At 35.9% G+C, this 144,179-nt stretch overlaps 7 protein-coding genes and 5 non-coding genes across 14 annotated transcripts; 4 read left to right on the forward strand and 8 right to left on the reverse strand.

The window, feature by feature from the left end:
- Positions 1-10,638: 10,638 nt before the first annotated feature.
- On the reverse strand, positions 10,639-12,804 carry LOC149947081 (glycolipid beta-1,4-mannosyltransferase egh-like). Its single transcript, XM_090170838.1, has 2 exons — positions 12,173-12,804; positions 10,639-10,759 (listed from the first exon to the last, which is right to left on the reverse strand). The coding sequence occupies exons 1-2, from the start codon at positions 12,802-12,804 to the stop codon at positions 10,639-10,641; spliced, it is 753 nt and encodes a 250-aa protein (XP_090026964.1).
- Positions 12,805-39,939: 27,135 nt separating this feature from the next.
- Positions 39,940-44,163, reverse strand: LOC149947082 (uncharacterized). 2 transcript variants are annotated; one of them, XM_090171893.1, is made up of 4 exons: positions 44,074-44,163; positions 42,529-42,636; positions 41,851-42,462; positions 39,940-40,181 (listed from the first exon to the last, which is right to left on the reverse strand). In XM_090171893.1, exons 1-4 carry the CDS (start codon positions 44,123-44,125, stop codon positions 40,021-40,023), a joined length of 933 nt encoding a protein of 310 aa, XP_090028019.1. In that variant the 5' UTR covers positions 44,126-44,163; the 3' UTR covers positions 39,940-40,020. The 2 variants fall into 2 exon arrangements, with proteins under 2 accessions (XP_090028019.1, XP_090028018.1); XM_090171892.1 differs by having other exon boundaries at positions 41,851-42,636.
- An 857-nt stretch (positions 44,164-45,020) lies between these two features.
- On the reverse strand, positions 45,021-47,290 carry LOC149947083 (uncharacterized). The gene is made up of 4 exons (XM_090171894.1): positions 47,153-47,290; positions 46,480-46,716; positions 45,416-45,568; positions 45,021-45,266 (listed from the first exon to the last, which is right to left on the reverse strand). Exons 1-4 carry the CDS (start codon positions 47,205-47,207, stop codon positions 45,100-45,102), a joined length of 612 nt encoding a protein of 203 aa, XP_090028020.1. The 5' UTR covers positions 47,208-47,290; the 3' UTR covers positions 45,021-45,099.
- Positions 47,291-49,487: 2,197 nt separating this feature from the next.
- LOC149947084 (nose resistant to fluoxetine protein 6-like) lies at positions 49,488-63,144 on the forward strand. Its single transcript, XM_090171444.1, has 17 exons — positions 49,488-49,653; positions 50,191-50,341; positions 51,002-51,285; positions 53,907-54,151; positions 55,038-55,152; positions 57,493-57,580; positions 58,540-58,643; positions 58,717-58,887; positions 59,591-59,684; positions 59,757-59,846; positions 59,912-60,077; positions 60,217-60,296; positions 60,387-60,509; positions 60,568-60,688; positions 61,971-62,157; positions 62,221-62,363; positions 62,673-63,144. The coding sequence occupies exons 1-17, from the start codon at positions 49,602-49,604 to the stop codon at positions 63,018-63,020; spliced, it is 2,562 nt and encodes an 853-aa protein (XP_090027570.1). The 5' UTR covers positions 49,488-49,601; the 3' UTR covers positions 63,021-63,144.
- A 693-nt stretch (positions 63,145-63,837) lies between these two features.
- On the reverse strand, positions 63,838-63,919 carry TRNAS-GCU (transfer RNA serine (anticodon GCU)). Its single transcript has one exon. It is a non-coding gene; the product is annotated as a tRNA-Ser (tRNA).
- Positions 63,920-63,986: 67 nt separating this feature from the next.
- Positions 63,987-64,068, reverse strand: TRNAS-GCU (transfer RNA serine (anticodon GCU)). Its single transcript has one exon. It is a non-coding gene; the product is annotated as a tRNA-Ser (tRNA).
- A 65-nt stretch (positions 64,069-64,133) lies between these two features.
- Positions 64,134-64,215, reverse strand: TRNAS-GCU (transfer RNA serine (anticodon GCU)). The gene has a single exon. It is a non-coding gene; the product is annotated as a tRNA-Ser (tRNA).
- Positions 64,216-64,428: 213 nt separating this feature from the next.
- Positions 64,429-64,510, reverse strand: TRNAS-GCU (transfer RNA serine (anticodon GCU)). The gene has a single exon. It is a non-coding gene; the product is annotated as a tRNA-Ser (tRNA).
- Positions 64,511-64,872: 362 nt separating this feature from the next.
- Positions 64,873-64,954, reverse strand: TRNAS-GCU (transfer RNA serine (anticodon GCU)). Its single transcript has one exon. It is a non-coding gene; the product is annotated as a tRNA-Ser (tRNA).
- A 2,448-nt stretch (positions 64,955-67,402) lies between these two features.
- LOC149947090 (acetylcholinesterase-like) lies at positions 67,403-70,284 on the forward strand. The gene is made up of 2 exons (XM_090170839.1): positions 67,403-68,892; positions 70,044-70,284. Exons 1-2 carry the CDS (start codon positions 67,403-67,405, stop codon positions 70,282-70,284), a joined length of 1,731 nt encoding a protein of 576 aa, XP_090026965.1.
- Positions 70,285-74,475: 4,191 nt separating this feature from the next.
- LOC149947091 (glucose-6-phosphatase 3-like) lies at positions 74,476-87,336 on the forward strand. Its single transcript, XM_090171664.1, has 6 exons — positions 74,476-74,789; positions 83,057-83,221; positions 83,289-83,392; positions 84,268-84,343; positions 85,873-85,991; positions 86,445-87,336. Exons 1-6 carry the CDS (start codon positions 74,737-74,739, stop codon positions 86,945-86,947), a joined length of 1,020 nt encoding a protein of 339 aa, XP_090027790.1. The 5' UTR covers positions 74,476-74,736; the 3' UTR covers positions 86,948-87,336.
- Positions 87,337-99,849: 12,513 nt separating this feature from the next.
- On the forward strand, positions 99,850-103,136 carry LOC149947092 (monocarboxylate transporter 9-like). Of its 2 annotated transcripts, XM_090171911.1 has the most exons (5): positions 99,850-100,200; positions 100,256-100,399; positions 101,211-102,014; positions 102,109-102,218; positions 102,932-103,054. In XM_090171911.1, the coding sequence occupies exons 1-4, from the start codon at positions 100,008-100,010 to the stop codon at positions 102,192-102,194; spliced, it is 1,227 nt and encodes a 408-aa protein (XP_090028037.1). In that variant the 5' UTR covers positions 99,850-100,007; the 3' UTR covers positions 102,195-102,218; positions 102,932-103,054. The 2 variants fall into 2 exon arrangements, with proteins under 2 accessions (XP_090028037.1, XP_090028038.1); XM_090171912.1 differs by having other exon boundaries at positions 99,883-100,200; positions 101,211-102,218; positions 102,932-103,136.
- The last annotated feature ends 41,043 nt before the right edge of the window (positions 103,137-144,179 follow it).

The raw sequence follows: 144,179 nt of genomic DNA on the forward strand, positions 1-144,179 counted from the left end.
TTGTAAAACTATCGTTTCCACTTATGATTTATTATTCCCCAAATCTTTCTGTCAAAATACTTTAGCTAAAAGTGTATGATTAATCTTAATAATAAATGAACTGTTACTTCCGTTTTAGTTTCAGTCTGATGCGACTCCATTTTCTTTTAATTAGGTTCACCTAAACTCCTCTTACCCAAAGAGCTAGAGGTAGGAATTCGCATACCAAAAACGTACTTTTACCCACCCACAATTTTAAAACCTGTAAAAAATGCCCACCCGCCCCGGTAATAACAAGTTGGCAAGCCAAAATATACCTCTCCTCGGAAGAATGGTCCCTAGTGGTATTAATTTCTCGACACGACCCCCAAAGATATCTCCGCAATTCAGAGTTATTTACGAAAAACGTATTCTCGGTTCAAACCCTGCCCGGTATAAAATTTTAATTATAATTTAAATAATTGAGACGAAACAATCGAGTTTAATTTATTCAGAATATTATAAATTAAGTAGTTACAACAGCGAGTTAGACTTACTAAAACAATGCACAATTGAATTTAACCCTTTTTACAGTACATGTTTATCAGTTGAATATAATACTAAGCAAATTTTAATGAAAGAAATATCTACAGATGGTATTTGTATTTTTCTCGCTTACGAAATACTTGCCGCATCTTTAACGCTCATTTTATTTCAACGCTCGTAGACTTCCAGTTGACGTTGTGACACATACCGCATGAAAAAGACCAATGCCGTCCAATTTCCAATATCATATAATGACTCACACACCCAGGAAATCATTGACTGCGTTAGAAATCGTAGATATCCAAATATCCACACCAAATATATTTACAAGAAGCAAAAACCTTACCATCAACAAAGCACAGAGAGCCACTTGACTAACCGCCAGCTCTTAAAGCAATTAACGTTAAATTATCTCCTTTGAATTAACACAACTATATATAGGTCGTTAAAAATACCCGTAAATAAATAACAAAAAAACTAACAAAGTGGACCACCCACAGGGTCTACCCTTTAACCCTCTTATCTCGGCTGACTGCGCTAAAACAAGATTTAACCTTTAAAAAAACCAGATTAGGCCTTCATAAATTCATTAATAAAAAAAGACTTTATTACCTATTATGCTTACGATGCGTGTCTTAATTTCAGTGAACCTAAGGAGCTATCGTTGGTTCTGTGGTAGAGCGCTCGACTGCCAAGCCGAATGGCTTCAAAAGTCGCTTGATGACTTAGGCCTAAGGTGGTGCCTTGGGTATTAGCCTAGCTGATTATTATTATTATTATTATTATGGTCTGGGTTCGAAACCTGGGTGGCGCATTTGTTTTTAATCAATAGAGAAACGCTAAATTAGACTTTCTTCGATGCAATAATTTCAATTTCAATTCTATTTCAATTAAACCAAAATTTCGTACTCTATTAAATACGCTTCCGATAAAGCTGAAGGTCTAATTTTCAATAAGGCGTAACAAGTGTCGGTGGTTCTGTATGTTCTAATACAGAACCACCGACACTTGTTACGCCTGTCAATCAGGAGGTCTCGGGTTCAAATCCCGCCCGCAAATTGATACTAAGACGAATACCGTGTACAACTGGTGGAAACCCTGCCATTGGACGTTGAGAGGTAGCATTACACTCAGCACTCGGTCCGTCCCAAAGTCATTAAGAAGAAGTTGGAGAGAAAACGCCCATATAAACACAACAGACTCAACATGCACAACCATCAGAACACAAACACAACAAATTCAACACTCACAACCTACCTATAAACATTACAAAAACGTAATACACCAAACCGTCACGACGGTGAGCGAAAAAACACCATCCAAACCAAACCGCGCTTGCATCCGTTAACGCTCACCGTCACACGGAGGTTTTGCCAACCCTTTGAGAAACTGCGTACGCAGTGGTTACACTTTTCACCGAAAATGCGAACGCGTTCGCAGGCCTGACAGACCCACAGACCCACAGACCCACAGACAGACACGGTGGTTGTATAACCCCTCCTAGGGGACTTTGTCCCCTCGGAGAGGTAATAATTTAGTAGTACCAGAAAGAATTTTGTGGAAAGTGAAATTTAGTTTAAAGTTAATTTTGTTTTATCTCTTCCATAAGTTTTTTTAACAAGCTGATTAAAAAAAATGAATCATTAAATTTTAATTTAGGTGTATCCATCTAGCATTGTGTAAATAATTTTGGGAATTTTAATTACAGTAATGAAGTATGGTAAATATTTGAATAATTTTTCATAACAATAAACATTCTGGGCACTTAATCCTCTATGTAAAGGCGTCTTAATTATTCAAAAGCTTAACGAGTGAGTAGACTGAAATTATTGTTATTTGAGGATCAGTTATCATCAGTAGTGTACGAGCCGTACCGTTGTAAAACTTGTAAGGTAGTACAGCCTGAACACGGCTGGAGACCCACCATTCAAGTACTGTTGATAAATGTTTGCCTTTGTGGCTATAAATTACACGTTTGCGTTAGCAGCGTTAGTGAATATAAATTACACTTTGGCTCGGTGAATATAAATTACACATGGTTGGTTTTTAATTTGAAAGCTCGGCAGAGTTGGAAGCTCTTGATACATGATTGAGATAAAAGTAAACGATTAAAAGCGCTTCACAAATCATGCTATGCTACCCATAAACACTATCTCATCAAAGGTCTTTTTTAATGAAAGTTTTACCAAAATTAGCATATTTGACTTGCTTACGTACATCTTGTTATCTAAGTCTTAATGGGAAATTAAAACTCAATTTGACATAACCAATTATCATCATTATTTCCCAATGTTAAGTAAAATATTTAAAATAATATTCAATATATTAAATTACATTCAATAATATTAAAATTTGTGTTCAAAATATATTTAAAATTAAACCTATTTATTTTCTAACTTATGGCTTTTATTTTAAATTATTAATTTTAGGAATAATATGCCCTGTCAGGCAGAGCAAAGGGACAGCTATTAAATAAAAAATGCTTTAATCAAAGCAGTTGGAAGGTTGGTTTAAGGGGTAGTTGAGATCTATGAAGGCACAGATATTGGAAATGTTTTAGAATTAAAGAGTTATTTTTTGGAATTATTTTAAAAAGCAAAATATATTTCTAAAATAATTTCCATCGATTTTCCTCACCTTTTATAGATTTTAAAACCCTTTCCTTAAATTTGAGCCTTGAAACTGTAACAGTAAACTGAGAAAATTTTAAATTGTAAAGGATTACGTGTAAAATTACACCATTTAAATTGCTGAAACTCATTATAGAAACTAAACTAGTAAAAAAGTCATCAATAAAAGAGATTTGCAATAAATTTAATCAAGACTGTTCAAGTTAACAGAGGAAATTTGGATGTAATTATAGCTTCTATTTTCACGAACAACAGATGATATTCTCTTCCTATAGAGAGAGCCAGAAAGTGCAAGGAGAGCCATGTGTCTTGTCCTTTAGCTTAGAAAAGAGAAGTCATGAATTTTCTTTTATTAAAAAGACTTCCAAGAGACCCTCTAGTCAATTTAAAATACGTAATTCAGTTTCCGTACATTGTGAACCCAAAGTTACGACTGAATGACTTATTTCAATTCGACTAAGTCTTTCTTGAAAGTCCCTTTAACAATTCAAACAGGGTACTGCAGTGTAACTGCACACATTTCATCAGGCCTTTCTAGAAAGAAATGTGCTCATTTTAATGTAACTCTAAATGTTACTCTTTTTTACTACCAGCGGTTACTTGAATTGTGAGGATCATTATGCATGTTAAATCTTCGCTAAGATTGCGTAATTTTTGTATTTAGTTTGTTTATTTCATTGTGAATTCATTTTTAAGTTTATAAGGTATTTCTATTTTTTCTAAGTGTATTTTCCCACAATTTTGTTAACGACCCCTTTTTTATTCTTCGCTTCTCGAAGAATAGTTGAAAAGCCCCAATATTGTCCCCAGTTTCTTTCCGTGGTGAAATCGTGGAAAGTTTTTCTCCGTGCGTCAGCGGACCAACATTTTCCACTCCCAGGGTACAAAACCCGAGGACCGCTCCGAAGCTGGGGTCAGTCGTCACCTTTGTTCATTCGGAGAGAAACCCTTTTCGAGACCTTCCGCGATTTTTAAACCAAGTTTTAACTAATCGTAGATGTTTAATTTGGCCATGGTTACTTCATGGCGTGTTTAAAATAAATTAAGAATAATTATAAATATAAATATGTTTTTATAAAACAATTATTCTTAATTTATTTTAAACACGCCATGAAGTATCCGTCGTCGTATATACTTTTCCAATTAACAAGTTTTAACTAATTCTATTTTTGTAAACCCCTCTTTATATTTTCAATTAAATTCAGTTTATTTTCAATTCTTAATAAGTCGTTATTATTTAATGTCGATTAAGTTATTCGCGTTACGCGGTAAGTTTTCATTCAGTGATTCCGTGATTCCGCGAACACCGGGCTTATTTTTCAGTCGGTAGGCCCACCTTCCGTGACCCCCAAACGCTCTCCCAAGCTATTCGTGCACAATGCATGCCAAATTTAAATACTGATGTATAATTCTACTTTAAACCAGAAGTTTAAAATAATAAGTGCAGACTTGGATAGATAGAATTTAGTACATGTCGGTTTTATAAATTCATTAAGAGAATTAGCTTACATAGAAAGTTGCAAACTCCTTTAACCGTTTAATTTCTTATGTATTTATACAAAATTTTAATTTAACATATAAAACAGCATGTTAATTAAGGTTATAATATTTTCTGAGTAGTAGTTTGAAAGTTGAAACACAAAACTGTAGAATCCAGTTACGACAGCATAACAGACGTCTGTACAGGCCTTTTTTTTGTTTGAGACATCGGTGTCGACCCTAGGCCTTAGACACCAGCACACACACAATAACTGATTAATCAGGGTGAGATATGTGTAACGGCCACGCCAACGGCGGGATACGTGGGGATAGGGGTGGGGACACCCATGGCGGAAGTATCCCGACCACTTATATACTTAATTCTAAACTAAACACGCGTACTCCTTTACAATCTAAAATTTTCTCAGTTTACTGTTACAGTTTCAAGGCTCAAATTTAAGGAAAGGGTTTTAAAATCTATAAAAGGTGAGGAAAATCGATGGAAATTATTTTAGAAATATATTTTGTTTTTTAAAATAATTCCAAAAAATAACTCTTTAATTCTAAAACATTTCCAATATCTGTGCCTTCATAGATCTCAACTACCCCTTAAATCAACCTTCCAACTGCTTTGATTAAAGCATTTTTTATTTAATAATGAAATATATGCACAATTAAAATTATCTTACGATATGACAATGACATAGGTCGTCTCGTTTTCGTCCCGCCTCTTCGTTCTAACCCTAAATGCGGGAATTACCTAGTTCAAAAATCTGTTGACGTAAAAAACGTTAACACGCTTCACAGAAGAGCGCCTCTTGCGGAAATAGCAGGCAAAGTAAAAAGACCGCGTAAAAATTCCAAAAAAATAAAGCGCACAGGCCTTCTAAAAATAACGTAGGCACCGACCAAGGCTTAGCAGTAACCGCGGAGCTAGAAAGAAAAACGACCTCTCTCCACGAAAACCAAACCCCCCCCCCCCTTTTACACTAAATCCCTTTGGAATTTGTGAGTTTTAGTTTCACGTAGTGTGTCCACCGCTTGCGCCGGTGATCGCACGATTTATCGCGGTACGTTAGGGGTCAATCGATTGAAAATATCTTGCCCTCGCCGGCATTGTTAATTTCGCTATTTTAATGATTTTTGGCGATTTTTTACATTAAGACCGACATGGTTGAAAATTATATTTTTAGTTGGTGCTGATCATTTCTGAATTGATTTCCAGTTGCATTAAGAAATTTTAATTTTAAGTTATTTTTCTGGCCATTTCGCCGGACCCCACAGCACTATTGCCATATTGGAATTTCGTGCCAGTTGATACAGGCGCCATCTAGCTCGTACCTGTTTCGCTACCCGATTTCTAAAACCTGGTAACTCCAACAATTCGGTTTGCCTAATAATTAATTTAAATTAAAGTGTTCGCATTTCGCTACCTTATTTCCAAAACCTGTTAACATGAAAAATTGGTTTGTTACGAGTTAAATAGCACTTTTAAAAGTTTTTAAACGCCCTTTTGTTAGAGTTAAATATCACCTTAAAAGATGTTAATACACCCTTTTTAAGAGTCTAATAGCAGCTTCAATGGTTTTAATACACCCTTTTCAAGAAGTAAATAACACATTTAATAATTCATGTTTAAGCACACTGTTAACTGACTTTAAGGGGTGTTTCACATAGGACCAACAGACACAAGGAGAGCGCAGCTAACCTTTAAATACGCTAACGCGGGGTTGTGTACAAATTTCATTGGACGAGCCTTTACCCTGAATGTTTTACGGAAAGGGGGAAGACAATTTCCTAATTTTCGCCTTCCGACGGCAGCAGACACTGAAGCGTCTAACCAATGAAATCTGTACACAAGAAAATATTTGACTTTTTACGGGTTGCGTTCTCCTTGTGTTGGGTGCTGTGTTTGTTGCTCCTAGGTTTCATAACTATTTATTAGTTGAAAATAAAATAAAAATATCATGTTTTCTCAGTGTGGCAATAACATAATTATAGGTTGGTCTTCATATTTATAAATTTTCAAACAAAATTATCTGTAATTTTTTATTTTAATCCCAAGAAGGGTTTATCTAGAAAGATAACGCTTTTGTTAAAGATGGATTATACGAAAATTAAAAATTGAATAACTTCAGCTTTTATAGTGGGCTTTTATTCATTAACACATACCGTGTCAAAATGTTCATTTGAGTTTTTAAAATATTTTTATTTGAATTAACTATTTGTGCATATTTCTATTTGTAAATTTTATAGGAATATCAATTTAATTTATTATTTAACTTGCTTTTTAACAATTAAAGAAGAAATAATAACTCGGGTAGTTTTTAGGTCTTACGAGCTTGGTTCTTGGTATTAAACGTCCTGGCATTATTATTTTTTGTCGCAGTTAATTTACCCCTAAGTTGTAGCAGGTTCGTTGTTGTGTTTGTTTTAATTATGCTTAAATTAAGCTAAACTTGTTAATTGGTCTCGATCATTTTACGTTTGCGCCATGCTTCAACCATGGACAGTAAATTAAGAGGACAGGTTTTCGATACCCTTCCACAGTGCATTTAATTTATCCCCGCGTATCAATCAGCTCGAGAGACTCCAAGGGAGTCTTGCAAGGTCATTTATTCCATGTGATCTTAAAATTTCAAAATGGCAATCTAACGCGGTTGATATTGTTACGTAATTTTTGGCGCTTTATATTTTAGTAATTTTTAATTTTGGTTTTTTAATTCAATAAAAACTATCAACTGATATTTAGAATATCATATTTAATCTATAAAAACGTGAAAAAATACCTTTTGGCGTAAAAATGTACTTCGCGTTTATCTTTTTTCTTTTTTCGAACAGTATCGTCGACTCTTAGCGATACTGGTTTTTTTTTTACAAATAACCTTGGCCGACTCCCTTAGTGTGATTGGTTTACGGGGGCTAAAAACCAGGCTTTTTACCGATCCTCTAAAATCTACTACAACACTTTCTTTATTGAAAACCATGTAAATGAAAGAATATATGATTTTAAAAATAAATCTAAATTTTTTAATTGTTGCTCTATAAAAACTAAAATAATTTATTTTCAACTAAACTAGTTTCTGTATTTTAATGTTCCTTTTGTTATGAAAACAGTTATTAGTAACCCAATTATTTTAACTTAAGGAGCGCTGTAACTCTTCCAAGGTGTTATTTAACACTTTAAAATGCCATAGCACCACCATTTAAATATTGAGCTTTTATAAATGCAATGTACCTTTCAAAGGGGCGTTTTAACAATTTTGCATGTGTAATTTACATATTTAATTGTTAATTAGTTTTAACAGGTGTGATTTTACTCTTTAAAAAGGCATATTTACACCTTTAGAAGTGTAATTTTACTATTTAAAAGAGTTTGAACTCCTTCACCGGTGTGATTTTACTCTTTAAATGTGCGTATTAACACCTCTTAAGGTGTGATAAAACGGCTAAAAGGTGCAAAATTACTCGTTAAAAGTGTGTTATTACACGGTTATCGGAAATATTTTATGTCACAAACTGGGAAGAATGTTAAAAATGTGTTTGAAAACCTCTTTTTTTACACCGCATTTTTAAGGTCGTAATTCGGTGTTTGATAGCACTGAAAATTGAGTAAAAAAACACTCCGAACAGTGTCAAATTTCGACTCAACAAAAAGTGTACAAACCGGTTTGAAACAACACCACAATTTCTTAGAGTGCCAGTTGCTCAGGCAGATAAATTAATCCGGAGTACAATAATTTATTATAGAAACTGGCCATAAAAATAGTTTTCAAGCGATTACTTTATACTTTATCATTTGATAGTTTATTGCTATGCTTTTAGCTACGTTGGAAATGATTGGCCGAAAAAAGTTTAAATTTTGGTTTTCTAAGACCTCACTACTTTAATTTAAATAAATTCAGAAGGCGTGGCCTTCTTGTTTACTATATGTTTCCCCACTTCTAGAATGCTCCCCAGCTCTCCCACTAAAGAGAACGAATGAATTCGTCCATAGGCTTGACTACACTGTCTGGCCCTCAAGGGGTCGGAGTGTGCAATAACTGGTGGCTTTACCGGGGAGTCGGGGTCCGGCTCTTGTAACCCGTAAGGGCGGTGGCGCGCTGGGAGATGTTAGCTCCGTCCAAAGGGTCCTATCTCCGACCTCCGACTTCGGTCAGGTGTGGGCTGGATACTGGGCTTCGGCCCAGGCTAATGGAGAGGGGCCGGGCAAACTGGCCGCCTCGGCGGATTGAGTAGCCTGCTGTGGGGCTGCGGGCCTCCGTATGAGGGCACGGCGGACCCATCTCCCGGCCTTTTGGGCTCCCACCGGGATCTCCGGTGCCAGCTGTGCCGGGTTCTGCGGGCTGCTGTGTGCCCGCCGTTCCCCTTTAGGAGCTCTCTCCAAAGGGCTTGGCTCCCTGCCTTTGTAGGTGGGGTGTCGGCCGGAGTTGCTAGAGCATCCGTTCTCTATCCCACTGCTGTGTGCGAAGTGGCGGGCTGGTCGTCCCATTGTTGCACCTTCTGCTGGGTTGAGCGGCTTGCGTCGAGGGTGCGACCATCAGTAGTGGGGTTCTGCTACCCATGCTGGTTTTGTCACCTGTCCGGGCTTGTGGACGCTGGCGTAGGGCATTCTGATGATAGGCCTCCGGTGGTGTGGTTCTTTTCTTACCGGTACACCGGGCTATAAATTCTGACAACATGACTACACTGTCTCAAGGCAAAGCTAGGCAGTCGTAGCGAATTCATGGAAAGGCCTATTCGAAGCCAGATGAAAACAATCAGCTGAAAATTTTGTAGTAGATACATGGTTTCCATTCCCAAATGAAAACCAAAAATAGTGATTCCTATAAAATTAGTTTCCCGCTAAAAACTGGTTGCTACCTTCATATGTTGACGTTAGTAAACTTGGTACATTCATCCGCTTGAGACTTCTACCACATCTAGGTCTTCATTTTTATGGGTTTTAAACTCTGTACCCTATTCATCCCCAAACCCCCCTTAAGTGGGCCTATGTCTACAACGAAAGATTAGAACTAAAACTATTTAATTTCATTTTATTAGAAATCATAAAGTATCTTTTGAATGGTCGCATAAAGTGGATCGAAACTCGGATGGCTTATGACTACGAACGATAGTTGGGGTGGCGGAGTGGTTAGCACTTTCACCTCGCAGCAAGAGGAACCGGGTTCGATCCCAACTTGTAGCCTTGGGGGGAAACTCGGAAAAACTCCTTCTGCGTTGAGTTTGCAAGCTCTCTCCCCACTGGTTTAAGGGGTTTTCCCCGAGATCTTCGGTTTCCCCTTCCATAAAAACTTGTTGAGGATAACGGTAATAGTTATTGCAGGGAGCTATTGGCTCACGTGGAATGAAGAGCTTGCCACCACCCTCCTACGCATTGTAACCCGGCCACCCGAATTAATGGCTTCAAAAGTCGCTTGATGACTTGGGCCTATAGTAAAGGTGGTGCCTTCGGTATTAGCCTAGCTGATTATTATTAAGTTATATATATTAAGTTATAAAGCCTTTGACAAACCAAGTTCATCTTTCGTAGTACTAACGATTATTCGGGATTAAACAGTAAACTATTTAAAAAACACTAAACTGTTAAAACTTTTTCAAAAAACATGTGATAAACGTGGCATCCAATCTAACCGCCATGCGATTTATCAGGGGTGAGACATGTGTAAAGGCCACGCCAACGGGGGATACTTGGGGACAGGGGTGCGACACCCGTGGTGGAAGTATTCCGATCACCCGTTGGGGGATCGGTGGTCGTCCTCAAACGGTCATCCACAAACTCTGCCTCCCAGACGCTTGGTAGTACAGGAATACGCCACTACTACCGGCTTTCGTAGCTACGTTTAGTCACTTCTTCTAAAACAAGTTTTATAAATGAGTTTGAATCATCTTAGGTATTTTACAACGGAAAATATTTTGTCAACTATTACTGCGTCATGATTCGTAACATCTTTGACCCTTTGAATTCCGATGGTGAGGACTCTTTAGACATAGGCCATTAACCACCTATGTCGTCGCTCGCGGTTTACCCCTGATCGAAGGTACCCAACAAAGAACATGTAGGTGAGGACAGTGTCTTCGACGTCCATGTTATGACGTTCTCTTCCTTGTGGATCCACATTTCCGGTAATGTTAAATTCTCGAACCTGATTAATTCGAGTACATACGCTGAAAATACTAAATCTAAACTTAGGTTCTTTATTTTTCTCTGCTTTTAGTGACAGGTAACATTCATTTTTATAGATTATTAGGCAAAACCTTTTATTTCAAATACATAAATGATCAACTTTTTAAATTCCGCATTAGTCATTTCATTGGATAATTTTTTTTAAATTATACAAAAATTGTTGAAGGTGAAATCCTGTGAATGTTAAGTAGTGACGTCTGACACTAAATATTGTAAGAACTCCGTTTTATGCTCTATTTCCGTATTAGGATTTATTCTGTTCGATTATTTATAGTTCTAAAATCTCTACTTTTAAATTATTCACATCTACATCGTAAAGCCAGTGAATAAAAAAAAATGAAAGTGTCGCGGTGAATAAACAAACATATTTTTCAGTCGTACGCTTCGAAAAAGATGACTTTCTAAAATATTTATTAAAAACATATTAAGAACCTAAAAATAAAATTAAGACCCTCTTGATCCTAGTCTAATATCTATATAACAAAAAAATAAACCAGACCCTTTTCTCACGTATTTGTCCCCAAAACAATATTGTCTTTTTGAGTATTTCGTCCATGTTTGAGATTTTTAAACGAAATAAAGAGTTTCTAAAAATTTGCGAAATTGCAGCCCCCATTTCAAACAAAAAATGTATAGTCATTCAGATGCCTACAAATGGATTACAAATTATCTGAAAATGACATTTTCACAGTGTTTAACTTAATGTTGTTATTTACTATATCTAGGAAGATAAAGAACACTTTCCAATTATAAGTCAGGGATAATATTTTATTTGAATATCAATAACGTATAAATATGATTTTGATTTGTAAACGAGATTTAAGTTAATTAATTATAGATTATTATGATTAGTAAATATATTTAAATAATTAATTCAATTAATTAAAGCTATAAAAAAGTTATTTTGTTTGTTTGGATTAAATGACACATTAGCGTTTAAATAATTGACTATTTTTGCCTGCCAAATTCGATTGTCTGGATCTTCCTACCACAAGGAGAAGCCACTTGAATTTCCAGTAGAATGTTATTTTAATTATTATCGTAAATTTATTTTTCGGTTAGTAACATATTTTTCCGAACCAAGCGTTATTCATATTTAGTGGAAACATAAAATGAATTACTGTTTTTATATCCAAGTCCTTTAAGGACAGCAATTGAAAATATTATCATTACTAAAGGGAAACCAAATAATGCTGATAAAAAACCGGTAAAAATTAACTCTTTCTTGCTACGATGCTTGTTTTTAAGAACAATAAAGATCTGTAAGTAAAATGAAATTGCCAAAAGTATACTACTTAATATTCGGAAGGGCAGATATACGGGAATTGGGAAAAATACCTCACAAATTAAACAGGGAATTGAAAAGGCAAACCCCAAAAGCCAACCAGACAAAACAGTGAAGATAATGCATTTTCTCAATGAATAGTAACTACTTGAAAAAACTGCTATAATACCAGACATAAACCTAATTGTTCGACGAAGATTAACCCAAAATGAACAACAACCTTGTTCAAAAACTACGCCTTCAACTGAACCAGCTGAATATCCTTTCAAGTACAAATTTAATCCGAAAGCAACGTCTTCGCAGAGAGAGGGGCCCGTTTCGACGTCGAATGAAACGTCTCTTTCGGCACTAACCTTCGCGACTAAAAATGTGTTTCTTATAAGGAAGAAAATGCGATTGAACGCGCTTTGCTGAAACCTAATGAGTCCATAGTCGAAAGCTGGAGTTAAGTCTGAAATTCTACTAAAGATGCTGTTCGAAAGGTCGACGTTGAGATGAATCACTCCGTTACCAAAGCAGTGTTTGTCCTCCGCGATGAAGTTGGCAATCCCTCTGACGGCACCCTCAGATAAGACGGCGTCTTCGTCCAGATGAACGATCCAATCATCGTCTTCGAGAATATTTACTTCATCTTCGAGACAATACTGTAGATTTCGAGCTTTGAATAGCGTCTTCTTTTTGGTTTCGTAGTCCTTTGGAACGACCAATTGGCGAACCATTTTGCCTTCAGATAGATCCGGGATGTTATTTTCAGTAACAACTTCGACGTAGTAATTGCTGAGCCCGACAACGGAACAAGTCTTGAGATTTCGAATTAAATTTTTCCGTATCAGTTTCGGAAATGTTCCTTTCGTGACTACCCTGAAACATATTTTCGGTAGTTTCTCGAGCGACGCTGTCAGTTTCACGTCTGCCGGAAAGCAGTTTAGGAAGATCAAACCAAATGCCATAAACGAAAGGTGAGGAAGCATCGTAAACCTAATTGAGTATACTAAGTACAAGAGCACTCTGGTAATCGTATTATATTTTTCTGAGGAGTGAGTTGGGACGTCGGGTATTCCTAAATAAATTACGCTTAAAGTGATGACACTTCCAAGTGCGATACAATGCAAGATGTGCAAAACAGGAATGCAATTCTGCAAAAAAATACGTGTTTTGTTAATGCTCTGAAGTAATTTTACGGAAAAAACTAGTTTTTGACTTATCCCTGTCGGTTTAAAGAGTAACTATAAGAAAGACCACACCTCCTAAATAACGTGACCAATATTTTGACCTCTCTCATTATAGTAGCAGCTTAAACTTTAAAATTATGAAATTATAAATTGCCAGTGTAACTCAAAATGTTTCATTATTTAGGGTTCAACTTCCGGTTTAATCGATTACGTAATTAGTGAATGGCCTTCAAGGAAAAGACAAAACCCAAAGAACTCGACAAAAACATTACTAATAACCGTAACGAAACTAAAGCAAAATATATAAAATTTGTAGGCATAGAATATTGTACACTCTAAGAAATTACCGTAACTGAACAGTAATATCACTGTAAAATTTACAGTTGGATGAACGTTTCAAATATCGCCGTAAAATCAACGGTCAAAATATAGGTTTTTACCTCTCCGAGGGGACAAAGTCCCCTAGGAGGGGTTATACAACGACCGTGTCTGTCTGTGGGTCTGTGGGTGGGTCTGTGGGTGGGTCTGTGGGTGGGTCTGTGGGTGTGTCTGTCTGTCAGGACTGCGAACGCGTTCGCATTTTCGGTGCAAAGTGTAATCACTGCGTACGCAGTTTCTCAAAGGGTTGGCAAAACCACCGTGTGACGGTGAGCGTTAACGGATGCATTTGCGGTTTGGTTTGGATGGTGTTTTTTCGCTCACCGTCGTGACGGTTTGGTGTATTACGTTTTTGTAATGTTTATGCGTAGGTTGTGAGTGTTGAATTTGTTGTGTTTGTGTTCTGATGGATGTGCATGTTGAGTCTGTTGTGTTTATATGGGCGTTTTCTCTCCAACTTCTTCTTAATGACTTTGGGACGGACCGAGTGCTGAGTGTAATGCTACCTCTCAACGTTCAATGGCAGGGTTTCCACCAGTTGTACACGGTATTCGTCTTAGTATCAATTTGCGATCGCATCGGGCGGGATTTGAACCCGAGACCTCCTGATTGACAGGCGGACGTTCTACCACGGAACCACCGACACTTGTTACGCCTTATTGAAAATTAGACCTTCAGCTTTATCGGAAGCGTATTTAATAGAGTACGAAATTTTGGTTTAATTGAAATAGAATTGAAATTGAAATTATTGCATCGAAGAAATTCTAATTTAGCGTTTCTCTATTGATTAAAAACAAATGCGCCACCCAGGTTTCGAACCCAGACCATTCAGCTTGGCAGTCGAGCGCTCTACCACAGAACCACCGATAGCTGCTTAGATTCACTGAAATTAAGACAGGCATCGTAAGCATAATAGGTAATAAAGTCTTTTTTTATTAATGAATTTATGAAGGCCTAATCTGGTATTTTTTAAAGGTTAAATCTTGTTTTAGCGCAGTCAGCCGAGATTAGAGGGTTAAAGGGTAGACCCTGTGGGTAGTCCACTTTCTTAACGACCTATATATAGTTCTGTTAATTCAAAGGAGATAATTTAACGTTAATTGCTTTAAAAGCTGGCGGTTAGTCAAGTGGCTCTCTGTGCTTTGTTGATGGTAAGGTTTTTGCTTCTTGTAAATACATTTGGTGTGGATATTTGGATATCTACGATTTCTTGGGTGTGCGAGTCATTATATGATATTGGAAATTGGACGGCATTGGTCTTTTTCATGTGGTATGCGTCACAACGTCAACAGGAAGTGAACGAGTCGTCCACTACCAGATATCTACGGTATCTTCATCAAGGGCGAGTGTTGAAATAAAATGAGCGTTAAAGATGCGGCAAGTATTTCGTAAGCGAGTAATTCCAAAAAGCCTCTGTAGATATTTCTTTCATTAAAATTTGCGTCGTATTATATTTAACTGATAAACTTGTTCTGTAAAAGGGTTTAATTCAATTGTGCATTGTTATAGTACGTCTAACGTACTGTTGTAACTACTTAACTTATGATATTCTGAATAAATTAAAATTGGTCGTTTCGTCTCAATTATTTTAATTATAATTAAAATTTTATACCGGGCGGGATAGAAATGGGTTAATATTTTTAACAAATAACTCTAAATTGCGGAGATATATCTTTAAGGGTTATCTCGAGAAATTAATACCACTAGGGACAATTCTACCGAGGAGAGGTATATTTTGGCTTGCCAACTTGTTATTTAACGAAAAGTTGATAAGTTAACTAACGGTTTAACCACATTTTGTATTTTTTCCCGTTAAATTATCGGTGAAAATACAACATGTTTTCTACGGTAATGCAACACTAAATAAAAAAGTAAAACGTAAAATAGATTAATTTAAAATTTTCCATTACTGTCGAATAGCTACATGTAGTTTCTATTTTTGATTATTTTTTAATACCTGCAGTGGCGGATTAAACAATAGGCTGAGTTGGTTTAAGCCTAGGGCCCGGAACTGGTGAAAAGGTATGGGGGCCCGATACCAAGCTAAAGTGAGGTCAGAGCGGCCTCTTATAATATTTGAATCTAGGGACACGGGTTGTAGTTAAGCTGCTACTAAATTATTCATGTCGACATAAATATCCATCAAAAATTTCACCAATGCTCTACATATCACAATTTCTAATTCGCGAGTTCAACAGGATATGTTATAAAATTATTCACGGCTTAAAAGCTATAAATTCAACGGCGAGGTCACGGTTTTAAAAACATTATTTGGTTTACCATCATTGTTAACCGAATATTTATACAAGGTGTTAGGCTTAAGTAGGTCATTAATTTTAGTGCGTGTTCTTTGGATCCCAACGAGTCAAAAATGACCTATGAACAAGGTCCTAAAAATGCTTCGTTTCATAGTTTTGGGCCCATGCCTTGGGCCAAATTGTTCTAATTTATTATTCATTTGTTTTTTAACGGTGAAGCGATAAACACAATAGCGAATTCCAATTATCAAGCAAGGAGAACAGGTACGAGCTTGTCATACAAACAATTCTCGAACTCTTTCAAAGATTCCAACTGTGTTTGCGGATAGTTTAATAGCCATCAATTATGCGTTGTTGCCGGTCATCAACGTTCCGAACTTCAGTAGTGTAAACTAAGTCTTTAAGATATCACCAGAGGAAAAAGTCGGATGGGTGTGAATCGGGAGATCGTCTGGCCCACAACTGGTTCACCACGACATTTCCACCTTAAAGGAAAAGTGGCGCCAAGATGAGCTCTTTCGTCGCGGCTAAAACGGGCTGGAGCTCCATCATGCAGAAACCACATGCGTCTTCTCGTGTCTAATGGCACGTCTTCGAGTAGATTAATTTAATTAACTAAAATGTAAGACGAATCATATCGAATAACATGTTTTAATCAAAAACTAGATGAATCAAGGTCTACTGGTACGTTTTGGACTCCCTCAAGACTTTGTAAGTTAACAACGTCAAATGTGCGTCGTTAATGGTCTTTGATGGAACTGTTCTTGGTACAATCTTTGTGCTTCTTCACTATTTCCCTGAGCCCGCTCGTACATTAGCCTATCCTATCTTAAATTTCGATTCAAAATAAAGAATTGTCGATACAGCACTTTATTTGTTTCTTTAAAAAGCACCGTGCCTTTAATAGTAAAGAACAAAGTCTAAAGGGCCTCGCTGACTTTCAAAAAAGTCAAATAACGAAATTGAAACTTATCCCACTGACCGAATGCGTTCAGAGGTGATAAAGTTAGATAACGCCTACACAACTAATGTTAGGTCTCATTAAGTACAGCTTAGGCAAAAACTTTCGTAGTGGTATTGTTAGTGTAATTTATTTCCTCTGCCTAGGCTAAATGGTCAGGCTTTACGCAAATAAAATTGTACCGGTACGCATTCCGTGTCTTCAACAGTTTCCTTAACACTCGTATTTCGCGCTTGTGCACTTTCCAAAAATAAGACGCACTATCCCAGAAATCTTGACAGTGTCGATTGAACTCTTTTCTTTGAAATAATGGAACTTGGCATTTATAAAATCATTGTAGGATTAAGCACACTTCTGCTAGTTCAATAATGAACTTTTGGCATTTTCTATCTATTGTGTTTATCGCTTCACCGTTATATTAGAAAGGGCTATCCTTATGGCTACTATGTTACGTATGATCATATTTATTTAATTTAGTATCTATATTAAATAATACGTATAATTACAAAAATCCATACGCAAGCTAACCACTTAAACCAATTTCTATATTATATTTAATTTAAAAGTGTCGCAGATAACTTACAGTTGTCATTCTGCTTTCGATTCTTCTACTGTACCTAATGTACGATTTATGACTGGTTTATCCGATACTGGAAATAGTTTGGTCGTTATTGTTTTATACAACTTCACTATTAAATTGGGGTTATTACAAACATAAATTTTAACAATAACTTCACGATTATTTTTATCTTAAAATTATACATTGAACGAAATGCGGAATATTAATATGTAAAAGATAAAACGACCTATGCGATGCTGTAGGAAACAGAACAGAGCAAAGCTGTTTCTATTGAAACACATGTATTATAGATAATGCTAACCATTATTAAATGTTTTACTTGTACTTCATAAAATAAGACTGGAGTTCACAAAAAGGTTTTGTGCATATTCATTAGTTTAAATTTAATTATCTAGAAAGTTTAGATATGGTTGTTAATTGATAAGAGCCGTAAGGAAATGTAGGGGTTTTTCTCCTCTACACTGGTTTTGCTCGGCTTCGTACATGACTGGATACTGTTTGTAATTAACGTGTGGTGCTTCCTTGCTAACTATGGGACTTTATAAAATGAAATCGCATTTTATTCCACGAATCAGGCGAGTTTCCGGTAATCTCCTGGTAGAAAAATCATAGATTATGACCCTTGTATAAGATTAACAGTACTTTTACGAGTTACAGAGGTCAAAAGGTCCAATTTGTTAAATGTGTTTCCCCTACAGCTCTTTTGGGAAATGTAAGATTTAAAACGAATAGTATCGTTGTTTTCAGCGTTCGAACGCAAACCATATTGTTGGTCTTACATGTACATACGATGATTGCACGATGGAGCTATTGAACTACTGTTGCCAAAAATCTGATCTCATGGACACAACGTACAGTTTCCTTGGCTGCGGTAACTCGTCTACATGGGTTCGCGTGTTAAAGATGCAGTCTATTTTTCGTCAAGTATAAAAATGATGTGTATTAAGGACTATTTTATAGAACGTTAATTTGAATATAAATCTTTTAGGAATAACGGTTTGTTTCATTTCGATAGTTTGAATTTGGCACCGCATAACCAATAATCATATAACGCCAGGTTTGAAAGAAATGGTCTAAAAATTAATAAATCAAAAACTGAGTGTATCATTTTTTCGAATATCGGAAAGAACAAAGATACATCATACAACACTACGTAAAATAAAAATATACGGAGTAGAAATAAGTAGGGTACTAAAATTCAAATATCTCGAAATCGTGTTCGACCTGAATTTGACATGGAACGAACATGTTAATTACATCTGTAAAAAACTAGCTTATTCTTGTTAACCTATAGCTATTATGTTTGAGCTTTACTATAGGTTTTATTGACTCGCATGTAACCTACGGTATGACTTCGTGGTGAAATAACTGGAATAACAATTTAAAAAGAATTTTAGTGTTACAAAAAAGGTTACTAAGAAGTATCTATGATTTGAATTGGCCTGCTCCAACCCAACCTGTATACCTAAAAAGTAAACTTCTAAATATATCACAGATATTCAAATATTTATGTGTTAACTTTATTTTTAAAATTTAAAATCAAATACCGAGGCATTGTTATAATTATACAATAAAGACTGTAACAAGATCGAACTCTTATAAAAAAAAACTCCCTATATGTCGCACGACAAAAAATCTAACCCCGTTATTTTATGAAGGGGTTATAATTTATAACGAAATAGCTTAATCAATTTAAATATTTACCACACTATAAAAAGGGTTCTGAAAAATAAAATTCGGGAATATTAAGTTATTAAAATAAAAAACCCATGATGTTATATAACTAAACCTCCCCTGCCTTAAGCCTTCAGCTTGGTTTTTTTTAATATTTTATTATTTTTTCATATTTTTATAACTAATTGTTTTACTTAACTAGCTGTTACTATTCTAAATTACGTTGCACATCCCTTTAAAATGATACTACCTAAAATAAAACGTGGGGTCAAACATACGCGCCCCCCACCATCCTCACCGATCAATTAATTGATATAAAATGTTCAATGATTTATGATTTAAAAAAATTAATCGAGAGTAATAAGTACGATGTGCGAAATAATGAAAATGGGGAATATATTTTAAGGCCTAATGGGAAAAATGGTTACTACCTCCAAGTTCAAATCCACTGTACCCTAAGAGGTACGTGCCATTTCTTTGTTTTTACTATGTTGGAAAACGTAAGAGTAATAGTCGAGTATAATGAAGTATTTATGATGGAACAGTTAAAAAATGCGAGCTCTTTATGTAAACCATATTTTGTCATATTTAGTGGATTCATTTGCCAAAGGCAAATTACTTTTGCACTGTTTAAAAAAGTTCCTAAATAAATCTTAATTTTGTTATTAAGAAAATACTACTAACGAATTAAAGTACAAATTTAAGCATTAACAAATATTTTAATTTATTGTTAAACAATACGAGTAATAAAGGGATTTTTAAGTAAAAATTTCAGTTCTAGATTTCTTGTCTTTTACTACAAGTTACATAATGCCGCACAAACTGTAAAATTTTAATCCACTTTTTGTAGAATTACAATGGTGAAACTCCTCTCAATATATTGAAGGATTTAAGTAAGTTGGCCAATAACTCTTTCTACTTCAATTCTGACCGTAGCAATTCTTCTGGTTCTAGTAACCTCCCCTTCTTCCAACTGTTGTTTTAATTTGTAAAGGTCAGAATGTTTAGCTTGACTTTTATAAAATTCAAGTCATCGGATATCGTGAAACCGCGATCTGCCATCACCTATTTTATAATTACGGCTTAGTGTAATTAGTTAAAGTTACTAATGACTTAATTTTAATACTAAAATTACCTCATCACCAGCTAGAGCGAAGTAAACTAAAGAGACCAGACTCTCTTGTAATATAATTATCGCTTGTACGACCTCCATAGCACCGAGATACTTGCATTATGTAGCCTGAAGGAGCGATGAAAGTATTGAATTTTAATGAATTATGGCTTTTGTAATTACTGTATGTCAAAGTTTGAGCTCTGAGTTTTCTTGGCCGCTGAACACAAGCTTCTGAACAGTATTATGCACATAGTTCTGGGATAATAAGTTTTAAAGGTACTGTAACGTTAAAAACATTAGGTCGTAGTTAATTACCGCTACAATTAAATTAATTCGCCCGGGTACTCGCGTAACTTCTATGATGGGGTTAGCGAGGGTCCTGAAAATATTAAGGTGTCTAGGAGTTTGTTTAGAATTAAATTAACATTATTATTTAAAATGGTGTATAGGGGTTTGTTTAGAATTAAATTATCATTAAGTTGTCTAGGGGTTTTAATCAATGGGTGTAAGAAATAACCAAACGGATTAGAGAGTACTAAAGACACTAAATTATTTATTAATATGAATTAAACAAATGAATCCTAACCAACACATAGTTAAGCTAACTTAAATTAATCCTGACCAAAACAGAGAAGCTATCTTAAAACTAATACAATACAATCTTGCATTCTGTCCAGTGCCTTCTAAAACTATTGCGCAATATAGAAATTAATTAGCCTGAAGGGCCGACACGAAGTTAAGCACCACAAGGTGCGTTTAGGGCACATTTACGGTTGCCGTATTTCATCCATAGGTCCATCTGATCTCGGCGTTCGTCCATACGTGGCTGCGTCCAATGCCCAGGCACGTAAGGTGAATAGCGGCTGCGTAACACTCGCTGTTGAACATACACTCGTTGATACGGAGACCGTGGTGCGTGGAAAGCTAATTCACTGCGACATTATAACTTCGTTACTTTTACCGCGTTAACCTTTTTGGGTGCCGAAACTAACGTGTAGAAATAAAACTTTTCTCGTTCACTTGGAGACGGGTGGTCACGAACTATCCAATATCTCGCTATATCGATCTCTCTCTGAGTCTGTCCTTTTTGTCGGGAACCAGGCCTTTTTATCACCTTCCCTCGGACCTCGTGACGTCCTTCGCGCACAAAACGTTTCAAAAACTTTCCAAGTATCTACGACACTCGCGCCGGTGTTTCTCGAGTAGGGGAAAACCCCGGGCCACAAACATTTCCACATTTACAATTACAAAAGGGAACATGATTACCAAGAAGGAAAAGTTACACTTTTTCAAGTCCTATACACTATGCCTATCAACCTCTCATCCGCTTGGACACTTCGGAGTTAAGGGTAAAAAGGGGGGTGGGAGGTAATTGAAAGCGACTGGACTACTGGCTAAACCCATCGCGAGAAACGAGAAAAAACGGAAACTATAGAAAACCCGCGATGAAGGGACGGGCCCTTCCCCTCATCGGGAAATTCCTGGAAACCAACTAACAATACTGTAGGCCCAATATTCGTCCAGCGAATATTTCCAAAGAAAAGGCTTTAATTTGGTTTAAGTTTAATTGGGTGTTTTGTCTAAGTTGAATTAAGTTTATTTTGTCTGAATTTGAATTAAGTTAAATTACCTGCTATTGAATTATTTTAATGTTCAGCTAAATTCAAATAACTAATATATTTCGCATTACAGTACTAGGAAGAGTACTACGAATAGTTTCCCTGGGTAACCAACATGCCACAGGGTGTTTTTGTTCTCTAAAATGTTGAAAATTTTAGTGTACTTCCTCACTTGGACACCGACAGAGAAATTTCATCGAAATCCTAAAACGTTTTCACGTTTTTTGAAAAATTAAATTTTCACCGCTAGGTGTTACATGAAAATTGTAAATTAGAAACTTGTAGAGCGTCATCGAAAACTCAGAAATATCAAAGGCGCTAAAACAAAAATGGAATTTTTAACCGAAAAAACATGACTTGAAGAAGTGACAAGTTAAGCAAGCTAAAAAAGGTTTATCAATTTCCAATATTTCTGTTTTAAATAGCTTAATTTTTTTAAGTTATTTTTTTCATTTCCTAAACGTTTATCCAAATTTGCAACACTGTCTCAATTGTCCGAACATCTGTTACTAAACAAATTCGTGAAATTAACGTTATCTGAGTCAACGTGTTCAAATCTTAGTTAGGGATATTTAACGGCTTACGATTTTAATATTCAGACTTCACAGCGGACCGAATAATAGACCAATTATTAAGCTCTGGTTTAACGAGAAAGGTCGATAGTAAACTCGAGTAACAATTTCCTCCGCCAAATGTATCGATAACGTGTTCGCTAATTTTCATATAGATGTTTAAGTTCTGACAATTACCCACTTGTTAATTAATTTCGAATCCCCACCCATAAATGGTATAATGTTTGAAATACGATACTTCAATATTCAAAAATTAGACTTCTTTAAAAAGGATGTCTCTAAAATTAATTGGAGTCATCTATATAATATAGAAAATGTAAATCTAGCTTACGAATATTTTGCGAATAATATAGAAAAAATATATAATAAACCTTTTGGATATAAATGTATAAAAAAGAAAGCTGACTCCTGGATAAACAATGATATAAAAATATCATAAAAATGGAACACCGATTACATAAAATCTATAAAACCAGCCTTCCCCGCATATTATTGCCACTTATCACTCTTATCGTATCTACTGCCATCTAGGAGCAACAAACACAAGGAGAACGCAGCTAGCCTTAATTAAACACGCTAACGAAGGGTTGTGTACGAATTTCATTGGATGAGCGTCACGAGCCTTTACGTTGAACGTTTTACGGGCGGGGCGGGGGGGGGGGGAAGACTATTTCCGAATTGTCCCCTTCCGACGGCAGCAGCGTTCTCCTTGTGTGGGGTGTTGTGTTTGTTGCTCCTAGCTGCCATTATCAAGCTAAAAAACAACGAAAAATGGAAAGTTATTAACCAGCCTACAGATATTAAAGAAAACTCTAATATAAAAATTACTATTTTGCCAGATAAATTCCATAAACGTTTTACAAACCATTATACCTCAACCCAAAAATTTTGAAGAAATGGCTCAACATTTGCTCTTTATGATGTAACCACTTCTGGAATTGCCGTATCTATAAAATTTCTTTCCCTTAACTTGGGTGGGATGGTATTCACCCTAAACCAATAAAATATATCGCTGAGATAAATTTATTGCCATTAGTTTTCCTTATAAATCTTTCCTTCTCAAGTGGTACTTACCCTGATAATCTATTAAAAGCTTGTTTTACGCCCATCTATAAAATAAGCGATCGCAATTACCCTATAAATTATAGGCCCATATCAGTTCTATCAATAATAGCCAAAATTTTCGATAAGTGGTTTTAGGGGTCCATATTATCTCCCATATTATGCAATCTTTATATAAACGATCTTACCTGTAAAATAATAAAAGGTATCTACTTATATGCAGATTACATATACTGTATATGTGTGTTTTCTGCATAGAAGTAGAGACCTTTTATTATTTTTAATATATATATTTATATGTAAGATCGTTTATATAAAATATATATATATATATGAATATATATTTGATATTATTTTTAAGAGGTTTATTCACCTGTCTAAGAATTTATCCAACTGGGACAATTTATTTTCTTTGCGTTTGGATAAATATCATACCATAAGTGTATAATGTAATAATAATAATAATATTCAGCTAGGCTAATCACCCAAGGCCCTAAGTCATCAAGCGACTTAACATTAACTCAGGTGGCCGGATTAACATAAGTGTGAAACTTCAGATTCTTCACATAAATACATTTTAATGGTATAGATTGGATACAAATATATAATCTCTAAGAGTATATACATCAATTACCTAAAGCGACTAAAATTAAAATTCCTTTAAAATATTACAATCTAAATGAGTTCTCTACAGGGTGTTATAATTTGACCGCCCCAGAAATTTTTCTCAAAACCCATATTACCTAGAAATGTGAAATGTGAAATTTTCAGGATGTACACTATCGGGAAAGGTCGTTCTTATTTGTAAATTTGCTTTCATTTTCCACTTTGCTTATAAATATCATCGATTATTGATTTTGTGAATTTAATTGTTTGCGAATGATATCTAAATGACCAGAGCACTGTCTATTAGCTTACAATATTATTTGACCTATGATTTAGAAATTTTAACAACACCAATATGTGTTCCGTTGTTGATTGCTGGACTTCCATTCGTAGTTCAGGCTTATATTTTTTCTTCACAAAAGTGGTTCATTTTTGATCGTTTAAAATTCTTAGATACTATAAATAACCTGGCTTGGGGCCTCGCATTGTTACAGAATTTTTTATACGGTGCACCTCGGATATCCATCATTCTATATCACCGGTAGTCTCATCATAATGCCCTGCGCTAGTGTTCTAAGTCTGGACGGGTGACTAACACCCATAGGCAGCAAGATAATCCTACTACTGACGACCACTTCCACTTTGCGCTTGGGGTCCCACAAATTATCTTGAGGGGGCTGTTACGGGGGCCCCAAATAAAATACATAACATTTCAGGAAAGTTCGTATCCTTATACGCACGAAATTTCTATATCGATTTTATTAAAACGTACCAACATCGTATCTTAGGGCTAGCGTACGCGCTTCTGAAGTGCCGTGCACATACAAAAATGAACCTAAGCAACTGGGATTCAGATTATCACAATTATCATTTGTCAAATTGCACTATCCTCACAGAAACATTCAAATAAACTATTCGGTAACACGTTCCTGCGTAATTTTCAGATATTACTAACACATACTATGTTTTTCAATTCATTATACTAAATTAATATAGTGGCTTGAGTAATTTGATTACCGAATCAGGTAAACCGATTTATATACATTTAACTATACAGAGAACTTAGTTTTAATTCTGGTTTCGGTTACTTCGATGCAGTCCGTTTTTCTTAGTTAATAAACGTCTACTGGATACTGTTTTATACGATTTCACTATTAAATTATTGTACTCGTGGACATGGATAAACAATTTTTACCTGAGTTTTTATCTTAAAATTAAACATTCAATGAAAAGCGGAAAATATTTAAAAAGATAAACGATCGATTTAAATGCTTTAATATTTTGTTTATAGAAAAACATAATACATATTCTATAAATTAATGGCGCTTTAGTCTGTGACTGCTTTTGGGCGGCTTCTAAATTTTCACTGCTGGGATTTCCGTAAACGACTAAGAACGCCACGACCAACGTAAGCTGTCTACCAGGTGTACTAGCTCACGACATATGTGAAGTGGACTGGTAAACATGGATTCGGCTAGACATGGAAGAGATATAATATGGAGATGAATTTAATGGGAAAAACAAGGAAGGGGATTCGTGTGGAACTGGAATATTGTGGGGAGGAAAATGGAAAAAGATGAATTAACGTCGCAACGAATCTAGGAATAGCGTTTAATTAGAAGAACGTGGCATGGACCTTAGTGTTAGAAGAATATCGTGGAATGAATATACAATAACCTGTCGTGGGTGTGGGAATAAAGTGGAAATAGATTAGCGTGGAATGGACCCCATCGTTAGGGAATAGCGTGGAAAAGATCAACGGGGCAAGTGTCTTGGAATAATGTCCCATGATAACAAAAGGGAATGGGCCTTGTATATTACACACAAAATCATTAAATTTAAAACGTATATTGCCAGATGGTTATTGATGTGTAAAGGATGTTTTTTGGTCGAAAAGTTTTTTTTTTCAAATCGCTAGAAAATTGAATACGGTCCGTTATTCATGCTGGGTGACAATGAAAACTTCACCACTAAGTGCTAGATCAAATTTGCCAATGATAAAGTAATAACGTTAAACGTACGAATATCGTTAGTTCGATGAAAAAAGACTAATGTTTCACAGAAAAACATGACTTGAAAAAATGATATTTAAACAATGGGGTCATTACATGAGTAATCGACCAGTGATGCCACCATGGTTTAACCGATTTTGACGTAACTTACCACACCTTTGAGGGGTCCAAAATAATAACCTTTGTAAAATATGAGTGATATTTATTTATTCGTTTTTGATTTATAGCACTTTGAAAAAAAGCCTGAATTTTGAATTTCGACAAAGTGTTTTTTGATAGCTTTTAGAACTACTTTTATATGTTAAAGGGATAATGAAATCCCTATTAAACCTATATTTATTCTTTTTCTAATTCTAAAATAAGTACGAAAATGGTACTTACAAAATTTTATTGATTAAATTCAGTTTTTAATTAAATAAAAACTTCAGTGAAAACTGGCTGTAGCAGACGTCGGCCGATTTCCACTGTATTTTGCCGCCGTCAAGATTCATATAGGGTAACCAATCGCCGCTCTTTTCGCCCCTCGAGCCTAGCCGCCAATAAGAGATCTCAATTCCCAAAACCGGAATTTTGGCATTCTTCACTCGCTTATTTTGTTTGACGATTTAACAGTATGTTCCAATCACTTCCCTGATCACTGTTATAACTTCAATGCTGGTGTTGAAAAACAACGTCTTAAACGTGGATCAGAACCACATGTAAATAATGATCTAAATAACCAGTCTAAAAGATTGAGACTTAGTGACCCTGATGCTGGACCAAGCTTTGTAGAGGCTCCAATCCCCGAACCAATGGAAAATGTAGAAGAAAGTATAGAGAATGTTCCACTGCCTTTGCTTTCATACGGATTGGACTTGAGTTTTCACGATGCTGAAAGTTCAGTGCAGGCTTTAGAGTTTCATTCCTATGCCTCAAGGGTAAGAATTTTTTTCTTATCTATTGTAAAATTTATTTAAGATATAAATGGAATTTATTTTAGAAAACTAATAAATCGATGGCTGTTCTAACCTCAGAACCAAAGAGAAGAACCATGGTCCTTCCAATTGGTAAAAATAAAGTTAATTTGGAATGTACAATTCATAACAACTTAGTTTGTTTAGATTTAGGTTTCACAGAACCATTTCCCTCCCCTATATGTTTTTCTACTCCAACTGTGGATCAACCTGATACCTACGAGTCCGAACCAGAAGAAGATTTTCCTGAAGAACCTTTCCCAGAGCCTATTACTTTTTCCCAAGGAACTCTATCAACTAAAAGTGACCCGCACCTTACTGATCCTACTTACGAAGCGAACAGTGAGACTTTAACTGGTAGTCAGAGACTGATGAGGACTTTGAATCTTCAAAGTAATTTATTTGAAATGATATTAAATTTGAATAAATGTTTTAAGGTATTATATTTATTTTTATATATAGAGAGACCTTTCCATGTGAACTTGATCCTCATCTTGAGGATAAGTTTATTGTCTTTTCATCATGTCTCTTTGCACTTTTCAAATTTTGCCATGTATGCCATAAAAGTCCAGTATCAAATTTTAAACGAAGAATTTCTGGTTCTTTTCTGAGCATTGAGACACAATGCTTGGATGGCCACATTTTTAAATGGTCAAGCCAGCCAAAATTTGGTGAAACAGCTTGGGGAAATTATTTACTCGCTGCATGCATATTCTTTTCTGGAGCTTTGCCCACTAAATTTTTTATGGTTTAGAAACAATTTAAACTCCAGTGCTTCAGTTTGAGAATGTATTTCTATTACCAAAGAATGTTTCATCCAATAATAGAAAAAGTATAAGCTATACATTCTTTTTAATTTGTTATTGTATATGAATTTTGTTTTTTAAATTTCATACATGTAGCTATGGCATAGTGAACAGGAGAAACTGTTAGAAAAAGTGAAAGAAACACCTCTAAATGTCTGCGCAGATGGAAGGGCAGATTCGCCAGGTAGTTAATTATTAATTAATTTAATTCTTTGATAAAATGAACCTTGAAATATAAATGTTTAAATTGAACATTTAGGTTTCTCTGCTAAATACGAGTTGTACAACTTTATGATTGGAGAAACTAGAAAAATAATTCATATTGAGCTTGTACAATCAACTGAAGTCAAGAGCTCTAACGCTATGGAAATTGAAGGCCTAAGTAGAGGCTTAAAATTTTTCAGTGACAAAGGTGTAAAAATCGGAAAATTAGTAACAGATCGACACATTGCAATTACAGCATATATAAGGAAAAAACACCCAGAAATTACCCATGAATTTGACAACTGGCATGTGGCTAAAAGTAGATATTTTTCAATGGTTTCAAGTTTTCAACCATTATTAAGTGATTTAAAAAAAATACTATTCTTAGACTTAAAGAAGAAACTAAGGGCAGTATTGAAAATAAAGGGTTGTGAAGACCTTGAGTTTTGAATACAGTCGATTATCAATCACGTGTATTGGGTAGCTCGCTCGTCAGAAACCAAGGATGAACGCATTGTTAAATGGAATTCCCTACTTAACCATATCTGCGACATACATAGGGGTCACACCAAAGAATTTCCAAATTGTCTGCATGATGAGATATCCACTGAGGATAAAAAATATTGGATAAGCAGAGGTAAGAAATATATGTTATACCAAAAGTAGCATAATTACCAAAGTGTGACATTGGAACCAGTGTCGTAGCTAGGGGAGGGCACAGGTGGGGGGGGGTACAATTTTTTTACTTTTTTATTTATTTTCATTGTGTGCCCCTCCTGAAGCGAAATCCTGGCTACTCAACTGATTCGAACCTTTTTCATAATGAATGCTACAAGCGAAATACAAGTTGGGAGGGGATAATGGAGGTTATGCCTTGGGGAGGGAAAGACAAAACGTCACCGCGTTTGATGTAAATTTTACGGAGCAAATGAACTAACGGGACGATTGGGTTTATCTTAAGGGGGGGGGGGGCGCAACGGTTGCAAGGCCGTCTTTAGCTTTCAGGTGCCCCTGGGCTAATTATATTAGGCGCCCTTGTATATATTTTTTTAGTATGTGTTTAACAGTGTTTTTAAGAAGAATGTACTGTTTTAATTTTTTACAACGACTTTAATTAATTTGAATACGTTTTATACTTAAAAAATTAAATTAAGTGCCAGACGGCGCCCCTCCGGAGTGACGCCCTAGGGCTTAGCCCTACCTAGCCCAATTTTAGAGAGGGGCCTGAACGGTTGAGAGAAACGCTAAAAAACGGCTCTACATAGATATTCTCCCTAGGTACTAATAAATACATTCTTGTTACTCCTTATGTCCCATGAAACACCTTGTTTATAATTTAATCCAATTAATTATTATTTCATATGCAGAATCCATCACATATCAAAAAATATTGCCTATTATCACTGCTCCTAATACTCTAGCCGCAGTTGCTCAGTTATCACAGAAATTTCAAACTTATTCATTGGAGGTTTTTCATTCGGTGCTGAATTCATTTACACCAAAAAGAATTCATTTTCATAAAGATTCGATGCTATAGGTAGTTAACTCAAACTTTGATTTTATTTCATAATAATTTCACATTTATTTCCTTCCAAGAACATATCTAGCAGCCCTTCATTTTAATGAAAATGGACAGAAAGCGAAACGACTTAACCAGCAAGGTGAAGAAGAGTATTATGTGGCCTACCCAAAAGCAAAGGCTGGAGAACCAACTGCTAAGGTTATTTTGGAAAAAACACATATGGTATTTTTAAACTTTTTCAGTGATGCAATAAATGCTAAATATGATACTTAGCCCATTCACAATAATTTTTTTCCAGAATATGTTGATAATCTTTTACAAATGGCATATGAAAATGCTTTGAAAACATCTAAAGGCAGTACCCTAATGGCACCGGCGTGTAAAGCAGAAACTCTTGCTGCTAAATATTCAAAAGGAGTTGATACGGACAAAATTGTAGCAAGAAAACGCAGTAGATTTCAATGAAATTTCAGACTTGCAAATATAACAATTTAATAAAGTATTATTTTCAAGTAAAAAATGACAATATTTACAACAAACAGTTATGTTAATATAACAGGAGAAATTACAAATTAACATTATGAACCATGTACCCAAAATCAGTGCTAAGAATTTTTATTTACCCTCTCTATAATCAGTAATATAACAGCGGGGGGCCAACTTATGGCCAAGTTTATTTTATTGAAAATGAGGCCTAGATAGGGCCCCCACAATGCACAGGCACAAGCCTTCAGAGTGCTCCCAAATCCTCAGATTTGGAATTTTCGGTTTACTCTGTCTTGAACTGGAAGTAGGTTGGTTGTAAGTCACATATGCTATATATGCAGTCAGCCTACTTCCAATTGAAGAGAGTACATCTAAAAATCATGTAGTCGGCCTTTAAGGATAATAAGAGGTTTAAGAATATTAATAATATATTTTAGCCCACTTATTTGGCCTACCTTTCTAAACAATAACTACTGATCACGGTGGCAAAATATTTTGTAATTATATGAAAATGGGACATTAACAAAAAATTAATAATGCAACTAACTAATACTATGAATTATTTAAGAAATACTGAAAATATAATGGAATTATTTAAGGATAATGAAGGGGTTATAACAAAAATACTATGAATGGCATAATATGATAATACCATCGGACTGACTTATAATACAAAGGAATTATTTACAAAAATTACGGAAATTATGAAAAAATTAGGTATTATAAACACTATGAAAACTCAGAAACCTTGGTATCGGGGATACCTAAATCTGGATCTTTACAACTGCGCAGCTGGGAATTGGTGTCCTCCTACGTAAACCCATTTAGCCATGAACTACATATATATAGTTTCTGTAGGCTATATACCTATATTTCCTATAAGAATCCTCTAAACATTTAATTTTGTGGGGAAAAGATATGGTTTTACCATAAGTTTACGAGGAATTCATACCTCGAACTTGGAATGGTTATCCGGCCGTATTCCCTATGGTAAGATCTCGGGGACCGTTTTCGGTGACGTGCGTGAGAAAAAAATCGCCCCCTCGCCCGCGTCTTCCCTCTTTAGAAGTTTTTACCCAGCGCAACTTCCCTTCTTCACAACTGTAGTTTTTTGTTGTTCGACTCTCCGTCCATTTCTAAATTTAGGGTTAGGTTTGTCCAGATTATCTACCAGACGACTATACTAGGTAACGGGTCCAGAATATTTTTGGTAGGAGATTTTTAAGCCAATGAAAATCGTAAGAGAAAACACGTATGCTCTGACGTCAAAATTATGGAAAAAAACGGTCCCCTAGATAGAGACGGAAATCGGCCGAGATAACCATTCCAAGTTCGAGGTATGAATTCCTGGTTTACAATATTGTTTGTCTGTCACTTCTTTTTTTTTGTATTCCAAACAATGGGATTTCTGCTTTGTTTTGCATCCCCTTGTTATAGTACATCTTATAGCCTTTAACAGCGCTTCATTAGGGGCGATTTTCTTACCACTATGGCGTCACTATGAATATCTCTCAGTAAAATATTTCTACAATAACACACTTATTGAAAAATATTATAGACTTATAGTTTTACTGATAAACTTACTCATGAATGTTCAAATCATTTCTATCGTTCATTTGCTGAACATGATTAAGGTAATTGTTTTCTATAACATCCATGTCAGTACAATTAACCACAAATTTACGAATGGTCTGTATACATGCATGACCAACAGCCTTTTCTCGGATTTGCCTGACCTCCTGGAAGCAAAAACTTTCTGTCACAGTTGGCATTATAACACATATGTTACATCTGCACTTACTTTTTTTGTTAATTCCTGGTATCAAAGAACTATAAAGGTTTAAGGCATAACAATAGATTAGACTACTAACCAGTTAGTATTCCCAATTCGTTCGTTATTTGGGTTCACACCAACTTCATTCTCAACCTCAGACTCTTAATCAGAGTCAACACCTCTACCTCTATTTCTATGTTCGGCTGCTCTAGGCTCAAACATATATGGCTGCGAACCTAAATTTTCCTCTTCCATCTTCAGCTTTGCCTCCAATTACTATTTAATAACCTTTTTAAAACACTTATTATGTTTATAAGCGAAAATTCTGAAGTTGCTTGAAGTAGGCTTAGCAAAATAAGCGAGTGAAGAATGCCAAAATTCCGGTTTTGGGAATTGAGATCTCTTATTGGCGGCTAGGCTCGAGGGGCGAAAAGAGCGGCGATTGGTAACCCTATATGAATCTTGACAGCGGCAAAATTCAGTGGAAATCGGCCGACGTCTCCTACAGCCAGTTTTCACTGAAGTTTTTATTTAATTAAAAATTGAATTTAATCAATAAAATTTTGTAAGTACCATTTTCGTACTTATTTTAGAATTAGAAAAAGAATAAATATAGGTTTAATAGGGATTTCATTATCCCTTTAACTATGCTTAGAGCTACAATCGTGAAATTTTACAGTGTCATACAAAAATGTCAGCCGACCATGATGGCGTTGAGAAAGAAAGGCTTTGATAAGTAGTTTGGCCGCACATAACCCCAATACACATTATTTTTTAAGGGGGGGGGTCCTTCGATCACCCATAGATAAAAAGGTGGAACCTAACATTTTTTAATTATGACATTTTAAGATAGCTTATGCCTAGGGCTTTCGGAACATTAACAGTATTTGTGGTTATATTTAGTACCTAAGGCGAAATTTTGAAAAATAACAATTGTTTTGATTTTTGAATTTTAAATTTAATAAGGTACTACACTGAGAGAAAAAAAACCTGTTCAAATTACATTAAAGTGTTGGAAGCAGGGGATGCCAAGACGTTTCTGTAAATATAACAGCTTATTCCGTATTATAATATTAAAAAATTATGTTAATTTAACATGATGAAATAGCTGTAAATAACACAGTAATAAAGTCTGTCAAATCAACATGAATAACAGTCTGGAGTACGTGAACCTTATACGTAATTTTAATGGCATATTAAAGTTGGTTTTACACATCCGTCCGTAGAAAATACTTGTTACATCTCAGTAAATTCGATAAGTAGCAAATAATTAATTCAACAAATAATATTGTAGAAAATACACTAACACGTTTAGTCAAATTTACGAATATGAAACTGAATTTTTGACGTGGTAGCTAAGAAAAACACAGCTAATATGCTGGGCCGATCTCACATTTTTCAATAAAATATAATTAAAAGGTTATCCGAACAGACAATTCGTTAAAATCCGGAACAGGTCAAATCCCTCAGAGAGAACCAATAATGTACAACTTGTTCTTTGGTTTTTAAAAATTAGGCTTATGTTCAATCCTTGTTGGTTAGTATTTTCTAAAGTTTCACGTTTAAGGTTGATTTCTAGTATATAGCTAAGGACGCCTACTTAAAGAGACTATATTCCAAAATATAGCACGATTATAATTGACATATTTACGTAATCACTGATACACAGCTATTTCACTAGTAAAAATGATTTTGTTTAAAAAATAACAATAAAATCAGAAGCCTTTTGAACAAAGATTTACATGTTTTACGAGGCAACTGGGTTTTCAGGTTTGTCAGATAGATACTAATCTAATTGTGAGCCTCATTAGTTCAAGAGAAATCGGGCCAAGCCTTTTGCCTCTCTATAAACCAAAGTAAATAATCCCGTAAGTAGTATTTTACCGAATTGTTATTGCTGTAAATCAATTCGACAAACGACTAAATATTAAAACGGTCGCTCTTTTCCGAAAGAAACACTCGCTAAGGTTGTAAAAAATATCTCACGGTTTTTATATTTATTCATTTTTCTTATTAATTTCGTACAATTTGTTTAACGTTTTCATTAAAATTTAATTAAAATCATTTGAGGCCGATAATGGATGGCTATAACCATCACAAAACCCTATCATTAATAGATTTCAAAATAGAGCTATTGAAAGTCAAAGTTTAGCCAATCCCTGCCTTGGGCGGTGCACCCAAAAATATAATTTTGGGCAAAGTCGGAATCGAAGACATTTCCATATCACTTCTTAGTCTGCAGGGTGAAGGATTATCAAAGAAATTACCATGCATTATGCATAATTAAATTTACGGGGTTCAGATGCTATTAACTAACAAGGAGAGTAGCCGAGGTGTTTATTGCCGATTTGGTTCAAAGTCGGGTGTAGTCTAGACCAGCGGTTCCCAATTTTATTTTGCTATGGAACCCTAAATTATCCACCTAATTCTGGCGGAACCCCAACTCATTTTTTTTACTCATCTTAAACTCTTGACACAAACAAAGATGGCCACGCTGCGAATTCTCGGAACCCCTGTGACCCTTTTACCGAAGCTCAGGGTTCCGCGGAACACCTTTTGGGAACCGCTGGTCTAGACCTATAGGAGATATGAAATTTCCCAAAAGGAGACGTTGCACTACCCTTTCAATTTGCCATGGCAACCTAAAATGTTTTTGACCACTTAAAACAAATATCATATCTCATATAGGTCTACATTATGCCCGACTTTGAACAAAATCGGCAATAAACACCTCGGGTACTCTCCTTGTAAGTAGATGAAGGGTGGTCGTACAGGGCGCGCCCCCACTGCAATGAACAAATAAATAAAATTGTTTCAAACATTTGTGTGCTGAAATAACCAGTTTTTTAAAAATACTGGTTCTCCGATGAATTATACGTTTGATGATTGTAAATTGAAATTAATGGATTCCAGTATATCTACAGTGTCAGATTTGCTAAATGTTTTTAAAGAACTTCAACGTGAATCTTACTGAAGCTAGCCGTTTAAGTACATATCTGTTATTCGAGTAAATTTTACACAATGAAATGTTAATTTTACACTCTCGATGTGTGTAATAAATACAGCTGCAAATATTCCTGAACATTTTTACAATGTCCTTCTGTACATTTTACAAGACCAACCCATTTTTATAGAATACAGGCCATTTATGTATAAAATAAAGGATACGTGTAATTTGTACAGGAATATTCTGTACAAGTTGTACACAGACGTTTTATGTAAATATCCTCTGTTAAATTAAAGGATTTCCGTAATTATCTCAGGATTATTCTATGCAAGTGATCTACAGATGGTTCATGTAAAATTATCCTGTTAAAATTAGGGTTTTTTCTCTCAGTGTATGAAATACAAAACAACTATAACTTTTCGAAAAGGTGTTTGATGTTTTTCATTTCTTGCGATGAAATTTTGACATATTTAATAGACTTTTTGTCAATTAATTGCTGTTGAGCTACTTTGCACAAAATACAGCTTAATGGTACATAGCATTATTTTATCAGTCTTCTTGGACTAGGTCAACTGATTTTGGCGGTCTTTTTTAATAAATTTAATTTGGCAGTCCATTTCTTCTGGACATTTTTCTACCATGAATCCGATGAACCAATTTTGTTCATAAACTGCAACAACATAATGCCCAACCTCAAGGTCTTCGAGTGTTATGGTCTCTTCGGCGAACTTTGTTACGTTCACTGTGGTATAGTAGGTATCAGCAGAAATGTGATACATTTTGATTTGGTTTTTGGAAATTGGAACAAATCGGTGATGACTACGTGTGCCGACAATCGTGGTAGCATTAAACAACGAGTTGAAGAATACACTTACCGCGGCAGTAGAAATGTCACTCCCCATCATTTCATCGCTAAGTCGCAATCTACCTACTTAAAAGATTTGAAAGTTAACCTTAAAGACGATCACGCCATCACACTATTGGATTTCGCTGAGAGTTTTTCTTTCCTAGCTCAAGATTCCGTTCAAGGTTTCCACTGGGAAACAACCCAAGCTACTCTACACCCTTTTGTTACTTACTTTAAGTGAAATGGACAGCTTGGAAGTTTGAGTAGTTGTGTTGTAAGTGATGGCATGGAACACAGCGCGACAACGGTTCATGTTTTTATTGGAAGACTCATTGGACATGTTAAAAGTTTAGTTCCCCACGTAAAACATGCATTATTTAAGTGACGGAGCCACTTCGCAGTACAAAAACTGCAAGAATCTGTTGAACTTATGCAACCATGAAGCGGATTTTGGCCTATCAGCTGAGTGGAATAACTTTGCGACTAGTTATGGAAAATGTCCATGTGAAGGAATTGGTGGGACTGCAAATCGACTTGTGACCAGAGAGTCCCTTCAACGTACTGAAAGTAATCAAATAATGATGCCACTTCAGTCAAGATATAAGACTAGCTAATGCTAACACGATTGTAGGCACACGTAGTCATCACCTATTTAAAAAACCAATCAAAATGTATCGCATTTCTGCTGATACCTACTATACCACAGTGAACGTAACAATTAGGTTCGCCGAAGAGACAATAACACTCGAAGACCTTGAGATTGTTCATTATGTTGCTGCAGTTTATGACCAAAATTGGTTCATCGGAGTCATTGTAGAAAAATGTCCAGAAGAAATGGACTGTCAAATTAAATTTATGAAAAAAGACCGCCAAAATCGGTTGACGTGGCCCAAGAAGACTGATAAAATAATGCTATGTATTTTGTGCAAAGTAGCTCAACCACTATTAATTGACAAAAAGTCTATTAAATATATCTAAATTTCATCACAAGAAATGGAAAAGATCAAATACTTTTCGAAAAGTTATAGTTGTTTGGTATTTCGTAGTACCTTATTAAATTTAAAATTCAAAAATCAAAACAAATGTTATTTTTCAAAACTTTGCCTTAGGTTCTAAATATAATCACAAAAACTGCATATTTTTCGAAAGCCCTAGGCATAAGCTGTCTTAAAATATCATAATTAGAAAATATTTGGTTCCACCTTTTTATACATGGGCGATTGAAGGAACCCCCCCAAAAACAATAAATTTCGCCTTTTGCGGTTATGTGCGGCCAAACTACTTATCAAAGCCTTTCTGTCTCAACGCCATCATGTTCGGCTGAAATTTTTGTATGTCACTGTAAAATTTCACGATTGTAGCTCTAAGCGTAGTTAACATATAAAAATAGTTCTAAAAGCTATCAAAAAACAATTTGTCGAAATTCAAAATTCAGCGTTGTTTTCAAAGTGCTATAAATCAAAAACGAGTAAATAAAAATCGCTCATATTTTACAAAGGTTATTATTTTGAACCCCTCAAAAGGTGTGGTAAGTTTCGTCAAAATCGGTTGACCCATGGTGGCATCACTGCCACTGGTCGAATACACATGGAATGATTTGATATTTAACATGATCGTATATTAGATTTTCGTTTATTAACAATATTTACAGCATGTTAAAACAATGGTTCAATTATACCGCCATCGGCTGCCACAGGCTTGAGATCGATCGATAATGTTATCAAACGCACGTTCGATCAATTCTGAGGTTACTTCACGGCAAGCATTTATAATTCGTTGAAGAAGTTCCTCTGGACTTCGAACCGGAGTTGGGTATACTCTTTGTTTGATAAATCCCCTAACGGAAAAAATCGAACGACTGTAAGCACTGTTTTTGCTAATCTAACGTTGAGGAAATTCGTGGCTTAAGAAGTTAGTGATGTCTCGGTGATGATGAGGTGTGGCGCCATCTTGTTGAAACCCAAGTCTTCGCTGTTGAGCTAATGGAACGTCGTCGATTTCTTCTGCATTTTGTTCTGTAAAGCCAGGTTCACACTTACCCCTAAAATCGCTTCATATTACATAACTAGTTTTTAAAACCAACGTGAGAAATCGCTTCGTGTTAGTCCAAGTCGGCTCGCTTAGAATCGCTTTCAAATCGACAAGGCGCGGAAGTTAAATTGCTCTCTTTTTTTTAAAAATAATCGGAATAAAATTATAAATAATGTCAATTAATATTATAGTAAACGTACTTAACTAATTGTTTTGGGATATGCTTTAGTATTTTCAAAATTTTGGTCATAATTTGAAATGGCGTTAAGCCGGGCTATAAGCGAACCGGTGTGAAACGATTTCGCACGTGTGAACCAAGAATTATAGTCGGTGGTCAAAACTGGCATTCAAACCAACATAAACTCGGTTTTACGCTCTATTGTGACCGTGGCTTAAGAAAGCAAGTAGCTCTGACTGTTGAGCTTTGGACGGCGGGCCTCCGTATGAGGGCACGGCGAGCTGTGCCGGGTTACTTGGACTGCTGTGTGCCCGTCGTTCCCCTTTACGAGCGCTCTCCAAAGGGCTTGGCTCTCTACCTCCGTAGGTGGGGTACCGGCTGGAGTTGCTATCCGCTCTCTATCCCACAGCTGTGCGCGAAGTGGGGGCTGGTCGTCCCAGTGCTGCGCCTTTTGTCGGGATGAGTGGCTTGCGTCGAGAGTGCGACCATCAGTAGTGGGGTTCTACTACCCATGCTGGCTTTGTCACCTGTCCGGGCTTGTGGACGCTGGCGTTGGGCATTCTGTTAAGACCACCGGTGTAGTAGGCTTTTTGATTCGCTTGGAGCACCGGTATATAAATTTCTGACCACATGTTGAGGTTTAGAGCTAAAAGCACTGTACCAATGAGGATATTTCCCATCCCAAACATTTCAGCATTCAAACTGCCCTTGGTGATGGTGTGAAAATCCGTAGTGAGGGTTTTAGACCTGCCATAGGTGATAATTGTTATGACTGAAAGGTCCATCTCTTGAAAATGAATATTTATCGATGAACACAACGTTGCGGATAATTTAGGGAACGATGTCAACATTGAGTAACGGTCAGTAACCAGTTGCAGAAGTCTAATTTTCTTTCGATATCTCAATCTCCTAAGCCTTGGTGCAGCGTAGTTCTATAGGTGTCGTACTGATTTTTGCGTAATATTTTCTCAATATGAGATTTGCTACAACCCAAATCATCACTTTCAGCGGAACAGCTACGGTGGAGGTATAAAAAAAATGCAAGTACAGTGTTCTCAAAGTCAAAATAACGTTGACCCAAACCATGAAACCTAGGTTGTACATTACCATAACGCTCAAAATCATTGACCGCTCGCCTTACTGCGCTTACCAATGGTCTCCTATTTGGATGCCGTTCTGAAAAAATCTCGCACACATTGGTTAGACTTCTTTACCCTATCCATAATTGTCTAAACTATGGGTTGAGCCACCCTACCCTGTTATATTCTTAGTAAAAGAATGCAAGCCCATACAGTATAATTAAATGTGTATTTTGGCTTGTCCAACTTGTCAATTTTTCAAGTCATGCTTTTCAGTGAACGATTGTACTTTTTTCATTGAACTAATAACGATATTAGTACTTTTTTCCGCTCTACAACTTTCTCTTTGCCAAATTTGATCTAGCGATTATAGTTTTTTTTTAAATTCACTTCCCGAACATGACAATAATCAAATAGATTAGTAAATTCTAACAATTCCTTATTTGAAATTTTTATAGTTCAACAAAATATATAAAATCTTTTGCTTATCTCCAATACATTCCACTAAATAATGAAATATATTCACCTAAGGGTCTGCATAATTTTTAATATTATAATTTCACGTTATTCGAAGACGATTACCACGGTATTCTTAAAAATTATAATTAGCTAGGCTGATACCAAATTCACCACCTTAGGCCCAAGTAATTGAGCGACGTTTAATGCCACCTTTCTACCTTTTTCCATTTCCCTCCAAACGAAAATCCTTTTCCACCCCAATACCCCTCTACGTATTTCTGGTTTCTTTTATTTCCTACCCTACTCGTCACTACGTTTTAGTGCTAAGTGGGGAACAAACACCCTGGACGAAGGCTAATGACCACTAGACCGAGCATTGTAATCCCTTATGGTGACCAGCTCTTTTTTATTTTTTTAACCTATTATATTTAGGTTATGGACCAGCGGACCTAAAAAAATGCGGGCGAATTGCTTTTTTTTTCACGAGGCGTCAGGTCATATATAACGCGATTCGTTAGCATTTGAAAATGTATTAACATAAAAAAAAATAATCTCAGGTGTTTGATTTATCAAACAATAGTTTAATTCCTATAAATATTAAAAAAATATGTACATAAAATTTGTTATTGTATAAAACAATCTCATTGTTTGTAATTGCAAACTCTAAGCTCTGGATCGAAAACCAGGTTATGAGGGCAATCCTTGATGTAAGGGTAACCGACCTGACAGTACAGGTATTTGTGTTCGTCCGTTGGATGAGGGAATAGACCTTCGGGCTCTGGACATTCGATTTCATCCGGTTCTGAAATGTAAAGAATCGGTCTCGATAAAAAACACCTCTTACTGTATTGCACCATACCAACGATTTGCACTAATTCAGATGAACAAAAATATACTTCTAGACTAACTTACCCGCGAGGAATTCTTTAAAAAATTCGATTGCCATATTTATGATTTGAGCCTTAATCTAACCTAACGAGGTTTAATTTACTGGACTGATAAAGATATCTCTTACAAATGTTTTTTATCATATTATGAAATCCGTGTTTATCCGTGATCATAAACTCTCTGGTTATCATTGCGTTAACAGCTTGCATCCTGTTATTAAAGATTGCGCGATTATTGACAGACAATAGTACTGTGGCTATTTCGAAATAAATTTTTTCGGGTACTAGTTTAGAATTTCGTTGTTTTAAATAGATACCAATCTTAATTTAAGAGTTTCCAACTGAAGAGGTTATGCAAGTCATAATTTTCAGATATCTGAAGGAATTCAGATTAGTCTGATACATTATCTCAAGTAACCGATCTGAACTGATCTGCTATAATAGATATCATCAGATTCAGTTAGCTGAAGAGTTATCTGACGTATACTTGTAATGCATATATATTATTTTGGAAATATGTCGGCTTACGATGCGTTCAGATTAGTTTCGAGTTTAAACGATTTGGTTGGCATTTGAACCCATATCAACTGATCTGGTAAAATCTGAGCTTAAATACAGTTAAGCCGATACGTGATCTACCGTAACTGTTATCTGAGAATCGGCTGGAAGCACTTTTTCATTTAATGTGTAATATTTTACTAATAAGCCGTTCTTAAGCATGTTAAGTTATAATATTAGCACGCGTTTTCCAAGAGGTTTTTAATCCTGTCATAGATGGGAAAACAACTATAAGCAAACTGAAATGGTAAATTTTTAAATAATTTTGTAGAAAAATACCAATTTACCCACGCTACTATGAAATCACTATGATTTCACGGTGATCATTTTATAAAACGAAATCAGAAAACTAAAAGAAAAATCCCTATTGGCCCCCCAATTGCGTGTCTTTATTTAGTGGTGCCTGTCGGATACAAACTCTTCGCATTTGCAAGAATGGGAGGTCTAGCCTTTTGAAGGGAAAGCGCCACTATTTTCGAAAAAAAAATCGTTTTAAAATTTAATCAACAATGTACCCTCCTCAAAAGCTAACACATGTTACAATTTTACGTTTTATTCCCGCTTGAGTGGGAAAAATGGGGCCCCTAGAAATCGGTGTCGTAGGCGTAAAATCTCACCCGCTTACTCCTAAGACAGAAGCCACTAGATAATCAGCGATTCAAAATGTTCAATTCTAATTTGTTAACATGTATTTATTTATTCAATACGTAGAGGGCCTCAAACCAATTGGTAATCTTGTTTCTCAAAAGTTAAAATTTTAGCCAGAGATTCCAACAGTAGACTGGTTTCGCCCTTTTGGGGCTCATCAGTACTGTGTAGGAACTCTGGCTTTACTCGGAAATCTGCCGGGAAAAAAATTTGACTTTTGATATAATTATCTTAACGTTGGAATTCAACGTAAGCCCGAGCGTAAAAGATGTCTGCTGAATAGCGACCGCCATGCAATAATTGGTGAAGAATTTCACTATAAATTGCAATGGACAGCTCATATATAGGGCACTCTGAATGTATAATCGTGTTTCTCACCTGGTGTTGGCTTCGAACTCGGTTTTGAAGAGCTGCTTGAAGGACCTGGTGTCGGCTTTGAACTCGGTTTGGAAGAGCTGCTTGAAGGACCTGGTGTCGGCTTCGAACTCGGTTTGGAAGAGCTGCTTGAAGGACCTGGTGTCGGCTTCGAACTCGGATTCGAAGAGCTGCTTGAAGGACCTGGTGTCGGCTTCGAACTCGGTTTGGAAGAGCTGCTTGAAGGACCTGGTGTCGGCTTCGAACTCGGATTCGAAGAGCTGCTTGAAGGACCTGGTGTCGGCTTCGAACTCGGATTCGAAGAGCTGCTTGAAGGACCTGGTGTCGGCTTCGAACTCGGATTCGAAGAGCTGCTTGAAGGACCTGGTGTCGGCTTCGAACTCGGTTTTGAAGAGCTGCTTGAAGGACCTGATGTCGGCTTCGAACTCGGTTTCGAAGAGCTGCTTGAAGGACCTGGTGTCGGCTTCGAACTCGGATTCGAAGAGCTGCTTGAAGGACCTGCTGTGGGTTTATCTGTCTTGGTTACGTGATCGAGAGTCGTGTTAGTATCTGTGGGATCAAGAGAAGTGGCAAGCTCTGGAGACGTCGCATTTTCTGGATTTAAAGTCTCCGCGTCTGAAACCGATGAAGTACGATCGTCTTGGGTCATAGGCAAATTGGTTGATGTAGAAACAATATTACCACCAGTTGATTGAGTAATCAATGTGCTGAGAGGTTTATTGGAATTTGTTTCCAACGTTGAAAGATATTCCGAATCAGTCGCTGTTGCTGGTGCGGCTCTTAGCTCACCTAAAAGTTCAAATTTAATTATTAGCGAATAAGTAGAAAAGTCCATTATGAAAAGGTATAATAAAGCTAAACCCTACAAATTTGAAGAAATTTAAAAACTTACTAATAGCTCGTACCGATAGGTCTTCGAGCGAACAAAAAGACGCGAAACTCGGACCAAATAGATCTTCGAGTGAAAAACTAAATTAAATTAAATTAAATAGCCAGAAATTCCAACGGGAGACCGGTTTCGTCCTATTTGGGACTCGTCAGTACCGTGCGGGAAATCTGGCTTGCGACTTTAACACCGAATAGAGAAACTAAGCCTAAATATTAAAAATTTCAAAACGAGTTGCGTAGCAACGGAAAGCCGAATAGGGGGAGAGTCGTGGAGATTAGTATATACGCAATTTCTTCAAATTTGTAGGGTTTAGCTTTATTATACCTTTTCATAATGGACTTATAATTATATAATCCTTTACAATGCAGTCCATAGGTGGCTCCTTTTAACCCAAATTTAATTAGGTTTGTTAAGGTTAAAATGTATTTGAATTTTTACTGTGATCTATTTGAATCTACTGCACATGACCACTCTCATACCAAGAATAACATATATTTCGTGAACAAAAACCCATTCGATATTAACATTATAATTTTTGAGGACGTAAGAACATTGTTGGGCATAATTACGGAAATAAAATTGATCTTCTATCCTTATGAATTTATAAATTTCAATAATAAAATGTTTCTATATTTGTTAAAGTTTTTTCGTTATTTGGGGTTGAGGATTTCCCTAACTCGATTGGAACTTGATAAAATTTTCGTGTGCTGCCTAACTTTCGTGATTTCAGACCATTGAAAATGCCGAGAAGCAGGTCAGTATTATTAAACCGTGTTATTTAATTAAAAAACCTTCTTTTAAGTCAAGGCAATTATGTACAAACTATTAATTTATAAGCGCTAATAAGTTCCCATGGTATAAATATTTATTTCGATGAGACATTTCACGTTACTGTGCTTCGGAAACCATAAATCTAAATCTGTTAGAGTTACTAAAAGCAAAAATGACCTAGTGACCAAAAGTATGCCAGTTCCTCAACTTCCCAATGCTAAAAATTTACTGAATGCTGCTACCGAGATAGACCACATAGAAGGCTAGGCTAGGATGGACGATGCACCCTTTTTCTGGTTTGTTCTTTCGTATTTGGAATTAAAACGTAGATAGATGTCGGTATCGTTACCGTAGCCTTCTCCACTGCTTCTTTAGATCTCGAAGCTCTCACCAGGCGTCCCTGTTCCGGCTTTTGAACTCATTCCCTCCCCAATGAATACCCTCTCTCCTCCCATCGCAACTTTTATTTCGCGTGTAACATTCATTTCAAAAACGATTACATTGACACACTTTTGGGAATTATGACACTTTTGCTAAAAGTTATGAATAATTAGAAAAAGTCTTACTTGTTAGTGCTGTTAACACAAAAGCCCATATAACTGCGTTAGAATTTGCCATTTTGGATCGGTCAATGAACAATAGTTTCTTGAAATATCCTGCGAATGAACGAGATAATGGTTTAATTTACGTATATATAGACCCTATATCTTTCCGATAAGAGTACCGACAAGTATTATTGCAGCTTATGAAATAAATTTATTTTTATATGACTTCTTTCGACATTTCTTTTCAAAGCATTGCGCTTAGTATGTCATAGTGCCAAAAATATGTCATTGTTGTCACATGATCTTTATTTACGCCAAATTTCTTTCGTTCTCATAGTAATTTTTTTTTCTTGAACCTTAATTGACGTAAGCCAGAAAAAGATACGAGCCACTAAGAAGCGAAGTCCATAAAAAGATATTCGTCACTGTTGGTTCCACTGTTGTTGTCGGCACTAAATCGTTGACTTCAGCAAGATCATTTTTTGAACTTAGAACTACTAAGACATTTTGAAACTAAAAGTGTATCAATAGTTAAAAATTAGGTTTTGGTACCGATTTTGTATATTCGCCATTAGTACTCCCATTTGTAGAATCGCGGCCTAAAATCCACGACTCTATACACTCTTTTTCGCTGTCTTTTCGACCCCTCTTTTTGGCCGCCCGCTAGTCGGCCATTACCTGGAAATATATTGAATTAGGTATAAATAAAAAGTAAGATTATTTGAGCAATTTGCTTCCTGGCTTCTGGGTTAACTTAAGATGTCCTTCAGCATTTTTTGTATCCTTGTGTTTGTTGAATTACTTAATTTTCACGTATTCTCTTGAACTTGAAATATTGTCTATAATTTATTTCTTATCAATATAAAACTATATGTATTTTATTATGTGTGCTTTTAACTATAATGCAATTTGAAGCGTATATTTTATTTTATATGAAGTGGCTTGTAAATATTAAATAAATTCAGAAATAAGAAATCTTACACGTTTTATTTCCCACCGACAAAGTAATTTATAATATTATAATTGTTTGCAGTAGAGGTCGATAATTTACCAATCGCAAACACGCAGTTCTCTATCGAATTTCAAATTGTGAGGACACTTCATCTCGTGAGGATATCCTCCTTGGCAGTGAATGTACTTGTGGATGTTGGTTGGATGAGGAAAAAGACCATCCGGTTCCGGACATTCTAATTCTTCAGGTTCCCATGGATCAGCTATTAAATATAAATTTTATCAACACAACTAATTTTGTGGAAATTCATCACAGTAATCTCTAGGGGTACAGACTTGCGCACACTAATTTTCTACTACCTATTTCAAATAGCTATCCATTTACTTTACGATGGAAATTTAGATTATTTACCTGTTGTGGTTCTAGGTGGCTCGGAAGTCTTTGTTGGTGGTGGCCTAGTGTTTGGTTTCTCAGTAGTTATCCATTGGATAGTGGTGATAATATTTTCCTTTTCAGTGGTTTTAGTTGCGTTTTGAACAGGTTTAAGCGTAGTTGTAACTTCGCCTAGGGAAAAATACCGCCAGCTTTAGTAAAAAGTGACAGACTCAAAAGATTTTTCTAGTTCACTGAAGTTATAAAATATTCGTAACTGTGAGTTCTTGACTAACGCAACCTGCTTGAAATATATTAACAATGATGCGTTTTGTTAGAGACCACGTCTAGGGATTATACAGGGTGTTCGCTAAATGGTGGTAGGATCGAGAGTCTACGGGTTCTACTGATTATTTTAAGACGAACATGTTCTATGGCATTTTTTCGATTTAGGCCACCATTTCGAAGTTACGAAACAATTGATGTATGGACGACCCCTTAATTTAACATTACATTTTAATGAAACAGCTAATTTACGTTAAGGTATTAAATTGTAATGTCAAATTAAGGTGTCATCCAAACTTCAATCGTTTCGTAACTTCAAAATGGTGGCCTGAATCGGGAAAATGCCATAGAACATGTTCGTCTTAAAATAATCTGTAGAATCCGTAGACGCTCGGTCCTACCACAATTTAGGGAACACCCTGTATGCAAAGCGTACGAAGTATTTAACGATATCAGTTTTAGAAAAAAGAAATGCTTTCAAATCTTGTACCGAGATAATTTTGATTGAGCAGACAGCTTTCACTCATTCAATATTATTAAACTCAATCGGTAGTCGGCGTTACTTCAGACCAAAGTTTAGAGTAATACCCAAAAGTATTAAAATTAGCCCAAAATTATAACCAACCCGATTTTCATTGTTAATGCGAAATAGACAAAAGGCGAAATATACTACTACCAAGCAGGATAATATATTCACCCGTTTGGTTAAAGTTGATAAAAAAAGGTTCGGTGATAATCTTAGCATGAACATGTAGTACCTTAATTATGTTACTTATGGTATACCGATACTGTATATAAGAAATAACTAGACTTTTTACTTGGAGGTCGCATTCGAGTTCCACAATCGACGACACTTTCCTCGACGCATTTTAGAATTTCGTCATCAAACAGTTCGTTTGGCGGACAAAGATTGAGGTTGGCTAATTGCTGGTAGCAAATGTAATAAGCGTGGCACAGTTTGTCGTGTGGAAAATATCCCATCACCGTTGGACATTTGAAATCCAAATCTCTGTCACCCCCCACAGAGCTGTATTGACCAATATTTAGCGATTCCCCTGGAATATTGAAAGTAAGTAATCAGTTAGGCTAATAATCAGCTGAGCTTATACCCAGCTAGCATATGGGATTATTATTCCATGGATATAAAGCTAGGTTTCCGAAAATCACTTGAGCTATGAAAACCGCGAGCTCTGTCGCTGTGTCGATAGATTTTTTTCTGTGGAGGCATAAAAAGGAATTTAATTAAATATATAAACATGGTAATTTTTCAGTGATTCATTTTCATGATCATGTCCGGATCCTCCTGAACACAAACAAATTTGGTACGGGGGCATATGGCCTTATATAATCGTTACCTTCACGGTTTAACTCAAACGAAAAAGATATTTGGTGAGCATTATATTTCATTTTATTGCAACAATTACAAAAAATTTCGCGTTTTTGAGAAAAAAACTTATTTTACTTATTTCTCAAGTTAGATACGTTTCTTACCTAGAGACATATCCAGGAGTATCAAACCAATTACGCAGATTATTTTGATAAACATAATTCTTATTTGAACTGAATATTTTCCACGGAAGTTGAGAAATGCAACCAAAGAAGAAAATGCTGTTTGTAATTGAAATTACACTTGAAATTTCGTCAAAAGCTTCAATATCCGTTATTTTTTTCCTCCAGAGATAAGATACTCGAACGAGGATTAGCAGTGTGTAATAAACAGCGATTGCAACTTAACCCAATCAATCATTGTAATTGTTTCGTACATGTATTAAGAAGAACTGGGTAAATATGTTGACATGAGCGCTCTTATCGTACGACAGATTTCTTATTTCCCACTGGAATCAAGCCAGGCAATAAAGGGTCCCAGAATGTAAGAGCCTTGAGCGAGCTGTTATTTAGATGTAGGAGCAACAATTCGTAGAACAATATTTTAAAGAACCTCTAAAGAATCTTGTTTATGGCCTTCTACCACTTTACAGGGTTCGAAAACATTTCGCTTTTTGTAAAAGGTCTGGAGTAGACAGCTTGGAATTCAATTTCTTAACATTGGTTTAAATCAGAGTAAGAGAAAGCGCCAGTACGTGTATTAAAACAATGTAAAAAGAGTTTTCTATTAAAATATAGTACCCAACGGACACGTGGACGTTTTTATTCGCGTAGCAAAGAGTGTTTTATTGGAGGGCATAAAATTAAATTCCGATTAAGTTCGAATTTGGATTATTAACAAACTGCACGCTGAGTTGTCTCTAACTCAACAGAAATTTTCCATTTGCGCTGCATGGAAACTTTCAAGAGTTCGATACCATTTCCAGCTTTTGATATACCGTATCGTTGAATTACTACGGCGCAAATTTTTAAAGTTTTCCAATTACTTACCAACCCCTTTCTATATATTAAGTAAGTATTAGCTAGAGTTGAATGAGTCAGTGTTTCTAACTGCGGCATGTTACAATACTGGTCAAAAATATCATTTTATTAATAGTTATGATTTCTATTTAAATAAATACCCTGGCAGCCATTTATCCAGTCCACATGATTAGAGAAAGTGTTATGAAAGCACGTCAGACTTCTTATCAGGATTCTCTCCAATTCAGCAAATTTTTTGTTTCGAACTCCTCACGGGATATTTTTAAAAGCTTATCTTTGTCATTTCTTCACTTTATTTTTCCTTTTTTTTGTGAATATTGAATTTTATAATGAGATTGGCGGATCAATGAAAGATTTTTGGCTGTGGAAAAGAAAAGTATTTGGTAATACGAAGGGATTTTGGATAAAAGTAGGAAATACTGTAAGTATCGAAAATTAAATATACGGTAATAAAATAAAGAAAAAAATGCCGTTGTCACATTTATTTATTAATCCTCTTAAAAGACTTTACCCAAATTTTATATTTTCTAAGACCCCTTTTTCATTTTTATTAACCCCTAAAATAAACGTGAAATATGTAGTTCAACGCATATTTATCAGGTCACATTTCGACTACAAGCGCGCATATTTAAAAGACCCTGTTACACAAGCTGTAAATAGATTTTGTTACGCAAATGTCTTAAACTAAATCCACCCTCGCTTTTTATTTGAAAAGGCCTATTCTACGCCTTCTATACATCATAATAAGCGAGCTTTAACGCTCGTTAGTTCCCAGTAACAACCTTATTCATATTCTCTAACGAAATGGAACGAACGCCAAGAAGGGGAATTTTTCCGATGTGTTACGGTTTCGGAGCGCGGGAAATATTTACCTTCTTTATCAAACGACACGAAAAATAAAACGCTTAGCGGGGGATCCCTGTTTATCGAAGACATTTGAAGGAAGATCGCCCAAAGTATACCACTAAAATGTTAATGCTAGCGAAGGAAAGTTAACAGAGTTCATCTCCCAGTGAGATATATGTCGGCCATTTTCGTTTCCCTGTTAATAAAATATACGCCTCGCGAACAAGGAAGAATTACCTCGAACTAGTTTATTTTCTAAATTCGAGAAGAGAGGGAATAATTAATTGGAGGGTACATCCTAATTTAGATTTTCCGCGGGTTTTCGACTACTTCATGAAATCATCGTTATCCGCAAATCATCGAAAGCCCTCGAAGAGCGCGGTATTTTTATTATGTGTTTAGTGTAACGTCGTGGAAGAAATTCGGTGTTTTCTTATGAAGTGCGCTTTGAAACATTGAAAGATTGGTCGTTTAGATACAAAGAAATGTTTGGCTACCGGATGGTTTTATAGTTAGTTTTTATTAAGCGTAGTGACTTGCGTGTGTAGGATCTACTTCCAACGAAGAAATTAAATATCAACAAATAATGGAATTTCCTACCTGCCGCTTATTGTTATTTTGTTTGGTAATTTACGAGTTCTGTTCGTCAGCTCTGTCGTTTGACCAAGGTGGTCTAGATTCCAGTGAAGTTCCCACACGACTTGTACAAGATGGTTCTTCTAAAGACATGACAAGCGCCTTGCCGCCTGATTTTCTCGCTAGCGATAGCGCGTATACTGGTAAATTTCAACTTTTCCAAATATTACCATTGTTCTAAAATGAGTTTACAACTAAAGTTTATTTCTGTAAAATTAATTAGTATACATAAGAACTTGGTAAGAAAATAATCCACTTTTTTGTATAATAATTTTTTTTATTTGATTAAAGACTACTAGTTTTGCAACCCGTTCGGGAGCGAAACTAGTAGTCTTTAATCACATAAAATATTTTAGTTTACTAAACAGTGGATTATCTTCTTACTTAGTTCAGTAAAATTAATAAAATTCTGAAAGGTGGCCTTCAATTCGGCGTTTACGAAAATGTTAAGTTTGAAAATTTTCTAAGTTTCCCCAAAACGTAAGGCACAGTTTTGAGTAAAAGAAAAAGATAATTCACAAAATATTTGAGAGATTTTCGATTTGTTTTGTTTGTTATGTTCAGACTTTCAATCAAAGTTATTGATAATTAATTTGGTTTCAAGATGGTCGTATTTTAATAATCTGTCCATATGATAACTGTAAAATTAAATTATGTTTTTCTTATAAATTTAATCATAGGCGAAGAACCATTAACCACTATGGCGACAGACACTACGAGGCCATCAATACTGGAGGAAAAATTTACAAAAACCGTTTCTTCTGCCACCTCGAAAAAATCTGACATTCTTCAAAAAACGACTAAAAAGCCAATCATTACAACACCATCTTGGTAATTTATTTTATTCCACGATGTCAGTCAAGTCTTAGAAACAATGTATTTAGGAATAATGACTATGTTGAGACGGTTCTTAGAGTTTTAATTAATCCAGGGTCTACAAGAATTCCTCTCTCCTTAAATGTAAATTACATTATGTTATTGGTTCTCTTCAAATTTACTAAAACATACGCGGGTGACGTTTTATTGCCCTTTACATGCTTTGACAAACTTGGTCACAATGGTCTAGCGTAAGAAACGTATATAGTATAAATTCTTAATTAGAACCCAAAAATTAATTCTTATATTCTTTTGGGGCATTATAACGTGGTGCTTTCGTTCCGGAAGCAAAGAGTGCGGGGCGAAAGCTGTCTTAAGAAAGATATTCTGGAAAACGTCTTGTCTAAATAAACGTACAATGTAGTTCAGTACGTTTGGGAAGAGCCCCAGGTTCCTGGCAGTGCTTTTGCTCGGCGGTTTAGACGTAGAATATTGATTAGTTATATTTAAATTGTCTTTAGAGTTCGTGTGGCTCTGGATTGTTATCAGAGTATTTCAATAGGCGATATAATGTAACCACTTTTTTGTATAATGACCAGACCTTCACTGGGTTAATTTAAATAAAGTTAAGGTTTTATTTGGTAAGCAGTTAATTACCCAGCCAACCATTTATAGGATGATATCAAAAATGGCAACGAAAAAGACTCTTTTCTTGGAGAGAATGACGCCGTCCTCAACACCCGCCGCAGACGACAATGACGAAGACACGTTAAGTCCAGAGGCCAAATGGAAGAAGTTCGAGCACAGCACGAGGAATCTCATCGATAATGTCCTAAAACAGTCGATGCCTCAATTGATGAAGATGAGTTCTTCTCGAGCCAATTTCACTGCTCAGTGCGCTGCTGATTTTATCAAAGTCATATTTGGACTCCGACAGCTTAAAGGGTGGGCATTAAAATGTAAGTCATCAAATAGCGTAAGCAAAATATCTACGATAATTGTCACGCCTATAATTTAGACTATATTTAGGTGGTATAATAATTTCAAATGAATTTTCGTTAGCTCAGCTGGAACCATGCCCCGAACGTACGATTGTGTACGATTTTTTCGATATTAGCCGAAAATCGTGAAAAACCGTACTTTATAGACTCTTAAACGCGCCTCCCCAATCGACCGCCATTACGTCCTTACAGTCTACGGGGAGGGTGATGAAAAAACCGGTTTTGGGGGATGAAATTTCTGCGGTAGAGCGCTTGCTCGTCGGTTGCCTGTACGATAATAGCAGCGCCCAGTAAACGTTTCTATAAAGAGTGTATATGATATGGTTTTTATAAAGGCGACATTTTCTTTTCCTTAGGAGGGACTAACAGTATTATTATACTACGATTGAAGTATGAGCTTCAGTGTTGAAGTCGATTCTGCCACTTAGTTTTAACCAACAATACTTGAATGGTTTTTAAGAACATCGTGTTAGCCCCCAAAACCGAAATCTTAAAAATTATAAGGGGAGAATGGAACTTCTCCCGGTAAAAATTAGGTAAAATATAACATATGGTTTCAAAATGTGAACCAATTGGGTTTACCAATGTAATACAAAAAGAGAATTAGGCATAAACTATACAAAACGCCGGCTTAATATTAACTTGACCATTTTAAAGGGTTATGAACTTAGATATTTATAGTGGATTCACATTTCCGCCACCAGGTTTAACAAAAGCTGAGGTTAATTGGCACTAGTTACGTTAAAAACAAGTTGTAACGCGTGTTAGCAGGCGATTTTTAGATTTAATTTTTATTCCTTTTAAAAAGAATTATAAAATATTTTAAGTTTTCCCAGAACTTATTAAAAATAAGCACGTGATGTTTTCGGGGGCGGTTCGGGTCCTCTGAAGAAACAGGGTTATTTTAAGGACCAGGTAAGAGCCCTAGCGAACTTACAATACGCAATAGTCAGTACCTTCCTGCCGATTTAAATTTTTTGGAAATGTAAAAAGAAAGGACATCACACTTCTTCTATGGGATTTGGCTTTCGACCGATTTTTTTCAAATAGAACCATGTTGTTAAGCTTGATCAAAGGAGGGAAATTGTCCATTGCCATTTTTCGCTAGCTCCTGTAGTTTGTCCAGTATCAACGGTCAGAAGTGGACGAAACTTAGTGTAGTCTATTTGTTAAAAGAAGTCACGGCCCATCAGTTAGCGTTCTACGTTCGCACGTCGCTAGTCCGGGCTCACTATCAATAAAGATTTCTTGTCAAGATTGGGGGTTATTAAACGTGGGCAACGGTATGATGAACGAACTCAGTAAATAAATAATTAAATATTGAGTTTTAACTGTCGTGTGACCGTGACTTTAACCGACTGTGTGACTGTTTCTTTCGTATGGTATTAGATAGTGTTGAATGTGGGACTCAACGAAACCGTTAATCATTTATATTTTCTGATTTCTTATATGTTATGTTATGTTTTATATTATTATATGCTCATAAAATATTGAATAATAAATAGTTCGACCTACGAAATTTCATCGAATGAAAATTTTCGAGAAAAGAAATAATAAATATTGAAGTAGAGTGAGCCCGGACTAGCGACGCGCGAGCGTAAGGGCGCTAACCGATGGGCCGTGACTTCTTTTAACAAATACTTTACTAACAAGTTTCATCCACTTTTGACCGCTGATACTGGACAAACTACAGGAGCTAGGGGAAAATGGCCACGAACAATTTTGCTCCTTTGATCAAGCTTAACAACATGTTTCAATTTGAAAAAAAATCTGTCGAAAGCCAAATCCCATAAAAGAAGTGCGATGTCCTTTCCTCACAAAAACCCCAAAGAAATATCAAATCCTTTTGTAGTTCTTTTTGTTTGGAGATTTTAGGGTTCAAATAGCAAACATATTTTATTCTTAACCCAGTTAATATCGCGGTATATAAAGCTCAGTCTTCTGTAACTAAACACGTTAGTTAAAATATTTCTCGTGGAAAGAGAAAGTGTTTCAGTTTAGCCTATTATGTTTCCCTCGCCTTTGTTTGAATTTTTTCCGTGGTTTGTGGTTTCAAGATATCGTTACGCGCTCCGCTGAATCGAGTTAATCTTCTTAACTCTCGATACTTTTTCTCCCCATTTTAACATAAAGGCTGTTTAATTTAGTAAAATCATAAGTAGCATAATAGATATAAGTATGACACTTATACTCATACATAGTGTTAGTATGTTATTATTTGAGGGGATGGGTGGTTGGGTCGGCCCCAACCTAGCACTCTGACTACAGCTACTATGTTACTTATGGAAAAATGAAACACGGTTTCAATGTCTGCCGTAGCCGAAAGAAGCAATTTATCCTTACGATATCGTTAAATTCACTTCACCTATACTTTACCTATAAAACATTTGTTTCCTTATTATTGGTCACCATAAGAGAGTCAGTTTGAATATAATCCCAGAAGGTAGGACGGAATAGTTATTTCATATTAAAATGGCCATGAATAAATATACCCATCGATATTTCACGGAAATTAGGCTTCCTGGAAACTAAAGGTTTCATCAAATCGCGGTGATATAACGGATAGTGTATGTTTTCAGTGTTAGATGCATCTGGAAGGCCACAAGCCGGAATCTTCGACGGCGCGATCACGGACTTCGGTGATTACGACGAGTGTTTGAGCGTCGTGGCCACCGAGAAATCGACGTGGGGCGCGTTGGCTGGAGAGACCAAGGAACTGTTTCACGGAAAGTACTGCACTCTCCTAATGCAACCTGGACTCCCTCCGCAGCCTAAATCGTTGCAGAAAGGAACGTCTGTCGTCCAACTAGGCGACGAAGATACGGTAAGCTTTTTTGACGAAAATGTTAAAGGCCTAAGAATCGTTATAATTTTAATATTTACCCGCGCTAGTCTCCAGAAATAGAGTGATAAATATGACAAATTGTGATTGGTCGGATCTTTTATCACGGAGTACGGAAGGGGAGAAGCTAGGTAAAATTCGTGATCAATCAATCAAGTGATTCTAAGTACCTGACCTACGGTTTGGGTTTATTTTAACATTTCCAATATTTCATTCCCCTAGCTCCTGTAAGATTTTATTTATAAAATGTAGAGCTGTGTGAGTAGTAGTTTTAGGCGATCGAGTCGGGTATCGAGTATAATTTTTTTTAATAGAGTATTCGAGTAGAGTAATATTGAAGTCGAGTCGAGTAATGGAGAACTTGATTAAGGGGAAACTTTCTCTTATTCGAGTAGAGTAACTAAAAAAAACCTCGAGTAGTATTTTTAACGAGTCGGGTACTTGATTAGGAGCTGGTTTTATTCAATTAATTATGAAATTAAATAAAGTAACTTTCAATTCTGAAAAAATATCCCTTTAATTAAAATGAGCCACAGTTTCCACAACTTTGTAGGTACCGTTTATTGCCTCCCAAAAAACCCCTCTTTGAACTTTGAAGCAACGAGGATAGAAAAACAAATACTCGACGAGTTTAGAGATCAGCTTATTCGAGTAATCGAGTACTCGAATATGCAATTTTTTGGTATTCGGTAATCGACGAGTATTCTAAAATTACTTGTCCGAGGTCCAGTTCGAGTACTCAACCTCAAAAAAGACCGAGTACTCGATGACGTTCGAGTACTCGCACAGCCCTAATTAAATGTAAAATCAAATTATGTTGTACATTGAAAATATTCCGCAATTTGGACTTAACTTTCTTTGTTTATAGCTACTCGGAATATTAACGGAGAGTGCCCATTTTTTCTACCACTTGAGGCTTCGCTTGGGCGTTTGTGTACCTGACTCCTGTTTTCCATCGGACGCTCAAATTTTCATGAAAGAAGGTAAATACTAGGATTTAGTTGGGCCGAGCGAGTATGTTTAGCATAGATCGATTCAATTTTAACGGTGGAAGCAGAAATATAAAAGGGGCCGAGACAATATGAAAGGTAACCAAAAAAAACATTTTGCTAAAACTTCTCTTAGGTAACATTGAAATTCTTTAAGATACCACTGAAATTTATTAGAAGGAGCGTAGAAATTGAAAATTTTAGAATGAAACACTATATCTTGTTAGTGAACTTCGCAATCCCAGGCGAACAAATTGGTCTGGTTATAGGGAATATTTAAATCTCCACCTGAAGGATGATAAGCCTAGGCTGTCATCGGTGCTGGATTCGGCTATTGACCAACCAGCCAAGGTTAGTTCCTTGCTGGAATCATGAAATTGGTAGACTTCGCAAAGAAACTAAAAGGATTTTTTACAAAGCTAAGACGTCGGGTGACTGGGTTGCTTACAAGCATACCCTCACTGCCTACCACAAGGCCATCCGCGAGGCAAAGAGGCACTCGTAGAGGAATTTCTGTGAGAATATCTCTGATATTCCCAGCACAGTCAAGTTAATGAAAATGTTTGCTCATAATAAGATGGTTCTTGTTCCTTTTACTCGTAAAAGGATACTAATTTCTTTTAATGATATCTCCTTATTTGGGTTTTTCTTGAGCAAAAGCACTGAGGTGAAGTAGTTAGCTGTCTAGAATAACACCAAGGTAACGTGGAAGCCTCATCTTGACTTTGTAATTAAGAAGGCTAAGATGTCACTATGGAGAGCCAGAAGTGCAGTAAGCAGGTCATGGGGACTTAACCCTAAAGTTACTAACTTTCTGTACACCATGATCATCAGACCATTGCTGTCTTACGTTGCTTTAGTTTGGTGTCCTAGAGTCCGTATTAAGACCGTTCAGAGGGATCTGCGCACCCTACAAAGGCTGGCTTGTGGAGGGCTAATATTTGGAATAATAGCCACACCAAGATTAACCGTGTTATCTCCAGTCACTTGCCGGTCATCTTAATGGGTTTTTTTATTATGGCTACTAAATTACATTTTAGTAAACCTTTCAATACTTATTTCCCAAGCCACACGGAGTGGTCTAATCACAAACCCTTGGAGCCAGAGGAGAAATCATCTGGTTTACTGATGGGTCTAAGACTCACTCGGGCTCAGGTTCCGGAATGTATTGTCTTACTAGCAATCTGGCTTCTATGAAAGCCTTGGTGTTTATGCTTGCGTTTTTCCGGCGGAAATTTCCGCTATTTGTTTCTGTGTTGACTTTGTCTATAAAAAAACTTCGTCTCGTGTACTTTATAGGTGCGATAATTTCGCGGCCCGGATATTGAACTTTTGAAGTCTTAAGGTCTGGGGTTGCACAATGGACCACTGTTCGAAGTGCACGAATGGGCATATCTCTCACCCTTCTCCCCACTTATCAATAATAATAATCATAATAGCTTTAGGAAATAAAAAAGGAACCCAAAAATCCTTCTAACGTGCCCCCAAAAAATAATAATTGGGGCCTACCGTACCAAAAATAGTCTCAGCGCTGCCACTGGGTGGACGTGACCAGATAAGTTTAAGAAATAATACCAAATGATATTACACATTTGTGATGAAGTTTTCTCTAAAATTTAAAAAAATGTTTTATACGAGCATGAATTTATTTATTTCGGGAGAATGAAAATGTTGGGACGATATCTAGCGTCGCTCCCTGTCTCCTTCCCCCACCCCCAAAATAAATCAGCCCAGTATCTCATTGGTTCCCTAAAACGTACTTCTTTCGACGTAATTGAAGCACAAGCCGGTTAATACATACGAAGTTAATTCAAGTTTTTCAAAAAGTATGTTATAGAATGACACTAATTCGTGGGGTGGCGAAGTGTTAGCACTTTCGCTCTGCAGCAAGAGGAGCTGAGTTCGATCCAAGCTTGAAAACTCGGAAAAAGTATTTCTGCGTTGATCCGGCAAGTAAAAGGGCTTTTATCCTAGTTCTTCGGTTTCCCTTCTATAAAAACTGGTGGAGGTTAACGGTAATGGAAATGTAGGTAGCTGTAAATGTTGGCTCGTGAGGTATGAAGGGTTGCCATCCCCTTCTACGCATTGTAACCAGACTAGCTGAATTAATGGCATTCGAAGTCACTAGATGACTTGGGCCTAAGGTGATTATTATTCGTTTATTACTAAAATTTAAACGTTAAAGAAAAAATCTAGCATCATAAAAATACCCAAAAGATTTCAAGTTTAGAGTAGTACTCGCTCCTTGGTCAATAAATAAAATTTCGAACTTTTAAAAGGAGAACTACCGCGGTTAGTACAACGATCTTAAACGTAAATATAAAATGATTTCAGTATGGAAACACCTCGGAATGAAGGTTTCGGTGGAGCACTGCGAAACGAAGCGAGCTTACACATTGGAAACGCACCAAATCGCGTGCTTGTAAGTATAGTCCGATAGATCTCTTAAAATGTGTCAAATATTTTATTCTAAATTGAAACTAGGTTTACCTTATTATATATTCCACCCGAAGACAATGAACGTACGGGTTTCACAACAAAAAATCAATTTTATTTTATTAAGGTCGTTCTATAATGCTGAAAAGGTAGCATGGGGATAATTAATTTATATTTAAAATTTAATTAACTTTAGTTTCCCCAAGAGTTATGAATAGTGGCTATAAATCGTACTGAAGAAGTAGACAATCAGGAAGAGAAAGCGATACAATATGTCTATTTTATACCTAATTTATCTTCACGTGGTTCGTTGTATTTTGAAATGAATACACTACAGTTGGCTAGCATAATGCTAGCACGCCCGGGAAACTCGCTTTGGGCGCCTGTAAAAAAATGTTACGCGAACTGGCGACTGACCAACTTGTTTTCTCCATTTTTTGTAGTTCATTTTGTAGACCTAACGTTAAACTCCATATTGAATATAAAAATTGGACCTCTCTGTTTTTGGTATGTAATTCCGATAATCAATTTTAAATCAGATTTTAGATGGCACGGATCACCGAACTAATTGATAATGTATTTTTAATTTAATGTTATTAAATTGTTGGTGTCTAAGGCTCTAGCCGACACTATATCGTGTGACTCAAAAACAAAAACAAAATGTTATTAAATTGTGCAACTATTTAATCCAAATTAGTCTGGTCAATCTACCAGTTGTACAATTATCTTAGCTAGTTTTTCAGTCGGTGGCCTAGAACTTTAGCTCTCCCCACGAGCATTCACAGCTCACAGAAATAATAACGACAGCACCTTCTATTCGTAAGCCTAATTTTCTTACTGGTATCTATTGGGGCCACACATTGTTCAGTGGCAGATCGTGGTGCAGGGCCAGCGGCGCCGTTATTTACCCCACTGTAAATATCATATTGTTTATTTTAAATTCAGAGCGCTTCTTGGAGTCGTAATTTTGGCAGTAATTATCGGAACGACCACTGACGTCATAAAAGCGTTCTACCTCACGAATCCGGATGGAACGCCGTCAGCTAATGGTACTTACATAGTACAAATATAGCATTTTTGCCCTTCGAATCTTTCATGTATTTTACTTTTATGAATGAAAAGGGAAAGCAATGCAAATGGCGATAGCGTTTTCACTCTACAGTAATGGTAAGAAGCTCCTGAACACCAGCGGCGGAGACAAAAACATGGGAGCGTTACATGGGATGAGATTCATAAGCATGACCTGGGTTCTTCTGGGTCACACTTATAGTTATTTCCACTTGTCAGGTTTCCGTAAGTGTTATAAATATTCTTTTTATTTCGGATTAGAGCACATATTAAAGATATTGAAATTTGAGTTTAAATTTGTACAAAACTGCAAAGAGCCACTTAAGGCTGCACATGTGCAGGGTATGAAAACAAAAAACCCAGTGGGTTTTTTATGACCAACCCACCTCGAAAAACCCTCTTTCAAACCCACCTCAGAAAAAAAAACAACTTTTAAATGAAAAACTAAATTGTTCAATGTGCAATGATCACTTTAGACTGAATTGTAATGTGAATGTGATAAAAACTTCACAAAGTTAATTCGCTTGTAAACTTGAAACTTATAACTTGGTACTTCTACCCGTCATTTGGTTCAGCTTTGCAGTATACTACTTTAACATACCGTCTAATACAAATATGGAAATAATGTACTAAAATAAAAACTCCATCAAAATGAAAAAACCCATTTAAAACCCACTATAGTGTTGGGCTTTTTGAAAAAAAAAACGTTTTTTTTTCCTTCGAATTCGGCACATGTGATTGTAAGCACCAATAAAAGTATAAATAAAAAATGCCTTTCGCAATTGGCCTAATATTTGTGCATATACTTAAAAGTCACGTTTTTGACCTTGAAATTATGATTTCAACCTTGAAAATGATGATGAACCTCTGCCTTAAACTTCTATTCTTGCTAGTGAAACAAACATAACTTATTTTGCATATCACTCAGGTGGGATTAAAAATCTTAGAGACGCACCAGAAGAAATTTCATTCATGGCGGTGTTAAATGGTTGGGTAGACGTGGACACTTTCTTTCTGTTGGGGTAAGCTGTAGTTCATTAGTTCATATATTTTCGGTTTCATTTAGTAGTTAATATTTTGTACTTACTTTAAAGTGGCATGGCTTTGAGCTATTCAATACTTAAAAAAGCCAACGGAAAGAAGAGTTTCAGTGTTGGAATCTATCTATTCCATCGATATTGGAGGTATTTTTTTTGATTTGTGAAATTTTAATAAGATATTGATTTCAGTTTTATTATTCTTTTGATAGGCTAGCTCCAACCTTTGGTCTGGTGATTGCTTTTGCTTTCCTGATGCCCTTAATGAGCTCTGGTCCCTTGTGGCACGATGTCGTGGAAGTGGAGCTGAAAAAATGTGAGCTTAGTTGGTGGCGTTCACTATTCTTCATAAGCAATTGGTTCAACCTCAATGAAATTGTAAGAATGCACTATTGTTTTGGCTTTAAGCAACCCGAATAAGTAAATTAAAATAAATGAGAGATAAAACAGAAATTTAATTATTAAATTGTAAACTATTATTTTAATATACTTCTTAATGATACGCATTTTTCATTAGTGCCTTCAGCCGTCTTGGTACCTGAGCTGCGACTTTCAATTATATGTCATAGCTATTGTGATTCTTATTCCACTGCTAAGGTAGTTTCATGTTCATTTTAATATAAATCGGTATTAATTTTAAATAATACCAATAAAAGTTTCATTTCCTATTTTGTTGCTAAATCGAAGGTGGCCTACTGTGGGAATGTTCATGAACATTTTCTTAATGATATCTTCCGGCGTGGTAATAGCGATTATAACCATCTATAAAGGATACCCGCCTTCCATGACACACGTTGGACCAGACGCAAAGTATTTATCTTGAAAATTAATAATTATTTAAAAAATTTCAATGGACTCTTATCTTTAGATTTATTGAACAAATGGGTTTCGATATTCATTGGAAGCCATACACTCATTTAGGACCGTACTGCGTAGGCATTGCCCTTGGATATTTAGTTTACAAGCAAAAGAAACTGCGACTTAGACCGGTGAGTTTTGCATATATATCTTACGGTTTGACTCACTCAATTGGGACACAAGCCATGTATTTGTTCCCACCCGAAAACAAATTCACATCAGCAAAGAAACCACTAATGACAGTTTCGTAATAAGGCAACATCAACCATGTTCCTTTTAAAAGAGCATTAAGAGTCAGTCTTCAGCTGGGTTATACTTTTGTAGTTTTAAGTTCGTCGGTAGAGACTATGATCGATTATTTTTTTATCATACCCTGTCAGTGGTGGCAGTATATAAAAGGGGATCTGCTAAAACTGCCAGTTTATGATAAAGCTTTCAATGGAAAGTATTTAACACGATCGTTAAAAAAACAAACAGTATTCTTCTACTGAATGTTTCACTAAAACGGGGTACACTACAACAATAGTGCCATAGGATTTTTAACTTTATCTATCAAGATTCTTCTCGCTTCTATTTTGTTTTAATTCCCAATCTGATAGAGATCATAGGAGTTGATTTGTTGAAGTTTTTCTGTTCCACGTAAATTTACATCGAGTCCGTTACTTTGAAAGATTCTGAATACGCTCTAAACGAGTCAACATTTGCTCTTACAAAATGTTCATTGCCTTTACTTAGTTTGTACTTTGGGCTTTGGCGAACCTTTGGTATCGTGTAGTTAATAGTTATTTCGGTCCCTTCGGACTGGTATCTCCAAGTAGCACAATATACGCCATTATTTTAAAAGAATAAAAATTAAAAATAATAAAAATCACCACCCTCCTACGCATTGTAACCCGGCCACCTGAATTAATGGCTTTAAAAGTCGCTTGATGACTTAGGCCTATGGTGGTGCCTTGGGTATTAGCCTAGCTGATTATTATTTCTATTATTTTAAAAGAAAATTACCAATGGTCAAGTTATCCTGTTTCTCCGGCTGGCGACTTCAAACAAAGTTCGCCGTGTGTATGTACCCCCCTCCCACCAATAATTGGGTTCCCCCTCCCCTCGTAACTCTCATGTTATCATAAATACTCATCATTACAAAGAAAATGAATGGATGGAGGAATTCCAATGGCGAAATACCTTCTAAAGGTAAAGAAAATCGCTAAATGGTGGTGGCAAATGGGCAGGGATATGGTTTAGACTAACAGGATATTTTAAATACAAATATCCGCAGACTGGAGCCTGCCGTTTTATAATAGTTGAAGGTTTCTTGTTATATCCAGCTTTACGAGACCTTGATAATTATCAACCTAATAATTATGTTACTGAATTATGATAAAGTTATTTTCATTTTGTGATGCTTCGTGATAGGTGATCATTGCATTGGGATGGCTGTCAGCTACCACCTGCAGTTTAGCAGTACTGTACGGCGCTTATGACTGGAACAACGGACACATACCAAATGAAATAGTTACCGCGCTGTACGCATCGTGCCATAGAACTGCTTGGGCATTAAGCGTAGCCTGGGTTATTTTCGCATGCATAAATGGAGCTGGAGGTTTGCAGTGATTCAAATATTCCTCCACTTACCGGAGTACTTATACAATCCTTTCAATTGTAGGTGTTGTGAACAGTTTTCTCTCCTGGAAGTTCTTCGTTCCGCTCAGTAGATTAACGTTTCTAATGTACCTCACGCATCCTCTCGTAATGATGATCAGAATTGGATCTCTTCGAGAAACTCACTATTTTGGACATTATTTTATTGTAAGTGTACCTATATTTGACGTTTTTCTCCAAAACGCAATTTCAATTATACAAATACAACTAATTAATTGCTTAAAAATTAAACATCGTATTAGCCGAAATTTACCACCCTGAAGTCAATTTTACTCTATGGAAAAATTGGCAGTGGTCTAGCTGTTAAAGGGATTCCACCTTTTTCTCAAACTAAATATCGTACCACATTAATTCTTCATACCGATTGTCATTTATTAGATAAGAAACCGTTTTACGAACAAATCCTGACTCGCATGATAAAGCTTCAATTATAATACAATCCTTTTTTTTCTCCAGTCGTATTTCTTCGTATCACATACAGTGTTCACGATAGGCGCGTCTTTTATTGGATCGCTTTTCTTTGAGTGGCCTTTCGCCGGCATCGAGAACGTCTTCCTGGGAAGAGGAGCGAAAGTAACAGCGAGAAGAGTGACCAAGAAAACAGCTGCAGTTCACGAGTGTAAAGACGACCCTGAGAAACAAAAGGTTGCCCCTTTAATATTGAAGTATTCGAGAAACGGAATATTCTCGAAACATTTCACTGTCCCCGATCCCTCAACAATAGCTAACCCGGGGGTCGTTGGAATTAATATTATATCTGCTACGCCAAACGCTCTGGCTGAATCGACCACCTCGCAACTATAAAATGAGTGCCAGGCGGAATCGAAAATATTATCTGTCGGCTCTGAAATGGTTGTTAATAATTCACGTTGTAGATACAGCATAGTCATATGTTTTATTTGGGAAAATAAATTTTAAAAGACTTGTATTATTGACTTGTATCTGTGTCTTTGGTGAGTCAACGTGGTTTATGGGAAGCAGCTGAAACGGAACATTTTAGACGTCTGTTCAATAAATCTCCAAGTAATTTTCCAGCACTTTCATTGCTTCCATTCTCGTCTCATTTCCTATACAATATTAATATTTGTAGAAACGCTCTGCATTATCGGGGGAATGGCACAAGTGATATTTGACGTCTTTTAGTTTTTCCCAAATGAAATCGAAAATTGCAACCGTTGGTGGTAGAGCAATGACAGTAACACTTTCTAAATATGAATCGACCACCCTAAATCCGAAAATGCCGGTATCAGGGACGTAACTCCATTATTTGAAAAGTTGTCAAAAACGACATCTGGCGTTTCCGTCGTAACTATTATCGCTTTGCGAAATACGACAACTCCACGTGAAAGGAAATAAAAAAGTATTAAAAATTGCTTCGGGTTTCATTTTTCTATCTTTAACCCGTTTCGAGAAAATTTAAGATACATGCAAAAACTCCTTTGTCGAAGACTTTTGTAACAGACTGTACAGAACATTTCATTTTACGGAACAACTTGAAAAAAAAAACAAAAAAACCTTGTTATCATGAGATAAGCATTATACGAAAAAATAAACATAGTACAAAATCGTAAGACATTTAAGCGACATTGAATAAGAAAAAAAAATTATAAACGAAAATGAACGACGGAGATGGGATTCGAACCCACGCGGGCAATGCCCAATGGATTAGCAGTCCATCGCCTTAACCACTCGGCCACCCCGTCCCCTGTTGACACTCTATTATCGCTTAACCGACATTGAATAAGTTAAAAAATGATAAACGAGAATGAACGACGGGGATGGGATTCGAACCCACGCGGACATTGCCCAATGGAATAGCAGTCCATCGCCTTAACCAGTCGGCCACCCCGTCCCCGGCGACGCTCAATTTTCGCTTAGGCGACATTGAATACGATAAAAATGATCAACGAGACAGAACGACGGGGATGGGATTCGAACCCACGCGGGCAGTGCCCAATGGATTAGCAGTCCATCGCCTTAACCACTTGGCCACCCCGTCCCCATCGACCTTCAATTATCGCTTAAGCGACATTGAATAAGATAAAAAATGATAAACTAGAATGAACGACAGGGATGGGATTCGCACCAACGCGGGCAATGCCCAAAGGATTAGCAGTCCATCGCCTTAACCAGTCGGCCACCCCGTCCCCGGCGACGCTCAATTTTCGCTTAGGCGACATTGAATACGATAAAAATGATCAACGAGACAGAACGACGGGGATGGGATTCGAACCCACGCGGGCAGTGCCCAATGGATTAGCAGTCCATCGCCTTAACCACTCGGCCACCCCGTTACCGTCCGTATTCAATTATCGCTTAAGCGACATTGAATACGATTAAAAATGATAAACGAGAATGAACGACGGGGATGGGATTAAAACCCACACGGGCAATGCCCAATGGTTTAGCAGTCCATCGCCTTCACCACTTGGCCACCCCGTCCCCATCGACCTTCAATTATCGCTTAAGCGACATTGAATAAGATAAAAAATGATAAACTAGAATGAACGACAGGGATGGGATTCGCACCAACGCGGGCAATGCCCAAAGGATTAGCAGTCCATCGCCTTAACCACTCGACCACCCCGTCCCCGTCCGCATTCAATTATCGCTTAAGTGACATTGAATACGATAAAAAATGATAAACGAGAATGAACGACAGGGATGGGATTCGAACCAACGCGGGCAATGCCCAAAGGATTAGCAGTCCATCGCCTTAACCACTCGGCCACCCCGTTACCGTCCGCATTCAATTATCGCTTAAGCGACATTGAATACGATTAAAAATGATAAACGAGAATGAACGACGGGGATGGGATTAAAACCCACACGGGCAATGCCCAATGGATTAGCAGTCCATCGCCTTAACCACCCCATCCCCGTCGACACTCAATTATCGCTTAAGCGACATTGAATAAGATAAAAAATGATAAACGAGAATAAACGACGGGGATGGGATTCGAACCCACGCGGGCAATGCCCAATAGATTAACAGTCATCCTTTACTTTATATCGTGCTGTACTGTTGCCAATGTACAGCGACATATGTTTGATATATAATTGCAGATCACCTACGATGTAGTTGTTTTTTATAGCGTACTGTTCATATTTGACAAACACGTTAACTGTCGGTGTCTTCAAAAAAGGTAGCGTCAATTTTAATTTTTACATAAATAAATAAATAGGGTTTCCAAACTTTAGAGTTGCTATTCAAATCAATTGTTTATTACAGCAAAAATTATTATTAACAAAAATGAAAGGTTTTGAAAATATATTTTTTGTTAGTTAGGTTGTTGAGAAAGTTCTATAATATACTCTTGCAAATTTACTGTTATGTTCCAGAAATCAAAAGGACTACTGTTACGAAATTTTCGTAAATACAATGAGTGTATTGAAGTAGTGGATCGAGTTTTTTGACAATCTTTTATATCGAGCGAGCATATTTGGTACGTTTCCATGTATGCTCTACAATTTTTAATTGGTAACCTTTTCAACCACTTACTGCCGTTCCGGCCAAGACTTTAGTTTACCGTGAAAATTATTTTAGATATCTCTGATATAAAATTTCGCAATTCTACATTTTTTAAAAAGTATGCAGCCTTTTCTAATCGTTTACGTTAGGATTAAGTAGCCAAATTAGGGAAGAACTGCACTGAAGAAATAAATTGCCCAGGAGATAGCTCAACTTCCACTATTGAGGTGGGCGACTTTACGTAAGGAGATTACAATTAAATATGACCAGGTTAAAGTCTACGGGATTTTTTTTCATTTAAATTAGCTTAAGAAATAATAATAATTTAACTTCAAAGCGCTTACAAGAGAAGATTCTAATTGAGGTTTGTCATGGCTATAGTTAATAATTTATAAATTTAAATTAAAGTTTATATTCGGAACGTTAAACGTGTAAACCATATTACGTCAGTCCTGGTGGCGCTGATCATGATGGCGTTGTGTTGCTACGAAGAACGGTGGATTTCGGAAATTGTTTTCACGTTTCTTGAAATCATAGATTTCCACCGCTAGGTGTTGGAATAATTTTGTCAATGATAAACTTGTAGAGCGTCATCGAAAACGTAAGTATGTCGTTGGTTCTAAAATAATTTAGGAATTTTTCACATACAACACTCGACTTGGAAATGTGAAAAAATGGGCAAGCTAAAGTACTTCGTCCTATAATTTCCACAATTTAAATTTTCATTTGTTGCCAAAAGTAGGATCCTTTTTAAAGGGTATTTTGATTTGAAGTACGTATGTTGGAAAATAATTAAAATTTTCAAAAATAAACCTTAAATTTAACAAAATACGAACAAAACTTTAGCTAAATACAAAACCAAATTTAAAGTACTTAAAATAATGGGTGATATTTAGGTTTCTTCTTTTTGGGGTTCTTAAAGGCCTAGGTTTTCTTCTGCCTGTTTTCCTTTAAGTTCACTTCCAGCCGCGCAAATATCCTGGTGGTAGGCCAACGTGTTGTGCGGTTGACCTACCACCAGGATAATTGCGAGGCGGGAAGTAAACTTAAAGGAAAACACGCAGAAGAAAACCTAGGCCTTTAACGTTAGAACGACATTTATACAATCAAGAAGTGGAAATTCTTTTAACAATGTCACTAGGGCCCAGGGGAGAGACTCAATATGTATTTGATTTATTTTGCTTCGGCTAATTTTTTTCCAATTGAGGGAAGGTTTAGGAAAGATTTCTACGTTACGGTTTGATTTTGGTTTTTCTTTGGCGTTATTTAGATTCTTGGACGACTGTGTATCCGCCAACAAGGGATGAAAGTTCTTCATAACACAGACACGATCTTTATTTGAATATTTTGGGGGTCACAAAGTGTCACGATGTCCAAAATGCATCTTGAAGGCTATTATTGGTGACCTTTCCGGAACCACTCTTTGAGTCCGTATTGATTGAAACTTGTCGAACGTCAGTTATGCGTGATCATACTACGTTATGAAATTTCTATGCTACGAAACAGAATTTATTCCTAAGAATATATTGATATGTTACATTTTTATTGCAGCATCCAAGAGTCCAAAGGAGTAAGCTAAAATACCGAGAGATGTGGTAAAGCAGTTAAGGAGGAGAGAGTCAATAGTAATAGTTACCAAGAAAACCATCTTAAAAAAATCAATTTGAGCTGTTTCTACTTTGCTCGTATCCGTTCCGAAGTGACAACATTCGCAATGAGGCTATTTATGATATATCTTATTATTTCATTACCAATAACCTTTTTTGTAATCATCGTCTTATGGGCTGCTATAAATATATGCAATAAGAGTGAAAATAGTTCAAATGAAAGCGATACATTGACGATAAGAACGACTGCTGGCGAAATTGAAGGAAAGATTTGCAATATATCGATTGAAACAGCCGATGGTATTAAAAGTAGCATCATCAATGCTTTCTACGGTATCCCCTACGCTCGGCCTCCGATTGGCGAATTGCGCTTCAAAAAGCCGGTTGAAACGAAGCCATGGCTTGGTGTAAGAAAAACTTTGGAACAGCCGAAAACGTGTTTTCAATTTATAAATCATCAAGCTAGTTACTTATCAAGTTCGGAACTGTCGGAAGATTGTTTATACTTAAACATTTGGGTGCCAAGTCATATTCGCAAAAATGCGACTGTTATGGTCTATATCTACGGTGGTTCGTTTGCCGAGGGTTCTGTTAAAACGTTTCCGTACGCGAGGTTTTCAGCCACTGCGGAAGTCATCGTTGTGGCCATGAACTACAGACTAAGTTCACTGGGTTTCCTTTACTTCGGCTGTGACGAATGTCCCGGAAACGTGGGTTTGTGGGATCAGCAATTGGCGTTGAAATGGGTTCGCGAAAACATTGCTAGCTTTGGTGGCGACCCGAATCGAGTGACGCTTTTCGGACAGAGCGCCGGCGCGGCATCCGTCGGACACCATTTATTAAATCCCAGAAATCAAAATTTATTTCAACGCGCTATTCTTGAGAGTGGTAGCCCTTTCGGTCTTTGGGCGGCCGAAAACAAAACTACGGCTATGATGAAGTCTTACGACGTTGCGAAAAGCGTTGGCTGTTACCAATTGAAAGTCAACTCTCTAATAAAATGCTTACGAAACATTGATCCGGCTAAATTGGTTGAGACTTCGGCAAGCTTAGGTAACGTTTTGGCGTTGTATCACGTACCTGTCTTCGATAATAAAATTGTGTTCGATGACAGACGACAAATTTTAAGGAATCTGACCCGGAAGGAAGTGATGATGGGCACAAATTCGGACGATGGAGCTATTATGGTCTACTTTTTAATGCTCACGAACCAGGTGGAGCCGGATGAAGTATTTCGAGAAACCATAAAGCAATACCTGGGAGTTACGAACGAGCGATTGTTGAATTACTCTAACTACCTCTATAGAGACCACTCGGACGATAAGAAGGAATTTGCCGAAGAAATTGCTTCCACTAACCTTGGAACGGACGTATACTTTACTTGCAGTATAAATGAGCTCGCCAATGATTTAGCGGAAGCTGGCTTTCCGACATTTATGTACCGGTTCGAACACAGACCTATCTACGAAGATCGTCCGAAATGGGTGAAGGCTGACCACGGCTCGGTAGTGCCCTTCATATTGGGGCTGGTGGCCGCAACCGAAATGCAGCTATCCACAAGAATGATGAACTACTGGGGAAGTTTTGCAAAACACGGGTAGGTACAGTTATTCCACTAGGTAATTTATTTGAAAACATTTTACGTGAGTTAACAATTGTTATAATATATGCGTCCAAAATAATAAGGACGATTGACTTGAGATATTCACTCTTCAAAAAATCTTTCACTCTGCTTACCATTTTTGCTCACCCAAGCACTGCTTCCAAATGTGTATAAGGCATTTTGCAGTGTTTGAGAGCATTACTGTATGTTTTGGTTTTCTAGCAACGTCAATAGACTATATTTCACAAGATATTACACGCTAAGGCTGGTAAAATAAAAATAAGTGAAAAGGTAGAAAAGTCCACAATGAAAAGGATTAAAACCACTTAACTCAAAACTGACTTAACGAAATTAAAAAACTTACGAGTTAGTCATACCAATAGGTTTTCGGGTATTTTACCGTTCTTTGCATTGCAGTTCAAAGGTGTTTCTTATGAATTTCACTTAATATATGGCTAGCCGATATTATGACTCAGCGATTTCACCTTAAATAATACACGACCTTCAATAGGTTAGTAAAAGAAATACACGGAACAATAATTAAGTCATATTTAATCGTAAATAATTAATTAATCGAAATTTCCATTGGGTAAATTGTAAGTTGCAAATTCCCTGGGCCTTACTCGGTTAACCGTTCCACACAAAACGTTTTTATATGTACGATAGGAAGAGTGTGGAAAGACAAAGGCTGGCGCAAGAACTGCTAGTTCACGTAGAAAGTGTTATATTTATTATTTATACCCAAAACATTTATTACTATATTTCTTTAGTGTTTACCATAAATTAAGTAAATAATAATTGATTAGTTAATGAGATGTAAAGTCATAGCTCAAGGCTAGTTTTGCACTAATCCACCTTTATCTGCGCTTAAAGATAACGAAGACCTCCGTGTAGAAAACTCGATTATGACATTTCTACACCACAAATAAGTAGTTAATATTTTAAAATTCATGTTTATTTTACCAAGATTCAAAAAAGATTCAATAATTATGAACAAGAACTAATGGCGCCAAGAAGAACAGTAATCTCTCCCATTAACTCAAACTTTAACTGTATTTTATAACAATTAATCAGTTTAATAGTGTAATAAGGGTTCAAGCCTTGTATAAAATCACTTTCACGGTGTTAACTTTTTCCGTTGACAGGGATCCTAACTACGAATGTTTCTGTAAACACGGACAAGCCCTCAATCACAAAGGCCAAGATCAGAATATGACTGCGACACCGTCCGCTACTGCGATGCGGTTAGAATCCTGGCCACGATACACGAAAGAAGCGAAAGGGAGATTAGAAATTGACATTAACACTTCTCTGAAAGCATTTGGAGGGATTAACGAAGAAAAATGTAGATTCTGGAAAACCAACTTACCAATTTTCGGTCATTAAAATATGATATAAACAGACATAATTTAAATCATTGATGGGCCAACCCAAATTAGTAAATGAATTAATTCAAATTAGAAAATGCATCAATCCAAATTAGAAAATGCATCAATCCAAATTATAAAATGGATCAACCGAAATTATAAAATAGATCAACCCAAATTAGAAAATGGATCAACCCAAATTAGAAAATGGATCAACCCAAATTAGAAAATGGATCAACCCGAATTAGTAAGTGGATCAGGCAAACCCATACATCTATGCGGCCGGCGGAGTGCTTGGCTAGGGCAGAGGTTTATATACGTCTCGCAATACGGCACATTAAAAACACAAAATTATTTTAAGAATCAAACTGCTATAGCTAGTTTGGACCGATTTTCATCCCAACGTTGTTTTTTTTCTACGTACAAACCGATCCTAGTCTTAATCTAAGACCATTTACACCTGGACTGGAGTCAAGATAGGCATTTCCGTCAGGGCCGTGCTTAGGGGGTGGCGAGCCGGGCGGTCGCCCAGGGCCGCTAAATTTTTACCATAGGGATGTATATACCGGAGGGCCGCTAAACTCACAATTGTCAGTTTCGCCCATGCATTTCGCCCGGGGCCGCGAGACCTCTAAGCACGGCCCTGATTTCCGTTTTTCTAGAGTCCCCGCTACCGAAGCGCCGCCACTGGCCATCATATGAGGCTACGAGCAGTAGCGGCCCGAGCAAGTTTTTCTGGTGGTGCTAGATCTCATTGCGAGGTCAGGCGTTTCGGTCTTGCGGTCAAAAATTATTGGTCCGGTCATGCCGATCCGGTTTCGGCGCCCCCACCTAGGGCCGGCGCTGCTACGAGGTGAAAGTGATATCCACTCCGCTTAAAATATCGGCGTCATTGGGCTCAACAGTACAGTTGTTATAAGCCACACTGCCTAAACACCGTAGCAATTCTCAAATAACTTTACGCAATTTTGGTTCTTCGTAGGCAAGTGTTTTCGAAAACCATCGCCTCACAGCTATTCTGACAAACAGTTGTTAAGGAACACTGATAAGTCTTTTTGATAAAATTATGAAATAGTTTTTACTGCCTTACTGGACAAAATCATTATCAAATTGCGGTGTATATTCCGCTAAAGGGTCATTCCACGACAGAGTGACCCACCTTGTCCACCCTACTTTCTCCAATTATTGTGAAAATTTGTATATGGTTATTTTGAGATACGTCATAGGGGCATTTCGCGAAAGTGACCTTGACCACTAAAACAACTCTTGGTTTTCTCAGCTTCTGGTTGATGTAAATAGGCATACAAGGTATCATTTTAAAGGTAACGGGCAGCCGAATACGAAAGAATACTCGGTTTGACACCTTAAGTATTTTAATCTACAACAAAACAGGGTTTCAATGATTGAACCTTGACCCTGAAAATAGCTATTTTTTATTTTATTTATAATTTTTTTTTCGGAATTCTCCACACACAATACAGTTAAAATCAAAAATATTGAGGGTAATTTTTTTGTTTTTGAGATTAAAAAATGTTTATCTAACCCCTCCCGTGTTAAAACGATTAGATTCTTAACCATAAAAATCATATTGGTCGTATTTATTTAAATTTAACTATATTATTTATTTACTAGACAAATACACTAAATAGCATTTTTCTATTTGTAATTTATCTTCATCTTTTATGATATATTTATTTCTGCATTGATTAATTTGTGTAGGGCATTGCAATTTGCATAATACATTTTCGGTGGGGACCCAGCAAATCAATTGAAATAATGACAGTTCCCAAAATTTAAGCCCTCTAGCTGTAAATTTGGGCGTCTTATGATTTATTGAAATTTACACACAACGAAGGATTTGCGGCCCCAAAAATTCAAATATTTGATCATAACTCGCAGTGAAATTACCCAATACTAATACAAATGAGTCACTTTATCATAAATGTTATAAGAAATCCGAATCTGGCAATGAAATTTAAATCGGACTATTATTGTTGAAGATATTAAGGTATTAGGGTGGCTCATTTGACCCCAAAAATCGAAAATGACGTCACCTTCTATTTTATTAATTTTTTTATATGATAGTTCTCCTGACTTAAGTAACTTATAATTCAAATATCAACAATGATAAACTTTTATTTTAAGTATAACACTTAGTTCATTTTATTTTGCGAAAATATTTTAATTTGTAATGTTGAATATAGAGGTCGCTTTTTCAATACAGTGCAATTTAAATGTCTTGTATTTATCATGAATGAATTTATATATGTATCTTTTATTAATTTCAATTATAATTGAACATTAAAAACCATTCAGTGTATCTTAATTTGGCTCTGAAATTTGTTTTGAATCATTATTGTAGAAGACATTTGGGGGTCCTCTAGAACCCGCAAAAACGGGGATGACGTCACCTTCGATTATTTCGATTTTTTAATATGTTAGTTATTTTGTCCAAAGTAGCTTATATTTAAAATATCAACAATGAGAAACGATTTATACTATGAAACATTTTGATTTTTGATTATGGTTTTTGGATTTAATTTTTTTATTTATATTGCAATTTCATCATTAAAACTCCATTGAGCATAATTCAAGAGTATGATTAGTTCATTTGTTTTAACTAGATATAGTTAAGATAAATTTCGACTATCCTCAAATTCTCGAAGAACGGTTGAAAGAAGCTAGAACAATCCACTTTGTACCAACGGATTTAAATCATACGTCGATTTCTAGACTTTCCGGAGATGACGATTATTCTACGGTTTCGGTTTGGTAACGGAGAAACTTCACTTTTAAAGTCTCAAACCTGGAAATACGCTGCTTGCGTATATGGGGCAAAATTATACTTTGGCGTTCTTCTTGATCTTAGAGAAGAACAGGACTAAGCTCGCATTAAGGTTCTGCACCGTCACTGATTTGTGCATTCACACAAATCGCCAAGGAGAGACGATCTGTGCTGATCCCATTGTTGATATTTTATATAATCTACTTGGGCCAAGATAACTAACATATTAAAAAATCGAAATAATCGAAGGTGACGTTATTCCCGTTTTTGGGGGTCTAGAGAACCCCCTAATGTCTTCTACAGTAATGATCTAAAACAAATTTCGGGGCCAAATTAAGATACACTGAATGGTTTTAATGGTACAATTATAATTGAAATATACAAGTGATTGATATTCAAAATAAGTTCTGATAAATAAAAAGCATTTAAATTGCACTTTATTGAAAAAGCGACCTTTATATGCAACATTACAAATTAAAAATATATTTTTTTCAAAATAAAATAAACTAAGTGTTTTACTTAAATTAAAAGTTTCTCATTGTTGATATTTTAAATCTAAGTTACTTGGGTCAGGAGAAATAACATATTCAAAAATTGAAAAAATCGAAGGTGACGTCATTTTCGATTTTTGGGGGTCAAATGAACAAAAAAAAATAATAATCAGCTAGGCTAATACCCAAGGCACCACCTTAGGCCTAAGTCATCATGCGACTTTTGAAGCCATTAATTCAGGTGGCCGGGTTACAATGCGTAGGAGGAACCCCACTAATACCTTAATATCTGCTACAATAATAGTCCGATTTACATTTCATTGCCAGATTCGGATTTCCTGTTGAATGTGTGATAAAGTCAGCACCGTAACCAGGATTTGATTTCAGGGTGGGCACGCAATGGAAACAAATAATAAAAAAAAATGTACATACAACCATACGGTCCAGGGTGGGCACGGCCCAACCGCCCCCCCCCCCTGGTTACGGCCCTGGATAAAGTGACTCATTCTTATTAGTATTGGGTAATTTCACTGCGAGTTTTGGTCAAATATTTGAATTTTCGTTGTGTGTAAATTTCAATAAATCATAAAATGCCCAATTTTACTGCTAGAGGACTTAAATTTTGCGAATTGTCATTATTTCAAGCCTACATTAACATAAAAAATGCATGTAAAAATCGGTGAGGTAGTGGCTCCCAACCTCTCGATTTCCCATGGAATGACCCAGGCCTCATTAGCAATAGCGTGGTAAATTTAATCTCTACAGATTTAATTTCATTGAAAAAATTCGCTTAGATCTATAAACAATTGTCTAAGTTTTTGGCGTTGTTGATTAATACAAATAACTAAAAACGTTATTTTGCTATTATAGTGTACAGGAAATATTTAGTTTTGTTCAAACGTTTCTTTATATTTCTTCCTGTGTTCAATTGTACCACATTTGTAAACATTTTGAATTATCGGAGATATCATTCTGCTGGTATGGTTTTGCTCTCTTTACAGTCGTATAATAATCGTATGAAGTTACCATTAATGTGTTTCGAAATCATTTAAAATGTATATTTAATTTATGAAAATTTAAGTACTCTACTAGCTAGACTGTCGGTTTGCCTTTCGTAACCTACGTGGCAGAGATAGTCGTCTCGTTTAAAAGCAGCCAAACCAAAGGCCAAACGCAACCGAACTGACGCCGAACTATGGAAACATTTTTCAGAGGCGGTATTTTCTTCATAGAGCTACTTCAAAACAGGTATAAGCGAGGGTTTTAGTACTACTATTGTTATTCTTTTATCTTAATTGATGTTGAGGCCTAAAACTAAAAATTTCACCGATTGTTCATGGGGTGGGACAACTGCGACTAAATTTCCGAGAGTCCCTACGTACAAAATGTTATTTCGCACGATGCTCGTCCGTTAGTTTTATTATTGTTCGTGTGAAAGAACTAATTTGATTATCAGTAAGAATTGGACCTTATATTTTTTCTAAATTTTAATATTTTTTTCAATACTGTGAGGTTCACTGGACAGTTAGGCCACGTATTGGCATGCGCTCAATTGTTGCTAGAGTTAGCGCGTTCGTGGGCCTAAGGGCGGCTCGGACTGTCGTAAAATTATCCAGTCGCTATCGCCTTTCGTAATCTAGTATCTACTACACTGAAAACCAAAACTCGTAGTGCAGTAGATAGTATAAGTAAACATCCGTCAGACGAAACTAATTTAGGTTCGTACGATACAACTATGTTTCTTTATTCCAGTTTAATTTTTAATGAACAATAAGCGATAAAATATTTATTCGCTCTCTAGATGAACAATTTTAACGGGACTTAGACCAATTACGTAACATAAAATCATTAAATTTTCTCCTTCTTTCTAAGGAAGAGATACAATAGGCCCTTCAATAATACATCTTAAAGGAAATCGCCAAGAAGTAATATATCCGAGAGCCAGTTACTGTATATTTGGTGCTTGTTGAAATAATGGAAACGTTTCACCTGTACGGTATGCAACAAGTGTTTATTTTTAACCAGGTAGTTTTTTTTTGACATATTAAGGCTTAGCAAAAATACGACTTTCTGTTTACAGGTGAAACGTTAGGGGGGCTTTCTGGCTTCTATTTAATAACGACGCGCGACGCACGCTCGGTGCTACGTGGTAATTCGAGTAGCGGGTCCAAAGAGTATGGAGGAAATAGAGATAAAACAACCGGGAGAGGTCCGCAACGAAACGTTCACCACCGAGGGGGTTGACAATGGGGAAAAACATCTGTAAACCGAGCTTCAAGATAGCTACCGCAGCGCCATTTCGGGAAGAAACGAAATTCTTCTAAAAGAATTATTACATTTTCTGAACCGCGCCTGTGCTTGGCATTTGGAAATCGGTTGATTATAATTGTTTAAACTATTATCAAATAGTATGTAATACGCTGACTTTAGTGCCTAATTTATCATAATAATTTTTTATTATCATTTTCGTTTGGTTAACTTCGAAGCTCTTTGTCAAAGTTGTAAAAAGTATTCAGGGTTCGTACATGACCTGGAAAACCTGGAAAAGTCAGGGAATTTGAAAATGTTTCCTAAAGGTCAGGGAATTTGAAAATGATTCCCAATGTTCAGGGAATTTTAAAATGGTCCAAAATAGTAAGGGAAATTTTAAAATTGTCCAAAAAAATCCGGCAAATAAATTTTTAAATTATGTATGAAAAATACATAATTAACATTTTTCAAGATTTTACGGCAAAACATAAATTTAATCTACAAAAATGGACAGGGAAATTTGGCAATTTCGTCAGGGAAAACCTGGAAATGTCAGGGTACTTAATTCCGGAAATTTTTTACGAACCCTGTTAAATTGTATTTATAATTTAAACCGCGCATTCGATAAGTCGACAAATTGAGCGATTTTATAGTTCTGTTTATTCTCGTTTGCACGTTGTATCACGAATCAAATTGCACCTCCATAACGTTCGTACTGCGTTACATCACGAAACATTCATCCTACAAAATTTGCATATTTTAAACGTTAATTTATCGAATCTGGGATGAGTTGGTTGACACCTAAGCCTCCGCTAGGACTACTTAGTTTGTACTTACTCCTTCGCCTTTGCTAGAACTGTCACGCCAGGCTTGAGGCTGTTGCCGGGAGGCTTGCCATTGTAACCGTAAGCAAACGCCGCGTTCTCTGACCTAATGTTAGGCGTTTGTTCAACCGGAAACGCGGGCAAAAAGCACTTCCGGGCTTGAAGGCGAAGTCGATTTTCTAGGACGGATATCGAAGCCTAGGACAAGCAGGGTGGTGCAGGACATAGTTCCGCCATTAGCGGTTACCCTCCCCCCCTTTAATGCGTAGGGGGGGGGCAAATTGATGTTATAATTCAATTAAACGCCTAATATATTCTGCAGGCTTCGATTTAGAATCTGTTCTCGTCATCGGTGTTTAGGTTAAGCGAAGCCTAATTACGGCACTATTGTTAATAGGATATTATTACTAATGTTATGTCTCATTTGGTTTCGGAGACTCTCGCACTTACAGGGTTCAATTCGCCCCGACCTTCGAGATAAGTACTTAAATTTCCTTTTTAAAATTAATAGATACTTGAGGGAATATCGGGTATATAGGACTATGAACTGCTTTTAAGCTTCTCGCTAAACCAAAACTATTTTAATCTTTCTAATTCTTCCCATCGAAATATGGTATGTTCGCGTTAGTTATAGGCTTCGTTAATAGCTTCACAGGCATCTTGAATTTTGCGTAAATACCAATGCTTGTATAACTATCGTAATTTGAGTCGTGTTTTAAAGTTAACCAAACTTATTATTGTGTTATTGTAAAAATATCTTCGTCGAGGACAAATTGTAACCTTACCCTCTAAGAGTTTATACCACGATATTTGGTTGATGCCATAGTTTTTATTGCCATAGCAATTTTATTGTAAGCCACAAAAACGTAAAACCCACATGCGCTTAAAAATAAAATAAAATTCGAAAATTTATTTGAAAATATTCTATTGACAGGGTCCCCAGAGGTCGTATAAATTCCTATAAAATCCTACATTTTCAAAAATGTCCTATGGCATCCTATATTTTCAGCAAAATTCCTTAAAAGTCCTGTAAAATCCTATAATTTTAATATTTTGCCCCTTTCAAATCCCGCCATTCGGTTAAATTGCTAGATTTAGCTATAGGATAAATTCATATACCAAGTCATTCTAGTCTATACTTTTGTTATTGTTAACATGGTTAGCTACTAGTATATTTTTGCGATAAAATTGTTAAATAGTTTCTATTTTTTATATAGATTTGTTTTTAAATGCATAAAGCAAGTAAATGAAATAACACACATTATCACATAGTCCTATAAAATCCTATATTTTTAGAAATATCTTGTTTTTCCTAAAACAAATAATATTTGAGGGGGGCTGTATAGAATATTAAAATGAACGAAAAATCCACAAATCTTAGAAAAAAATAAATGCTCCAAATCTGTTTTTGTTATAAATACTAATGGAATTTAATAACGAAAAATGCAGTATATCCAGAAAAAAATCAAAAGTCAGGAAAATGGGCCTAAAAAGTCAAGGAATTCAGTTTAATCTTGACACGTTTTTAAGGTAATTTTACTCTAGATCTATGGCAAATTCTGTTATTATTATTTAGATCCTTGAAAGGTTTCTTAACGTTGAAGTAACTTTTGTACTGAAATAAAAGTTGATTAAATTTATTAATTCTAATAAATGTAAAAGTTAAAACTGTTTAATTTTGGCATTAAAAAGTCAGGGAAAATAATTTAAAATGGTCAGGGAATTTGAATTTGGGAATATTGTAGCAACTGTTAGAGGTCGGGGATGATGAACTTTTATTCAATAGATAAAGCTCTCAAAATTATTCGTAAAACGTTTTGATCAAGTAATTTATATTTCTGTATTATCACTTTTTGATAAATTTGTAAAATTAATCAGAAAAACGACGTTTTTTTCGATAAAAAGCTCTAATTTTACGAATAATACATGTTTTTTAATAATTTTCCGAAATATTAACCGGTAAATTTCTTGTTTTACATTCTTTTCCCGAACAAAATCAATTTAAACATGGATAATGATTAACCATCCCCGACTTCTAGCAACTCTGAAATAGAGGTGAGTCCGGCGTAGTTTTTTTAAAACCCACCCGACCCAAGCCCAAAACCGAAATTTATTTCAAAAACCCGCCCACTTCCGGCCCGAAATTTTCAAAGCCCACCCGAGCCAGGGCCCGCCCGAAATCTACTTTTAAAACCCGCCCGGTTAACCGGGTACCCGGTTCCGGCCCGAAAAAACCCGGTTCGGATTTTTCATATTGTAATGGTATATGTTAATCAGCGCTTAGCTGTGTATTACAAAGTAACGAAGAAATAGCATCACACAATTTTAATTTTAATGATTAGTAATTGTCACGAATAAATGTCAAGTCTGACAGGGTTGATCCCTTTAATTCCGTGCGACGTACAGTAAGTGTAAGGCCAGTGCTGGAAAAAACTCTTTCGTCACTTGCTTGCGACGCGGGTACTGGCAGAATTCTCCTAGCAATTTTTTGTAACATTTTGAATTCGGTAGCATCCCGCCAAAATTTTATAATATCTAAGTTTGCATCTATTTCGTCATCTAAATCTAATATAGACGTTGAAAGAAAGAAATGAATTGCGTTAAAAGTTGCTACACTTTCGAAAAACACATTTCTTAATGCGCAGCTTAAGGTTCTGGTCCAATTCGTAGTCCCCATTTTCCTCAACGTCCGAGTCTTCGAACTCTTCAAATCGAGAAAGATTTGCTTTTTCTTTAGAGCGGCTTGTAGACATTATAGATATTTGCGTATCTGAGTGATCTTTAGTTTCTTCCTCAAGTTCCTTTAATAATGATCTAAGTAACGTTCACGCTCTCTCTCTCTCTCGCGTGTTGATCTGCCAACTTTAGCTGCCGATACCTAAAAGTATAATACCATTATACCAAGAATTTATTTATTTATTTATATTTAGAAAGAATGGTTATGTAGCGACAAAAGACGGGCACCTTGAACGCCTTACCCCACTTGCGTTCAGGGGGCGCAGCGATAGTCACCGGCGTTTGATTCCATCGCGTTGAGTGACGTAAATATTACCGAGTCATTGAAATACCAGGACTTTTTGATTTATTTTAAGCGACGGGGCGTACTGGGTGAGTGGAGGGAGCGAGACTGAGAATCTGGACTCCTTTAATTCTATTTTCCTTTACGATAAACGTATACTAGGATTGAATTGTTTTCCCACGGTCAAAGTTCCAAATATATTAATTGTATACACCTATATTTAGACTTTTTACCATGGGAAACTGGGTAGCTTATAAGCCGACCTTGGAGACTGGAGTGACTCACGCTTCCCGTCGTTTCGCACTTCGCACTTTGCAGTGAAATACGAAAACAAACTTCTAAATCCAGAATTGCGAAACCGCAACGGACTTTAAAAATATACCGGGCAAATTCAGGCTAAAGCCAAGTGAAAATCAGCCTTAACAGATCACACTTTCAAATTCAAACTTAATTAGCAAATATTCAAAGAAAAAGCTTTATGAATGAGTCGGGTCTGGGCTTTTACAAAGAAAAACCTGAGCCCGACATAGTTGATACCCGCCCACACCCGAGCCCGCCCGATAAGCAACTTCAAAAACCCGCCCATTTCCGGCCCGACAGAATTTTTACCCACCCAGCCCAAGCCCGGCTTGAACCGGGCGGGCTTGGACGGGACCCGGTTTAACCGGGCACTCGACTCACCTCTACTCTGAAATACTAGAATTTAATAACGAAAAATGCAGTAAATACAGTAAAAATATTTGTATATCCGACCCTCTGGTCCAAAATCACTTTATATAGATATAGTTGCATACATGTTTTATCGTCATAATATTGTATATACCTTATGGCGAGCGAGACTTGATTTTTGAAATACCCCGAAGGGCCTCGTGTTGAGTTTCGTGTTGTTTACATTGGGATTTCCTAGTTATGGCTGCCATATTCAACAACCCCCGGACGAGGCTGTCCTCCTCTCCTCAAACCGCCGAATTCTGCGCCTATCTCAGCGCCCCTATCTTCTTTGCTGGTTGTTAGCGCCGAAGACATAGGATAGGTGTGGCGTCCATTCCTTCGCCTGCCCCCAGCTCAAATTTCCCAACTATCTATCCACGCTTTTGTGTTTGCTGCGCTGGGAAAAAAAAAACGTCGAAAACTCGAGCACCCACGCGACTTCAGCGAGTCACAATTTCCTTGTACTCGTTCGAAATTTAATATTTAGTAGTTTTAAATTTTTACTTTGGAATTAAGAGATAAAAGCTTAAGTCCTAATAATTAATTTCAAATTTCTTCAATAGCACTAATATTTATTTTCAAATTTACGCAATATTACTACATATTTAAAACATGGTCTTTAAATTAAAATTTACAGTTTTTTCCTACGAGATAATGGCTTTAAATGAATAATATTTTATTTCAGCTTTCTACGATAGAACTAAGATATAATGTCTATGAAAGCCTAATATTTAATTTAAATTTTCTACTAGATAACTAAGATAGGTATATGCCTAATATTCAATTTCAGCTTTCTACAATAGAACTAAGATATAATGTCTATGAAAGCCTAATATTTAATTTCAATTTTCTACTAGAGAATTAAGATATATGCCTAATATTTAATTTAAAATTTCTGCAATAGAACTAAGAGATAATGTCTTTAAAAGCCTAATATTTAACAGGGTTCGTACAGAACCTGGATATCCTGGAAAACCTGGGTAAGCCAGGGATCTGTAAAATGGAGGGAAAATGTCAGGGATAAGTCGGGGATTTAAATAATTTCGTAGAAAGTCAGGGATTTTAGTTAGTCATCCAAACCTCAAATTAACAATGAATTTTTGACGTAAAATAATAAAAAATGTCCTAAAATATAACCAAAAAGGTCAGGGATATTGGCAAAAATTGGTCAGGGATAACCTGAAAAAGTCAGGGATTTTAGATCAGACATTTTCGTACGAACCCTGGTATTATCAATTACTATGAAGAGATTTTAGGTCTATGGTATATTGTCTATATAAATCGTGCAAGAACCAAAGAGAAATGGAGGCGTTAAATAATTAATTTTCTTAAAACGAATTTCTTCGAAACAATCATTCACATGTACTGATTTTTCCTCTGGAAAAACCTTTTATAACTTTGATGCTTTGCCCAAAAAGTTTGCATTTAATCTCAAATATTTCTTTGTTAAAAACACCAGGAAGCAATCTTAAAAAAACAAAATGGGTTGAAATTACAATTTTCATTAATTATTTACAAATATTTATTACTTACTTTTACTTTTCCTGCTTTTCGTTTTGAAACTTTTGGTAGATTTCTTATCTAAACTCATTTTCAAATTAAAAGGGTACTCCAAGAAAAGACCACAAACAATTATCTTTGGCGCTATTGTTGCAATTAAATTTGTGCCTTTTGGATTAAGAAGAATCCCGAAAAGGCGCTGCGGTAGCTATTTTGAAGCTCGGTTTACAGATGTTTTTCCCCATTGTCAACCCCCTCGGTGGTGAACGTTTCGTTGCGGACCTCTCCCGGTTGTTTTATCGCTATTTCCTCCATACTCTTTGGCGCGTCCATACTAACTGGAAAGCCCTCTAGTGTTGTATAGCGCCCAGGGGCGTAGGAACCGGGAGGGGCAGGGGGGGCAATGCCCCTCCCTGGAATTTTGCTGGGAGGGGCAACTAATGTTATTGCCCCCTCCAACCTTTGGTCAGTTGAAATCTTCAAAAGACTCAAATTATCATTTTAAAAGCATATACCGTTTATAGAACCTCAACTGTGTTTAAATTTCAGTCTTTTCCCGCCAATTTACATAGTAGTAAGTAGTACGCGTTCATTCGGAGAAGCTACACTCCATTAAAAATTAAAAACCATTCTCCAGACCCCTTTTCGTTTATCTTTGCCCCCTCCAATTTCTAGAACGTTCCTACGCCCCTGATAGCGCCATCTACAGCATACTCGGACTATAAATCTAGCTCATTTAAAGTAACCGCCGCCGCAAAGCATCGCCATCTGTGATTGCGATCTCAAACTGTTAGAACTACGCCGTTAGAAAAACACGGAAATGTGCGTGACTTGCAGTTGTTGTTTTACATATTAATATTAAATAGTCTTTCTTTAAACTACAAAGAAATGGTATTATCTTCCCAACAATATCTATAATGATTTGACAATGTTGAGGCGATTGTCAGTGTTTCTCCAAATCCACCTACTATGCACTTCCCCTTAAATGTAAATCAAATCGAACCATTCACCCTTTGGTTCCCTAATCTCACGTCTTTCGACGCGGTTGAAACCCAGGTGCACGGTGGTGCCGTTCCGCCTTCACCCTCTCGTGACAAGGAGGAAAAATAGACCATTATGCCAGTGAATCGTCTCAACATAATCATTATCCCTAAGTATAAATAAATACTTTCTTGGTATTATCGTAAATATTGCGTATTATTTTTAAACAGGCTAGGGAATTACGATGTTCTGATTCCTCTGGTGTCACGCATCTTCGATCCAAAATACGCGTACAGTATTTACTTCCCGGTTGTGTTTGCATTTAGCCGACTGTGTGGACTCAAGCTGCTTTACGCCACTGTCATTTCCGAGTACTTGAACATGATGCTCAAATGGTATTATCTTTTAATTTGATATTTTGTTTATAAAATCATATCGATATATTCTTGTGGCAATTTTCAGGATTATCCAAGAAGACAGGCCCTATTGGTGGGTCAAGGAAAATGCTGAAAAGGTCTTCAATGCATCCATCACGCAGTTTTCTATCACTTGCGAAACTGGACCAGGTGATACCATTGTTTTGGGGAGGGGGAGACAAGTATTTAGTAAAACTATAAGTAAAGTTTCTAACTTATACCAGGAATTCGGCAAGATAGGAGTATTCACCTGCCATTTCGCTTTACAATAGACCTTGCAGACACGCTAAGTCATATAAATTCCAGAATTCGAAACGCCAACTGTTAAAATTCTTGTTAACATTCCTGTTAACCTAAAATTTAATTAAAAATTCATCCTATCGTGCAAGGGCGATAGTTAACTAGCGCAGGAAAACGAATGGCAGCCAAAGAAAATTAAGTTAAATTGAAATATATAAACCAGTCAGAGTGAAAATCATACTCTAAACTCTGAACAGAAATAAAATTATTAGATATCAACCGCAAATTTGAACCCCATTTTGATTCGACTGCCCTATATTTACTTATTTTAACCATGATTTTGTTCAAAGTGTGAATTCAACTAGCTTGAGGAACTCATAGTAAAACTAATTTATCATGAGCTGAGACAGTGTGGGTAGTTGAGGAAAGTTTCGCTTAACCGTTTATAAATTTTATTATCGACTATTTAAGAGCGTCTTAGTGTCAATTTAAAATGCTATAGCGATTGTTCAAGGTTGGTAAGCACTGAATATATAGTCTTATTCACAATAGCCAACTTTTTTAAATCATTGTTGGCCAACATAGGCACCATCCTCCTATAGTTATTGGACCTACCTTTGTATGGGCTTATGGTGTTCCATCGGGTATTAGAATATCTAATCATCTAATCATCGTCAAATCATCCTCACAATTTTTTTAAATGTTTTCTCTTGTTTTTTCTTAAGAAACTTCCTAGTGAAAGACTATTTTTATTTTAATTATTACAAAATATATCTAAATCTTAGGTAGTCCTTCTGGTCATGTGATGATATCAACAACCGCGTGGTATATTGTGGTAGCAACTCTAAGTGACAATCTGTCGTAAGTTCAGTTTGAATTAATCAGCTATTTTAATTACTTTCGGCATTTCGGCTTCACACCATGTGTTCTAACACAACGCGAAAGATCGATTAGTGCAGTAATTCTTTGCGAATTTAAAAAAAAGGAAACAAAGCTACAGTCAAAAAATAGTTCAGTTTAAAATGTTTTTCTCACAATTAATAAAAAACTTGCCAACTTCTAACGCCTGAGTAATATCATCGTTCTCCGTAGTAATTTTTAAATAATTGTTGTCATTAATTTTCATGTGAAACCGGCATTTTCAAAATATTTCATTTGAATTAAAAAATACATTATTTTACGCAATATTTGAAACCCATAGATTTAGTTCCTTGAGTGTTTGTAAGTAAATTTCACTACTCTTTGTTCCAGCTTTATTTGAATAAATCTCAAATCCAGCATTACATATAATTTGGTTGTAGAATTAGAATTTATCCGGATCGCAAATTTGTACTTGCTTATCGACTTTGCTACACAACATTAGGAGGCTTTTTCCATTGCGTTGGAAATATAGTACTTCTAGAGCCAAAATTGGTATTTGATAGCTGGGGGCACTTTCTGGAAATTACGTGCGAAGATAAACAGTTATCATTAGTCGGTGGCGTCATCTACCGCAAATTAGCGGTGATTATAATTTAAGCCATGTTATCAGATTTATAGCCTGGTGCACCGGTAAATTAGATCACCGGAGGTCGTGATCTTTATGCTCTACGCCATAGTACACAGCCTTGATAGGTGACAAAACAGCCAAGGCCGCAAGAAACCCTACTACTGACGGTCGCAAAAGGAGCCGCAATGGGGCGGCCACTTCGCGCACAGCTGGGGGAATAAGAGCGGATGTTCTAGCATCTCCAGACGACACCCTACCTACATAGATAGAGTGCACAATTGGAACTGGATATCATATGTGCTTCATAGGGTCGGGAAACAGGGCCACAGCGCCTCATACGGAGACTCGCTTCCCCACAGCAGGCCACCAATTTCGCCGAGGATGCCTGGACCCGTTAGCCTGATCCGAAGCCCAGTTTCCAGTCCCTACCTGACCGCAGTCGGAGGTGGAGATAGGACCATTTGATCACAGTTAACATCTCCCAGTGCGCCACCGCCCTTATGAATTACAAGACCCGGACCCCGACTCCTCGGTTATTGCACACTGCGACTCATTAAGGGCCAGGGAATAATTTAAACCAGTGGTGGTATCTACCACTAGCGTGAAACGAGTGTAAGCCGATAGGTGACGCCACCGACTAATGACAACTGTTTCGGTTCGTACCTGATTTAGCAGAAATAAATTGTGACTCTAGAACTACTACTACTACTCAATGGTTTTCTAGCTTCTATTTAATAACGGCGCGTGACCCACGCTCGGTGTCACTTGTTAATTGGAACGTGATACCGAGCATGGGTCGCGAGCAGTTATTAAACAGAAGCCTCCTAATGTTATGTAGCGCCATCTTTAGCATAGTCAGAGTAAAAAGCTTCCTGCGAACTCAGTGTGGTTTTACTTTTAGTAATGTTCTACAATTCCTTCTCTGGATCTCCTACTACGGAGTTATCACCATGATTGCTGTTTCAAGAATGTTCGTGGCAGCTCATTTTCCTCATCAATGCATTCTTGGCTTCATTATTGGTGAGAAGTCGTTATATGTTAATATTGTTCGACTAAGATACATTAGAAGTAAATAACTATTTGGTTAAATATATGGGTTTATTGCTTAAAGGGAGTATTAACGTTTTACCACCAGGTTTAACAGAAGCTTAGGGTAACTGCCGTAAGTTACGCTAAAATCAACGCTGTACCGCTTTTTGATTTAGTTTCTACTCCCTTTACGTCTTTAAAGATAATATAATATTCCACATTTCTTTAATGAAAAACCGTTCCTCATTGCTGCATTAATATTTTAATTTCTAAACCAGAACACCATTTTGTTTTTAAATAATATTAAATAATAAATATGTGGGTAGTAAATTAAATACGGTTGCATGTCTGAACAAATTCATTAGCATTTGTGTCAGTCGCGTGACATATCAACCAGTGTTGAATAACGTTACTTGCCATTTCAAATGATCTTTTTTCACATAGGCATCGCACTTGGCAGATCATGTATGAAAATGCGGGAAAATAAATTCAAGACTACGAAACTTTTGCTGATGTCCGCTGTCCTCATGTCGACAACATTGTCTCTTTACAACGCGCTAAATTATTGCGGTCTAGATCCAAATCGATCGATAGAGTTGGCAATCAAATGGTGCGAGAACCAGAAGAACATCCACTTGGACACAACGCCTTTATTTTGCGCCACGCGTTACACCGGTGCTCTGGCTGGACTAGCCGTTGCGAATTTTGAAGCAAATTGGCACGAAAAGCTGAAGTCAAGGTCGATTTTGCTGGCCCTTTCTGGACTTGTCATATCATTCATTTTCTCTCTGATTCCCTATCCTACTGAGAAAATGCCATTCTACTACGGCAGTTTATTGTTGCATTTTGCGATGCAACTTTTTATTGCCAGAGTAGGTCCAGAGGTTATTGCCAGAATCGCCCCCGACACTGAAATAGTAGCTACAGCGAATAAGAAGCGCAAATAACATTGTACTTTTCTAGGCTACAAGCTCGCTTTCGCTTTTTGCTAATATATTGTATAGAAAACAATTTAACTATTAGTTTCATTTAAAAGGTTACACTATTATTGAGGCATCGTAAATTTCGAGATACTAATAAGGTTAATAGTTAAATGCGACATCTCGAATCACAATATCTCTTTATTCTGTAAGTACTGTACTACTAGTCAATTGGCACTACCATTGTTGATGTTCAAATTTTATTTGTAAGAGCTATGCTTCTCCGTTGATGCATAATAACAAATGTTTTCTTAATGTTCTTATGAAGCGTCACAATGTGCGATATTTAATTTTTCGTTATACTGTACATAAAGCTTTAGGTAGGCCCAATGCAACTTGTTAAATTATTTTTGAAATAATAAAATAATAAAGGACTGTTATCACATCAACCGATGATTTATAAATAATTTATTATTCATTTGGGGTAGGATTTCAACTATTATCCTCATAGACAATAAATTAATCTCCTCATAGAAAATAAAGTAATCTCCTCATCATATTATTTAAAGGTTAGCGATTGACTTGCGCAAAATCGTTTATTCCCATTCGACCGAAATCCCATTCGACCGAATCCCATTCGACCGAAAGAATTTAAAAATGTAGCCCAATTGGCGGGGTGATTTGGTATTTTATTTATAAGGTATGTATTTTATTTATAAGGTATGTACTATCGAAGATCCATGTTAAGGTTAGGTTAGGTTAGAGTTGGTTAAGTTTACTATTTCAGTTTTGGTTCAGTTACTTTTCTTAACTAGGTAAAGATAAAAATATAATTCATGCTCATTCCATTTTATTTTCAAATAAATGCATAGTACAAAGATATTAAAATGGCATAGCTAAATAAATACCCTCCTTTATTAGCTATCCGCTCCATTGCAAACGACTTCAGTAACTAAATTGAAAACATAGCAAAAGCCAATTTAAATAGCAGCGTTCGGTCTAATGGGACACATAAAAGCGTTCGGTCACCTTCATGGTGCCATTTTCAAAAGTGAACCCGATTCACATTACACTATGACTTCTATACAGATAAATATTAAAAAAACAAGATTGATTTAAACAATGAGTTAAAAAAATTGAAGACTAGAAACAAACACCGGTAAAATACCAATAGGAAGGCGTTAATTTAAGGACAATTGTTTTTCCAATTATTCAGATATTCAATTCCGGGTCCAAGATCTCTATTTAAAGATGTTTTTTTTAAATTATTATTTTTGATCAAATACGATTCCCCAATATTTAATTCTAATAGGCTATCCGATGGGATAACATTACCCTTAAAAAGGAATGTAAAAACCTATTAGAATTAAATATTAGGGAATCATGTTTGATCAAAAATAATAATTAAAAAAAAACATCTTTAAATAGAGATCTTGGACCCGGAGTTGATAATCTCAATAATTGGGGGGGGGGGGAATTGTTCTTAAATTAACGCCTTCCTATTGGTATTTTACCGGTGTTTGTTTCTAGTCTTTAATTTTTTTTAACTCATCGCTTGAATAAATCTTGGTTTTTAATTATTCTCTGAATAGAAGTCATATTGTAATGTGAATCGGGTTCACTCTTGAAAATGGCAACATGAAGGTGGCCGAAACCGCGGTCGGGTTTTAAAATAAACTTTGTACGTTTGTGCACGAGAAAAATTCGTTGTCAATTTAATTTTTAAATAGATATATAATCTCCTCATAGAAAATAAATTAATATCCTCATAGAAAATAAATTAATATCCTCATAGAAAATAAATTAATATCCTCGTAGAAAATAAATTAATATCCTCTTAGAAAATAAATTAATCTCCTCGTAGAAAATAAATTAATCTCCTCGTAGAAAATAAATTTAATATCCTCTTAGAAAATAAATTAATCTTCTCATAGAAAATAAATTAATCTCCTCATAGAAAACAAATTAATATCATCATAGAAAATAAATTAATATCCCCATAGAAAATGAAGTTATTATCCTCAGACAAAATAGTTATTATCCTCAGACAAAATAGTTATTATCCTCAGACAAAATAGATATTATCCTCGGACAAAATAAAACTTACATTTATCAGATAAAATAATCTTAGGGGAAATAACCAATTTTCTCAAAATAAACTTTTCGCGTGGGAAACCCGTGCACCGCCTAAACATTAAAGGGGTTTACAACGAAATTACACGTTCCAGTTCGTTGATCGATTCATTATCCAGATTTTGGGACAATAACGAGCATGGTGTTCTGAGTCTGCTTCCAGAATGCCGCATATGCATTTGGGCGATGCTATTTGTACAGATAAAGTGGAAATTTACAGTGTCCACGTAGTAATTCGTATTGGAACTTGTTTTAACTCTAGGAAAGTACTTCCTAGTAACCTTACCTTTCTCACTTACTACCCACGACTCCTACCAACTTTGAGTCGTCACCTCGTTTAACCACCAACTTGGCTGGTTTCCACTCCTTCTCTGGGAGATTGGTTAACGTGACCTGCGTCACGATCCGTTTCATCACCTTACGGATCTTATGGCATAAGCCATGATTGTTTTTATATTTGCTTATAGCGTTTATAGCAAAAAGACAATCAGTAAATACTAAATACTTTTGCACCATCACGTGAACGTTGGCCCTCCGTCCTCAACCAGCAAATACTTTCATATATTGCTAAGAGCTCCAGAGACAACGCATCCACCTTTTCATTAATGCGACTGGCCTGGTTATAAACTTCACACCTTTTCTTTTCGCAACGAATACCACTCCGCCACCCCCACTGGACAACGAGTCGTCAGTTAACACCTCTACCCCATTTCTATTGGGTAGTTGCACATCGATGTTTATATTACCCCTGACCGCCGGGGGTCCTCCCATGGGTCGCCTGGGTAGAGGTAATTACCACCTTGTAACTTCACCTCACAGTGCTTGCTGTCTTCTTTGAAACAAAAGGATCTGAAGACAGCAGCTTCCTGGCTCACCATCAGGTCCAAACGTTGTATACCAGTAAGGACCTTTAATGCATCGCTCGAGATAGTCCGGTAAGCACAAGTTATACGCAGTGCAGGAATTCTCTGTATCGAGCTCAACTTCCTCACACTTTCACGGTTTTGCGTGCCCTTCCACCATGTTCAACGTGACCATACGTCCCGTTTTGAACGGAACTTTCCCCCTTTTCGGTACTCCGTCCCGGTGTCCCGCAGAAATGTCCCGTTTTCAGTTAAGAGTCTATAAAAGCATCGAACTATCACTCGTTTAAGTGAAGTAATGAGTGGCGCTTGCTTGACGAAGCGCGTGGGCGGTGATGCGATTGTTTTTGTGGTCTGTTTATGTTAGGAAGTGGTAACCTGAAGTGTTTTGAGTAGTGTTTTAACAATGTTCCGTTTTGAGGGAAAATAAAAATGGTTTCGTTAACCATACTGCGCAAGCGTGGCCTACCATTCTTACAATGCACCCATTGTAGATATACCTCAACGCTTTATGGTCAAGGCCCCACTAAACCTTTGCAAAACCAGCAATGTTTTGCACAATCTTTGTCACCCGGACACTAATTTCCTCGAGATGAGGAAGAAAGGTAAGCTCATTGTCGATAGTAGCACCAACCACCTTCGACTTGTCAACGTTTGCAATGCCGACCCCTCCCATATTATAGATTGGGAGTCTTTTCATCACACACGTCTTAATTGAAAATCTCAGCTTATAAACTTATCCACGATCACCTTACCGGTTTTTTCGAGAGAATGCCTGGACGTGCCAGAGAAAAGTGATGGCAAGTCATCCGTAAAAGCCTGGATTTGAGAATCCCCTGGATACTCAATCCTCATTGAACAGCAGAGGTCAACTGCACGAACCCTGAGGGCAGCCACGGGTCAGTACTCTCCGTATAAAGGTACTGCCTGCCCTCACCACTGCCTCCCTATCCTTCAGATAGTTAAAATAAATCTCATATATGTTTTTGGACACTTAAAGTTCCTTAAACCGTAAAAGATTCCCAGAATCCACACATTTTCAAAAGCACCCTCCATATCTAAAGTTATAAGACTGGCGTGACAATTTTTTGCAGTGTAAGAAGTAGAACAGCCTTCTTGACATCAGCTTAACCAGCACTTTGCCCTTCTTAAAAGAGTTGATGGTCTACAATATCTCATAACTTTCATCATTCAGACTCACGAAGTCCTCGTGCAATGAGTCCCTTATAGTGATGTGACCATCATCATCCGTGGAGTCCTCTTTAAAGAGAGACTCCAACAGAGTAGACCACGTATCCTTAAGACCTGTGGTTAAAGAACCATCACTTCACCTTTTTAGTGGCCAGTTTGTAAGGTAGGGAATAAGGATACTTAGAGGACAGAGAACTGAACTTTGAAGGTATATCGATACTTAGAGGACATAAAACTGAAGGTATATAAGATTTAGTTATATTATGCTATTACATAATGAAGTGCGTTCGATTATCTGAGGTTACTGTACACATTATACCACGTGAAGATAGGGTTAATCATGTTATTAGAAATAAACAACATTTCAGAATGCTTATTAAATTGAAATTTGAACCATTTTTATCTCCAGTATTTCTTCAAATGGATGCAAAAGACGTACAACACAACAACACAGAGTTCCAAGTTATTAATGGTGCAAAGGGGCTTTTAAATTTTCCATATGAGGAAAATAAATTAGGAAATAAAGTAAATACATCCTGGGAAATCCAATGACGTTTGTATGTGATTTCCACATCGACCTTTATACTCTTATTTGAGTATAAAAGACGAGCGTGAGACCAATAAAATCATTCTCTCCATCGACATCCATAACGAAGAAGACGAAACAACAGACTCTGAAATGTACGTATAATTTATTTTCATTAACTTAGAACTTCCACGTTCGAAAACGAGCCATAATATTTTTTTTGATATTTGTAGGTCTGGAACAAACGTTTTCCAAACTTAGACGAAGAAAGCAGTATCAATCACCGCGGAGGGCAAAATTAAGCTGGGACTTACGGACGGCTCATCGGGAATCATTTTGATTGAGGCAGAATTCAAAGAGTAATGGAACAGATCGTTCTTCGAAGGCTCGATAACGAGGGGTAAGATGTTCTCATATAACCTAGCTGTACACCGAATTCGTGCATTTAGCACTGTTAAAGGTACATATTTTCAAGAGTTCGCGAGTTCCATTTAAAACTGTCAAAGGTACGGCAGTGTACACCGAGTTCGCAGAGTGTCTTACCCCTCGCTCGATAACCAAACGTATCGAGATGTTTACTTATCAAGACCGGCATGTGTTGGACATTCGAGAGATGGTCCCTGGAACTGGTGAGAACTACGTAATGCCCTTCCCATCGAAAAAAGGGCTTAACGTTAGGCTTGAGCTGTGGACGACCATAATTGAGAAATATGAAAATGTAATGACTATCTTAGGGGAGACTATACGGGTTCGAGATCTGATCGCGGATAACGTAGTGTCCCAGATACGCGAATCAATTCTATTAAATTGTAACGGGTGTATGTATTCTCTCCCATCACAATTAGAACATGAATGTTTAGTTTAAGATTGGTCCGAAAGAGTTAAGACCGCCTACCAGACTGTTGTAAAGTTTCTCGATATTAATGCTACCCATCATGTATTTCTTAACAAAACCTTTCTGAGTCACGAATTTTGTAAAGAAATTTTAACCATTATTTTTTGTACTTCGAAAAAAATGCTTTTATAAATAAAATTACTTTGTTAATAAATTATCATTCGTTCTTTGTTTCTCGTCAATGTTAGTCATGGAAATAGACCTAAGCCTAAAGCACCCTTTTAACGGAATAATAAGTGGCGCTACCCAATCGGGAAAGTCCGTATTTGTAACAAAACTAATTTACCCAGTTCCCGAGAGAGTAATATGGTGTTACACCGATTATCAATCTACTTTGTTTAATTCCGTACTGAATTACTCACCAGCGATGGAATTTCTTGAAGGACTTTTAGACGTAAATATTCTTGATCCGAGTATAAAAATTTTCGTAATACTTGAAGATTTGCTATGCGAGATTGCCAATAACAAGGATGCAAGAAATATCTTCGTTAGAGTCAGCCATCACCGCAATACCTCAATCCTGATTCTAATGCAAAACTTATACTACCCCGGCAAGGAGATTCGAACTTTGAACCTGAATGCGCACTATTTAGCTATTTTTAAATCAGCACGTGACCAGTCAGCCACATACCATCTTGTAAAACAAATAACACCCGGAAATAGCAAGTTCGTCATAGACGCATTCAAACAAGCAGTAGCTGAACCGTTCGGATACTTGTTAGTTGATCTGAAACCGAATACGTGTGAGAAACATAGACTTTGGACTGGAATTATACCAGGAGAGCCAGCAGCAATCTATGTACCCAAATAATCAATCGGGAAAAAATTTTACTACATCGTGGAAAATTCCCTTTCGAATTCTACCGGATTAGATTAATGGGGGGAAATTTATTGAGATATATCAGTCGATATTGTACTTGACTTATCATTATTTACACGAACTTCAACCCACGTGAGATTCCTTTAAAAGGGACGGAGATTTTTGAGGATAATCATTCTGATCCGGAAAGCTGTCAATAAGAAAAATCTCTAAAGAGCTGAAGTGAATCTCTCCTTAGAGACGTTGTAATGTGACTCGGACTGTTTAAAACGACGAACCTTCTCTTAACAAAACTTTATTGATGACAGATTAAACGGTAGGGAAATGACTTGTTTTATCGAGGCTAACTTCTATAGATCGAAAGGTGGCCCTTTACGAAGACGAAACGGGAGACTATCAAGCGTGGACATTCAGACCACCATTCCCATTTTCAATTCTTTCACAGGAGGATAAAAGACAGTGCATATGGCTAACGTGGAACATTTGCGACTTACGTTGAAAAGAGGGACCACACGATAATAGCAGTCTAGAAACCGTCACCAAACGTATCCTTGAAAAGGCGACTAAATTCTTTTGCAAAGGAGAAAAAAAAGCTGTGGTTCTCTCAAACGTTTTGTCGGTTGACTTGAGTTGCCCCCGTCTTTCGACCATATACTGTTTTAATCCACCGGAACATTGTAAGTTCCATCGAGATCCCAATCGATGTGCTATCGTTAAAGCATGGACACTGTATCTCTAACCGTACGGGAAAAGCAGCCTAAAAGAGGTACCCCCTCACTGTCCGTTTGCGTCCTACTTCGTATTAGCTGAAATAGTTGGCCGTACTCGATTCGCAGGGCCGTCAAGGTCATTCGAAAGAATGTAAACCCCCATTTCAAACAGCATGTTTTGTCGACCACGTGACGAATTATATGGCCTTGACAGCCCGAAACTTTCAAAATTCTTGAACCTGCCCCCCCCCCCGCCCCCCTCCTTTTACAGAGAGACGGTGGCGGCGGCAGGTGATTTTGTAGAGATACAGTGTCCATGGTTAAAGCGCTTAAAATCGCGACATGGTTCCGAAGAATAGGGTGCAAGAAAATATAAACTTTTTGAAATATTTATCATCCGGCAAAGCGCGTCAGAGAAAAGCCGCAATTAAAAACGCCAGTAATGAAGAGTTAAAAACTTTAGCCGAATGCTGTATAAAAGTTTTGCGCGATTCGGTTAAAATTTCAGACGACCACAAGAAGCGGTTGAAGAAACATCCTAGTGTCCTTCGTAAATTCAATCTAAAGTTATCCCAGTCAAAGGGAAGAAGGATCTTTAATAAAACAGGTGGATTTTTACCTATTTTATTGGTCCTTATTCTCTAAATTCTCAGCTCCGTGGCAGGCGCTGCTATTAACAAGGTAATCAAGTGATAGACCGGAAAACGATGATAGTTTCGGAAGAAGTTTTTAGAAGACTTCAAAGTTCCGAAGTGAGGAAAAGCAGCGAACCAATACCGAAAGTGGACAGTCTCTTTGAACTTCATACTAATCCTAATAGCGCTATGGAACATAAAAAAAAATATTTTTAATCACAAATTACAGCAACGTCTCAACAAGGTAGTGAAAGAAAGTAAAAACACTTTGATCAAGAACTTTAATACGCATATCACCTCTGTTATTCCAGGCTATTGTATTTACCAGTGTTTGGCGTAATACAAATGGATAGAGACATCAACAAATGTTAAATTTAACGACAATGGTGAATTAATATATCGTGGCGATGAAATTTCCGGTTCTCATATCGTCGCCGTTAAAACAAAACCCCGTAACTTGAGATACGTGGTTTTGTAAAAATTGACATATTGAGATTCTACACCCCAATTTACATATATAACATTAAAAACATTAATAGGTTGCAATTTAATTTCTTTTTTTAAATCGAGAAAACATTTAAACGTATCTTTGATATTCACAACGCATTTCGCGCAAAAGCACGTATCTTGCTTATTGTCAGCTCCTATCTCACTCAAGACCACGTATTTCTAAAAATTCCCCTTTAGCGAAATATTTTTAAATTCAAATCCTCATAAATTCAATATTGAAACGAAATTATTTAACTGTAAAATTAACTCACGTCTAAAAACCTAACACGCGATTTCACAAGTCCCTGCAAAATTAAAAATCTATTTTTCTCAAAAAGGCCACCGAAAAGATGCGTGGTTTTGTTTTAACGGCGACGATGTTATAGATCTTTTGGCGTATTGGGTAGCTAATTCTAAAAAAATTAAAATCGTTCCCGGAGTTGACGAGTTTTACGATTGTCTAGTAAAGGGAAATGTACCCAAATCCTTATTTAGGTAAATAATAGTTGGTAAATAATAGTTGGTAAATAATAGTTGGTAAAAATAAAAACAAACGTAAAATGGAAGATGCTGTGGATTTTAAATCTGACAATAATGATGGTAAAATGATTGGCAACGGGTTCCAAAATTGGAATGCCTTGTAACGTTTTGAATAAAATTTGATTAAATATGAAGAACAATTATACTTACTATTGATTTGAAACCTATTCACCATAATGGATGGTAGTGCTGCTGTTGTACCCGGTCTTACTCATTCGTTTTTAAAATATCCGAAAGTACTGACCGCGATCTTAATCTTAACCGTAATTATTATTTTCGAAGTATCCGAGTTGGCGTTTCATTACTATAGTAGCGTGAACTGCACGAGCAATGGATAGACTAGAGGATATATACTCAAGTGGCAAAATCGAAAGGTGTAAAGTAACGTTTAAGGAAGTTAAAGATTTCCTTAAACATCAAGATACAGACACGCTGGACAAACCTGATAGGCGTGTATTTCAAAGGAATCGAACTATCGTGTACGGTATAGACGATCAATGGCAAGTTGATTTGGCCGATTTACAAAGTTTATCCCGTGTGAATAAGAGGTTTAGGTATTTGCTTTGCTGTATCGATGTCTTCAGCAAGCTCGCAATTGTAGTAGCGGTAAAAAATAAGAAAGCACAGACAATGGTAGAGGCTTTTAAAGATATTTTAACGTCGGGGCGTCAGCCTATAAGAGTCCAGAGCGATCACGTTAGTGAGTTTGTGTGTTCCGCCGTTCAAAAACATTTCAATCAAAGCGGAATTCAATTTTTCGCAACGCACTCGGAAGTCAAGGCGTCAGTGGTCGAACGTTTCAATAGGACTTTGAAAGAACGATTGTATCGTTACTTTACTAAAAATAATAAACATACATATATCGATGTTTTGAAAGAACTTGTCGGATCATAAAACAACATTATGTTTTCCCCGAAAATTCGAACCAAGTGTTGGAAAATGTTATATCGGAGGATTAATTTTTCACCACCAATTTCGTTTCCTTTTGATATAGGAGATATTGTTAGAATGAGTAAAAATAAGAAAACATTTGAAAAGGGGTATTTGTCAAATGGGACGGAAGAATTATTCCGTGAAGTGGAAAGAATTCCAAAACATCCGCCGGTATATAGGCTGAGTGATCTCAATTCCGAGCTCATTTCGGGCATTTTCAACTAGGATGAAATACAGAGAGTGGGTAAAGATCTGGAAAATTGTCCATTTATAATTCAGAAGGTTTTGAGAAGCAGACGGAATCCTAACGGTCAAGTTGAGAAATGAGTGCGCTGGAAAGGATAACCACCCTCATTCGACAGTTGGGTCAAAGAAATTATAGTAGTATGAGTTTCTACATTAGGTAACCATCGGATTCTTCTACGAAGTTCTCCAAGGGTAATACCATGAGCAAGTTCCATACGTATCTCCCGGAATGTGTACAACGTGACGGTTCTTACGAGGTTGGTTTGGCCGAGATTAGTTTTCCGAGATAATTGTATCGTAATTCTTTCGAAGAATAATGAACGTGAGTTTCCGACCCACATCGACGTGCCTAAAGGCTATTACGGATCTTCTAGATCTATGGCAATTTGAGTTTGATAATAAACACTCTACTGTTATAAGCGCCACATCATAACGTGTGTTACCAGTCTCGTTTAAATACGTAAAACACTTGTGAAAGGTTCACGTCAAATTGGAAAATAAGGTATATTTGAAAATGTCAGGGATCCTAGCGACAATTCTTGGATTTACAAGACATACCGTGGAGGATTTCACTATTGACAAAAAGGAGGAAACGCTATCGAAATATACCGTCGATATGGATGTGGGCCTTCATTCCTTGTTCGTATATTCCGACATAGTATAAAATCGTGCTGTAGGCGACTGTAACGCCTCGCTTTTAAGAATTGTGAGCATTCAGGGTAAAGATGGTGACACCGTAGATAGAGATTTTATCAAACTGCATTACATCCCATTGGTATTAATTTCTCGAGACGACCCTTAAAGGTATATCTCCGCAATTCAGAGTTATTTACTAAAAACGTAATCCAGGTTCAATCCCGCCCGGTATAAAATTTTAATTATAATTAAAATAATTGAGACGAAACAACCGAGTTTAATTTATTCAGAATATTATAAATTAAGTAGTTACAACAGTGAGTTAGACGTACTAAAACAATGCACAATTGACTTTAACCCTATTTACTGTACAGGTTTATCAGTTAAATATAATACGAATCAATTTTTAATGGAAGAAATATCTACAGAGGGTATTTTATTTCAACACTCGCCCTTGATGAAGATACCATAGAATATCTATATTCGAAATCTGGTAGTCGACGACTCGTAGACTTCCTGTTGACGTTGTGACACATACCGCATAAAAAGGACAATGTCGTCCAATTTCCAATATCATATAATGACTCGCACACCCAGGAAATCAATGACTGCATTAGGAATCGAAGATATCCAAATATCCACACCAAATGTATTGACAAGAAGCAAAAACCTTACAATTAACGAAGCACAGAAAGCCACTTTACAAAACGCCAGCTCGTATATCAATAAACGTTAAGTCGATAAGAAAACCCGTAAATAAATTACAATTTCATACGTAAACAATGAAGATTTTAAAAACTATTAATATACTCTTCCGCTAAGCTGAGTTGATAATTTTCAATGAAGCGTAACATTTATCGGTGGTTCTGTGGTAGAACCCTCGCCTGTCATGCAGGAGGGCTCGGGTTCAACACTAACGCTGAAAACAATAAGACGTATACCGTAAACATTTGGTGGAAACCCTGCCACTTACGTTTAACCCTCAGCACTCGGTCCGTCCCAAAAGTCAAAAACCAGTAGAAGTTGGAGAGTAGCTACCCAGTACACAACACGATGATACATGTACAAACGACACAATACACACGAATGGATATCGTACGCAATGAAAAAAGCACTTCAATATTTCCAAAACAACATAACCGTATAACTATGTACGTAAACCGCAAAAAAAGAGATACGTGGTTTTGGAAATAAAGTCGTTTTAGAAAATGTTTTACCTAATTCCCAAAAACTGCAAACGTGGTGATTGCACATTGCCCCGAAACTGCGAACGCGTTTGCAGCGCTGAGAGACAGACAGACAGACACGGTTATTTTAATACCCCTCCGAGGTTATAGTCCCCTAGGAGATGTAAAAACCTAGATTAAAATCAAATATTACAAAAAATAATATTACGTGTAATATATAACGTTCCCTACCTTGATCAAACCAAAAACCTTTTCTTAAATAGTAATATTCTGACTGTAAAATAGTAATTTGATTATTCGAGCCTAATTCTATAATATAACGATATTAAAAATGGTTTTAAAATTGACCAAACCTAATTTTTCTAATGTAAATAAGCATTTTTATTTTATATTTGTGATTAACTATTTGTTTATAAATGTTTAGAGTGCATATTTCTTTCTTGTTTATATCTGTAAATTTTATTTAATTTAATTTATTAAAAAGATAGCTTAGCTTACAAGTTGCCAAATGACTTAGCCCTCTAACACCATTGTAAATTTTATTCTTAAACAAATAAAATTTTATTGGATATGCAATTCGCAAATGGGTTGATGTTGAAGCTATACCACCTTATACTTGAAATACTATTTAAAATAGTTGTAAATTACCCCATGTATAAAAATATTTTAAAACATAATATGTAGTTGTTTTTCCTTGAACTAAAAACCACATATATTTTTAAATATTTTGGAATAAAAATATATAAATTCTTTATCACTTAAATTTTATTTTTTACATACAGAATCTTTACCCCTTGTAGTTTACTAACAACAAAAAGCTCTACCTACTTTGAAATTTATCATTCCTATCGCTGAGCTTGTTTCTTAATTCTTATACTATTAAAATTTTATAATAATTCAATACCAATAACATTGCCATTCGAAAAATGGTACTGCTGTAGATTTTTACCGCTAACTCGATTGGCAAAATAAAGTAAATAAAACTAAGGTTATATTTCCGTTTTCGTAAATTACCATTCCAAACTAAACGTAGAAATAGTTGACCCCAGTAAAACGCGTCGCGCCTGATTAGAAATCGCTGAGTATGGAAAAACGATAATAATATTTTTTTCTAATTTGCCCTAAATGTAAAGAGAAAAGACGTGGTTATTTTCGAGCCGATAAATAACGATTTGCTTTTTTTTCTTTGTGTGATATATCTCTATCAGCGCGGTTGTAACCAGACGAGTCCTTACTTGAGTTCAAAATCAGCTCTTAAGTTTGTTGTTTCCATTCGGCAAAAAATGGCAATGAATGTTCAAGACTCGACGTATTCCTGGTTCGTGTTGTTAGTGTCGGCTCTCTGCAACGGCGTGTACGCCGGTGTTTTGAAATGCCAAGGCGCGATCTTTCTGGGCATCGTGTACACGTACGGCGTGTCCAGGGAGCGGGCTTCAAGGCCTCTCAGTCTTCTGCTGTCTTTTAGATACTTATCAGGTACTGTTGAGCAAAGTTTGTGATTGCTATAGTGCATCTTAAATCGTTTCTTTAGGATTAGTGGTTGGTCCGATGAATCATTATTTTAGTTACCGGACAGTCATTTCTATCGCTGTCCTCATTTCCGTTTCCTCGTTGGTTTTCGCGTCGATCTGCCCAAGTGATTTATTTTGGCTTGAAATCTGTATGAGTGCACTTGGTAAGTTTTACTTTAATTTTTACATTATTCGTTTTTCAAAGGAGTTCGGTGTAACGCAAAAAGAGTTATGATATATTTCAAGATGACGTCAGAGTGTAACCTAAATGCTCTTACGAATAATTCATAAAACTGTTATTTTGTGGCATTAGCCAATACAATTGGTTGAATTTATACAGCAGACTCCAATTCATATCCCCTTAGTAGTAATATTTTTTACCGGTCGAAATTCCTACGGACCAAATATTATCTGTCAAATGTATTCGAAGGTTATTAGGCAATACGAACGAAAGGAAGGGTTTTATTTACATTTTGGAATAGATTACGCTGCCTGTAACACTTTAAATTTTTCATAATTTAATTAAAATAAATTCCGGTATTAAAATTTTCTTAACAGTGGCGTCGCTCGAGCCACGTAAAATATTTTTGAAGCCCTCCTAAAATTTTCGAAAAGCCCCTCTCGTATTCTCAACAGAAAATCGTTAATTCCCAAAATCCTGTAAGTGAGGATATAAATTTTTTTATAATTTTATAAATACTAAGGTTTGTGGTACTTTAAGGATATCCAAGCTCGCATACTATAAAAAAGTTGAATATGTTTTTAACTATTAAATTATGTTTAGTTACATGATTTTAATTTTCATCTTCTTATAAATTATCCTTCCAATAAGCACCCTTTTTGGATATTTGGAAGTGTCTTAGTGAAACGCCTTATGGCTAAGCACCCCCAAACGTGAAACCCTGGCCACGCCACTGGTCAAAAAATAAATCAAATATGACGAATTTTAATATTATCATTATTATGTATCGGCAGGTATTGGACTGGGACTGGTCGTGCCGAGTGGCGTTATATTGCTCAGTACTTACTTCAGGAGAAACAGAGGAAAGGCACTGGTGCTATACTCAGCCGGATATCCCGTCGCTGGATTCATCTACCCAGTGTTTGCCGACATATGGGTCGAAAGGTTTAGTCTTCGGGCGATATGGTTGATAATAGCGGCAATCTTTGTCCAAATGATGGTGTTCATCGTGACTGTCAGACCATTGAATCGGACGCCATCTAATGAAATTTTACAAAACGGAAAAGAATGTTCGGTCATTGACGAATTTAGCTTGAAGAACAAAAATGTAAAACTTGACCCTGATCAAATGGAACCGAGTGCGGTTGTGGTTTCATTATGCACGAAGCCTCGGGGACTTTTTCTCGAAGAAAGCGTGGTAAATAAAATAAGCGTTGAAGTTAATGAACAACGAATAAACAGGAGTGTCTGTAATACGGAGACAAGTTCTTACAAGTCCATCGTTGCGAGCAAAGAAACGCTCGTGGCAAATATTGTCCAACCTAAATCTTACCTAAAGCTCTTTGTCGAGTTATTTAAAACGTACAAATTTTACACTCTGTTGTGCGTAGTGGTAATTGAAGGAATAAGTTCCATGACTTTCACGATAACGATTTTAGACCACGGAATGGGAGCCGGTTTGGAGCGGAGCACGGCGACCCACTTCTTGTTGCTCGAATCTCTCGGTGATTTGTGTGGCCGGCTGCTACTTACTTCTATCATCGACAAGAAACTGACCAGCAATGAGATCATCGTCGCCATCAGTTTCGCTTTGAGCGGTACGTTTTACTTCATCGTTGCTTTCGCCTCTACTTACTGGTTGCTGGCCAGTATGGCTTACATGATCGGGTTTTGCTACGGCTTTGGCACTAGTGCTCGATATCCGATGTATCCGGCGCTGGGTGTCGACAAATCGACCGCGGCGTTTGGAATCGGAGAATTTCTCTGCGGATTCGTGATGCCGGTAATTCCGTCTTTGATAGGTAAGCAAATGATTGAAAAACTTTTTAGCGTCCATTTTAAATTGCATTACCATGAAGGTAATAGAAATAAAGATAGAAAAGTGAGAAGCATTACTATGAAGTTAATAGAAATAAAGATAGAAACGTGATAAGCATTATTCTGAAGTTAATAGAAATTAAGATAGCTAAATGCCTCAAAGAAGTTGAAACCCAATTACTCCTAGCTGTAAATGAGTAGTTAAACCCAACACAAGTAGGTGAAGATGTTTGAGACAAATAATTTAAAGGCGACATTTTCATTTTAAGTGTCTGAACACTAAGCTTTAAGCCATGGAGGACATAAATGTAATTTTGGTTTTGCTGTATACGTGGTTAATTAAAGATGCGTTCACAATAGAACTTGAAAGCCAGTTTAAGTGATAATAATCAGCTAGGCTAATACCCAAGACACCACCTTATGCCCAAGTCATCGATCGACTTTTAGAGCCTTTAAACAGGTATCCGGGTTGCAATGCGTAGTCGGTTTCAATGTCAGTGAACGTGGCTTTAGCTTCATAGAAAACTTAGAAATTTTATTTCAAAGGTAATCGTCGTCAATTTTATTCAATAACCATATTTCCGGGTTAAAAATCAAAAATGGTTAGATTCGTGAAATATAGACGTAAAAAAAATTATAATCAATCGTGGCTTATAAATGTTCCTTGTGCATGAAATTAACTTATTCTTTATTTTAGGAATATTTCGAGATGGCTTTGGCACATACTTCAACCTTTACATAATTTTCAGCGGATTCAGATTTTTCGTTATCATTATTCTGCTGACTGACGAATTCTACACGAGATACCGAGTTAGAAATACAAATAATATAAACTGACTCGTATAATCGTTAAATATTTTAACTGTAGCTTATATTGAATTGACGTACAGAAGTGTAAAAGTATTTTTTTTATAAATTAGCAATAAATTTTTAAATGAAATACGACTGTAGAATTTGATTTATCCTGTTACTTAACCTTTTCAGTCACATCAGCTAGGCTAATACCCAAGGAACCAAATAGGCCCAAGTCATCTAGCGACTTATATTAACGTCTGTTTTTGCGGTAGATACTGCGCAATAATTAAGACGGTCTTTATTGTCACTATAAAGGTTAATACTTAAAATGGTCACAAAAATCGTCATTTAGAAAATTAGGAGTGTCAAAAATCGTTTCGATATAAATCCATTTATTTTACTTTAACGTAAAGTAAAATTCATTAATACTTATTTACCACGTAAAGCACGGGCCTTTTATTTTAATGATTAAATTTAGTTCTAACTTTTTTTCGTTCAATTGAGGATTGTCTAGTTCTTTTTATGATAAGAAGAAACTTCCGTTTTGAAAGTGAAGTACCGGGAAGTTTCTAGTTTCCCAACACATCCCCGGAAATGCAGTGGCGTTATATCTTTCGGAAAAAATAGTATAAACGCACAATCTAAAAGAAATTTCAGTTAACTAAGCGTCTTTTATTAAAATATTTTAGGAAAGAAACAGCAAAGTACCTTCAAAATGAAATACTTCGTGTTCCTAATTTTTCTGGGCCTTATTTGCAGTGCGCTCGCTTACAATGGTAAGTATTTTAGAATGATTTTGACGTATTAATTTTGCTTGTCATTTGAACGTTTTTTAAAGGTATTAGGGATATTCGATATAATTTATACTTTACTATCTCTAACTATCCTATAGCAAAAGCCTATTAGTAACTAACTGCGGGATTTTCTTTTAAAATCAAATTAATGAGCTTTAACATGCGGACGTGCCCATTCGAATTTGGATTGAGAAAGTAGTTCGTCCATCAATGCGCGTGTCCATTTTTTCCCGCGCCGGTGCCAAAAATATGAGAAATCATATGATATTTATAGTGTGGGCAAATAGAATCTCGTCTGCTGGTTCATAGCCTCCCTGGTTTAATTTTCATACTTTTTGGAAATGAAGTTTTAGATTTTAAAATAAACATATTTATTGGACAGAAGGCTGGTTTTCACTAAAGCAAAAACACGACAACGGTGTGGGTCGACGCAAAAATATTGCATTAGACCGAACGGGAATTTTTCGCGTCGACGTTCACCATCGTGGCGTTTTTGCCTTAATGAAAACAAGTCTTCGTTATATTATTACAGCGTTTCATCCTAATTGTGTATAAGAAAGAATTTCTGGTGGAGGACCTCGGAAACAAAGCCAAAGATTGATGTTCTGAAATTTAAAACCCGAATTTAAAGGAAAGATAGCTGATGAATTTTTTTTTAAAATATCGTTCTTTTTTGTTAGTGAATACGCTGGGTAGAATATTCCAAATTTAGTAGAAAATCTAGGAAAATAATTTATAGATTTCTTCAACACAACTCGAAACACTAACTTTGAGAGTAGAAAACCAAGAAAGAAACTCAAAACAAATATAGAAAAATGCACTGTTTTGTTACTAAAATGGAACGTTATGGTGGCGAACAATTGTGAAAATCTACAACTTTTCTTCAGCGAAGTAGACATGATAGGGGTACCAATGTATCGGATAATAGAAAATTTCAGTTACTTCACATATACGCATTTGAAGTTTTTTATGTTTTTAAAAAATAAGTTATCCCTTTTTTCTGTTGGTGGAGGCTGCATTGCAGAAATTTGGAAGATAGCAAAGAAAAAATAATTTTCAGGAACTGACTTAATATTTCAAAAAACAAGTGAAGAAATTCAAGCTGCTGTACTTCTATTGCATGAAGCTTAGGATGAAAATTGAAGAAAAATACAAGCTTAAGATTACTGGAGGATTTTTCATTCCAAAAACCAAAATTTTAATAGAAGAATTAGAGAAGTTTTAAATGAATAATCCGTGAAGATCTATAAAGAAAATTAATTTATAAGGTTATTCATGATCATGTTATGGAAGACGGTGATTTACTGCAACTTTTTTATCAAGCTTGCGATGAAATTTTTACTAGTGAAAGACTCAACAGTAAAAAAGAAGTATTTTTTAACGAAAAACAACGGAAGATGACTCATGTCCTAATAAATGAGCGAAGGATGTAACGTTGTCAGAAAATAAAAAGATACCAACAAAGGGTAGCAGCTCACTTAGATACAAGCTATTTGTGCATGCTTCCGCTATAGTTGAAATAGCAGAGATAAATAGAAAATCAAAGAACCTGAAATCTCAAAGAGAGGAACAAAAAAAAACCAAAACAAGAAAAGCCGATCCAAACATAGAAATACGAATAAACAAGCAGCGGAAAGGAAAGACTTAAAAAACTGCGAAACTGAAGAAACGGATAATGTTAATGTACTTACCGCTGCCTCTTCACAAGGCCAGAAGAGAAAAAGGTTAATGCCAAAGAATAGATGTGACTTTTTCGTGTGATACTTTTAATAAGAAAAACCGTATCAATTATAAATTAGATTTTAATTATTTATATTTAATTATTTGGTAGTTAACAATTATTAATCAGCTAGGCTAATACCCCTAGGCTAATACCCAAGGCACCACCTAAGTCCACAAGCGACTTTTTAAAGTCATTAATTTAGGTAGTCGGGTTACAATGGGTAGGAGGATGGTGGCAAACACTTTATGCCACACGAGCCAACAGCGCCCTACACTTACTATTACCGTTAACCTTAACAGGTTTTTATTCATTTATATAACTTGACCGGCCAAAAAACGTGCTCATTTGACGGAAGTGGTTAAACGCATATAGATTTCAAGCCCCCTTTTATCACCTCTGTAGCATCAGGCCACGCGGCGTTTTTCCAATTTACATAACTTACACCACACTTCTACCAGCCAAGTTGCATTGCCTTTTCACTTAGGTCCTAGGGGGTCAACAGCCTAATTCGTTTTGAGGCCCTTTCTGACCATCGGGACGGTTATTTTCGGAATATTTAGGAGCCCCGCAATTATCAGGTGCACGTTATTAACGCCAATGTCAATAACGAATTTACCAGGCTAATACCCAAAGCACCACCTTAGGCCTAAGTCATCAAGCGACTTTTTAAAGCCATTAATTTAGGTGGTCGCGAGGGGCAGATCACTCCGCGTAATCGGTGTACAGAGCCGTACCTTTGACTGTACTAATGGGATTACGCGTAATCTTTGAAGTCCCTGCCTTTGGCAGTGCTAATCTAAGCGTAATCCGGTGTACAGATTTTCGAAGAGTGGTTAGCCCCTCGGGTGGTCGGGTTACAATGGGTAGGAGGATGGTGGCAAGCCCTTCATGCCACGCGAGCCAACAGCGCCCTACACTAACTATTACCGCTAACCTCAACAAGTTTTTATTCTTTTATATAACTTGCCCCAGAATAGTGCTGCCCTTGAACCTCTCTCTTAGCTAGTAGAGATTTTCGTGAAAATGTAAAATTTACACTTGTCAACTTCCCATTTGCAATAAATTTATATTTAAAAAAAAGACTTTCAATTGCACTTCCATTCATTCGGATAGGCATTAAATAATATTTTTGTAGAAAAGAAGTAACGAGACCTTAATTCCGTGCCATATACCATTATTCACAATTTAACAATAAAATCTACGTAACATAAAATTATTTAACTAATTTATTACCTGTCACGAAAAAAAATTGTTACCTGGGTACATGCTATTGAACCTGGGAATATTTTATGAAAATGAAGACGAAAATAAGAAACAAAATATGGTGTAAATACTAGGTTTACCCTTACTACAAAAGTCTAGTAACCAGTTCTTAAAGAAGTCTAGCCCCTCCTGCATTTTGAAGTGGAATTGCATTTGAATCGTCCATTTTTTTTGGAAAGCATACCCAGTTCAAACCAAAAGTAAATAGGGGGAGAAAGTCGTTCCACCATGCTTGACACCCTTTTTAAAGAGCTAGTGATCACGTGATATTTCCAACCAATTAAGATAGCAAATTACGCGAAAAGTAGTGCATTTGTGGTATTCCGGTCGCCGATCAAGATGAAAAATTTGAATTTTATTCCCTGGCAACCATGTCACCGCCTCGCGATTTCAAATAGTCTATCTGTCAAATGCTGACCATTATTTCCTTCGATAACGGTTGATTTTAATTAATAATTACTATATCAATTGTAAAATAAACAAAAAACCCGTAGCTATAGCTATTATTTCAGTTAAACTTGCAAATTGTTAGGCCTTAACATCGTAGATATACCAATTAGTCCCGATCTCTGCTCTTAGATGGCGCCACGCTCTCCACGATTTAAGTGAGCGTTATCCAAGTTACGGTTTATTTCTTTTCAAAAGTCGTGTTATTATTTCTAAAATGTCGCATTTTAGTTTCTATCATATATCTACTTTATTTAGGAATTAAATTAACCAAATTATCGAAAGCAAAAGTTTAATATTCGAGTATTTTATGGAGAACTATTTTTCATCGTGGCGGAGTACAACCGATACCTTTGTGTCCCTGTAAAGAGGCGAGGGGGAAGTCATTTCCGAAGCCCAAAAATTTTACCCCTCAAATAAGACGTCGTGGGGTTGGACCCAAGTGCCAGACTTTCTCCCCCTATTTACTTTTGGTTCAAACCGTAGATTTAATGCCTTTAAATATCTTTAAGTGGCCATTGTTTCTTTATGATCACCAGGTTGAACTCCCGAGGGTGGATTTGCTATAAAAATTAAAATTTTTTATAAATATAAAGACCAGATTATTCAACTGTAAGGTCAACCGCTTTTATCGTTCTTGATCGCGAACGCCATCTAGGCCATTCAAATTAATAGATATTTAAATTATTTACATTAAATAAATATTTATATAGAATATTTCTTGTGTCCTAAAAGTAAATTAATTTCATAATAATAATAAATACCACCATATAGACTCTTAAACGCGTCTTCCCAATCGACCGCCATTACCTTAGTAATTTCTGCGGTAGAGGGCTGGCTCGTTGGTTGTCAGTACGATAATGGCGGCGCCCAGTAAACGTTTCTAAAAAGAGTGTATAAGCTCATCTTTATCCTATCTCAGATAACTCTATGTGGGTTTCTACATAACTGTCAACTGACACACCCTTCCGTATTCCCAATTGAAAATGGGCTCGTCCTCCAAATGTTTGCTTTCAAAACTGGCATCATCCGGAAATCCGCGATAGTTTTAGGTTTATTTTCTTCAGTCGAAAAACTCGACACAATTTCACAAAAGTAGCAAAGGCCACAATATCTACTGCTACTAGTGTGCCTTCCGAGCAATAATTTAGTGGGGCAATGGGCAAGCATAATTGTTGATCCCCTTCGCAACCGACTTAGAGGAGAAACAGCAGAAAAGCCAGTGGCGAAAATAAAGCCCCGGAAGACTCCGCAATGCGGGGGGGGGGCTTCCATCGAGGGGCCCCCAAATTGCCCATAGGACTGTGTACAGTCCAACCGCGCGAGGCCTCGTCTAGTTTTTCTCTTGTCAGCTCAAGTTAATGTTTTACTTGCTTGAAATATTTATTTATGTTTCAACAGGCGCGCCCCAAACTTTATAAATAGACCACAATAACCGTCGCATAAATATCCAAACAACGTACATAATGAAAGTAACATACTGAAGTTTGAAAAGTATCGAGACACGTGTTTTATAGCAGATCGTTAAACCTTGTAAATTAATAACTATGTTGTGTTTCTGCATTTAAAGTTTTTAAGGTTAGGCTAATTCGTTTGCATAATATAATCGCTGGCCTGGGTAGTTTTTGTCTAGAAAATCTAAAATTTCAACTTATGCATTTGCTTACATTTCACAAATGACAATGCTTATTGAACGAAATAATATGGACTCCATTTAGAACGATATACTCAACTGAAATCAAAACGAGTCATAGAAATCCCGTCTTTATATTTTTCAACTTTTTGGTCAGTTGAAATCTTCAAGAGGTCAAATTCTCAATTTAAAAGCATATAAAGCTTATAGAAGCTCAACTGTGTCTTTTCCCGCCAATTTAAATATAGTAGTCAAACGGTAACACATACATTCGGTGAAGCTACACTCCTTTAAAAATTCAAATACATTCTTATTTTATTATTGTGGATTTGTGTATCTTAAATTCATAAACGATTCTAAAGACCAAAATACACTTCGTATGATAACTGTTGTTACTGTTAATGCCTTAATGACATTCGCGACCGATTACTCACTCTACACTGGGAGCTAAGCTCCTAGACCCCCGTTTCGTTTCTCTTTGCCCCCTCCAACCTCTAAAACGTTCCTAAATGAGAAGCGGAAGGGAAGGCAATGTCTCCCCAAAACTTGAAAGTACATCATTTCCCCCCCCCCTCCATCTTGAAACGATGAAACCGTGGGAATTTTCAAACAGAAGATTTCATTTTTACCCAACTTTATTGAATAAACAAATAACGCGCTAACATGAGTTCCCTACGAGAGAATAGTAGCAATAATTTTTTTTAATTATTTTACATTAAGTCATCTAGATCGTGATTCTGGTCGGACTTGGGAGTCTGAACTCCAGACTTCCAAGTTCTACCAGAACCTTTGTTTTTAATGATCCAGACGCTAATTGTAGAAGGCGATACATGTTAGCCCTAACTCTAGAAGGCGATAATCGCGACTCGGCCTTAATGATTATAAGGGACCCCAAAAACCGTTTCGCGGGAGGACCCGAACCCATAGCTACGTCACTGAGAAAGCTTCTATTTTTAAAATATAATTGATCCAAAACAAATTTTATATTCTAAATAAATAAATGTAGTGGATTTTATTGATCTTTAACTTCATTTGAATTGCTTGTGTATTTAACTTTAATTATTACTAAACACACTGGAACCGTATAGGAACCGTTTAAGAACCGGAACCGATCGGTTCTAAATTTTGAGAACCGGAACCGAAACCGGAACCATTAAATTAAAATTTTAAGAACCGGAACCGGAACCGGAACCGATAAAGCAACAATTTAGGAACCGGAACCGGATCCGGAACCGAGATAGTCCAAAAAAGTGGAACCGTTGCATCCCTAGTCTTTAGCACATATATTTTTATATTATTTTAGGGATTTAATTCCATAGTATTAATGGCAACAGTTGATTCTAAGTATATATTTATTGTTGTGTACGTTGGGGGCTACGGTTCTCATTCCGATGGCGGGATATTTAAGTGCTCGTCATTTGGTTAAGCAATTCAAAATGGCACAGTTGATTTTACGCAACCATCATATTTACCCAAAACTACGACTAATTTGACCTATGTACTACTTGGTGATGAGGCCATCCAACTGCTACCTAATTTCATGAGACCTTACCGAGGGGTAAGACACTCTACGAACTCGGTGTACACTGCCGTGCCTTTGACAGTGCTAAATAGAAATCGCGAACTCTTGAAAATATGTATCTTTAACAGTGCTAAATGCACGAACTCGGTGTACAGATTATCTGAGACTGTCTTGTCCCTGAGACCTTACCCTGGTTCTCAGCTTCACTCGGAAAGAAGAGTTTTTAATTACTGATTAAGTCGCGGAAAGTAAGTTAAAGGCAGTTGTAAGGTACCAGTATCTAATTTAAAACCCCAAATGTAAAATATTTGTTCACTATAAACAATATGGCCCAGGCTATAATCATTGGCGGATTAACAAACACAAACGAGGCTAGCGCAAGATCGGGATTACTAGTAAAGCTCAAGTCTAAGGGCCCTCATGGTAGTTAATCTGCTACTGGCCATAGTAGCTTCCAAAGGGTAAGAGGCACAATTTCACTTTCTGGGCCCAAAATTTAATAAATTGATATTGTGAACGCCAAGGTAATATCTAAATGGTGTCTGATTTTTCTTGGACAGGACATTTTTCTTAAAAAAATAAAATAGATAGAGTTTTGAAATTTTTAGGATATACATATGATGGTGGGAAATTTCTAATTTCTGAATTTCAAAAAAAAATTAATGTAGTTTTTGACCGGTTGATGCTAGATGGAAACTTTCAATGAGAAAGTTGTAGATTATACTTTAAAGCGTACAAATAAAGGTTCGGTTTGAAATAGACCGATTTTTCCAAATCATGGGGAAAAAAAATAAGTTTTTCATAGGAACCATCACCACTTCCATCCGGCTTGAGCGACCCTCCATCAAGCTCTTCATGGTTTAGTTATGTTACCAATATCTATCGAACGTCACAATTATAATAATAAGTATTATATATACATAGTTATTGAGGAGTAATCGACGTTTCGCACTCGGAGCTAGTATCATGGGCGTGTCTTCCCTCCGTGGGATGACCGGCCGAAAAACGTGCTCACTTGACAAGCGGAAGTGTTTAAACGCATCCCCCTTTTCTCACCTCTGTAGCATCAGGCCATGCGGCGTTTTTCCAATTTACATAACTTACACCACACTTCCACCAGCCAAGTTGCATTGCCTCTTAACTTAGGTCCTAGGGGGTCAACAGCCAAATTCGTTTTGAGGCCCTTTCTGAACATCGGGACGCAGTGGCGTAGCTGATGGTCCGGGGGGGGGGGCGCTAACCATAAAAAAATTAAAAAGGGGGGGCCTCAAAGATATTTGGGGGGGGGCTCTGAGTTCTCAGCTACGCCACTGTCGGGACTGTTATTTTCGGAATATTTAGGAGCCCCGCAATTATCAGGTGCACGTAATTAACGCCAATGTCAAGAACGAATTGCTTACCACTTATTAAACTTGAATTGGTTTGACCGTACTCTAGAATTAAAGAAAAAGCTGTGCAATTGTGTCCACTTAGATTGTTGGTGCCTACTGCCGCAAATCTTCGCTAACATCTAAATTTTAAGGCTGTTGACGACGCTGCTTGGGCTTAAAAAATTGAAACTGGTACCTTCGATTACTTAACAAAATCAAATGTAGAAAGCAAGATGAAATCTTATAATTATAGACGTTGCACTGAAAATGCATTTGGGATCATGGCCGCAAGATGGAGAGTGTTTCGTAAACCCATAGTGATGAAACCTAAAAATGGGGATGGGGTAGTCAACGCGTGTAAGGTTTTGCATAATAACTTAATGGTTGAAGAATCAAATTCCACAAGTAAAGTATACTGTCCCTCGGGCTTTTCGGATTCTGTGGATCCAAATGGAAATATAGTCCCTGGTGAATTTCAAACTGCCCTTCAAGAAGACCCAAACTCAGAATTGGTCAATCAAGGGGCTTCTGGTGCTGCTAGAAATTACTCTTGGGAAGCAGCCAATATTATAAATAATTTTAGAGACTATATTTCAAGTACAGACGGTGAATTCTCTTGGCAATGGAATTTTCCAGGGGTAAAAAATCCCCAAGATATGTTTGAGATGTAATCACTAATCAATTGAGTTAAGTTATTTTTGTTTATGGTTAAAGGTAGAACTAGTCTAACTGAAAAATAAAAGACATTACATACTTATGGATGATTTATTTAAATTATAAAACTTTAAATTTAAATTAGTTATAGAACCATTAAATTAAATATTTGATTTACAATGCATTGAACTTAAATATTATATTTTTGTTTAAAAGTTAAAACAACACTATCATCATTTTATGAACTGTTGTCTTCTACATATTTATAAATAATTTGCATTATTTCATTTAGGCAAATCCTCTTGGAATTAGGTACACTTTCCATCAGTTCCGAAACATACAAAACAAAGCCTGATGGTGGTGGAATTTCACTTTTAACTGCATTAAGTTCTCTGAAAATATGATATAAATTGAGAATTTTAAAGGAGATAATGGTTTAGGAAGTTCTTACAAGTCAATTTTTGACAATTCATTAAAAAAAACTTCATGCAAATCAACAGATTTGTTTTTCCGTTTTTTAAAAGACTTTGACGCAAGATTATTTGAGGGCTTGGCAATTGAGTTTTTTTAACCTCGTCTGGAGCGATTATTTCAACGGCACTTGGTCTTTAACTACAAATTCTTCATTTCCAATTATAAAAACCTAAACAGAAATATAAAATATTCAAATAATTTAAGAAGTTATGAAGATAGAAAGATATTTGAATATAAAAAATTGTATTTTATATAAATTAACATATAATTAAAATATTATAAATACCAAGATTTATGTAACTTAAAGCCTAGTTCCCACTTAGCGAAAAAACAAATTTTCGCGCTGAAAATTGACGCTCGCGAATAAAATTTGCGATTTTTTTTCAAATTCGCCGCTAAAATCACGTCTCCGCGGTATCTAGCGAATGTTCTATTTTTTGACGTCCACACCCTGGCGATAAAAAGCTTCAGCCAATCAGAAAACGCGTTCCCTCGATCTATTCCGCTCCCTTCCGTTAAGCCTAGGTCTTTAGTAAAGCAGCTCGGCCAACTTAACCAAGATACTGAAGTAAAGGTAATTATCTCACGAATAGAATCGTTTATTTATTGAAATTATTAGTGTTGTAAGTCGGAAATTTTCCGCGGAAAATTACCGAGGCCTTTTTTCCAGAAAATTTTCCGTATTTTCCGGAAAATATTAAAAACGTTTTCATTCCATGATTTGTCTAATATATTGTTTGCAAATTTAAAGAAAGCGGCATTTTCACCTCATTTTTTCTAATCTAAAAGTAAAACTAAACCTATAGACTAGTTTAAACTGGTTGAAATGTAACACTATTAATGTTTTGTAGTATGTTTACTGATATTAGTCATTTTAAATCGATAGTAGAAGGAAAGTAAGGGCGAGGCTCCGATCCTAGGATCGAGGATCGAGGATCCAGGATTTAAGGGGTGAAATGAGGGTAAAATCGTCGAAAAGTCAATGTATTTAGGGTATTTCTCGCGACGATTTGTTTTCTCATTTATCAACATATTATGTCCAGGCCAACTTGTTTATTTATCTACGCTTATCTCGAGTGACACTTGAACGTATATCTTATCGCGTTTTATCATACGGAATAAGATGAAATGATGTAAAAAGTGATAACCTGGGAGATAGCGCGCGGATTACCCGGGGGACGCGGTTAATTTGAATTTAAGAGTGTTTTGACGTCATGGAATATTCGTTGTTAAAGTAGAATGGAAATATTTTTAAACTTCATTTTAATATCATTGTAGTACGCTTGGCACTTGAACCTATCTCACGAGTATTTCTTAAAACGAATATCTCGATCGCATTTTATCGTACGAAATAAGTTGAAATTATGTAAGTTGTATGATACTTGATAACCTAGGCGGGAAGATAGTGTTCGCGCGCGCGCGTGCGTGGATTACCTGGGAGGCGCGGATTGCCCGGGGGCGCGGTTAATTTGAATTTAAAACATGGATTCCCTCTCCGAAATAATTCATGTAACCAAAATTGGGCCGCAAGTTTTTTTCTTTTTAGGGGAATCTCAATGGGAGTTTAACATGACAATAAAGCTAATAGGTCCAGTTTGGGGTACTTTTGGTCCGAAATGGGGTACATAGGGCCGAAAATGGTGACTTTGGTTGTTTTAAGGGTACTTTTGGTCTATTTTGGTCCATTTTTGGGTACATCAGAAAAGCAGTTGGAAAAACGAAGAGCCTTATTTTTTTCCACCCATCCCCAAACTCCAAAAATTTATTGCTATAATTTATTTATCGCTTCCGTAGGTATAAAATAAGTTAAAAACCACTTACCTATATTTTAATTACGGTAAATTAAAAATACTTAATTAATGTACTAAGTTACGTTTAAAAGAACCTTTTGTAACAATTCCAATATGTAAATATAGGTATAAGGATTGAAAAAATACTTAAAGTAAGTGGTTTTACTGATAAACTCTAAAGGAATTTAACTTTAAAGGGTATCTTAGATTATTCTTTTTAATTTTATTCAAGTTGAAAACGTATTAAGAGTCCTTCAAAGTACTATAAAAGGATTTTATTTACGAACTAAATTCATATTTTCTTCAAATTTTCAATTCGCTTTTATTACTATTTAAATACGGTAAAATATAATTCTTATACACAAATATAGTCAGAAAGATACTATAAAACACTAAAATTAAAATTAAATTAAATTTGTGTGGATAAGATTTGTAAATATCATTTTGAAACTAATAACTTTCACGCTTTATTTAAGTCAAGCCAATAAAAACAATTACCTATATTTTAAATACGGTAAAATATAAATACATTTCCGATATGTAAATAGGTAGAATAACACTATGGACAGAATATTTTACCCGACGAGGAATTGTACACTAACTCATATACAAATTAAGACGTTAAACCAAATCAAAATTTGTAAAATATTGTAAATATTTTAAGTCAATTAAGAAATTAAGAAATGTTTTAAAAAATAAGATCTCTTGTATTTTCTACAATAGTCACCTTTTATTTCTATAAATATTTCAATATTGATATTTATATATATTATTTTAATTTTAATATTGAATCGCACAATTTTTACAGGACTTAAGCTAGTCAATGGTATACAACATTACAAAAAGTTCTAATGGTACTGATTCACGATGTCAATTATTCTAGATTTAGTTTCGAACTGAGAGACTGTTTAAACTAGTTCGCGTGTTTTACTTTATCTTTCAATTTCTATGCTCTCTCCCAACTATCTGGCAATATTTTCAATCCCATTATATCTGTTTTTACATCTTTAACTTTATTTCTCAGTACAATTTCTCGTTGATTAGCTTCTTCTAACTTTAATTTGCACTCTTCTATATGATTTTCCATTTCTTCCAAATGCTTTCTTATTTATTGCACATCTAGCCACGTCTCATTGTACTTTTCCACTATTTCACTCGCTTCTTCAAATGTATTGAAATGCATACGGTTATAAGTAACAAAACATAAATAAAAAGTTCAGAAATGCTAATATTTAAGTCGTCCGAAGACTTTTATCTCTTATTATGGTTGCTTTTTCAGTAAAAACGACACTCTGACGCGTAAACGTTCGGTTTCTACGTTCCAAACAGATATAATGGGATTGAAAATATTGCCAGATAGTTGGAAGAGAGCAGAGAAATTGAAAGATAAAGTAAAACACGCGAACTAGTTTAAACAGTCTCTCAGTTCGAAACTAAATCTAGAATAATTGACATCGTGAATCAGTACCATTAGAACTTTTTGTAATGTTGTATGCCATTGACTAGCTTAAGTCCTGTAAAAATTGTGCGATTCAATATTAAAATTAAAATAATATATATAAATATCAATATTGAAATATTTATAGAAATAAAAGGTGACTATTGTAGAAAATACAAGAGATCTTATTTTTTAAAACATTTCTTAATTTCTTAATTGACTTAAAATATTTACAATATTTTACAAATTTTGATTTGGTTTAACGTCTTAATTTGTATATGAGTTAGTGTACAATTCCTCGTCGGGTAAAATATTCTGTCCATAGCCATTTGGAGATAATTTCTGCACAAATTTACAATATTTATAATTTTTCCAAAGGTACGAAACTATGATTAAGAGATAAGTAATTTGTATATAAAACAGTTCTGTATAGAAAATTAAAATAAATAATAATGTTTTTAATATCTGTTTAATAAATAATATTTATAGTAATTAAAGGTGGCAGATGTTTTCGCAAACAACCAGTGTACTTTTTATCAAATATTATAAACAATTTAAGCAGCGTGCCTATATTATTCTGTCTGCGTATCTAATTTTTTTTAATGTAATTTCCATCTGTATGCATTTGGATAGAGCATACCTTCGTTTATCGGAGCGAAGATCGTGTGGTACAGCTTAAATTTGCTTTAATTACCCTGAAATGATAAGATTACGAGTATTCGTTCTACAGCTGAACAGAAAATGACATAGCGAACGAATTTTCCAGATTTCTTTTGAAGATCCACCCGTAAATGCTACAAGAAAAACCTCGTCCTTCACCATAAGAAAGAAAAATGTGGAATAGGATTTAGTTTTGGTTATCGTTTTGTTTATACTCTAATAGCAACAATACTAAGATGACTTTTCGATAAAGGATTAGTTTTGCAGAACTTTTAATATTATCGCGTTTGATAATTATTACCGTATGGATTTCAACACAATTGAAGAATACAAAACACAATGCAAATAATACTGATTTGAAAACCTTAATGTAATTTTATTTATAAGCTGTGGTTTTTTATGCTATATAATTTCAAATGCAGGTATTGTTTAAAGTACAAATGCATAATTTAATGTATCAGGTTTTGTATTTTTGTGTTTATTGATAATATAAATACCGATAAGATTATGCATATAAATATTACATTTATGTATTGGTGCGCTTTAAAGGTACTCGAATCTTTTTAACTAAGAACCCTATGCAAATAATGTAACCATATTAATAGTTAATTAATAAATTATAAAAATAATAACGCTTTCGATGTGTTAAGAAATATGTTTACTTTCTTCATATATTAAGCTATTTCAAATACCATAATGGGTTCAAGTACATACCATAAATATAATATAGCAATTAAAATTTTAATAACACATGATACTTTTAGTATTTTGTTTATTATTTTCCATTGCCGCCGTTAGATGTCACCAAAGCATCTATTAAAATAAATGTATCCCTTGTTAAAAAAAAACTCTTTGTTTTATAGATTTGAGGTTTGCTTTTAAGCATCACTGTAATTAAGAAAGAAATATAAAAACATAATGCAACTAATTTTTTTTACCCGAGTGTAATACCTTGATATAGTTTTATTTTTAAACTATTTTTTATGTTATATAATTTCAAATTCAGGTATTGTTTAAAGAACAAATGCATAATTTAATGAAGCAATTAGTGTTCGGAATTGTTTATTCACTATCCACAAATTTTCCGATTTATTTAAAAAACGTTGGTAAAAGAATATCATTTTAACTTATTTAATTGTGTTTTTACGCAACCAAGCATTTATTTGAATAAAAGTGGTATTTATTTAAATAATTGTTTGTTTTATTTAAAAAATAGGCTTATTCACTTTCGATTATTTAAACATTTAACAATTTTTATTTAACTATTGGTTATTTAAATAAAGTATTTAAATATAGCCGAGCTTATTTTATTCATAGATGAAAGTTAATCGACTGCCGAACACTAGAAGCAATTCTAATTTAAAAACGTATATTTAAATAAATAGGAAAAAATGAACGATTCGATCGGAGGCATATCATTAATTTAACGTATTGAACGTAGAGTAAGAGGCTTTTGTAGTAATTACTACCTATATTTGCATTTCAGAAATCTATTTTAACATATTGAACGCCAAGAAAAGAGGCTTTTGTAGTATATTTCATCCTATATTTACATATTGGAATGTAATTTAACGTATTGAAGGTAGAGTATAGAGATTTTGTAGTATTTACTACCTACACCTGCATTTCGGAAATATATTTTAACATATTGAACGCCAAGAAAAGAGGCTTTTGTAGTATATTTCATCCTATATTTACATATTGGAATGTAATTTAACGTATTGAAGGTAGAGTATAGAGATTTTGTAGTATTTACTACCTACACCTACATTTCGGAAATATATTTTAACATATTGAACGCCAAGAAAAGAGGCTTTTCTAGTATTTTTCCTCCTATATTTACATATTGGAATGTAATTTAACGTATTGAAGGTAGAGTATAGAGATTTTGTAGTATTTTACTACCTATATTGGCATTTCGGAAATATATTTTAACGTGATGAATGTAGAGTATAGAGATTGTTGTAGTATTTTTCTTCCTACGTGACTACACCGGAAACGTCTCTGTGTTATTCGCTTTAGTAATCAAGCCGACTCTGAACATATGTTTTACTCTTTATTCTATGAGGTTTAAACATACACCATTTCAGTACATTCTAAACTTATTCCATACGCTATTTAAAACACATGCGATAAAGATAACGAGGAAACAAGTTAACTCTGAACATATATGTTATGCTCTATACGTGAAGGATGTTGTAAGCTTAAATTCATAATGGTTAATGTGTAGTATTTTTCTACCTTTTTACATTTTATAGTATTTCTTTATCTATATTTGTGTATCGGAAATGTATTTTAACGTATCGAACGTAGAATAATTTTTTTCTGTATATATTTGCGTATCAGAGTTGTGTGTTGTCGTATTAAAAGTAGAAAAAGGAATTTTTCATAGTGTTATTCTACCTATTTACATATCGGAAATGTATTTATATTTTACCGTATTTAAAATATAGGTAATTGTTTTATTGGCTTGACTTAAATAAAGCGTGAAAGTTATTAGTTTCAAAATGATATTTACAAATCTTATCCACACAAATTTAATTTAATTTTCATTTTAGTGTTTTATAGTATCTTTCTGACTATATTTGTGTATAAGAATTATATTTTACCGTATTTAAATAGTAATAAAAGCGAATTGAAAATTTGAAGAAAATATGAATTTAGTTCGTAAATAAAATCCTTTTATAGTACTTTGAAGGACTCTTAATACGTTTTCAACTTGAATAAAATTAAAAAGAATAATCTAAGATACCCTTTAAAGTTAAATTCCTTTAGAGTTTATCAGTAAAACCACTCACTTTAAGTATTTTTTCAATCCTTATACCTATATTTACATATTGGAATTGTTACAAAAGGTTCTTTTAAACGTAACTTAGTACATTAATTATTTTTAATTTACCGTAATTAATATATAGGTAAGTGGTTTTTAACTTATTTTATACCTACGGAAGCGATAAATAAATTATAGCAATAAATTTTTGGAGTTTGGGGATGGGTGGAAAAAAATAAGGCTCTTCGTTTTTCCAACTGCTTTTCTGATGTACCCAAAAATGGACCAAAATAGACCAAAAGTACCCTTAAAACAACCAAAGTCACCATTTTCGGCCCTATGTACCCCATTTCGGACCAAAAGTACCCCAAACTGGACCTATTAGCTTTATTGTCATGTTAAACTCCCATTGAGATTCCCCTAAAAAGAAAAAAACTTGCGGTCCAATTTTGGTTACATGAATTATTTCGGAGAGGGAATCCATGTTTTAAATTCAAATTAACCGCGCCCCCGGGCAATCCGTGCCTCCCAGGTAATCCGCGCACGCGCGCGCGAACACTATCTTCCCGCCTAGGTTATCAAGTATCATACAACTTACATAATTTCAACTTATTTCGTACGATAAAATGCGATCGAGATATTCGTTTTAAGAAATACTCGTGAGATAGGTTCAAGTGCCAAGCGTACTACAATGATATTAAAATGAAGTTTAAAAATATTTCCATTCTACTTTAACAACGAATATTCCATGACGTCAAAACACTCTTAAATTCAAATTAACCGCGTCCCCCGGGTAATCCGCGCGCTATCTCCCAGGTTATCCCTTTTTACTACATTTCATCTTATTCCGTATGATAAAACGCGATAAGATATACGTTGAAGTGTCACTCGAGATAAGCGTAGATAAATAAACAAGTTGGCCTGGACATAATATGTTGATAAATGAGAAAACAAATCGTCGCGAGATATACCCTAAATACATTGACTTTTCGACTATTTTACCTCCATTTCACCCCTTAAATCCTGGATCCTCGCCCTTACTTTCCTTCTACTATCGATAAAAAGTTTAAAACATTAAAAACCCTTGAAAAGTAATTTATGTTTAATTTTTTTATTTTTCCGATTTCCGGAAAATGTTCTGGAAATTTTTCCGCATTTTATTTTTCCGGAAAATTAACAACCCTAGAAATTATCAACAGGAACATCCATTCGGTTCATTTTGAACTGATGTTTTATGTTAGGCCTAAAACATTACTAAAAACCCGCATGAGTTGTTTTCAGCGTTTTTAAATTTTCGCGCTGAAGTGAGAACCGCTTCCCCAGCGAAAATTTTATTCGTCTCGAAAATTCGCCAAGTGGGAACTAGCCTTAACTCTGATAAAAATATTTATAAACAAAAATATGAAGATGATATGAACATAAATATTATATTTCAATATAAATATAAAGTTACGTGTGGATCCATCAATGAAGAACTCTTTTCGTCCACTGTCTCAATCATTTCCCTTTCATCGTTAGCCTTACGAATATAATTTGAAGAAGTCCTGCTAACAAGAGCATATTGTCGTATCGAAAGTCAAATGTTAATATATCAATATTATATAGCTCACTCTCGACGAGAGACAACATCTTTCAAAAATAATAACATTTTATGGCTGCAAATGACTCCTCGTCAAACTCCTGACCACTTTTGGCTAATGTCACATTTTCATAATGCGTTCTAAATTGGTCCACTAAATTTTTCCAATTTTTTTTACTTCATCCACTAAAAATATTATTAAGTTACCAACTTAATAAGCAATAACGTATGTACCTGTTTCGTCCATTTTTCCGGAAATATTTTCCCAACCAATTTGCTTAATATCCAGGGGCGGATTAACCCTTTCGGCGCCTTTAGGCACAGCTAAATTTGGCGCCCCATGGCATTGGTCAGCTTAGGAGGGGCGTATCGGTTTTTAATAAATAAATAAATATATTTTAGTTTCCCCAAACCTTTTCGGCGTTATTTTGAGTAGGGGCAAGCCAAGTACATGGACCGTGGGGGCTTCATCAGAGTTTTGGCGCCCCTAGAAAAAGGGTGCCCTAGGCTCGTGCCTACTTTGCCTAATGGTTAATACGCCCCTGTTAATATGGCGGTTGCGATATTCATCACACCTTTGGTCCCAAATTGAAGGCTGAACTTTTCCAATTTTTCTACTTCCAGTAGTTTTGCTTCTGATTTCTTTTCTTAAACTAAATATTTTTTGATAAATTCTTCGTAGGTTTAGCAATTTGGTTAACATATTCCATTTTGGTTATAAGCCGAGTGTTAACAGCGAAAATCCCTAAGCGGACGATCCAGGCCCATCTTAAGACCCTTTGGCGCCCTGGGCTATATTATTTCTTAAGACCTTTGCGATCCCCAACAGTAAGCCTTTGTTTGTCCGTTGTCTAAATTCATCTACACTGTAATCAAACCAAAACTTTTAATTTCAAAAGTATAACATAGGCCTACTGAATATAAGACGTAACTAAAAGGCACATAATATTAAATGAGCATAAATAATATTTAACCAACTAATCCCTTATCCCTAGAGTAGAGGCTGTATGGCTGGCCTTTCCGGGGCCCCAAAACTGGCTGGGGGCCCTGGGCTCTAGCCAATTTAGCCCATGCCTTAAGACGGCCCTGGGACGATCTCATTACACAAAATAACGTAGCTCTTCTCTCATAGGCTGAAACCTACCACGTTACTATAAGTCCGAAGAAAATTGCCTAGCGAGACGCGAAAAAGCCTGCTCTGATTAGTAGAGAGCGATTTTCCGAAATAGGCCCTCACTCGGGGGTTTCTCTCTACTCGTTTCAAAATATCGCAATCATGAAAACAACAAGTAAATTTTCTAGCGCGAATTTTAAACATATCTCTCGCAAATCACTGTGCTTTTTCTCGCAAATCGGTCTCATGAAAGTGCGGCTTTACTCTCTTCTATCATCCTCTCGCTTCTTCAAAGAAATTATTTGGTTCCATCCAAACTAGATACCATTAGCTATATCGTAACGGGTTCCACAAAATTTGGATGAATATATTGCATCTACGAGAGGGGGAAGGAAGAACGTTACCGTTGTGCGTTTCAATGGCGTAGGAAGACGTCAGCAATAGGGAACCAATAAGATACGGGGTTGATGTGATTTTCTTTGGGGGGGGAGCTTGCTTTTCAAGGGGGATTGGAAGCAGCATTAAAATCGTATTAGCACAGTCATTCTGTTAAATACATTATGCTATCATAAAGCGTTAGTGTTTCCTATACTTCCTGAAACTGAAATATTCATTATTTGTAGATGAAGGATGCCATGTTAAGGAAGCCAAGCCGATAAACAACTGGAATTTTTTATTAATAAGTAAGTAGTCTGGACATTAATAGGCTAGGCTAATACCCAAGGCATCACCTATAGGCCCAAGTCATCTTGCGACTTTTAATGCCTTTTAAGAAGGGTATATACGAGGGACTGATCATTTAGAGATATACTGTGTTCAGATTAAGCGCAGTAATAATTATAATCAGCTAGGCTAATACCCAAAGCATCACCATAGGCACCAGTCACCAAATTACCTTTATTCCAGGTGGCCGCGGTTTAAATTACGTAGGAATGTTCTGTTAGGAAAATCACTGCCCTCTAATTTATTTACTTTCGTAATCTAACTCTTGACAAAAACGATTTCCGTCTTATTATGTGAGATATGTAGGCTATAGAATATTTTCCTTTTTATTTGGGGACCCACAAATCGAAATTAAAAGGTTTCGGGACCACTTCCTTGAGTTACAAGGAAGTACGAAACCAAGTGTCTAAAAAATTAGCTTTGAGAGTTAGCTAAATAGTTTCCTGTTAAAAATAGTGTAGCTGTATATTTTTATTAACTGGTAAAAAATTGAGATCTATTAAATATTTTCAATAGAAATAAAGCTTGTAACGGTTTTTCATTCCTTCCCATAGTCGTTCCTGGGAGCAATTTGACCATGATGCCCTAGGAATGGCTCAAGATAGTCGGCATCCGTAGACCCTACAGCTTATATAACACATGCCTCGACTAACCCAATGGATTTAAATCTTAAAAATAAGACGTCAGTTTTGGAAAGCAATGAGATAACCCGGTTAATGTTTTTAAGCATATTTTAGAGAATGAATCAGATTGTTTCAACATAGTATAAATAATTACATTCTTGTTGTACAGAAACGTCTAGACTCTCTGAGACATTGTAACTAGACCATTTTATTATAGTTAAAGAATTAATAATCCGACTAATCTAATTCGTAATTACCTTCCATTTTCACTCTAGGACTTCTAGATAAAGAAAAGAATGACGCTTTCAGAAGTAGATTTTTGAATGTAAGTGTTATTAAGTGGTACTCCTTTAGTATGAAACTGAAAACCGTTATCGTTTCAGATAAATGTTCAATAATGTATAATATATATAAAGAAACGAAGGTTTATTCAAATAGAGGAAAAACAGAGTTCCACCATTAAACTATATAACTGTAGTATAATTATAGTGTTGGGCGTTTCGTAGCGTTCAAATCCTCGCTCCGACGAGACTAAAAATGTATCGATTTATAAGTTATTTAAAATTTTATTCTTGTGATAAAATCATGATTATAATTATACCAGCGCCATTCTGTTAAAGCAATGCGTACGACTACAATACGCAACGGGTGATTCCGTTGAATGATATTCACAACTTCTGTTACGTATTTGTTGTTAATTCTTTCTTGAGAACCATTATTTTGGTGAAACTCAGTTGATGGCAACTTGTAACATAGCAAATACAAGAAAAACGAGAACCACCGTTGTCTATGTAAAGATACCATGGCCGGTACAAGATCTTTTATACTTCCCCTACACTCTAAAAAAGGAATGGCGTCAAACAACACGTTTTTTCCACTTTGTGGTCGGTGCCATATTTCACACCCTAAAGCGTGGCATTTAACACCTACTTCAGTGTAATTTATTATATTTTTACAATGTCATTGTGAATATTCTTGGAACAAAGTGTATTGTAACACCCTATAAATTACTAATATTTTGGTTATTTGTGTAAAATGACACCAAAATTTTCACCATAAAATGAGCTATTTAAAATGGTAAAGGTGTTGAAATACACTAATTTAACAAACAAAACTATGTATATTAACACTATCAAGTTAAAATAAGGGTGTTGACGTACACCAATGCAACACTGAAAAGTGGATTCTCACTGTAAAATAACACCATTTAGCTAAAACAAGGGTGTTGACAAACACCAATGTCCCACTTTAACTATAAACCGCTGTGTAAAGTAACACCATTCTTGTAAGCTAGAGGTGTTGATGTACACCAATCTTAAGACTAAAATGCTCAGCAATAGTGTAAAATAACACCACCAAAGTGAGGTAAGAGAGTTAGAATCCACCTACAATTTGGTGTGAAACAACACATTTTAACTAAAAGAGTATGGATGAAGTACACTAATTAATCGATTCGGGTTTTAAAGTAACAAAATCGTAGAACAATATTTTAAACTTAAATTTTATTTTTAATTAATATCAAAAGTCAAAATTTCAGCCAGAGAATCCAACAGCAGACCGGCTTCGCCCTTTTGAAGCTCATTAGTGCTGTGTAGGATCTCTGGCTTTTATCAGTAAAACTAATACAACTGTGCTGCCCTATGTTTTATTAGTATATTGCAATTTATAATGATATGCATCACAATTAGTACTTGGCGGTTTCATATTCAAAAAGCAACTTTTGTACTCGGGCGTCCGTTGAAATCTGAATCAATCTTATGTATGAGAATGGAAACCAAACATTTATATTTTAAAAATATTGCTAGAAACATTAAGAATTTTAAAAACATAACAAACGCCATCAAATGTTTCTGTATTTTAACTCTGTGGCAAATAATTCAATAAAAACGACTTTCTCCTATCACTAATTCCACTCCTATCTAACGTTTTAAGAAATGATAATCGCGTATTTTCTGTAACTAAGGGTATTTGTGATCGCGTAACTTACCGAAAAGGCGCAATTTTAATTACAGACTTGGAAATCGACAATATTTCCTATTTTACGGAAATCAGTTATATTTTTGTCGTAAACAATACGCTGTATATCTGTGTAGTAAAAAACTAAAAGTAATTCAATTTAAATCGGATTACCATTCTTGTGAAGTTGACTTTGAACCAAGCAGTTGGGCTTTATTTAAAGCCGGCAAAAAAACATTACCATTTACTTTATAAATATCCAATTAATCAAAACATGTATATCACGCTGAGAAATACTGCATGGTAAATAAATGTTCACGTCGAAGTTGTTGGTTTTGTTATTTAAAATCGATTTGGAACACGAAATCGAAACCATGTGAGGTTGGTGTAAAATAACACTCTTCTCTTGATAAACTCCTGTTTTACTCAACACTGTTTTAACGCGTTTCTAACACCAATAACAAACACGTTTTTTTCTGATAAACACCTGTTTTTGTTAAGCACCTCTGAAACACACTTTTTACGAGGAATATGGTGTACAAATGGTGTATACACTAACTGTAAACCTTTTGAACACCATGTTTTAGAGTGCAATTAACACGTTTTTCTGCCAAACTCTTAATTTTTCGTCGAACACTGTTTTAACACCCTATTTACGCGGTAGATGGTGTAAAAACGGTGTATACACTAATTGTACACCTTTTGAACACCCTTCTTTTTAGAGTGTAAAATACAAGTTTTCTGATAAAAACCAATTGGTTCGTACAACACCGTTTTAACACCCATTTTACACGGAAGATGGTGTAAAAATGGCGTATACACTAATTGTACCCCTTATGAACACCATTTTGTTGTAGTGTAATAAACTCGTTTTTGAGATAAACACCTGCTTTTTATTCAACACTGTTATAACGCTGTTATAACACTTTTCTAACGCCATTAGTAAACACGTTTATCTGATGAACATCCGTTTTTTTATATTTAACACTATTTTAACACATTTATTACGCGAACAAAGGTGTAAAAATGGTGTATACACAAAATTTACACCTTTTGAACACCATTCTTTTTTAGAGTGTAGAATGTGGTTATTATAAACCTTGGCAAAATTTTAAATTATTTACACATAATATCACACCTTTGGGGCTGCTGTTGATATTGGATATTCACTTTCTTTGCTTCTTAATTTTTGTGGTTAGCCGAAAATCAGTAAGAAAGTGATGTACTATAAAAACTAGCATAGAAGAATTATTGTATTTCGAAATATAGGCCTATTCGATTTAAAGGTGGCCCTAGTTAGGATGGATAGGACATACATAAAAGTACGTAGTACGTTTAAATGCTCCAAAATTGTTACCTCCGTTTCGTTGTCAATCCAAATCGCTATAAAATGAGTCTCATTCTATTTTCATGTCAATAGCCTTGGCAGAGCCACCCGGCGGAAGACGCAAAGACAATTTTTAATAGCTTAATAATGATGCGCGCGCTATTTTCACGAACTATATCACGCGATTGCCGAGTCGTCGACGGACGGATCCGGAATCGTACGACGCTATTTAATGTTCTGGGTGGTGTAGAAATCAAAACTTTAAAAATACATAACAAAACAGCTGCTGAATATTGTTTAAAGCGGTTTTCATCATGAAATTAGGATTTTCGTCGTCTATACGCTCACGTCAATGGTTGAAGCCTGGCGCTTCCCATTTATAGCTAGGAATATAATGTCTAGAATGATTAAATGCCTTCGAAGTTATATTAAAATAAAACACCTTGGAATAATCAGTGGCGGTATTTTGGAGCTATTCCATTCTTTACTAGCCTCTTCGATTTAACATGAATAGCACTGTTCTGGTTTTCTCAATCACTTAAGGCACTACAGGCTATTCAAAAAGTTGCCATCTCTTTTTACTTCCTCCCTACGTGGTGAAAAGGGGATCTGGGAGTGAAACCGTTCTGGTTGGTCGCTTACCAAATACCCAAAGCAAAACACGTGGTGGCGTTGACGCAAAAATCTCGTTTAGGCGCGTCCCCCTACTTTAGGACGTGCAAACTAAGCTGTGCACCAAGGGGGGCCAGTTCGCGGTTCTAAAATCTCAGGAAATTTTAACTCTCTCGTCGTCCGCGTTTGTGACGTCTAAGCGCTTAACCACTGCAAATGTGTTGGTTATTTTCGAGTTTTTTACAAAAATTGAAGGTGTGCAAATTGTTTTATTGATATAAAACAATCTTTTTTAAACCAGAATTTATTGGACAAATTAATTTTCTATTAAACCGAACATTACAATTAGAATTTTACATATAACAAATACAAGTGTTATCCAAAAAAATTAAAAACGAAATATCAGAAATAGCTCAATACATTTAATAATATCTTAACTAGTTAACTTTTACCCTTATATAAAACCCATACCCATTGTTTCAAACATACAAAAATGACTTTCTATAAAATATCACAAATATCTTTTTCAATTTTGCAATGTCAATTTTAAAATTAATATCTTCACTAGTTAACTTTTACCCTTTTATAAAAACAATACCATTGTTCCAAATATACAAAAATGACTTTCTAAGTTTCTATATAACATCACAAATATCTTTTACAACTTAATGCCAAAAATGTCAATTTTAAAATTAATATTACATCGAAACGTTGTATTTTTGAGATTCAACTATTTCTCTATTAAAAACGCCAATATTATTCAATAATGTCAAAGTTGAAATCTAGTCAACAATTTGATACAAAATATCACCATTATTTTTTCAACTTTAAAATAAAAAGCTAACCTGGATATGTTTTTTAAAACTTAAATTTTTTTATTAATTTGGCTGGTAAAGCATTTTTTTAAATTATTGTCAATGAATTTAAAAATAACTGAGATCAGTTTCCTCTACAAATTATATAGAACCAAATAACTGAGGAAAGACTAGCTAGTGATGTTCGGATATGTTATGGCCTCTTATCAAGGAGCAAAAAAATAATAATAATAATAATAATAATATCCGGTATACACTTCCTAACTCTTTATGTCATTGTGTGTAAAGCTGCTAAGTACATTTTAGGATAATTATAATGAAATTGCCGAATATTCCTGTGAAATGTTAAGTCACAATTTTTGTCATTTTTTGTGGTTTTTCCTACTATTATCTTCCGATTCTCTTTCGAGAAATCCCCGTCAGTTCTGATCGTAGATCCCTCTCGAAGTCTTCCAAATTAAAATGTTCTGAGCAAATACGCGATTTTTCTGGATTAAATTTGTCTAACCTTCTACAACGCACAACCCGCACCTCCTGTAGCTCAGGATCTTTGGGGAATTAATGATATGTTATATTTTTGGTTTCTTCAGATTGTTTGGTGGATTTTAAACAATTTTTGCACACTGCAACCTCAGATCTTGTACCAGTCATCTTATTAGCTTTTGGAAACCATATAAAAGAATAAATATTGATATAAAAAATGAAAAACCCTATGGAAAAACCTAAATAAAAACGGCCTAGTCTTAAGTCATAATGGCATGCATTTTAAAAATGTAAATATATTTACATCTAACTTTGGTTAAAAACAATCCAAAATAAATAAAATAGTAAAATTTAATATTTAAATAACAATAAAGTTGAAAAAAAATTACTTACTTAATACAATTCATAAATTATGACATAATTTAGGCAAAAGCGCTGTCCGTCTGACACCAAATCTAGCTTCCTGAAGGCTCTGGGAAAAACCTAAAGAAATTCTCCAAGTCTCATGATGACGTCAATCGAACAGCCAATGAACGAGCTCAAAACTGCCCATAGGAAATGCTGCCAAACCAGCAAACCTATATTAGCATAAATTAATTTCTAGGAACCTTGGCTGTGCACAGGTTTTTCACGTCGACGCAAATATTATTCGTTAAGCCTAAAACGAGTTTTTTCCGTCGACGTTCTCCAACGCGGCGTGTTTGCCATTTACAATGACCATATAAAGAGTAGATTTAAAGATCACGTTATGTATTAATACTTGCTAGCGAATCGCTGAAAAGATTTTAGTGAAACACCTATTGTCTATCTTCGATGATCAATTTTATATTCGAAGTATATGTATTTAATGTTTAAATACCATTACAGAATCTTGCTCGCGGAGGAAAATGAAGGATTCAAGAAACACAATCTAAATTTTCTGTAATAAGTTTATATTAAATTTGTATTATTACTTTATTAATAACTTCAAAACATATGTGTTTATAATAATGCTTAGCTTCTAAACATATTGTTAATGTACATTAAGACAAATAAACTCAAATTTGATCAGTTTTTTATTTTATATTTATATGATTCCCAGAAATAAATTATAAATCATTTATATGTATTATAGCTCTAGAGCCAACAATTTTATTCAACTTTATTTGTGAAACCATGAGTGGATAAAAAACATGGCATATAACGAATTCGGTTAATGATAGTCTGTCGTGGAGTGATTGCGAAATAGGAAGTTTCCGAACAGGAAACTCGTCCCTTCCTACTCTTCCCATTGTCAAAATAGTTGGTTAGTTTGATGGCGATAAATACAAGTGTACTCGTGTTTAGGTCTGAAATTGTAAAAACACTAACTTTTGAAATGGATACAGTGTTTAAAATAGTTATTTTTATCATCCAATTCAATAATTCATCATAATTTTCCAAAAGTAAGCGTTATTTTCACTTTTGACAGCATTTCAATTTTCAATAGGCCTTGGCTGGTCCGTCGAAAAGGCTGCCGGCGGATATTACCCCCGCTTCCCGCGTGTCGTTTATTACGACGTTGATAATAAGTAAAAGAAAGATGATAATGTCGGACAGTGATTAGGATACTCAGTGAAACTTTGATTGAAATGCTTTTATTGTTATATAAAATAACACAAAAAATGCAAAAATAAACGAAAAATTAAAAAGGGGACTTCTTACATAAATCAGGAGTATCTTCGGGATACCTGGCAGTCATGGTGGGTGATAACACTTAAAATTGGGGAGATAAAAAAATAATATAGAAAAACTTGCGTTAAGCGCTTAAATTTACGAAGATTTAATAATTTATCGGGGAAGTAACTCAAAACTATACTGGCGTGGCAAAGGTAAAAATCGGTTAAGATACAGTTATGGGTTAGGGGCTCGGTTTTTATACTGGTCGGAATAAAGGGGTATTGTTCGGGACTCGCGACCAAAGAATATACACCCCAGGAATGGAAAGTCGGATCCTATTGGCCGCGGCTTTCAGGTGTCGTGAGAACTTCCGGTATTAAAAATCGTCTGCTCAATAATTTTTTTTCGTACTTTTACGGGCCTAGGTTTCTTTAGTTCAGCATGGTTTTGTAAAATACATTCTTTGATTTCGGCCAAGAATCTATTGTATTTTTATGAAATTGTTTTCAGAAAATATAATGAATACTATGGCACGCCAAACCAGACAAAATTCGTTCACCATTCGCTATATTCATACTTTACCTCTTGTTATATTCATACTTGGTCTTACTATATTCATACTTGGTCTTACTATATTCATACTTGGTCTTGTTATATTCATACTTGGTCTTGCTATACTCATACTTGGTCTTGCTATATTCATACTTGGTCTTGTTATATTCATACTTGGTCTTGTTATATTCATACTTGGTCTTGCTATACTCATACTTGGTCTTGCTATACTCATACTTGGTCTTACTATATTCATACTTGGTCTTACTATATTCATACTTGGTCTTACTATATTCATACTTGGTCTTGCTATACTCATACTTGGTCTTGTTATATTCATACTTGGTCTTGCTATACTCATATTTGGTCTTGTTATATTCATACTTGGTCTTGCTATACTCATACTTGGTCTTGTTATATTCATACTTGGTCTTGCTATATTCATACTTGAAAATTAATCAGTTAAAAACCATATTTGAAACACTTGAATCATACGATTGCATGACTATCAATTTGAAAAAGTTCTGTATTAGCTTATTTCTACAAGACTATTTCCACAAACTAATGCTAGAGCTGAAAATTGGTGATGAAAATGCAGTTTTAATCAGTATTAAAAAGAGGCAAAAAGAATCAAAATTAAGAGAAGAATTAAATATTCCTCTATATGAAAATTTCAACGAGGATGCTCAAGAACGGAAGACAAATCTAGATACGTTGCATTATGTAGCAGGCTTTGTAATTCAGCGATTACACGAACATAAATGTCCACCATTTATAATAAAAGCATTAGTTAAAGATAAAACGAGCTGTTCAATGTCAAATTCAAATGAAGAGTGGACTCAAGCATTAAGTAAAGGAAAATTAAGGATCGCGACTGAAGACTGTTTAGGATTATTTGAAAAGATTAAAAACATTTCGGATAGCTATTATGACTACAATTTGTCACAACAAAGAGGCAAGAACATTAAAGAACTGGCTATGAAGTCAATATTATTGGAGCTAACAAATGATTGGATACAATTAACTAATGGAGACCAAAAATGGTTTCAGAAATTAGTAGATGTTTTTCTCAATACAAGGGGCAAGGTTTTAGTAAAAGATTGCAAGGAGGAATACCAATTTTTGCACAAAGAAGCCATCAGGAGGAAATTATCATTAAGAAAAGCGTTAAAAGAAACAAATAAACAAGAAAGTGTAAAAACAAACCACCCCAAATCTGGAAAAGAAAATTCCCCAAAGAAAAAATTTCATAAAAGAGATTTCCTTACATCTAAACAAAATCAACCGTCAAGTAATTCAGACTACAGTTTTTTAAATGATGATCCTGATGCAGATTTATATTTGCAATATATGTAACATAGTCAAACAAAAATGAGTATTGTGATAAAAAGGTTCCTAAATGCATTAAAAATAGTACAAATTTATGCATTGATTTTTGTATTTCCACCTATGGCTTCAAGGACCAATCCTTTCAATGATTTAAGTTTATCGATATTGCATTGATATTGCCATACTGATGGATTACTATTCCGCCCACCAGCAGCACGGTGTCGCCCAAACTCCTGTTCCAAAACATCTTGATTTAAATGTTGCGTTAAAACATATGACGCTCCCTTGTTTAGTAGAAATTTTACCATCGCTGATGTTGATAAAGCTAGATAAAATAAATATAGAATTTATGTAATATAAAGTTTTATTAAGAGTAAGGCTCATTAAGTGCCGGTCATTTTTAACCCCTCTATAGTTTCCCGAGAAAGCAACATGTTCAGTCTTTCTGATTTAGAAAAATCACCTGGTCTGCTTAGAACTTCTTTTTCCCAATCATTTAAGTAATTAATTAGGTCAACTTCTAACCACTATGAGAAAATACCTGTTAACAAAAGTTTTACTTAACATAAATATGACAACTGACCTTCAGTCTTTCTTTATTTTCTTTAAGGTATCTAGATGCCTCGCTACAGTTCTTTAAGTTACATAAGTCAAAAAATTTATTGAAGGTTCTGAGAAATTTCACAGTTTCTTTATGGCTAGTCTTATCATTTTTAAAGATCAATTCTATGGCAGAAGCGACTGTTTCACTGATAACTTGTGTGGCATAAGATACCTAAGGGAAAGTGTACATATTAGAATTTTAATAATTAACTACTATGACCTAATATACCTTATATATTAAACTTATTATTTACCATGGTGAATATTAGTAGAAATTATGTTTAATTCAGAGAAAACGGCATGGTATTAGAAGATAAAACTTATTTTATACAAGACGTTTCGAGCCGAGGCTCTTCTTCAGTCGTTCGTTAGTTTTAATTTAATATTAAAACTAACGAACGACTGAAGAAGAGCCTCGGCTCGAAACGTCTTGTATAAAATAAGTTTTATCTTCTAATACCATGCCGTTTTCTCTGAATTAAACATAATTTCTACTAATATACCTTACCTTCATTTTGGATTGATTACTCAGAAACACATGGGAGTATGTTAACTTTGGAATGTGTTTAAATTCTCTTTTATCCCTGAGTAGTTGGTAGTATAACCTAAAAATTACTTTTGCGTTAATTGTTTCTCCGTTCTTCCACATTTTCCTACTTAATGTAAACAAAGCATTTCGAATAGTTTTCATGAGATGTGGAGCGTCAGAAATAAAGAATATTGGACGGTCTTCATCAAGAGAGTAAATATTTTTGGTATAGTAAGGAACGTTTGCGTTTTCTCCTTCAAAATTTGCATGACAAGTGTGAAAAAATTTGCGATTGGTTGAAGCTCCATCAGCAACTATACCGAGAATCCTAAAACCATGCGATTCTAGTCTTCTTATAGCGTCCCAGATGATTGTGTACAATGCGCTAGATGTAGCAGTGGTTGTTGGAAAGTGCGCAAAAGGTATTTTGATATTAGTAGTAATTCCTCTTAGCATGAATTGTAAGATGTGGGTAGCCAGTGGGGGACTTGAAGATTCTTTTGCTTCTTGCTCAATATCATCCAATTTGTTATGTTCAGGTGAAATGTCTTTAAATCCCGTCAATAGTCCGGAATTTTTGTGGCTTACCAAATCTGGTTTTATATCAATTTCATCTAGTAGCAGCACAAAATATTTTTGGTGTTCTTGAAGTTCATGCAGCTTTGTTTCAGTAACTATTTGAACAAATTTCTCGTGATTAAATCCACTTGAGTTATTGATGGTGTGGCTGTGGTTGTATAAAGTTCTGGACGTGGGCATAGGTATAATATTCGATTTCCTCATAACTTCATAAGCGGATTTTGATTTGTTTTTGACATAACAACACCAGTTTAAAAAAGAGCGGTCCCACCTCATACCATATTTGGATGTAGTCATTGCCTTTATTTGTTCCTTTAATACTATAGACACAAATGAATCCGGATTTTCTTTTTGAAGTCTTGTTTTGCATAAAGTTTCAATCAACTGTCTGTTTAGTTTTGTTCTTGATATTTCAATTACTTTCTTTGTTGAACGTTTAACTGCAGTCTTGGCTTTTAAATGTTTGGTCATAGCCCGAAACCTCATTTTCCGCAAGGCTGCTCTGTAAACTGAACACTCCGGACAACGTTTTTGAGTTTTGTTGAATTTCAGAAAACGAAAGCAGTTGACGCTATGGACAGATTTAAGTTTATCATTGTAGGCACCTTTCTTCCTACGATCTTGACTATCATCCTTATTATTTTTTCTAAACAATGCTACCAAATCTTTATCCACATTTCCAGGACATAATTTAAATTCATCGACTTTTTTCAAAAGATTAAAAATATCACTGTTACACTTGATATCAATATTTTGGAATATCTTATTTGAGGGAAATTTATCACCCAAAATATTAATTGAAAACTCTGGTTTTGCTTTTAATCAATTAAACACTCAATAACTTTAAAGTCATTCTGGTGTTTAGAAAATGTCACACTTTTATCCGAAACTTTCATCGCCCAGCCTGATGGAGGAAATAAATTTTCTATTTCCAAGTTAATACTTGTATTAACAGTTGGTCTCTGAAAGTAATAAAACACCAGTTAATTATCTATGAAACTGAGGTACTAAATTTAACAATCAAAATCTTACTTCTAATCTTTCAGTCATGTGGTGATCTGAAAATAATTCTTTTCTTCGAAATGGCACGGGTTTAGTTTTTGGTGTTACATAACCGTTTTGGGTTGATGCCGATGATATTTCACTGGAGTGTTTATTTACGGAAGGTGTTTTTAACACGGATGGAGTCAATACGTCCAACAGAGGGATAGGATCTGGATAATCAGGAGTTGGTCCTTGGAATCCATGAAAATGCCTTGAACAAATATGACTCCATTTGTTTATCTTTGCAAGAGTAATGTCTGTCCTACCGCAGGCAAAAACCCATTTTTGACAACGTTCCGGTTCTGTTTTAGGAGAAGGAAACTTAACAAAAAATATTCCAGATGCTCCATTGACTCTTTTCGTTTTGGGGCTTTCCTTTGATGTACATGGCCCATAATAACAGGTTTTCACCATTTTGAATTAATATCCTAGCAATAAATAGGAAATACATTGAAATGCTTCATAGAATCATAGGCGTAGGTTTTATATTAATAATGGATACCTTGAGCAAAGAAGATATTATTTGTCTTGAGTATGTTGTGAAATGTTTTCAATAATAGTATAAAAATATTATTAGTATTATTTATTAATAATGATAACTATTAATTTCGTTTATATTTAAATTCAAAAGAATTTCCAAGGACCCTTTTTACTTTCAAAAAAGAATATTTGTCGTTATTAGCAGACCAAACCAAAGACCAAACTACCCAAATCATTTTAAAAATTTTGACCAATCACAGAAATCGGAAATAGCAACGACAACCTTCCCTCCATTGAAGACTAGGGACAAATAATATCCACTAGAGGAAGCTACACCTTCCATTCCTGGGGTGTATATTCTTTGTCGCGACACGGGGTTTTTCTCGCTCGTTGGACAGGAAATTAACAAAACACTAACTTGGTATTGGAGGAATCATTGGGGAGTACCGATTTAACATGATTTTAGGGGCTCTAGACTCAATATTTAACTTGTCGGGGATTGGTGTATATGCTTAAACGTAGTTTTTCCGTCTCAGGGAATAGTAAGGGGGGGGGGTTTAAGGAGATTTACAACGTTACGGTTTCGCAGTCAGGGGATGTTGTCTTCTTTCTGCTGGCTCTGTTTCTTGGTGTCTTGAATATCTGGTTACTGCAAAGCGACTTGGACGACTTTATTTCTCGATAAAGAAGGGGACGTTACCCAGGAATGTCCTTTGCCAGTGGGATGATACTTCGTCGACAGGTGGGTTTGGAGGGGTGCCTTTGGTTGACTCGATCTGCTGATAGTTTTTCCATCACGGGGATTTTCTCGTTTTCGTCCTTGGCAACTAAGTTTGAGGGATTTTTAAAGAGCCGAATATGACCTTTCACACTGTAAGGCAGGGGTTAGGTCGGCCGTCACATAGTTTGCGTGGAAAAGTGGGGGAATTTAGGAAGGTCGCCTCATGGTGCAATCTGACCTTCTGGGTGGATTTTCTATTTTTTCTGGGCGCCGGATTGTCTATCTGGGGGAAGGTAACACTAAGGTGGGACAATGAATGGATTCGCTAAATTATGGTTTTAAATAAACTTTACAATTTTATGGGTTTTTCATTTAATTTAATATTTTGAATTTTAAAATTATATCCATCTTCTGGGATTTTTCTGGGGCTTTCTAACCATACCACGCATGACATACAAAGTATAGTAGGGGTTAATTAAGTGTACTAAAGGCTTTTTTATTAATTGGGGATTTTTGATTAAACTTGAGGTATATTATGGTAAATTATCAAATATAGGATTATGGCATACACAAAAGAGAAACAATCTTAATTCTATTAACATTCATAAATGGGATACACAAAACGAAAAACAATCTTAATTCTATTAACATTCATAAATGGGATACACAAAAGAGAAACAATCTTAATTCTATTAACATTCATAAATGGGATACACAAAAGAGAAACAATCTTAATTCTATTAACATTCATAAATGGGATACACAAAAGAGAAACAATCTTAATTCTATTAACATTCATAAATGGGATACACAAAAGAGAAACAATCTTAATTCTATTAACATTCATAAATGGGATACACAAAAGAGAAACAATCTTAATTCTATTAACATTCATAAATGGGATACACAAAAGAGAAACAATCTTAATTCTATTAACATTCATAAATGGGATACACAAAAGAGAAACAATCTTAATTCTATTAACATTCATAAATGGGATACACAAAAGAGAAACAATCTTAATTCTATTAACATTCATAAATGGGATACACAAAAGAGAAACAATCTTAATTCTATTAACATTCATAAATGGGATACACAAAACGAAAAACACAATCTTAACATTAATCTTCACAAACGAAACAAACAATATTTATGAATACGATTTTATAGGTTTATTTTAACTAAATGTTATAAATGATTAATATTATTTATTTTATTTATATTTAGGTATATATTTATATATGCTTCGTTTTTAACTAGTTTTTAATTTTATTGTCGGCTTACCTATTATTATTTACTTTTGTGGCTATGAGAAAGTGATTTTCTTTATTTAAGGTTATGAGGAGAAAAAAAAGATTAATGATATCTAAACTATCAGAATTTTCTTCCTCGACAGAGGGCATTTAAGAGTTTAAAAAAATAATATATATATAAAATAAACCTTCACGCCAGATGGCGCCACAGGGGTAACACGGACCGTTGGTGATTTTCAGGGCATCCTCCAGTTCGCGGAGAATTGTCAGTCCGTCGGTACGTAATGGTTTACGTTGTCTTTGGCGAAACAGACTATCATTAAAAAAATGCATTGGGTGAATATGAAGTGTTTATTACCCACTAATGGTGAAACTAATACTGTAATTATTTTTATTTCGAAAGAGTGATTATGTTCAGATGACTTAAAGCGCTGCACCCAATCCCCCTCATACTCGGTATCTCATTGGTTGCCTAAAACTGACCCACACGATTGAATCGCACGCCGGTACAGATTTCCTTCACCCCTTCTTACCATAGGGAAAATTCTACATAGTCCTTTTCCCTGAGTGTAAATAAATAAATTTTTATAAACACTTTAGTGAGATTTCGAACATCCCTTAACTTATTTTAAGGGACTTATTTTTCTAAGACTCAGTCATGGAACGCCAAAGCAGACAAGCAACACTTAAAAAATCAGTATCATAAATCTACAGCATCCTATATAATACACCGTATTATTTAAGAAAAAATGTTTGTACAGTGAAAATTACGAAAAGTCAATGATGTTAATGATCTGATTCCCTATTCATTGTTTCCGTTTTTTTCTTTGCTATTTGTGCTACGAAAATTTTATTAAAATTGGAGTCCATGATTGTTCCTACCTCATATTTGATTAGTATGATTCAATTCATTCTGCTACAACTAAAATCAATAAACGCACAGCTGCATATTGTTTGATAAAAATATTTTTGAATGTTAGGTTTCTGTTACCAATTAGTCTCTGTTTTTGTACGAAGAGAGTTTAGGATTGAAAATACTTTTAATAATCGAGTAAGTTTCAGATAAAATTTTATTTATCCATGGTTTCGTTTCTGAGAATAGACTACTTTAAATCTCAATCATGATTGTTCACTGACTATTGTTTAAATATTGAGCGGAAAATACCTTTACCATTTTTATTAATTTCGGGTATCTAGAACAGAAAAAAAGTTATTTAAACTGGCTGAAATCAAAAGGTTTTGGGGAGATTCGATTTTGTCTGAAACATTTACGATGCTGAAACTAGTGTTTGTGATTTTTCTCGTGGCTGCGTCCGCGTTGGCCCTAACGACCGAAGCTCCTAGTAAAGATGACACTGAAAACGACAGAATGGAGCTCTGTGGTAAGTTCGAAACTTATAAGCCTGTACACGATATAGATGATTGTACATTGGGCATATTTTAAACATTAACATCTGGTAAATTTTGTATATTTAACATTTCTAGAGTCATGGCAAAAAAAGTGTTTTTAACTAATAGAAGAAACACGATAGTCTCGATAAAGTTGGATAGTTAAAAAAGTTTAGTTTCAACAATAGCCTTAAGTACCATTCAGATTACGCATATTAATGGTGCCAAATTTGTGGTTTATGTCCTGTAAACCAATTAATTGATCACCCTACGCTGTGCACGCTTTTCTACCAAAGAATGTGTTTAAATTCAACTTTTGTAGGTTGCAATAGTATGACAATAATTCACAAGAGGGCCAAACATTTGGCTACCTCTAATGGGATTGTTGGTGTTTTTACTGTCGTCTGCTATAATGTTTCCTGTATGAAATTTAGAAATACGATTTCGCCTGGCCTGGGCTAGTGACGTAGACCTGTAATCTCAAGCGTCTGGGACTCAGATAATGTGGTGGGCCTTGTGCGGACGACCACCAAATCTCCAACAGGTGGTTGTTATACTTCCGTCACAGGTGGCCCGGCCCCAGGGGCGGCTGAAGGGCCGGGCAACCCGGGCAACTGCCCGGGGCGCCGGTTTGAGAGGGGCGCCGAAATTGAGTTGAGCGCCGAAATTGAGTTGAGCGCCTTTTTGGTTTACCAAGAATTGGATTTGTTTATAAAAATTTTAATGAACGCATAACATAATTTGAAAAATATTTAGCTAATAAGAAATACAAATCGTTTTCCCAACCAAAATGTCCACCATCATCGATGAACGTTTTTTCGCTACTATTTTCTTTACAATAGTAAATAAACCATACAATTTCAGTGCATAGTTCTGACGGATAAAGCATTTTCCTGGTATTTTCATTATAAACCAGGGTATTTAATATGAAGAAGAAAAAGTGGTTTGGCGATACTACAAGAATAGAAGGAAGCCCAAAGTAATACATTTCTTGAGTTCGGGTTTGCTCAACAAAGGGTTAAAAACCCATCATGTCGAGACAGGGAAGCATTACTCGTACAGGTCCAAGAACGAGAAAAGTACCTTCGGGAATTACACGCGACTCGGAATGTCCTTCAGGTGTTCCAGAAGGGAATTCCACTCCTGGACGGAGGAGGGGAGAAACGAATGTTTCCGAACGGCAAGTCGGAAACCCGGGAGGACCATGGAGGCTACACGATTTCCTCGGGGGAGGCGATGCCAACCCAAAATGACCATCGAAAGTGTAGAAATGGCAGCAGAAGCACGATGCACGACACTGTTGATAATGACAAGCCTCTTCAGACGGCGGCGCGCAGTCAGGGTGTTCCACTTATAGTTATGAAGAAACCTCGTCATGGAGGTACTCCACGCGAAGTGGAGGGCTCGGCGCTGGATTTTTATTACTGCGTGGACTCCACCCGTTGTCGAAGGAGACCAAACAGCTGAGCAATATTCCAGGATCGGGAATACATAGGTTTTGACACCGAGTGACCTCGTGGCAAAAGAGCAGTGGGAAAGGTGACGTCGAATGAACCCAAGCGCTCTCGCAGCCTGTTTGACGACCCGGGTGATGTGCGTAGTCCACTCGAGGGTATCAGTGAGGGTCACCCCAAGATACTTTTGGGGTGTGACCAAACGGAGGTCGACATCTTGAAGAGTATATTTAGCATCATGCGCTAGCTGGCCCACCCTGAAAAGGGAAAGGACAGAGCATTTGGCTGTGTTAAGTGGGAGAAGCCACTGGTCACTCCACTTGCTAATAGTATCTAGGTCAGATTGTAGAGTGTTACTGTCCTGAGACGAGAAGGTCGTCCTGGAGAGGGCTACATCATCCGCAAAGACATACATCTTAGAGACGACGTTGTCTCCAATGTCATTGATGTAGATTATGAAGAAGAGAGGTCCCATGACCGAGCCATGTGGGACCCCAGACGATGCTGGGGGCCAATTGGAAGTGGCACCGGGCAGAACAATCCGAAACTCCCTATTTTCAAGGTAAGCAGAGAGCCAGTTTAGCGTGCGACCCCGGACCCCATAAGAGTGGAGCTTTGCCTTGTGGGGGACCGAATCAAATGCTTTGCGGAAGTCAAGGACACGGCCAGCCTGCTCAAGCATAGGAGCTGGGTTTCGGTGCTGAAGCCACTCCTGAAGCCATGCTGGAACGGGTTCATCAGATTGTGCTGGATGAAATGCGTAGAAATGGCAGACACACAGACATGCTCATCGGCTTTCAGAATAATTGGGCCGTACTCAGTAGTATCGGATTTATCTCCACCCTTAGGTATCGGCGTGACGTTTGCGAGACTCCAATCACACGGAATAGCATTGGCGTCATAAGACAGCTGGAAGATGGTCGTAGGCGGAGCCGCTAATGCATCGCCGAACTGGCGCAATACAATTGACTGGATGCCGTCAGGGCCAGGGCCTTTATTCGGTTTGACTTTGGTCAACAGCTGGTGTATTCCTTTGACTGAGAAGATGAGGTGCAAGAGGCGCCAAGAGCGGAACTACGGCTACAACATACGCCGGAAAAGTACACCGGAATACCTTCCGTTGTACACCAGGAGATTGGCTTTGTCTACTGCTGTGGTGAACGTCGTTCCAGAGCTGGAGAGATCGGGAACTCCCGCTGACTTTGCCTTCTTGGAGACTAGCTGATAGAACTTTTTCCTGTGGGTGGTGATATCCGACGCTACTTTGTCAACATGACTGAAGGCTTGTACATTGGCAGCCGAAGGGTACTTCCGGGAGCGGTTGTACCTACGCTTTGTGATGCGTATCAGACGTCTGAGGGAAGAGCCTACCCACGGGAAATTATGCCTGGAGGATAGATGCTATGTGGGAACATGGTCCGTCACCACTTGCCTGACGGCCGAGGTGAAAACGCTCCGCGTCTCTTCAATAGAAGAGGCATTGAGGAGGTGGATATCAGAGAACGAGCATGCCATGGACGCGAAGTCGACGTTGTTGAAGTCAGGAATCGATCTAGGAGGATTCCTGGGTAGGGGGTGGACCCCACGAATATTGAGCAGGAGAAAATCATGGTCACTGATGCCCGGAAGATGGGAGACAGTTTCAAGAATGTTGTCATCGGAAACCAGAACCAGGTCAAGGATGTTGGCAGTTGAATCCCTGGTGGGCTCAGCGACACGCTGGCTGAGGTGAGAGGCCAGGAGAGGATGAAGAAAGCTCGTTGCCACTGACGAGGAACTTGTCTGCATAACCCAGTCAATACTGGGAAAGTTAAAGTTGCCGGTGATGATGAGATCGGCAAGACATTGAAGTAGGGAATTAAGTCTCTTGGTGAACGTGAAGGTGGCCGTCGGTGGCCGATAAATGTATCAGAGACGAAGACATGAGGAGCCGATGGTCACCCGGTGTAGGCCTTAAAAAATCCCGCAAAATAGTGTTTTGATTTAGTTGTTAAAGCAATTAATGTAAGGAATAAAATAATTAAGTTTACTAAGAACAACCCTTGAGTTAAAAATTAAAATATTCATTATTTTTATCTTTAACTCGGGGGTTCTTTGTAAACTTAATTCTTTTATTTAACATATATTAACCATGATACTATTCAGTATGGACATAATAATTAATGTACTTAAGTTATACTAGTCTTGCCACCTTACGTAGTGTTTCAAGCTCCAAGTAAAACGACCATGTACCATAAAAAAGTTATTAAATATGTTTACACAAAGTATTTAAAAAGTGATCAAAGGGATTATTTATTGTTATGAAAACGGTAAATTTATAACATCGACATGGTAAGGTTTTTTACGGGGGGGTAGTTTAATTTAGTTTCAAAATAAGAGGGGCGCCAAAAATCCCCGTTGCCCGAGTGAAAAAAAATTCTTGAGCCGGCCCTGCCCGGCCCTATCCCCAAGTATCCGCCCATTGGCGTGGCCTTGACACAGATCTCACCCCTGATTAATCAGTTGGACGATAGATCTGAATTTACCCACACGCCCTAATCTATAAATAAAAAAAAGGTTTAGCCTGTCAAAATTATTTATGTATGCGGTTTTCATAAAAGCAATATTAGATAGTCAGCAGACGACGCGTCGAAGTTCTCGCGTCAGTGACGTTACGGAATAGCTTAAATTCATTGGTTGCATTTAAAATAGTTGGATATCTCAAATAAGTTGTACAACCAAAAATTGCTCATCTAACCGAAAAGGTTGCTGATTGGTTTACGAAAAAGTGTCCCAATGTTTGCTGTTCATACTGTTTAATTCATGTAATTAGTTGGATAAGTTTGGTGATCAATCTAATTGCCCTTTGAAAGTTGTATAGTCTGGACGCCACTTTTGTTTGTTTGTGCTTTTCTCAGTTTTAATTCTACACACTTTTAATGGATTATAATTTTATTTGTTAACGATCGTTGCGTTCAAGGAAAAAACTGTTAACTTACTAATCTAAAAAATACTACTTTCGTTAAAAACCAAATTGATTCATCGACCCATCTTAAACCAAGCAGGGACTACATAAAAATTTACTTTTTTACCGAAATGCGAACTAAATTGTTTTCTCGCTTTTATTGCAATCTCCCAAGACATTTGCGCCATACAACTTACATTGATTTTTAAGCATTTACGTTTTGAATTATTGACCTCTTGTATTTTGCAGATGAGGTCAAGAAATCGGAGGTAATAAAACGAGCCGACCAATGTTACGCCGAAAACGTTCCAAAAGTGGTAAATATTTAAAATTCTAACAGTATCTTTTCATAGGCATAAATCAATGAAAATAAAAATAATGTACGATAGTGTAGTAAGAATTATAAAAAATATTAAGTATTATTTAATTACAAAGCAGTTTCCTTTAGTAAAATTAACCAATGTAGGCAGTCCAACCGCTGCTTATGAATTTTCGCTTATGGTTAAAGGTTTATTAGGTCCTATACATACCAGATACCGTGCAATTGACTTACATTTGAGCAATATAAATTATCGTATTGATGAATTATTGAATATTTTATGGAGTGAATAATTAAAATAAAGACACTTAGTTTTCAATTTGTTTTAGCAATAACGTTCATTTTTATAAATATTAAATTAAACACAATTGTCTATATACTTTTCACAGGCGAAAGTTATCACATCAATTTGCAACGAAATGATTGGTGCCCCAAAAGACAAAGTCGCTCCAGTATTTAAATTGTTTTGTGGTGATAAAGGCCAAGAAATGTTTGCCAAGGTTTGTTTTTTTCCAAAGGCAAATAATTACAGCTTATTTTGAA

This window comes from Leiobunum rupestre, chromosome 4 (genome assembly GCF_980474605.1).
Source record: "Leiobunum rupestre chromosome 4, qqLeiRupe1.1.hap1, whole genome shotgun sequence".
Classification (NCBI taxonomy): domain Eukaryota; kingdom Metazoa; phylum Arthropoda; class Arachnida; order Opiliones; family Sclerosomatidae; genus Leiobunum; species Leiobunum rupestre.

Coding starts and splice junctions, on each gene's coding strand:
- LOC149947082 (XM_090171892.1), bottom strand. CDS start 44,125: ATGGCAAATTCTAACGCAGTTATATGGGCTTTTGTGTTAACAGCACTA. Junction 42,637..44,073: donor TGTGTTAACAGCACTAACAA/GTAAGACTTTTT, acceptor TTGAACTTTTAG/GTGAGCTAAGAGCCGCACCA. Junction 40,182..41,850: donor GAGTTCGAAGCCAACACCAG/GTGAGAAACACG, acceptor TTTACATTTCAG/AACCGGATGAAATCGAATGT.
- LOC149947084 (XM_090171444.1), top strand. CDS start 49,602: ATGACAAGCGCCTTGCCGCCTGATTTTCTCGCTAGCGATAGCGCGTAT. Junction 60,510..60,567: donor CACGTTGGACCAGACGCAAA/GTATTTATCTTG, acceptor TCTTATCTTTAG/ATTTATTGAACAAATGGGTT. Junction 62,364..62,672: donor ATTTTGGACATTATTTTATT/GTAAGTGTACCT, acceptor TTTTTTCTCCAG/TCGTATTTCTTCGTATCACA.
- LOC149947083 (XM_090171894.1), bottom strand. CDS start 47,207: ATGTTTATCAAAATAATCTGCGTAATTGGTTTGATACTCCTGGATATG. Junction 45,569..46,479: donor AACTCGAATGCGACCTCCAA/GTAAAAAGTCTA, acceptor ATTTTTCCCTAG/GCGAAGTTACAACTACGCTT. Junction 45,267..45,415: donor GCCACCTAGAACCACAACAG/GTAAATAATCTA, acceptor TATATTTAATAG/CTGATCCATGGGAACCTGAA.
- LOC149947090 (XM_090170839.1), top strand. CDS start 67,403: ATGAGGCTATTTATGATATATCTTATTATTTCATTACCAATAACCTTT. Junction 68,893..70,043: donor GGAAGTTTTGCAAAACACGG/GTAGGTACAGTT, acceptor TTCCGTTGACAG/GGATCCTAACTACGAATGTT.
- LOC149947091 (XM_090171664.1), top strand. CDS start 74,737: ATGGAAACATTTTTCAGAGGCGGTATTTTCTTCATAGAGCTACTTCAA. Junction 83,393..84,267: donor CACTTGCGAAACTGGACCAG/GTGATACCATTG, acceptor TCTAAATCTTAG/GTAGTCCTTCTGGTCATGTG. Junction 85,992..86,444: donor CATTCTTGGCTTCATTATTG/GTGAGAAGTCGT, acceptor TTTTTCACATAG/GCATCGCACTTGGCAGATCA.
- LOC149947092 (XM_090171912.1), top strand. CDS start 100,008: ATGGCAATGAATGTTCAAGACTCGACGTATTCCTGGTTCGTGTTGTTA. Junction 100,201..100,255: donor GTCTTTTAGATACTTATCAG/GTACTGTTGAGC, acceptor TCGTTTCTTTAG/GATTAGTGGTTGGTCCGATG. Junction 102,219..102,931: donor GGTAATTCCGTCTTTGATAG/GTAAGCAAATGA, acceptor TCTTTATTTTAG/GAATATTTCGAGATGGCTTT.
- LOC149947081 (XM_090170838.1), bottom strand. CDS start 12,804: ATGGTTCGCCAATTGGTCGTTCCAAAGGACTACGAAACCAAAAAGAAG. Junction 10,760..12,172: donor TTGTCTGGTTGGCTTTTGGG/GTTTGCCTTTTC, acceptor CGAATTAATCAG/GTTCGAGAATTTAACATTAC.